Raw genomic sequence first — 144179 nt, 5'->3', positions numbered from 1 at the left:
CTTCTGTCTAGTTTTTATGTGAAGATATTTCCTTTTCCAGCATAGGCCTCAAAACGCTCCAAATATCCTCTTGCAGATTCTACAAAAAGAGTGTTTCAAAACTGTTCTATCAAAAGGAAGGTTCAACTCTGTGAGTTGAATGAATGCATCGTGAAGAACTTTCTGAGAATGCTTCTCTGTAGTTTTTAGGTGAAGATATTCCAAAACCCAGCACAGGCCTCGAAGTGCTCCAAATAACCACTTGCAGATTTTACCAAGAGTGTTTCAAAACTGCTCTTTCTATAGGTAAGTTCAAGTCTGTGAGTTGAATGCACTCAACACAAAGAAGTTTCTGAGAATGCTTCTGTTCAGTTTTTATGTGAAGATATTTCCTTTTCCAGCATAGGCCTCAAACGGCTCCAAATATCCACTTGCAGATTCTACAAAAAGAGTGTTTCCAAACTTCTCTATCAATTGGTAGGTTCAACTCTGTGAGTTGAATGAACTCATCACAAAGAAGTTTCTGAGAATCCTTCTCTCTAGCTTTTATGTGAAGATATTTCCTTTTCCAACATAGGCCTCAAGGTGCTCCGAATAAACACTTGCAGATTCTACAAACTTAATGTTTCAAAACTGTTCTATCAAAAGGAACGTTGAAGTCTGTGAGTTGAATGCACTCATCACAAAGAAGTTTCTCAGAATGCTTCCGTCTAGTTTTTAGGTGAAGAGATTTCATTTCCCAGCATAGGCCTCAAAGCGCTCCAAATATCCACTTGCAGATTCTATAAGAAGAGTGTTTCCAAACTGCTCTTTCAAAAGGAAGCTTCAAGTCTGTGAGTTGAATGCACTCATCACAAAGAAGTTTCTGAGAATGCTTCCGTCTAGTTTCTATATGAAGATATTTCCTTTTCCAACATAGGCCCCAAAGTGCTCCAAATAAACCCTTGCAGATTCTACAAAAGGAGTGTTTCAAAACTGCTCTTTCTATAGGTAAGTTCAAGTCTGTGAGTTGAATGCACTCAACACAAAGAAGTTTCTGAGAATGCTTCTGTTCAGTTTTTATGTGAAGATATTTCCTTTTCCAGCATAGGCCTCAAACGGCTCCAAATATCCTCTTGCAGATTCTACAAAAAGACTGTTTCCAAACTTCTCTATCAATTGGTAGGTTCAACTCTGTGAGTTGAATGAACTCATCCCAAAGAAGTTTCTGAGAATCCTTCTCTCTAATTTTTATGTGAAGATATTTCCTTTTCCAGCATAGGCCTCAAAGCGCTCCAAATAAACACATGCAGATTCTACAAAAGGAGTGTTTCAAAACTGTTCTATCACAGGGAACGTTCAAGTGTGTGAGTTGAATGTACTCATCACACAGATGTTTCTCAGAATGCTTCTGTCTAGTTTTTAGCTGAAGAGATTTCATTTCCCAGCATAGGCCTCAAAACGCTCCAAATATCCACTTGCAGAATCTACGAAAAGAGTGTTTCAAAGCTGCTCTTTCAAAAGCAAGGTTCAAGTCTGTGTGTTGAATGCACTCATCTGAAAGAAGTTTCTGAGAATGCTTCTGTCTAGTTCTTACGTGAAGGTATTTCCTTTTCCAGCTTAGGCCTCAAAGCGCTCCAAATAAACACTTGCAAATTCTACAAAAGGAGTGTTTCAAAAGAGTTCTATCAAAAGGAACGTTCAAGTCTGTGAGTTGAATGCACTTATCATACCGAAGTTTCCTGGAATGCTTCTGTCTAGTTTTTATGTGAAGACATTTCCTTTTCCAGCATTGGCCTCAAAGCACTCCAAATATCCACTTGCAGATTCTACAAAAACAGTGTTTCAAAACTGCTCTATCAAAAGCAAGCTTCAACACTGTGAGTAGAATGCACTCATCACAAAGAAGTTTCTGAGAATGCTTCTGTCTAGTTTTTATGTGAAGATATTTCCTTTTGCAACATAGGCCTCAAAGCGCTCCAAATAAACACTTGCAGATTCTACAAAAGGAGTGTTTCGAAACTGCTCTTTCAAGAGGAACGTTCAAGTCTGTGAGTTGAATGCCCTCATAACACAGAAGTTTCTGAGAATGCTTCTGTCTAGTTTTTATGTGAAGATATTTCCTTTTCCAGCATAGGCCTCAAAACGCTCCAAATATCCTCTTGCAGATTCTACAAAAAGAGTGTTTCAAAACTGTTCTATCAAAAGGAAGGTTCAACTCTGTGAGTTGAATGAATGCATCGTGAAGAACTTTCTGAGAATGCTTCTCTGTAGTTTTTAGGTGAAGATATTCCAAAACCCAGCACAGGCCTCGAAGTGCTCCAAATAACCACTTGCAGATTTTACCAAAAGAGTGTTTCAAAACCGCTCTTTCTATAGGTAAGTTCAAGTCTGTGAGTTGAATGCACTCAACACAAAGAAGTTTCTGAGAATGCTTCTGTTCAGTTTTTGTGTGAAGATATTTCCTTTTCCAGCATAGGCCTCAAGCGGCTCCAAATATCCACTTGCAGATTCTACAAAAACAGTGTTTCAAAACTGCTCTATCAAAAGCAAGCTTCAACACTGTGAGTAGAATGCACTCATCACAAAGAAGTTTCTGAGAATGCTTCTGTCTAGTTTTTATGTGAAGAGATTTCCTTTTCCAACTTAGGCCTCAAAGCGCTCCAAATAAACACTTGCAGATTCTACAAAAGGAGTGTTTCGAAACTGCTCTTTCAAGAGGAATGTTCAAGTCTGTGAGTTGAATGCCCTCATAACACAGAAGTTTCTGAGAATGCTTCTGTCTAGTTTTTATGTGAAGATATTTCCTTTTCCAGCATAGGCCTCAAAACGCTCCAAATATCCTCTTGCAGATAATACAAAAAGAGTGTTTCAAAACTGTTCTATCAAAAGGAAGGTTCAACTCTGTGAGTTGAATGAATGCATCGTGAAGAACTTTCTGAGAATGCTTCTCTGTAGTATTTAGGTGAAGATATTCCAAAACCCAGCACAGGCCTCGAAGGGCTCCAAATAACCACTTGCAGATTTTACCAAAAGAGTGTTTCAAAACTGCTCTTTCTATAGGTAAGTTCAAGTCTGTGAGTTGAATGCACTCAACACAAAGAAGTTTCTGAGAATGCTTCTGTTCAGTTTTTATGTGAAGATATTTCCTTTTCCAGCATAGGCCTCAAACGGCTCCAAATATCCACTTGCAGATTCTACAAAAAGAGTGTTTCCAAACTTCTCTATCAATTGGTAGGTTCAACTCTGTGAGTTGAATGAACTCATCACAAAGAAGTTTCTGAGAATCCTTCTCTCTAGCTTTTATGTGAAGATATTTCCTTTTCCAACATAGGCCTCAAGGTGCTCCGAATAAACACTTGCAGATTCTACAAACTTAATGTTTCAAAACTGTTCTATCAAAAGGAACGTTGAAGTCTGTGAGTTGAATGCACTCATCACAAAGAAGTTTCTCAGAATGCTTCCGTCTAGTTTTTAGGTGAAGAGATTTCATTTCCCAGCATAGGCCTCAAAGCGCTCCAAATATCCACTTGCAGATTCTATAAGAAGAGTGTTCCCAAACTGCTCTTTCAAAAGGAAGCTTCAAGTCTGTGATTTGAATGCACTCATCACAAAGAAGTTTCTGAGAATGCTTCCGTCTAGTTTCTATATGAAGATATTTCCTTTTCCAACATAGGCCCCAAAGTGCTCCAAATAAACCCTTGCAGATTCTACAAAAGGAGTGTTTCAAAACTGCTCTTTCTATAGGTAAGTTCAAGTCTGTGAGTTGAATGCACTCAACACAAAGAAGTTTCTGAGAATGCTTCTGTTCAGTTTTTATGTGAAGATATTTCCTTTTCCAGCATAGGCCTCAAACGGCTCCAAATATCCACTTGCAGATTCTACAAAAAGAGTGTTTCCAAACTTCTCTATCAATTGGTAGGTTCAACTCTGTGAGTTGAATGAACTCATCCCAAAGAAGTTTCTGAGAATCCTTCTCTCTAGTTTTTATGTGAAGATATTTCCTTTTCCAACATAGGCCTCAAAGCGCTCCAAATAAACACATGCAGATTCTACAAAAGGAGTGTTTCAAAACTGTTCTATCAAAGGGAACGTTCAAGTCTATGAGTTGAATGTACTCATCACACAGATGATTCTCAGAATGCTTCTGTCTAGTTTTTAGGTGAAGAGATTTCATTTCCCAGCATAGGCCTCAAAACGCTCCAAATATCCTCTTGCAGATTCTACAAAAAGAGTGTTTCAAAACTGTTCTATCAAAAGGAAGGTTCAACTCTGTGAGTTGAATGAATGCATCGTGAAGAACTTTCTGAGAATGCTTCTCTGTAGTTTTTAGGTGAAGATATTCCAAAACCCAGCACAGGCCTCGAAGTGCTCCAAATAACCACTTGCAGATTTTACCAAAAGAGTGTTTCAAAACTGCTCTTTCTATAGGTAAGTTCAAGTCTGTGAGTTGAATGCACTCAACACAAAGAAGTTTCTGAGAATGCTTCTGTTCAGTTTTTATGTGAAGATATTTCCTTTTCCAGCATAGGCCTCAAACGGCTCCAAATATCCACTTGCAGATTCTACAAAAAGAGTGTTTCCAAACTTCTCTATCAATTGGTAGGTTCAACTCTGTGAGTTGAATGAACTCATCACAAAGAAGTTTCTGAGAATCCTTCTCTCTAGCTTTTATGTGAAGATATTTCCTTTTCCAACATAGGCCTCAAGGTGCTCCGAATAAACACTTGCAGATTCTACAAACTTAATGTTTCAAAACTGTTCTATCAAAAGGAACGTTGAAGTCTGTGAGTTGAATGCACTCATCACAAAGAAGTTTCTCAGAATGCTTCCGTCTAGTTTTTAGGTGAAGAGATTTCATTTCCCAGCATAGGCCTCAAAGCGCTCCAAATATCCACTTGCAGATTCTATAAGAAGAGTGTTTCCAAACTGCTCTTTCAAAAGGAAGCTTCAAGTCTGTGAGTTGAATGCACTCATCACAAAGAAGTTTCTGAGAATGCTTCCGTCTAGTTTCTATATGAAGATATTTCCTTTTCCAACATAGGCCCCAAAGTGCTCCAAATAAACCCTTGCAGATTCTACAAAAGGAGTGTTTCAAAACTGCTCTTTCTATAGGTAAGTTCAAGTCTGTGAGTTGAATGCACTCAACACAAAGAAGTTTCTGAGAATGCTTCTGTTCAGTTTTTATGTGAAGATATCTCCTTTTCCAGCATAGGCCTTAAACGGCTCCAAATATCCACTTGCAGATTCTACAAAAAGAGTGTTTCCAAACTTCTCTATCAATTGGTAGGTTCAACTCTGTGAGTTGAATGAACTCATCCCAAAGAAGTTTCTGAGAATCCTTCTCTCTAGTTTTTATGTGAAGATATTTCCTTTTCCAGCATAGGCCTCAAAGCGCTCCAAATAAACACATGCAGATTCTACAAAAGGAGTGTTTCAAAACTGTTCTATCAAAGGGAACGTTCAAGTCTGTGAGTTGAATGTACTCATCACACAGATGTTTCTCAGAATGCTTCTTTCTAGTTTTTAGGTGAAGAGATTTCATTCCCAGCATAGGCCTCAAAGCGCTCCAAATATCCACTTGCAGAATCTACGAAAAGAGTGTTTCAAAGCTGCTCTTTCAAAAGCAAGGTTCAAGTCTGTGTGTTGAATGCACTCATCCGAAAGAAGTTTCTGAGAATGCTTCTGTCTAGTTCTTACGTGAAGATATTTCCTTTTCCAGCTTAGGCCTCAAAGCGCTCCAAATAAACACTTGCAAATTCTACAAAAGGAGTGTTTCAAAAGAGTTCTATCAAAAGGAAAGTTCAAGTCTGTGAGTTGAATGCACTTATCATACCGAAGTTTCCTGGAATGCTTCTGTCTAGTTTTTATGTGAAGACATTTCCTTTTCCAGCATAGGCCTCAAAGCACTCCAAATATCCACTTGCAGATTCTACAAAAACAGTGTTTCAAAACTGCTCTATCAAAAGCAAGCTTCAACACTGTGAGTAGAATGCACTCATCACAAAGAAGTTTCTGAGAATGCTTCTGTCTAGTTTTTATGTGAAGAGATTTCCTTTTCCAACATAGGCCTCAAAGCGCTCCAAATAAACACTTGCAGATTCTACAAAAGGAGTGTTTCGAAACTGCTCTTTCAAGAGGAACGTTCAAGTCTGTGAGTTGAATGCCCTCATAACACAGAAGTTTCTGAGAATGCTTCTGTCTAGTTTTTATGTGAAGATATTTCCTTTTCCAGCATAGGCCTCAAAACGCTCCAAATATCCTCTTGCAGATAATACAAAAAGAGTGTTTCAAAACTGTTCTATCAAAAGGAAGGTTCAACTCTGTGAGTTGAATGAATGCATCGTGAAGAACTTTCTGAGAATGCTTCTCTGTAGTATTTAGGTGAAGATATTCCAAAACCCAGCACAGGCCTCAAAGGGCTCCAAATAACCACTTGCAGATTTTACCAAAAGAGTGTTTCAAAACTGCTCTTTCTATAGGTAAGTTCAAGTCTGTGAGTTGAATGCACTCAACACAAAGAAGTTTCTGAGAATGCTTCTGTTCAGTTTTTATGTGAAGATATTTACTTTTCCAGCATAGGCCTCAAACGGCTCCAAATATCCACTTGCAGATTCTACAAAAAGAGTGTTTCCAAACTTCTCTATCAATTGGTAGGTTCAACTCTGTGAGTTGAATGAACTCATCACAAAGAAGTTTCTGAGAATCCTTCTCTCTAGCTTTTATGTGAAGATATTTCCTTTTCCAACATAGGCCTCAAGGTGCTCCGAATAAACACTTGCAGATTCTACAAACTTAATGTTTCAAAACTGTTCTATCAAAAGGAACGTTGAAGTCTGTGAGTTGAATGCACTCATCACAAAGAAGTTTCTCAGAATGCTTCCGTCTAGTTTTTAGGTGAAGAGATTTCATTTCCCAGCATAGGCCTCAAAGCGCTCCAAATATCCACTTGCAGATTCTGTAAGAAGAGTGTTTCCAAACTGCTCTTTCAAAAGGAAGCTTCAAGTCTGTGAGTTGAATGCACTCATCACAAAGAAGTTTCTGAGAATGCTTCCGTCTAGTTTCTATATGAAGATATTTCCTTTTCCAACATAGGCCCCAAAGTGCTCCAAATAAACCCTTGCATATTCTACAAAAGGAGTGTTTCAAAACTGCTCTTTCTATAGGTAAGTTCAAGTCTGTGAGTTGAATGCACTCAACACAAAGAAGTTTCTGAGAATGCTTCTGTTCAGTTTTTATGTGAAGATATTTCCTTTTCCAGCATAGGCCTCAAACGGCTCCAAATATCCACTTGCAGATTCTACAAAAAGAGTGTTTCCAAACTTCTCTATCAATTGGTAGGTTCAACTCTGTGAGTTGAATGAACTCATCACAAAGAAGTTTCTGAGAATCCTTCTCTCTAGCTTTTATGTGAAGATATTTCCTTTTCCAACATAGGCCTCAAGGTGCTCCGAATAAACACTTGCAGATTCTACAAACTTAATGTTTCAAAACTGTTCTATCAAAAGGAACGTTGAAGTCTGTGAGTTGAATGCACTCATCACAAAGAAGTTTCTCAGAATTCTTCCGTCTAGTTTTTAGGTGAAGAGATTTCATTTCCCAGCATAGGCCTCAAAGCGCTCCAAATATCCACTTGCAGATTCTATAAGAAGAGTGTTTCCAAACTGCTCTTTCAAAAGGAAGCTTCAAGTCTGTGAGTTGAATGCACTCATCACAAAGAAGTTTCTGAGAATGCTTCCGTCTAGTTTCTATATGAAGATATTTCCTTTTCCAACATAGGCCCCAAAGTGCTCCAAATAAACCCTTGCAGATTCTACAAAAGGAGTGTTTCAAAACTGCTCTTTCTATAGGTAAGTTCAAGTCTGTGAGTTGAATGCACTCAACACAAAGAAGTTTCTGAGAATGCTTCTGTTCAGTTTTTATGTGAAGATATCTCCTTTTCCAGCATAGGCCTCAAACGGCTCCAAATATCCACTTGCAGATTCTACAAAAACAGTGTTTCCAAACTTCCCTATCAATTGGTAGGTTCAACTCTGTGAGTTGAATGAACTCATCACAAAGAAGTTTCTGAGAATCCTTCTCTCTAGTTTTTATGTGAAGATATTTCCTTTTCCAACATAGGCCTCAAAGCGCTCCAAATAAACACATGCAGATTCTACAAACGGAGTGTTTCAAAACTGTTCTATCAAAGGGAACGTTCAAGTGTGTGAGTTGAATGTACTCATCACACAGATGTTTCTCAGAATGCTTCTGTCTAGTTTTTAGGTGAAGAGATTTCATTCCCAGCATAGGCCTCAAAGCGCTCCAAATATCCACTTCCAGAATCTACGAAAAGAGTGTTTCAAAGCTGCTCTTTCAAAAGCAAGGTTCAAGTCTGTGTGTTGAATGCACTCATCCGAAAGAAGTTTCTGAGAATGCTTCTGTCTAGTTCTTACGTGAAGATATTTCCTTTTCCAGCTTAGGCCTCAAAGCGCTCCAAATAAACACTTGCAAATTCTACAAAAGGAGTGTTTCAAAAGAGTTCTATCAAAAGGAAAGTTGAAGTCTGTGAGTTGAATGCACTTATCATACCGAAGTTTCCTGGAATGCTTCTGTCTAGTTTTTATGTGAAGACATTTCCTTTTCCAGCATAGGCCTCAAAGCACTCCAAATATCCACTTGCAGATTCTACAAAAACAGTGTTTCAAAACTGCTCTATCAAAAGCAAGCTTCAACACTGTGAGTAGAATGCACTCATCACAAAGAAGTTTCTGAGAATGCTTCTGTCTAGTTTTTATGTGAAGAGATTTCCTTTTCCAACATAGGCCTCAAAGCGCTCCAAATAAACACTTGCAGATTCTACAAAAGGAGTGTTTCGAAACTGCTCTTTCAAGAGGAACGTTCAAGTCTGTGAGTTGAATGCCCTCATAACACAGAAGTTTCTGAGAATGCTTCTGTCTAGTTTTTAGGTGAAGATATTTCCTTTTCCAGCATAGGCCTCAAAACGCTCCAAATATCCTCTTGCAGATTCTACAAAAAGAGTGTTTCAAAACTGTTCTATCAAAAGGAAGGTTCAACTCTGTGAGTTGAATGAATGCATCGTGAAGAACTTTCTGAGAATGCTTCTCTGTAGTATTTAGGTGAAGATATTCCAAAACCCAGCACAGGCCTCGAAGTGCTCCAAATAACCACTTGCAGATTTTACCAAAAGAGTGTTTCAAAACTGCTCTTTCTATAGGTAAGTTCAAGACTGTGAGTTGAATGCACTCAACACAAAGAAGTTTCTGAGAATGCTTCTGTTCAGTTTTTATGTGAAGATATTTCCTTTTCCAGCATAGGCCTCAAACGGCTCCAAATATCCACTTGCAGATTCTACAAAAAGAGTGTTTCCAAACTTCTCTATCAATTGGTAGGTTCAACTCTGTGAGTTGAATGAACTCATCACAAAGAAGTTTCTGAGAATCCTTCTCTCTAGCTTTTATGTGAAGATATTTCCTTTTCCAACATAGGCCTCAAGGTGCTCCGAATAAACACTTGCAGATTCTACAAACTTAATGTTTCAAAACTGTTCTATCAAAAGGAACGTTGAAGTCTGTGAGTTGAATGCACTCATCACAAAGAAGTTTCTCAGAATGCTTCCGTCTAGTTTTTAGGTGAAGAGATTTCATTTGCCAGCATAGGCCTCAAAGCGCTCCAAATATCCACTTGCAGATTCTATAAGAAGAGTGTTCCCAAACTGCTCTTTCAAAAGGAAGCTTCAAGTCTGTGAGTTGAATGCACTCATCACAAAGAAGTTTCTGAGAATGCTTCCGTCTAGTTTCTATATGAAGATATTTCCTTTTCCAACATAGGCCCCAAAGTGCTCCAAATAAACCCTTGCAGATTCTACAAAAGGAGTGTTTCAAAACTGCTCTTTCTATAGGTAAGTTCAAGTCTGTGAGTTGAATGCACTCAACACAAAGAAGTTTCTGAGAATGCTTCTGTTCAGTTTTTATGTGAAGATATCTCCTTTTCCAGCATAGGCCTCAAACGGCTCCAAATATCCACTTGCAGATTCTACAAAAACAGTGTTTCCAAACTTCTCTATCAATTGGTAGGTTCAACTCTGTGAGTTGAATGAACTCATCACAAAGAAGTTTCTGAGAATCCTTCTCTCTAGTTTTTATGTGAAGATATTTCCTTTTCCAACATAGGCCTCAAAGCGCTCCAAATAAACACATGCAGATTCTACAAACGGAGTGTTTCAAAACTGTTCTATCAAAGGGAACGTTCAAGTGTGTGAGTTGAATGTACTCATCACACAGATGTTTCTCAGAATGCTTCTGTCTAGTTTTTAGGTGAAGAGATTTCATTCCCAGCATAGGCCTCAAAGCGCTCCAAATATCCACTTGCAGAATCTACGAAAAGAGTGTTTCAAAGCTGCTCTTTCAAAAGCAAGGTTCAAGTCTGTGTGTTGAATGCACTCATCTGAAAGAAGTTTCTGAGAATGCTTCTGTCTAGTTCTTACGTGAAGATATTTCCTTTTCCAGCTTAGGCCTCAAAGCGCTCCAAATAAACACTTGCAAATTCTACAAAAGGAGTGTTTCAAAAGAGTTCTATCAAAAGGAAAGTTCAAGTCTGTGAGTTGAATGCACTTATCATACCGAAGTTTCCTGGAATGCTTCTGTCTAGTTTTTATGTGAAGACATTTCCTTTTCCAGCATAGGCCTCAAAGCACTCCAAATATCCACTTGCAGATTCTACAAAAACAGTGTTTCAAAACTGCTCTATCAAAAGCAAGCTTCAACACTGTGAGTAGAATGCACTCATCACAAAGAAGTTTCTGAGAATGCTTCTGTCTAGTTTTTATGTGAAGAGATTTCCTTTTCCAACATAGGCCTCAAAGCGCTCCAAATAAACACTTGCAGATTCTACAAAAGGAGTGTTTCGAAACTGCTCTTTCAAGAGGAACGTTCAAGTCTGTGAGTTGAATGCCCTCATAACACAGAAGTTTCTGAGAATGCTTCTGTCTAGTTTTTAGGTGAAGATATTTCCTTTTCCAGCATAGGCCTCAAAACGCTCCAAATATCCTCTTGCAGATTCTACAAAAAGAGTGTTTCAAAACTGTTCTACAAAAGGAAGGTTCAACTCTGTGAGTTGAATGAATGCATCGTGAAGAACTTTCTGAGAATGCTTCTCTGTAGTATTTAGGTGAAGATATTCCAAAACCCAGCACAGGCCTCGAAGTGCTCCAAATAACCACTTGCAGATTTTACCAAAAGAGTGTTTCAAAACTGCTCTTTCTATAGGTAAGTTCAAGTCTCTGAGTTGAATGCACTCAACACAAAGAAGTTTCTGAGAATGCTTCTGTTCAGTTTTTATGTGAAGATATTTCCTTTTCCAGCATAGGCCTCAAACGGCTCCAAATATCCACTTGCAGATTCTACAAAAAGAGTGTTTCCAAACTTCTCTATCAATTGGTAGGTTCAACTCTGTGAGTTGAATGAACTCATCACAAAGAAGTTTCTGAGAATCCTTCTCTCTAGCTTTTATGTGAAGATATTTCCTTTTCCAACATAGGCCTCAAGGTGCTCCGAATAAACACTTGCAGATTCTACAAACTTAATGTTTCAAAACTGTTCTATCAAAAGGAACGTTGAAGTCTGTGAGTTGAATGCACTCATCACCAAGAAGTTTCTCAGAATGCTTCCGTCTAGTTTTTAGGTGAAGAGATTTCATTTCCCAGCATAGGCCTCAAAGCGCTCCAAATATCCACTTGCAGATTCTATAAGAAGAGTGTTCCCAAACTGCTCTTTCAGAAGGAAGCTTCAAGTCTGTGAGTTGAATGCACTCATCACAAAGAAGTTTCTGAGAATGCTTCCGTCTAGTTTCTATATGAAGATATTTCCTTTTCCAACATAGGCCCCAAAGTGCTCCAAATAAACCCTTGCAGATTCTACAAAAGGAGTGTTTCAAAACTGCTCTTTCTATAGGTAAGTTCAAGTCTGTGAGTTGAATGCACTCAACACAAAGAAGTTTCTGAGAATGCTTCTGTTCAGTTTTTATGTGAAGATATCTCCTTTTCCAGCATAGGCCTCAAACGGCTCCAAATATCCACTTGCAGATTCTACAAAAACAGTGTTTCCAAACTTCTCTATCAATTGGTAGGTTCAACTCTGTGAGTTGAATGAACTCATCACAAAGAAGTTTCTGAGAATCCTTCTCTCTAGTTTTTATGTGAAGATATTTCCTTTTCCAACATAGGCCTCAAAGCGCTCCAAATAAACACATGCAGATTCTACAAACGGAGTGTTTCAAAACTGTTCTATCAAAGGGAACGTTCAAGTGTGTGAGTTGAATGTACTCATCACACAGATGTTTCTCAGAATGCTTCTGTCTAGTTTTTAGGTGAAGAGATTTCATTCCCAGCATAGGCCTCAAAGCGCTCCAAATATCCACTTGCAGAATCTACGAAAAGAGTGTTTCAAAGCTGCTCTTTCAAAAGCAAGGTTCAAGTCTGTGTGTTGAATGCACTCATCCGAAAGAAGTTTCTGAGAATGCTTCTGTCTAGTTCTTACGTGAAGATATTTCCTTTTCCAGCTTAGGCCTCAAAGCGCTCCAAATAAACACTTGCAAATTCTACAAAAGGAGTGTTTCAAAAGAGTTCTATCAAAAGGAAAGTTGAAGTCTGTGAGTTGAATGCACTTATCATACCGAAGTTTCCTGGAATGCTTCTGTCTAGTTTTTATGTGAAGACATTTCCTTTTCCAGCATAGGCCTCAAAGCACTCCAAATATCCACTTGCAGATTCTACAAAAACAGTGTTTCAAAACTGCTCTATCAAAAGCAAGCTTCAACACTGTGAGTAGAATGCACTCATCACAAAGAAGTTTCTGAGAATGCTTCTGTCTAGTTTTTATGTGAAGAGATTTCCTTTTCCAACATAGGCCTCAAAGCGCTCCAAATAAACACTTGCAGATTCTACAAAAGGAGTGTTTCGAAACTGCTCTTTCAAGAGGAACGTTCAAGTCTGTGAGTTGAATGCCCTCATAACACAGAAGTTTCTGAGAATGCTTCTGTCTAGTTTTTAGGTGAAGATATTTCCTTTTCCAGCATAGGCCTCAAAACGCTCCAAATATCCTCTTGCAGATTCTACAAAAAGAGTGTTTCAAAACTGTTCTACAAAAGGAAGGTTCAACTCTGTGAGTTGAATGAATGCATCGTGAAGAACTTTCTGAGAATGCTTCTCTGTAGTATTTAGGTGAAGATATTCCAAAACCCAGCACAGGCCTCGAAGTGCTCCAAATAACCACTTGCAGATTTTACCAAAAGAGTGTTTCAAAACTGCTCTTTCTATAGGTAAGTTCAAGTCTGTGAGTTGAATGCACTCAACACAAAGAAGTTTCTGAGAATGCTTCTGTTCAGTTTTTATGTGAAGATATTTCCTTTTCCAGCATAGGCCTCAAACGGCTCCAAATATCCACTTGCAGATTCTACAAAAAGAGTGTTTCCAAACTTCTCTATCAATTGGTAGGTTCAACTCTGTGAGTTGAATGAACTCATCACAAAGAAGTTTCTGAGAATCCTTCTCTCTAGCTTTTATGTGAAGATATTTCCTTTTCCAACATAGGCCTCAAGGTGCTCCGAATAAACACTTGCAGATTCTACAAACTTAATGTTTCAAAACTGTTCTATCAAAAGGAACGTTGAAGTCTGTGAGTTGAATGCACTCATCACAAAGAAGTTTCTCAGAATGCTTCCGTCTAGTTTTTAGGTGAAGAGATTTCATTTCCCAGCATAGGCCTCAAAGCGCTCCAAATATCCACTTGCAGATTCTATAAGAAGAGTGTTCCCAAACTGCTCTTTCAAAAGGAAGCTTCAAGTCTGTGAGTTGAATGCACTCATCACAAAGAAGTTTCTGAGAATGCTTCCGTCTAGTTTCTATATGAAGATATTTCCTTTTCCAACATAGGCCCCAAAGTGCTCCAAATAAACCCTTGCAGATTCTACAAAAGGAGTGTTTCAAAACTGCTCTTTCTATAGGTAAGTTCAAGTCTGTGAGTTGAATGCACTCAACACAAAGAAGTTTCTGAGAATGCTTCTGTTCAGTTTTTATGTGAAGATATCTCCTTTTCCAGCATAGGCCTCAAACGGCTCCAAATATCCACTTGCAGATTCTACAAAAACAGTGTTTCCAAACTTCTCTATCAATTGGTAGGTTCAACTCTGTGAGTTGAATGAACTCATCACAAAGAAGTTTCTGAGAATCCTTCTCTCTAGTTTTTATGTGAAGATATTTCCTTTTCCAACATAGGCCTCAAAGCGCTCCAAATAAACACATGCAGATTCTACAAAAGGAGTGTTTCAAAACTGTTCTATCAAAGGGAACGTTCAAGTCTGTGAGTTGAATGTACTCATCACACAGATGATTCTCAGAATGCTTCTGTCTAGTTTTTAGGTGAAGAGATTTCATTTCCCAGCATAGGCCTCAAAACGCTCCAAATATCCTCTTGCAGATTCTACAAAAAGAGTGTTTCAAAACTGTTCTATCAAAAGGAAGGTTCAACTCTGTGAGTTGAATGAATGCATCGTGAAGAACTTTCTGAGAATGCTTCTCTGTAGTTTTTAGGTGAAGATATTCCAAAACCCAGCACAGGCCTCGAAGTGCTCCAAATAACCACTTGCAGATTTTACCAAAAGAGTGTTTCAAAACTGCTCTTTCTATAGGTAAGTTCAAGTCTGTGAGTTGAATGCACTCAACACAAAGAAGTTTCTGAGAATGCTTCTGTTCAGTTTTTATGTGAAGATATTTCCTTTTCCAGCATAGGCCTCAAACGGCTCCAAATATCCACTTGCAGATTCTACAAAAAGAGTGTTTCCAAACTTCTCTATCAATTGGTAGGTTCAACTCTGTGAGTTGAATGAACTCATCACAAAGAAGTTTCTGAGAATCCTTCTCTCTAGCTTTTATGTGAAGATATTTCCTTTTCCAACATAGGCCTCAAGGTGCTCCGAATAAACACTTGCAGATTCTACAAACTTAATGTTTCAAAACTGTTCTATCAAAAGGAACGTTGAAGTCTGTGAGTTGAATGCACTCATCACAAAGAAGTTTCTCAGAATGCTTCCGTCTAGTTTTTAGGTGAAGAGATTTCTTTTCCCAGCATAGGCCTCAAAGCGCTCCAAATATCCACTTGCAGATTCTATAAGAAGAGTGTTTCCAAACTGCTCTTTCAAAAGGAAGCTTCAAGTCTGTGAGTTGAATGCACTCATCACAAAGAAGTTTCTGAGAATGCTTCCGTCTAGTTTCTATATGAAGATATTTCCTTTTCCAACATAGGCCCCAAAGTGCTCCAAATAAACCCTTGCAGATTCTACAAAAGGAGTGTTTCAAAACTGCTCTTTCTATAGGTAAGTTCAAGTCTGTGAGTTGAATGCACTCAACACAAAGAAGTTTCTGAGAATGCTTCTGTTCAGTTTTTATGTGAAGATATCTCCTTTTCCAGCATAGGCCTCAAACGGCTCCAAATATCCACTTGCAGATTCTACAAAAAGAGTGTTTCCAAACTTCTCTATCAATTGGTAGGTTCAACTCTGTGAGTTGAATGAACTCATCACAAAGAAGTTTCTGAGAATCCTTCTCTCTAGTTTTTATGTGAAGATATTTCCTTTTCCAACATAGGCCTCAAAGCGCTCCAAATAAACACATGCAGATTCTACAAACGGAGTGTTTCAAAACTGTTCTATCAAAGGGAACGTTCAAGTCTGTGAGTTGAATGTACTCATCACACAGATGTTTCTCAGAATGCTTCTGTCTAGTTTTTAGGTGAAGAGATTTCATTCCCAGCATAGGCCTCAAAGCGCTATAAATATCCACTTGCAGAATCTACGAAAAGAGTGTTTCAAAGCTGCTCTTTCAAAAGCAAGGTTCAAGTCTGTGTGTTGAATGCACTCATCTGAAAGAAGTTTCTGAGAATGCTTCTGTCTAGTTCTTACGTGAAGATATTTCCTTTTCCAGCTTAGGCCTCAAAGCGCTCCAAATAAACACTTGCAAATTCTACAAAAGGAGTGTTTCAAAAGAGTTCTATCAAAAGGAACGTTCAAGTCTGTGAGTTGAATGTACTCATCACACAGATGTTTCTCAGAATGCCTCTGTTTGGTTTTTAGGTGAAGAGATTTCATTTCCCAGCATAGGCCTCAAAGCACTCCAAATATCCACTTGCAGATTCTACAAAAAGAGTGTTTCAAAACTGCTCTATCAAAAGCAAGCTTCAACACTGTGAGTAGAATGCACTCATCACAAAGAAGTTTCTGAGAATGCTTCTGTCTAGTTTTTATGTGAAGAGATTTCCTTTTCCAACATAGGCCTCAAAGCGCTCCAAATAAACACTTGCAGATTCTACAAAAGGAGTGTTTCGAAACTGCTCTTTCAAGACAAACGTTCAAGTCTGTGAGTTGAATGCACTCATCACACAGAAGTTTCTGAGAATGCTTCTGTCTAGTTTTTAGGTGAAGATATTTCCTTTTCCAGCATAGGCCTCAAAACGCTCCAAATATCCTCTTGCAGATTCTACAAAAAGAGTGTTTCAAAACTGTTCTATCAAAAGGAAGGTTCAACTCTGTGAGTTGAATGAGTGCATCGTGAAGAACTTTCTGAGAATGCTTCTCTGTAGTTTTTAGGTGAAGATATTCCAAAACCCAGCACAGGCCTCGAAGTGCTCCAAATAACCACTTGCAGATTTTACCAAAAGAGTGTTTCAAAACTGCTCTTTCTATAGGTAAGTTCAAGTCTGTGAGTTGAATGCACTCAACACAAAGAAGTTTCTGAGAATGCTTCTGTTCAGTTTTTATGTGAAGATATTTCCTTTTCCAGCATAGGCCTCAAACGGCTCCAAATATCCACTTGCAGATTCTACAAAAAGAGTGTTTCCAAACTTCTCTATCAATTGGTAGGTTCAACTCTGTGAGTTGAATGAACTCATCACAAAGAAGTTTCTGAGAATCCTTCTCTCTAGTTTTTATGTGAAGATATTTCCTTTTCCAGCATAGGCCTCAAGGTGCTCCGAATAAACACTTGCAGATTCTACAAACTTAATGTTTCAAAACTGTTCTATCAAAAGGAACGTTGAAGTCTGTGAGTTGAATGCACTCATCACAAAGAAGTTTCTCAGAATGCTTCCGTCTAGTTTTTAGGTGAAGAGATTTCATTTCCCAGCATAGGCCTCAAAGCGCTCCAAATATCCACTTGCAGATTCTATAAGAAGAGTGTTTCCAAACTGCTCTTTCAAAAGGAAGCTTCAAGTCTGTGAGTTGAATGCACTCATCACAAAGAAGTTTCTGAGAATGCTTCCGTCTAGTTTCTATATGAAGATATTTCCTTTTCCAACATAGGCCCCAAAGTGCTCCAAATAAACCCTTGCAGATTCTACAAAGGGAGTGTTTCAAAACTGCTCTTTCTATAGGTAAGTTCAAGTCTGTGAGTTGAATGCACTCAACACAAAGAAGTTTCTGAGAATGCTTCTGTTCAGCTTTTATGTGAAGATATTTCCTTTTCCAGCATAGGCCTCAAAGCGCTCCAAATATACACATGCAGATTCTACAAACGGAGTGTTTCAAAACTGTTCTATCAAAGGGAACGTTCAAGTCTGTGAGTTGAATGTACTCATCACACAGATGTTTCTCAGAATGCTTCTGTCTAGTTTTTAGGTGAAGAGATTTCATTTCCCAGCATAGGCCTCAAAGCGCTCCAAATATCCACTTGCAGAATCTACGAAAAGAGTGTTTCAAAGCTGCTCTTTCAAAAGCAAGGTTCAAGTCTGTTTGTTGAATGCACTCATCCGAAAGAAGTTTCTGAGAATGCTTCTGTCTAGTTCTTACGTGAAGATATTTCCTTTTCCAGCTTAGGCCTCAAAGCGCTCCAAATAAACACTTGCAAATTCTACAAAAGGAGTGTTTCAAAAGAGTTCTATCAAAAGGAACGTTCAAGTCTGTGAGTTGAATGCACTTATCATACCGAAGTTTCCTGGAATGCTTCTGTCTACTTTTTATGTGAAGACATTTCCTTTTCGAGCATAGGCCTCAAAGCACTCCAAATATCCACTTGCAGATTCTACAAAAACAGTGTTTCAAAACTGCTCTATCAAAAGCAAGCTTCAACACTGTGAGTAGAATGCACTCATCACAAAGAAGTTTCTGAGAATGCTTCTGTCTAGTTTTTATGTGAAGAGATTTCCTTTTCCAACATAGGCCTCAAAGCGCTCCAAATAAACACTTGCAGATTCTACAAAAGGAGTGTTTCGAAACTGCTCTTTCAAGAGGAACGTTCAAGTCTGTGAGTTGAATGCACTCATCACACAGAAGTTTCTGAGAATGCTTCTGTCTAGTTTTTATGTGAAGATATTTCCTTTTCCAGCATAGGCCTCAAAACGCTCCAAATATCCTCTTGCAGATTCTACAAAAAGAGTGTTTCAAAACTGTTCTATCAAAAGGAAGGTTCAACTCTGTGAGTTGAATGAATGCATCGTGAAGAACTTTCTGAGAATGCTTCTCTGTAGTTTTTAGGTGAAGATATTCCAAAACCCAGCACAGGCCTCGAAGTGCTCCAAATAACCACTTGCAGATTTTACCAAAAGAGTGTTTCAAAACTGCTCTTTCTATAGGTAAGTTCAAGTCTGTGAGTTGAATGCACTCAACACAAAGAAGTTTCTGAGAATGCTTCTGTTCAGTTTTTATGTGAAGATATTTCCTTTTCCAGCATAGGCCTCAAACGGCTCCAAATATCCACTTGCAGATTCTACAAAAAGAGTGTTTCCAAACTTCTCTATCAATTGGTAGGTTCAACTCTGTGAGTTGAATGAACTCATCACAAAGAAGTTTCTGAGAATCCTTCTCTCTAGCTTTTATGTGAAGATATTTCCTTTTCCAACATAGGCCTCAAGGTGCTCCGAATAAACACTTGCAGATTCTACAAACTTAATGTTTCAAAACTGTTCTATCAAAAGGAACGTTGAAGTCTGTGAGTTGAATGCACTCATCACCAAGAAGTTTCTCAGAATGCTTCCGTCTAGTTTTTAGGTGAAGAGATTTCATTTCCCAGCATAGGCCTCAAAGCGCTCCAAATATCCACTTGCAGATTCTATAAGAAGAGTGTTCCCAAACTGCTCTTTCAAAAGGAAGCTTCAAGTCTGTGAGTTGAATGCACTCATCACAAAGAAGTTTCTGAGAATGCTTCCGTCTAGTTTCTATATGAAGATATTTCCTTTTCCAACATAGGCCCCAAAGTGCTCCAAATAAACCCTTGCAGATTCTACAAAAGGAGTGTTTCAAAACTGCTCTTTCTATAGGTAAGTTCAAGTCTGTGAGTTGAATGCACTCAACACAAAGAAGTTTCTGAGAATGCTTCTGTTCAGTTTTTATGTGAAGATATCTCCTTTTCCAGCATAGGCCTCAAACGGCTCCAAATATCCACTTGCAGATTCTACAAAAACAGTGTTTCCAAACTTCTCTATCAATTGGTAGGTTCAACTCTGTGAGTTGAATGAACTCATCACAAAGAAGTTTCTGAGAATCCTTCTCTCTAGTTTTTATGTGAAGATATTTCCTTTTCCAACATAGGCCTCAAAGCGCTCCAAATAAACACATGCAGATTCTACAAACGGAGTGTTTCAAAACTGTTCTATCAAAGGGAACGTTCAAGTGTGTGAGTTGAATGTACTCATCACACAGATGTTTCTCAGAATGCTTCTGTCTAGTTTTTAGGTGAAGAGATTTCATTCCCAGCATAGGCCTCAAAGCGCTCCAAATATCCACTTGCAGAATCTACGAAAAGAGTGTTTCAAAGCTGCTCTTTCAAAAGCAAGGTTGAAGTCTGTGTGTTGAATGCACTCATCCGAAAGAAGTTTCTGAGAATGCTTCTGTCTAGTTCTTACGTGAAGATATTTCCTTTTCCAGCTTAGGCCTCAAAGCGCTCCAAATAAACACTTGCAAATTCTACAAAAGGAGTGTTTCAAAAGAGTTCTATCAAAAGGAAAGTTGAAGTCTGTGAGTTGAATGCACTTATCATACCGAAGTTTCCTGGAATGCTTCTGTCTAGTTTTTATGTGAAGACATTTCCTTTTCCAGCATAGGCCTCAAAGCACTCCAAATATCCACTTGCAGATTCTACAAAAACAGTGTTTCAAAACTGCTCTATCAAAAGCAAGCTTCAACACTGTGAGTAGAATGCACTCATCACAAAGAAGTTTCTGAGAATGCTTCTGTCTAGTTTTTATGTGAAGAGATTTCCTTTTCCAACATAGGCCTCAAAGTGCTCCAAATAAACACTTGCAGATTCTACAAAAGGAGTGTTTCGAAACTGCTCTTTCAAGAGGAACGTTCAAGTCTGTGAGTTGAATGCCCTCATAACACAGAAGTTTCTGAGAATGCTTCTGTCTAGTTTTTAGGTGAAGATATTTCCTTTTCCAGCATAGGCCTCAAAACGCTCCAAATATCCTCTTGCAGATTCTACAAAAAGAGTGTTTCAAAACTGTTCTATCAAAAGGAAGGTTCAACTCTGTGAGTTGAATGAATGCATCGTGAAGAACTTTTTGAGAATGCTTCTCTGTAGTATTTAGGTGAAGATATTCCAAAACCCAGCACAGGCCTCGAAGTGCTCCAAATAACCACTTGCAGATTTTACCAAAAGAGTGTTTCAAAACTGCTCTTTCTATAGGTAAGTTCAAGACTGTGAGTTGAATGCACTCAACACAAAGAAGTTTCTGAGAATGCTTCTGTTCAGTTTTTATGTGAAGATATTTCCTTTTCCAGCATAGGCCTCAAACGGCTCCAAATATCCACTTGCAGATTCTACAAAAAGAGTGTTTCCAAACTTCTCTATCAATTGGTAGGTTCAACTCTGTGAGTTGAATGAACTCATCACAAAGAAGTTTCTGAGAATCCTTCTCTCTAGCTTTTATGTGAAGATATTTCCTTTTCCAACATAGGCCTCAAGGTGCTCCGAATAAACACTTGCAGATTCTACAAACTTAATGTTTCAAAACTGTTCTATCAAAAGGAACGTTGAAGTCTGTGAGTTGAATGCACTCATCACAAAGAAGTTTCTCAGAATGCTTCCGTCTAGTTTTTAGGTGAAGAGATTTCATTTGCCAGCATAGGCCTCAAAGCGCTCCAAATATCCACTTGCAGATTCTATAAGAAGAGTGTTCCCAAACTGCTCTTTCAAAAGGAAGCTTCAAGTCTGTGAGTTGAATGCACTCATCACAAAGAAGTTTCTGAGAATGCTTCCGTCTAGTTTCTATATGAAGATATTTCCTTTTCCAACATAGGCCCCAAAGTGCTCCAAATAAACCCTTGCAGATTCTACAAAAGGAGTGTTTCAAAACTGCTCTTTCTATAGGTAAGTTCAAGTCTGTGAGTTGAATGCACTCAACACAAAGAAGTTTCTGAGAATGCTTCTGTTCAGTTTTTATGTGAAGATATCTCCTTTTCCAGCATAGGCCTCAAACGGCTCCAAATATCCACTTGCAGATTCTACAAAAACAGTGTTTCCAAACTTCTCTATCAATTGGTAGGTTCAACTCTGTGAGTTGAATGAACTCATCACAAAGAAGTTTCTGAGAATCCTTCTCTCTAGTTTTTATGTGAAGATATTTCCTTTTCCAACATAGGCCTCAAAGCGCTCCAAATAAACACATGCAGATTCTACAAACGGAGTGTTTCAAAACTGTTCTATCAAAGGGAACGTTCAAGTGTGTGAGTTGAATGTACTCATCACACAGATGTTTCTCAGAATGCTTCTGTCTAGTTTTTAGGTGAAGAGATTTCATTCCCAGCATAGGCCTCAAAGCGCTCCAAATATCCACTTGCAGAATCTATGAAAAGAGTGTTTCAAAGCTGCTCTTTCAAAAGCAAGGTTCAAGTCTGTGTGTTGAATGCACTCATCTGAAAGAAGTTTCTGAGAATGCTTCTGTCTAGTTCTTACGTGAAGATATTTCCTTTTCCAGCTTAGGCCTCAAAGCGCTCCAAATAAACACTTGCAAATTCTACAAAAGGAGTGTTTCAAAAGAGTTCTATCAAAAGGAAAGTTCAAGTCTGTGAGTTGAATGCACTTATCATACCGAAGTTTCCTGGAATGCTTCTGTCTAGTTTTTATGTGAAGACATTTCCTTTTCCAGCATAGGCCTCAAAGCACTCCAAATATCCACTTGCAGATTCTACAAAAACAGTGTTTCAAAACTGCTCTATCAAAAGCAAGCTTCAACACTGTGAGTAGAATGCACTCATCACAAAGAAGTTTCTGAGAATGCTTCTGTCTAGTTTTTATGTGAAGAGATTTCCTTTTCCAACATAGGCCTCAAAGCGCTCCAAATAAACACTTGCAGATTCTACAAAAGGAGTGTTTCGAAACTGCTCTTTCAAGAGGAACGTTCAAGTCTGTGAGTTGAATGCCCTCATAACACAGAAGTTTCTGAGAATGCTTCTGTCTAGTTTTTAGGTGAAGATATTTCCTTTTCCAGCATAGGCCTCAAAACGCTCCAAATATCCTCTTGCAGATTCTACAAAAAGAGTGTTTCAAAACTGTTCTACAAAAGGAAGGTTCAACTCTGTGAGTTGAATGAATGCATCGTGAAGAACTTTCTGAGAATGCTTCTCTGTAGTATTTAGGTGAAGATATTCCAAAACCCAGCACAGGCCTCGAAGTGCTCCAAATAACCACTTGCAGATTTTACCAAAAGAGTGTTTCAAAACTGCTCTTTCTATAGGTAAGTTCAAGTCTGTGAGTTGAATGCACTCAACACAAAGAAGTTTCTGAGAATGCTTCTGTTCAGTTTTTATGTGAAGATATTTCCTTTTCCAGCATAGGCCTCAAACGGCTCCAAATATCCACTTGCAGATTCTACAAAAAGAGTGTTTCCAAACTTCTCTATCAATTGGTAGGTTCAACTCTGTGAGTTGAATGAACTCATCACAAAGAAGTTTCTGAGAATCCTTCTCTCTAGCTTTTATGTGAAGATATTTCCTTTTCCAACATAGGCCTCAAGGTGCTCCGAATAAACACTTGCAGATTCTACAAACTTAATGTTTCAAAACTGTTCTATCAAAAGGAACGTTGAAGTCTGTGAGTTGAATGCACTCATCACCAAGAAGTTTCTCAGAATGCTTCCGTCTAGTTTTTAGGTGAAGAGATTTCATTTCCCAGCATAGGCCTCAAAGCGCTCCAAATATCCACTTGCAGATTCTATAAGAAGAGTGTTCCCAAACTGCTCTTTCAAAAGGAAGCTTCAAGTCTGTGAGTTGAATGCACTCATCACAAAGAAGTTTCTGAGAATGCTTCCGTCTAGTTTCTATATGAAGATATTTCCTTTTCCAACATAGGCCCCAAAGTGCTCCAAATAAACCCTTGCAGATTCTACAAAAGGAGTGTTTCAAAACTGCTCTTTCTATAGGTAAGTTCAAGTCTGTGAGTTGAATGCACTCAACACAAAGAAGTTTCTGAGAATGCTTCTGTTCAGTTTTTATGTGAAGATATCTCCTTTTCCAGCATAGGCCTCAAACGGCTCCAAATATCCACTTGCAGATTCTACAAAAAGAGTGTTTCCAAACTTCTCTATCAATTGGTAGGTTCAACTCTGTGAGTTGAATGAACTCATCACAAAGAAGTTTCTGAGAATCCTTCTCTCTAGTTTTTATGTGAAGATATTTCCTTTTCCAACATAGGCCTCAAAGCGCTCCAAATAAACACATGCAGATTCTACAAAAGGAGTGTTTCAAAACTGTTCTATCAAAGGGAAAGTTCAAGTCTGTGAGTTGAATGTACTCATCACACAGATGATTCTCAGAATGCTTCTGTCTAGTTTTTAGGTGAAGAGATTTCATTTCCCAGCATAGGCCTCAAAACGCTCCAAATATCCTCTTGCAGATTCTACAAAAAGAGTGTTTCAAAACTGTTCTATCAAAAGGAAGGTTCAACTCTGTGAGTTGAATGAATGCATCGTGAAGAACTTTCTGAGAATGCTTCTCTGTAGTTTTTAGGTGAAGATATTCCAAAACCCAGCACAGGCCTCGAAGTGCTCCAAATAACCACTTGCAGATTTTACCAAAAGAGTGTTTCAAAACTGCTCTTTCTATAGGTAAGTTCAAGTCTGTGAGTTGAATGCACTCAACACAAAGAAGTTTCTGAGAATGCTTCTGTTCAGTTTTTATGTGAAGATATTTCCTTTTCCAGCATAGGCCTCAAACGGCTCCAAATATCCACTTGCAGATTCTACAAAAAGAGTGTTTCCAAACTTCTCTATCAATTGGTAGGTTCAACTCTGTGAGTTGAATGAACTCATCACAAAGAAGTTTCTGAGAATCCTTCTCTCTAGCTTTTATGTGAAGATATTTCCTTTTCCAACATAGGCCTCAAGGTGCTCCGAATAAACACTTGCAGATTCTACAAACTTAATGTTTCAAAACTGTTCTATCAAAAGAAACGTTGAAGTCTGTGAGTTGAATGCACTCATCACAAAGAAGTTTCTCAGAATGCTTCCGTCTAGTTTTTAGGTGAAGAGATTTCATTTCCCAGCATAGGCCTCAAAGCGCTCCAAATATCCACTTGCAGATTCTATAAGAAGAGTGTTTCCAAACTGCTCTTTCAAAAGGAAGCTTCAAGTCTGTGAGTTGAATGCACTCATCACAAAGAAGTTTCTGAGAATGCTTCCGTCTAGTTTCTATATGAAGATATTTCCTTTTCCAACATAGGCCCCAAAGTGCTCCAAATAAACCCTTGCAGATTCTACAAAAGGAGTGTTTCAAAACTGCTCTTTCTATAGGTAAGTTCAAGTCTGTGAGTTGAATGCACTCAACACAAAGAAGTTTCTGAGAATGCTTCTGTTCAGTTTTTATGTGAAGATATCTCCTTTTCCAGCATAGGCCTCAAACGGCTCCAAATATCCACTTGCAGATTCTACAAAAAGAGTGTTTCCAAACTTCTCTATCAATTGGTAGGTTCAACTCTGTGAGTTGAATGAACTCATCACAAAGAAGTTTCTGAGAATCCTTCTCTCTAGTTTTTATGTGAAGATATTTCCTTTTCCAACATAGGCCTCAAAGCGCTCCAAATAAACACATGCAGATTCTACAAACGGAGTGTTTCAAAACTGTTCTATCAAAGGGAACGTTCAAGTCGGTGAGTTGAATGTACTCATCACACAGATGTTTCTCAGAATGCTTCTGTCTAGTTTTTAGGTGAAGAGATTTCATTCCCAGCATAGGCCTCAAAGCGCTATAAATATCCACTTGCAGAATCTACGAAAAGAGTGTTTCAAAGCTGCTCTTTCAAAAGCAAGGTTCAAGTCTGTGTGTTGAATGCACTCATCTGAAAGAAGTTTCTGAGAATGCTTCTGTCTAGTTCTTACGTGAAGATATTTCCTTTTCCAGCTTAGGCCTCAAAGCGCTCCAAATAAACACTTGCAAATTCTACAAAAGGAGTGTTTCAAAAGAGTTCTATCAAAAGGAACGTTCAAGTCTGTGAGTTGAATGTACTCATCACACAGATGTTTCTCAGAATGCCTCTGTTTGGTTTTTAGGTGAAGAGATTTCATTTCCCAGCATAGGCCTCAAAGCACTCCAAATATCCACTTGCAGATTCTACAAAAAGAGTGTTTCAAAACTGCTCTATCAAAAGCAAGCTTCAACACTGTGAGTAGAATGCACTCATCACAAAGAAGTTTCTGAGAATGCTTCTGTCTAGTTTTTATGTGAAGAGATTTCCTTTTCCAACATAGGCCTCAAAGCGCTCCAAATAAACACTTGCAGATTCTACAAAAGGAGTGTTTCGAAACTGCTCTTTCAAGACAAACGTTCAAGTCTGTGAGTTGAATGCACTCATCACACAGAAGTTTCTGAGAATGCTTCTGTCTAGTTTTTAGGTGAAGATATTTCCTTTTCCAGCATAGGCCTCAAAACGCTCCAAATATCCTCTTGCAGATTCTACAAAAAGAGTGTTTCAAAACTGTTCTATCAAAAGGAAGGTTCAACTCTGTGAGTTGAATGAGTGCATCGTGAAGAACTTTCTGAGAATGCTTCTCTGTAGTTTTTAGGTGAAGATATTCCAAAACCCAGCACAGGCCTCGAAGTGCTCCAAATAACCACTTGCAGATTTTACCAAAAGAGTGTTTCAAAACTGCTCTTTCTATAGGTAAGTTCAAGTCTCTGAGTTGAATGCACTCAACACAAAGAAGTTTCTGAGAATGCTTCTGTTCAGTTTTTATGTGAAGATATTTCCTTTTCCAGCATAGGCCTCAAACGGCTCCAAATATCCACTTGCAGATTCTACAAAAAGAGTGTTTCCAAACTTCTCTATCAATTGGTAGGTTCAACTCTGTGAGTTGAATGAACTCATCACAAAGAAGTTTCTGAGAATCCTTCTCTCTAGTTTTTATGTGAAGATATTTCCTTTTCCAGCATAGGCCTCAAGGTGCTCCGAATAAACACTTGCAGATTCTACAAACTTAATGTTTCAAAACTGTTCTATCAAAAGGAACGTTGAAGTCTGTGAGTTGAATGCACTCATCACAAAGAAGTTTCTCAGAATGCTTCCGTCTAGTTTTTAGGTGAAGAGATTTCATTTCCCAGCATAGGCCTCAAAGCGCTCCAAATATCCACTTGCAGATTCTATAAGAAGAGTGTTTCCAAACTGCTCTTTCAAAAGGAAGCTTCAAGTCTGTGAGTTGAATGCACTCATCACAAAGAAGTTTCTGAGAATGCTTCCGTCTAGTTACTATATGAAGATATTTCCTTTTCCAACATAGGCCCCAAAGTGCTCCAAATAAACCCTTGCAGATTCTACAAAGGGAGTGTTTCAAAACTGCTCTTTCTATAGGTAAGTTCAAGTCTGTGAGTTGAATGCACTCAACACAAAGAAGTTTCTGAGAATGCTTCTGTTCAGCTTTTATGTGAAGATATTTCCTTTTCCAGCATAGGCCTCAAAGCGCTCCAAATATACACATGCAGATTCTACAAACGGAGTGTTTCAAAACTGTTCTATCAAAGGGAACGTTCAAGTCTGTGAGTTGAATGTACTCATCACACAGATGTTTCTCAGAATGCTTCTGTCTAGTTTTTAGGTGAAGAGATTTCATTTCCCAGCATAGGCCTCAAAGCGCTCCAAATATCCACTTGCAGAATCTACGAAAAGAGTGTTTCAAAGCTGCTCTTTCAAAAGCAAGGTTCAAGTCTGTTTGTTGAATGCACTCATCCGAAAGAAGTTTCTGAGAATGCTTCTGTCTAGTTCTTACGTGAAGATATTTCCTTTTCCAGCTTAGGCCTCAAAGCGCTCCAAATAAACACTTGCAAATTCTACAAAAGGAGTGTTTCAAAAGAGTTCTATCAAAAGGAACGTTCAAGTCTGTGAGTTGAATGCACTTATCATACCGAAGTTTCCTGGAATGCTTCTGTCTAGTTTTTATGTGAAGACATTTCCTTTTCCAGCATAGGCCTCAAAGCACTCCAAATATCCACTTGCAGATTCTACAAAAAGAGTGTTTCAAAACTGCTCTATCAAAAGCAAGCTTCAACACTGTGAGTAGAATGCACTCATCATGAAGAAGTTTCTGAGAATGCTTCTGTCTAGTTTTTATGTGAAGAGATTTCCTTTTCCAACATAGGCCTCAAAGCGCTCCAAATAAACACTTGCAGATTCTACAAAAGGAGTGTTTCGAAACTGCTCTTTCAAGAGGAACGTTCAAGTGTGTGAGTTGAATGCACTCATCACACAGAAGTTTCTGAGAATGCTTCTGTCTAGTTTTTATGTGAAGATATTTCCTTTTCCAGCATAGGCCTCAAAACGCTCCAAATATCCTCTTGCAGATTCTACAAAAAGAGTGTTTCAAAACTGTTCTATCAAAAGGAAGGTTCAACTCTGTGAGTTGAATGAATGCATCGTGAAGAACTTTCTGAGAATGCTTCTCTGTAGTTTTTAGGTGAAGATATTCCAAAACCCAGCACAGGCCTCGAAGTGCTCCAAATAACCACTTGCAGATTTTACCAAAAGAGTGTTTCAAAACTGCTCTTTCTATAGGTAAGTTCAAGTCTGTGAGTTGAATGCACTCAACACAAAGAAGTTTCTGAGAATGCTTCTGTTCAGTTTTTATGTGAAGATATTTCCTTTTCCAGCATAGGCCTCAAACGGCTCCAAATATCCACTTCCAGATTCTACAAAAAGAGTGTTTCCAAACTTCTCTATCAATTGGTAGGTTCAACTCTGTGAGTTGAATGAACTCATCACAAAGAAGTTTCTGAGAATCCTTCTCTCTAGTTTCTATGAGAAGATATTTCCTTTTCCAGCATAGGCCTCAAGGTGCTCCGAATAAACACTTGCAGATTCTACAAACTTAATGTTTCAAAACTGTTCTATCAAAAGGAACGTTGAAGTCTGTGAGTTGAATGCACTCATCACAAAGAAGTTTCTCAGAATGCTTCCGTCTAGTTTTTAGGTGAAGAGATTTCATTTCCCAGCATAGGCCTCAAAGCGCTCCAAATATCCACTTGCAGATTCTATAAGAAGAGTGTTTCCAAACTGCTCTTTCAAAAGGAAGCTTCAAGTCTGTGAGTTGAATGCACTCATCACAAAGAAGTTTCTGAGAATGCTTCCGTCTAGTTTCTATATGAAGATATTTCCTTTTCCAACATAGGCCCCAAAGTGCTCCAAATAAACCCTTGCAGATTCTACAAAAGGAGTGTTTCAAAACTGCTCTTTCTATAGGTAAGTTCAAGTCTGTGAGTTGAATGCACTCAACACAAAGAAGTTTCTGAGAATGCTTCTGTTCAGTTTTTATGTGAAGATATTTCCTTTTCCAGCATAGGCCACAAACGGCTCCAAATATCCACTTGCAGATTCTACAAAAACAGTGTTTCCAAACTTCTCTATCAATTGGTAGGTTCAACTCTGTGAGTTGAATGAACTCATCACAAAGAAGTTTCTGAGAATCCTTCTCTCTAGTTTTTATGTGAAGATATTTCCTTTTCCAACATAGGCCTCAAAGCGCTCCAAATAAACACATGCAGATTCTACAAACGGAGTGTTTCAAAACTGTTCTATCAAAGGGAACGTTCAAGTCTGTGAGTTGAATGTACTCATCACACAGATGTTTCTCAGAATGCTTCTGTCTAGTTTTTAGGTGAAGAGATTTCATTCCCAGCATAGGCCTCAAAGCGCTCCAAATATCCACTTGCAGAATCTACGAAAAGAGTGTTTCAAAGCTGCTCTTTCAAAAGCAAGGTTCAAGTCTGTGTGTTGAATGCACTCATCTGAAAGAAGTTTCTGAGAATGCTTCTGTCTAGTTCTTACGTGAAGATATTTCCTTTTCCAGCTTAGGCCTCAAAGCGCTCCAAATAAACACTTGCAAATTCTACAAAAGGAGTGTTTCAAAAGAGTTCTATCAAAAGGAACGTTCAAGTCTGTGAGTTGAATGCACTTATCATACCGAAGTTTCCTGGAATGCTTCTGTCTACTTTTTATGTGAAGACATTTCCTTTTCGAGCATAGGCCTCAAAGCACTCCAAATATCCACTTGCAGATTCTACAAAAAGAGTGTTTCAAAACTGCTCTATCAAAAGCAAGCTTCAACACTGTGAGTAGAATGCACTCATCACAAAGAAGTTTCTGAGAATGCTTCTGTCTAGTTTTTATGTGAAGAGATTTCCTTTTCCAACATAGGCCTCAAAGCGCTCCAAATAAACACTTGCAGATTCTACAAAAGGAGTGTTTCGAAACTGCTCTTTCAAGAGGAACGTTCAAGTCTGTGAGTTGAATGCACTCATCACACAGAAGTTTCTGAGAATGCTTCTGTCTAGTTTTTATGTGAAGATATTTCCTTTTCCAGCATAGGCCTCAAAACGCTCCAAATATCCTCTTGCAGATTCTACAAAAAGAGTGTTTCAAAACTGTTCTATCAAAAGGAAGGTTCAACTCTGTGAGTTGAATGAATGCATCGTGAAGAACTTTCTGAGAATGCTTCTCTGTAGTTTTTAGGTGAAGATATTCCAAAACCCAGCACAGGCCTCGAAGTGCTCCAAATAACCACTTGCAGATTTTACCAAAAGAGTGTTTCAAAACTGCTCTTTCTATAGGTAAGTTCAAGTCTGTGAGTTGAATGCACTCAACACAAAGAAGTTTCTGAGAATGCTTCTGTTCAGTTTTTATGTGAAGATATTTCCTTTTCCAGCATAGGCCTCAAACGGCTCCAAATATCCACTTGCAGATTCTACAAAAAGAGTGTTTCCAAACTTCTCTATCAATTGGTAGGTTCAACTCTGTGAGTTGAATGAACTCATCACAAAGAAGTTTCTGAGAATCCTTCTCTCTAGCTTTTATGTGAAGATATTTCCTTTTCCAACATAGGCCTCAAGGTGCTCCGAATAAACACTTGCAGATTCTACAAACTTAATGTTTCAAAACTGTTCTATCAAAAGGAACGTTGAAGTCTGTGAGTTGAATGCACTCATCACAAAGAAGTTTCTCAGAATGCTTCCGTCTAGTTTTTAGGTGAAGAGATTTCATTTCCCAGCATAGGCCTCAAAGCGCTCCAAATATCCACTTGCAGATTCTATAAGAAGAGTGTTTCCAAACTGCTCTTTCAAAAGGAAGCTTCAAGTCTGTGAGTTGAATGCACTCATCACAAAGAAGTTTCTGAGAATGCTTCCGTCTAGTTTCTATATGAAGATATTTCCTTTTCCAACATAGGCCCCAAAGTGCTCCAAATAAACCCTTGCAGATTCTACAAAAGGAGTGTTTCAAAACTGCTCTTTCTATAGGTAAGTTCAAGTCTGTGAGTTGAATGCACTCAACACAAAGAAGTTTCTGAGAATGCTTCTGTTCAGTTTTTATGTGAAGATATTTCCTTTTCCAGCATAGGCCTCAAACGGCTCCAAATATCCACTTGCAGATTCTACAAAAACAGTGTTTCCAAACTTCTCTATCAATTGGTAGGTTCAACTCTGTGAGTTGAATGAACTCATCACAAAGAAGTTTCTGAGAATCCTTCTCTCTAGCTTTAATGTGAAGATATTTCCTTTTCCAACATAGGCCTCAAGGTGCTCCGAATAAACACTTGCAGATTCTACAAACTTAATGTTTCAAAACTGTTCTATCAAAAGGAACGTTGAAGTCTGTGAGTTGAATGCACTCATCACAAAGAAGTTTCTCAGAATGCTTCCGTCTAGTTTTTAGGTGAAGAGATTTCATTTCCCAGCATAGGCCTCAAAGCGCTCCAAATATCCACTTGCAGATTCTATAAGAAGAGTGTTTCCAAACTGCTCTTTCAAAAGGAAGCTTCAAGTCTGTGAGTTGAATGCACTCATCACAAAGAAGTTTCTGAGAATGCTTCCGTCTAGTTTCTATATGAAGATATTTCCTTTTCCAACATAGGCCCCAAAGTGCTCCAAATAAACCCTTGCAGATTCTACAAAAGGAGTGTTTCAAAACTGCTCTTTCTATAGGTAAGTTCAAGTCTGTGAGTTGAATGCACTCAACACAAAGAAGTTTCTGAGAATGCTTCTGTTCAGTTTTTATGTGAAGATATTTCCTTTTCCAGCATAGGCCTCAAACGGCTCCAAATATCCACTTGCAGATTCTACAAAAAGAGTGTTTCCAAACTTCTCTATCAATTGGTAGGTTCAACTCTGTGAGTTGAATGAACTCATCACAAAGAAGTTTCTGAGAATCCTTCTCTCTAGTTTTTATGTGAAGATATTTCCTTTTCCAACATAGGCCTCAAAGCGCTCCAAATAAACACATGCAGATTCTACAAACGGAGTGTTTCAAAACTGTTCTATCAAAGGGAACGTTCAAGTCTGTGAGTTGAATGTACTCATCACACAGATGTTTCTCAGAATGCTTCTGTCTAGTTTTTAGGTGAAGAGATTTCATTCCCAGCATAGGCCTCAAAGCGCTATAAATATCCACTTGCAGAATCTACGAAAAGAGTGTTTCAAAGCTGCTCTTTCAAAAGCAAGGTTCAAGTCTGTGTGTTGAATGCACTCATCTGAAAGAAGTTTCTGAGAATGCTTCTGTCTAGTTCTTACGTGAAGATATTTCCTTTTCCAGCTTAGGCCTCAAAGCGCTCCAAATAAACACTTGCAAATTCTACAAAAGGAGTGTTTCAAAAGAGTTCTATCAAAAGGAACGTTCAAGTCTGTGAGTTGAATGTACTCATCACACAGATGTTTCTCAGAATGCCTCTGTTTGGTTTTTAGGTGAAGAGATTTCATTTCCCAGCATAGGCCTCAAAGCACTCCAAATATCCACTTGCAGATTCTACAAAAAGAGTGTTTCAAAACTGCTCTATCAAAAGCAAGCTTCAACACTGTGAGTAGAATGCACTCATCACAAAGAAGTTTCTGAGAATGCTTCTGTCTAGTTTTTATGTGAAGAGATTTCCTTTTCCAACATAGGCCTCAAAGCGCTCCAAATAAACACTTGCAGATTCTACAAAAGGAGTGTTTCGAAACTGCTCTATCAAGACAAACGTTCAAGTCTGTGAGTTGAATGCACTCATCACACAGAAGTTTCTGAGAATGCTTCTGTCTAGTTTTTAGGTGAAGATATTTCCTTTTCCAGCATAGGCCTCAAAACGCTCCAAATATCCTCTTGCAGATTCTACAAAAAGAGTGTTTCAAAACTGTTCTATCAAAAGGAAGGTTCAACTCTGTGAGTTGAATGAGTGCATCGTGAAGAACTTTCTGAGAATGCTTCTCTGTAGTTTTTAGGTGAAGATATTCCAAAACCCAGCACAGGCCTCGAAGTGCTCCAAATAACCACTTGCAGATTTTACCAAAAGAGTGTTTCAAAACTGCTCTTTCTATAGGTAAGTTCAAGTCTGTGAGTTGAATGCACTCAACACAAAGAAGTTTCTGAGAATGCTTCTGTTCAGTTTTTATGTGAAGATATTTCCTTTTCCAGCATAGGCCTCAAACGGCTCCAAATATCCACTTGCAGATTCTACAAAAAGAGTGTTTCCAAACTTCTCTATCAATTGGTAGGTTCAACTCTGTGAGTTGAATGAACTCATCACAAAGAAGTTTCTGAGAATCCTTCTCTCTAGTTTTTATGTGAAGATATTTCCTTTTCCAGCATAGGCCTCAAGGTGCTCCGAATAAACACTTGCAGATTCTACAAACTTAATGTTTCAAAACTGTTCTATCAAAAGGAACGTTGAAGTCTGTGAGTTGAATGCACTCATCACAAAGAAGTTTCTCAGAATGCTTCCGTCTAGTTTTTAGGTGAAGAGATTTCATTTCCCAGCATAGGCCTCAAAGCGCTCCAAATATCCACTTGCAGATTCTATAAGAAGAGTGTTTCCAAACTGCTCTTTCAAAAGGAAGCTTCAAGTCTGTGAGTTGAATGCACTCATCACAAAGAAGTTTCTGAGAATGCTTCCGTCTAGTTACTATATGAAGATATTTCCTTTTCCAACATAGGCCCCAAAGTGCTCCAAATAAACCCTTGCAGATTCTACAAAGGGAGTGTTTCAAAACTGCTCTTTCTATAGGTAAGTTCAAGTCTGTGAGTTGAATGCACTCAACACAAAGAAGTTTCTGAGAATGCTTCTGTTCAGCTTTTATGTGAAGATATTTCCTTTTCCAGCATAGGCCTCAAAGCGCTCCAAATATACACATGCAGATTCTACAAACGGAGTGTTTCAAAACTGTTCTATCAAAGGGAACGTTCAAGTCTGTGAGTTGAATGTACTCATCACACAGATGTTTCTCAGAATGCTTCTGTCTAGTTTTTAGGTGAAGAGATTTCATTTCCCAGCATAGGCCTCAAAGCGCTCCAAATATCCACTTGCAGAATCTACGAAAAGAGTGTTTCAAAGCTGCTCTTTCAAAAGCAAGGTTCAAGTCTGTTTGTTGAATGCACTCATCCGAAAGAAGTTTCTGAGAATGCTTCTGTCTAGTTCTTACGTGAAGATATTTCCTTTTCCAGCTTAGGCCTCAAAGCGCTCCAAATAAACACTTGCAAATTCTACAAAAGGAGTGTTTCAAAAGAGTTCTATCAAAAGGAACGTTCAAGTCTGTGAGTTGAATGCACTTATCATACCGAAGTTTCCTGGAATGCTTCTGTCTAGTTTTTATGTGAAGACATTTCCTTTTCCAGCATAGGCCTCAAAGCACTCCAAATATCCACTTGCAGATTCTACAAAAAGAGTGTTTCAAAACTGCTCTATCAAAAGCAAGCTTCAACACTGTGAGTAGAATGCACTCATCATGAAGAAGTTTCTGAGAATGCTTCTGTCTAGTTTTTATGTGAAGAGATTTCCTTTTCCAACATAGGCCTCAAAGCGCTCCAAATAAACACTTGCAGATTCTACAAAAGGAGTGTTTCGAAACTGCTCTTTCAAGAGGAACGTTCAAGTGTGTGAGTTGAATGCACTCATCACACAGAAGTTTCTGAGAATGCTTCTGTCTAGTTTTTATGTGAAGATATTTCCTTTTCCAGCATAGGCCTCAAAACGCTCCAAATATCCTCTTGCAGATTCTACAAAAAGAGTGTTTCAAAACTGTTCTATCAAAAGGAAGGTTCAACTCTGTGAGTTGAATGAATGCATCGTGAAGAACTTTCTGAGAATGCTTCTCTGTAGTTTTTAGGTGAAGATATTCCAAAACCCAGCACAGGCCTCGAAGTGCTCCAAATAACCACTTGCAGATTTTACCAAAAGAGTGTTTCAAAACTGCTCTTTCTATAGGTAAGTTCAAGTCTGTGAGTTGAATGCACTCAACACAAAGAAGTTTCTGAGAATGCTTCTGTTCAGTTTTTATGTGAAGATATTTCCTTTTCCAGCATAGGCCTCAAACGGCTCCAAATATCCACTTCCAGATTCTACAAAAAGAGTGTTTCCAAACTTCTCTATCAATTGGTAGGTTCAACTCTGTGAGTTGAATGAACTCATCACAAAGAAGTTTCTGAGAATCCTTCTCTCTAGTTTCTATGAGAAGATATTTCCTTTTCCAGCATAGGCCTCAAGGTGCTCCGAATAAACACTTGCAGATTCTACAAACTTAATGTTTCAAAACTGTTCTATCAAAAGGAACGTTGAAGTCTGTGAGTTGAATGCACTCATCACAAAGAAGTTTCTCAGAATGCTTCCGTCTAGTTTTTAGGTGAAGAGATTTCATTTCCCAGCATAGGCCTCAAAGCGCTCCAAATATCCACTTGCAGATTCTATAAGAAGAGTGTTTCCAAACTGCTCTTTCAAAAGGAAGCTTCAAGTCTGTGAGTTGAATGCACTCATCACAAAGAAGTTTCTGAGAATGCTTCCGTCTAGTTTCTATATGAAGATATTTCCTTTTCCAACATAGGCCCCAAAGTGCTCCAAATAAACCCTTGCAGATTCTACAAAAGGAGTGTTTCAAAACTGCTCTTTCTATAGGTAAGTTCAAGTCTGTGAGTTGAATGCACTCAACACAAAGAAGTTTCTGAGAATGCTTCTGTTCAGTTTTTATGTGAAGATATTTCCTTTTCCAGCATAGGCCCCAAACGGCTCCAAATATCCACTTGCAGATTCTACAAAAACAGTGTTTCCAAACTTCTCTATCAATTGGTAGGTTCAACTCTGTGAGTTGAATGAACTCATCACAAAGAAGTTTCTGAGAATCCTTCTCTCTAGTTTTTATGTGAAGATATTTCCTTTTCCAACATAGGCCTCAAAGCGCTCCAAATAAACACATGCAGATTCTACAAACGGAGTGTTTCAAAACTGTTCTATCAAAGGGAACGTTCAAGTCTGTGAGTTGAATGTACTCATCACACAGATGTTTCTCAGAATGCTTCTGTCTAGTTTTTAGGTGAAGAGATTTCATTCCCAGCATAGGCCTCAAAGCGCTCCAAATATCCACTTGCAGAATCTACGAAAAGAGTGTTTCAAAGCTGCTCTTTCAAAAGCAAGGTTCAAGTCTGTGTGTTGAATGCACTCATCTGAAAGAAGTTTCTGAGAATGCTTCTGTCTAGTTCTTACGTGAAGATATTTCCTTTTCCAGCTTAGGCCTCAAAGCGCTCCAAATAAACACTTGCAAATTCTACAAAAGGAGTGTTTAAAAAGAGTTCTATCAAAAGGAACGTTCAAGTCTGTGAGTTGAATGCACTTATCATACCGAAGTTTCCTGGAATGCTTCTGTCTACTTTTTATGTGAAGACATTTCCTTTTCGAGCATAGGCCTCAAAGCACTCCAAATATCCACTTGCAGATTCTACAAAAAGAGTGTTTCAAAACTGCTCTATCAAAAGCAAGCTTCAACACTGTGAGTAGAATGCACTCATCACAAAGAAGTTTCTGAGAATGCTTCTGTCTAGTTTTTATGTGAAGAGATTTCCTTTTCCAACATAGGCCTCAAAGCGCTCCAAATAAACACTTGCAGATTCTACAAAAGGAGTGTTTCGAAACTGCTCTTTCAAGAGGAACGTTCAAGTCTGTGAGTTGAATGCACTCATCACACAGAAGTTTCTGAGAATGCTTCTGTCTAGTTTTTATGTGAAGATATTTCCTTTTCCAGCATAGGCCTCAAAACGCTCCAAATATCCTCTTGCAGATTCTACAAAAAGAGTGTTTCAAAACTGTTCTATCAAAAGGAAGGTTCAACTCTGTGAGTTGAATGAATGCATCGTGAAGAACTTTCTGAGAATGCTTCTCTGTAGTTTTTAGGTGAAGATATTCCAAAACCCAGCACAGGCCTCGAAGTGCTCCAAATAACCACTTGCAGATTTTACCAAAAGAGTGTTTCAAAACTGCTCTTTCTATAGGTAAGTTCAAGTCTGTGAGTTGAATGCACTCAACACAAAGAAGTTTCTGAGAATGCTTCTGTTCAGTTTTTATGTGAAGATATTTCCTTTTCCAGCATAGGCCTCAAACGGCTCCAAATATTCACTTGCAGATTCTACAAAAAGAGTGTTTCCAAACTTCTCTATCAATTGGTAGGTTCAACTCTGTGAGTTGAATGAACTCATCACAAAGAAGTTTCTGAGAATCCTTCTCTCTAGCTTTTATGTGAAGATATTTCCTTTTCCAACATAGGCCTCAAGGTGCTCCGAATAAACACTTGCAGATTCTACAAACTTAATGTTTCAAAACTGTTCGATCAAAAGGAACGTTGAAGTCTGTGAGTTGAATGCACTCATCACAAAGAAGTTTCTCAGAATGCTTCCGTCTAGTTTTTAGGTGAAGAGATTTCATTTCCCAGCATAGGCCTCAAAGCGCTCCAAATATCCACTTGCAGATTCTATAAGAAGAGTGTTTCCAAACTGCTCTTTCAAAAGGAAGCTTCAAGTCTGTGAGTTGAATGCACTCATCACAAAGAAGTTTCTGAGAATGCTTCCGTCTAGTTTCTATATGAAGATATTTCCTTTTCCAACATAGGCCCCAAAGTGCTCCAAATAAACCCTTGCAGATTCTACAAAAGGAGTGTTTCAAAACTGCTCTTTCTATAGGTAAGTTCAAGTCTGTGAGTTGAATGCACTCAACACAAAGAAGTTTCTGAGAATGCTTCTGTTCAGTTTTTATGTGAAGATATTTCCTTTTCCAGCATAGGCCTCAAACGGCTCCAAATATCCACTTGCAGATTCTACAAAAAGAGTGTTTCCAAACTTCTCTATCAATTGGTAGGTTCAACTCTGTGAGTTGAATGAACTCATCACAAAGAAGTTTCTGAGAATCCTTCTCTCTAGTTTTTATGTGAAGATATTTCCTTTTCCAACATAGGCCTCAAAGCGCTCCAAATAAACACATGCAGATTCTACAAACGGAGTGTTTCAAAACTGTTCTATCAAAGGGAACGTTCAAGTCTGTGAGTTGAATGTACTCATCACACAGATGTTTCTCAGAATGCTTCTGTCTAGTTTTTAGGTGAAGAGATTTCATTCCCAGCATAGGCCTCAAAGCGCTCCAAATATCCACTTGCAGAATCTACGAAAAGAGTGTTTCAAAGCTGCTCTTTCAAAAGCAAGGTTCAAGTCTGTGTGTTGAATGCACTCATCTGAAAGAAGTTTCTGAGAATGCTTCTGTCTAGTTCTTACGTGAAGATATTTCCTTTTCCAGCTTAGGCCTCAAAGCACTCCAAATAAACACTTGCAAATTCTATAAAAGGAGTGTTTCAAAAGAGTTCTATCAAAAGGAACGTTCAAGTCTGTGAGTTGAATGTACTCATCACACAGATGTTTCTCAGAATGCCTCTGTTTGGTTTTTAGGTGATGAGATTTCATTTCCCAGCATAGGCCTCAAAGCACTCCAAATATCCACTTGCAGATTCTACAAAAAGAGTGTTTCAAAACTGCTCTATCAAAAGCAAGCTTCAACACTGTGAGTAGAATGCACTCATCACAAAGAAGTTTCTGAGAATGCTTCTGTCTAGTTTTTATGTGAAGAGATTTCCTTTTCCAACATAGGCCTCAAAGTGCTCCAAATAAACACTTGCAGATTCTACAAAAGCAGTGTTTCGAAACTGCTCTTTCAAGACAAACGTTCAAGTCTGTGAGTTGAATGCACTCATCACACCGAAGTTTCTGAGAATGCTTCTGTCTAGTTTTTATGTGAAGATATTTCCTTTTCCAGCATAGGCCTCAAAACGCTCCAAATATCCTCTTGCAGATTCTACAAAAAGAGTGTTTCAAAACTGTTCTATCAAAAGGAAGGTTCAACTCTGTGAGTTGAATGAGTGCATCGTGAAGAACTTTCTGAGAATGCTTCTCTGTAGTTTTTAGGTGAAGATATTCCAAAACCCAGCACAGGCCTCGAAGTGCTCCAAATAACCACTTGCAGATTTTACCAAAAGAGTGTTTCAAAACTGCTCTTTCTATAGGTAAGTTCAAGTCTGTGAGTTGAATGCACTCAACACAAAGAAGTTTCTGAGAATGCTTCTGTTCAGTTTTTATGTGAAGATATTTCCTTTTCCAGCATAGGCCTCAAACGGCTCCAAATATCCACTTGCAGATTCTACAAAAAGAGTGTTTCCAAACTTCTCTATCAATTGGTAGGTTCAACTCTGTGAGTTGAATGAACTCATCACAAAGAAGTTTCTGAGAATCCTTCTCTCTAGTTTTTATGAGAAGATATTTCCTTTTCCAGGATAGGCCTCAAGGTGCTCCGAATAAACACTTGCAGATTCTACAAACTTAATGTTTCAAAACTGTTCTATCAAAAGGAACGTTGAAGTCTGTGAGTTGAATGCACTCATCACAAAGAAGTTTCTCAGAATGCTTCCGTCTAGTTTTTAGGTGAAGAGATTTCATTTCCCAGCATAGGCCTCAAAGCGCTCCAAATATCCACTTGCAGATTCTATAAGAAGAGTGTTTCCAAACTGCTCTTTCAAAAGGAAGCTTCAAGTCTGTGAGTTGAATGCACTCATCACAAAGAAGTTTCTGAGAATGCTTCCGTCTAGTTTCTATATGAAGATATTTCCTTTTCCAACATAGGCCCCAAAGTGCTCCAAATAAACCCTTGCAGATTCTACAAAAGGAGTGTTTCAAAACTGCTCTTTCTATAGGTAAGTTCAAGTCTGTGAGTTGAATGCACTCAACACAAAGAAGTTTCTGAGAATGCTTCTGTTCAGTTTTTATGTGAAGATATTTCCTTTTCCAGCATAGGCCTCAAACGGCTCCAAATATCCACTTGCAGATTCTACAAAAAGAGTGTTTCCAAACTTCTCTATCAATTGGTAGGTTCAACTCTGTGAGTTGAATGAACTCATCACAAAGAAGTTTCTGAGAATCCTTCTCTCTAGCTTTTATGTGAAGATATTTCCTTTTCCAACATAGGCCTCATGGTGCTCCGAATAAACACTTGCAGATTCTACAAACTTAATGTTTCAAAACTGTTCTATCAAAAGGAACGTTGAAGTCTGTGAGTTGAATGCACTCATCACAAAGAAGTTTCTCAGAATGCTTCCGTCTAGTTTTTAGGTGAAGAGATTTCATTTCCCAGCATAGGCCTCAAAGCGCTCCAAATATCCACTTGCAGATTCTATAAGAAGAGTGTTTCCAAACTGCTCTTTCAAAAGGAAGCTTCAAGTCTGTGAGTTGAATGCACTCATCACAAAGAAGTTTCTGAGAATGCTTCCGTCTAGTTTCTATATGAAGATATTTCCTTTTCCAACATAGGCCCCAAAGTGCTCCAAATAAACCCTTGCAGATTCTACAAAAGGAGTGTTTCAAAACTGCTCTTTCTATAGGTAAGTTCAAGTCTGTGAGTTGAATGCACTCAACACAAAGAAGTTTCTGAGAATGCTTCTGTTCAGTTTTTATGTGAAGATATTTCCTTTTCCAGCATAGGCCTCAAACGGCTCCAAATATCCACTTGCAGATTCTACAAAAACAGTGTTTCCAAACTTCTCTATCAATTGGTAGGTTCAACTCTGTGAGTTGAATGAACTCATCACAAAGAAGTTTCTGAGAATCCTTCTCTCTAGTTTTTATGTGAAGATATTTCCTTTTCCAACATAGGCCTCAAAGCGCTCCAAATAAACACATGCAGATTCTACAAACGGAGTGTTTCAAAACTGTTCTATCAAAGAGAACGTTCAAGTCTGTGAGTTGAATGTACTCATCACACAGATGTTTCTCAGAATGCTTCTGTCTAGTTTTTAGGTGAAGAGATTTCATTCCCAGCATAGGCCTCAAAGCGCTCCAAATATCCACTTGCAGAATCTACGAAAAGAGTGTTTCAAAGCTGCTCTTTCAAAAGCAAGGTTCAAGTCTGTGTGTTGAATGCACTCATCTGAAAGAAGTTTCTGAGAATGCTTCTGTCTAGTTTTTACGTGAAGATATTTCCTTTTCCAGCTTAGGCCTCAAAGCGCTCGAAATAAACACTTGCAAATTCTACAAAAGGAGTGTTTCAAAAGAGTTCTATCAAAAGGAAAGTTCAAGTCTGTGAGTTGAATGCACTTATCATACCGAAGTTTCCTGGAATGCTTCTGTCTAGTTTTTATGTGAAGACATTTCCTTTTCCAGCATAGGCCTCAAAGCACTCCAAATATCCACTTGCAGATTCTACAAAAAGAGTGTTTCAAAACTGCTCTATCAAAAGCAAGCTTCAACACTGTGAGTAGAATGCACTCATCACAAAGAAGTTTCTGAGAATGCTTCTGTCTAGTTTTTATGTGAAGAGATTTCCTTTTCCAACATAGGCCTCAAAGCGCTCCAAATAAACACTTGCAGATTCTACAAAAGGAGTGTTTCGAAACTGCTCTTTCAAGACAAACGTTCAAGTCTGTGAGTTGAATGCACTCATCACACAGAAGTTTCTGAGAATGCTTCTGTCTAGTTTTTAGGTGAAGATATTTCCTTTTCCAGCATAGGCCTCAAAACGCTCCAAATATCCTCTTGCAGATTCTACAAAAAGAGTGTTTCAAAACTGTTCTATCAAAAGGAAGGTTCAACTCTGTGAGTTGAATGAGTGCATCGTGAAGAACTTTCTGAGAATGCTTCTCTGTAGTTTTTAGGTGAAGATATTCCAAAACCCAGCACAGGCCTCGAAGTGCTCCAAATAACCACTTGCAGATTTTACCAAAAGAGTGTTTCAAAACTGCTCTTTCTATAGGTAAGTTCAAGTCTGTGAGTTGAATGCACTCAACACAAAGAAGTTTCTGAGAATGCTTCTGTTCAGTTTTTATGTGAAGATATTTCCTTTTCCAGCATAGGCCTCAAACGGCTCCAAATATCCACTTGCAGATTCTACAAAAAGAGTGTTTCCAAACTTCTCTATCAATTGGTAGGTTCAACTCTGTGAGTTGAATGAACTCATCACAAAGAAGTTTCTGAGAATCCTTCTCTCTAGTTTTTATGTGAAGATATTTCCTTTTCCAGCATAGGCCTCAAGGTGCTCCGAATAAACACTTGCAGATTCTACAAACTTAATGTTTCAAAACTGTTCTATCAAAAGGAACGTTGAAGTCTGTGAGTTGAATGCACTCATCACAAAGAAGTTTCTCAGAATGCTTCCGTCTAGTTTTTAGGTGAAGAGATTTCATTTCCCAGCATAGGCCTCAAAGCGCTCCAAATATCCACTTGCAGATTCTATAAGAAGAGTGTTTCCAAACTGCTCTTTCAAAAGGAAGCTTCAAGTCTGTGAGTTGAATGCACTCATCACAAAGAAGTTTCTGAGAATGCTTCCGTCTAGTTACTATATGAAGATATTTCCTTTTCCAACATAGGCCCCAAAGTGCTCCAAATAAACCCTTGCAGATTCTACAAAGGGAGTGTTTCAAAACTGCTCTTTCTATAGGTAAGTTCAAGTCTGTGAGTTGAATGCACTCAACACAAAGAAGTTTCTGAGAATGCTTCTGTTCAGCTTTTATGTGAAGATATTTCCTTTTCCAGCATAGGCCTCAAAGCGCTCCAAATATACACATGCAGATTCTACAAACGGAGTGTTTCAAAACTGTTCTATCAAAGGGAACGTTCAAGTCTGTGAGTTGAATGTACTCATCACACAGATGTTTCTCAGAATGCTTCTGTCTAGTTTTTAGGTGAAGAGATTTCATTTCCCAGCATAGGCCTCAAAGCGCTCCAAATATCCACTTGCAGAATCTACGAAAAGAGTGTTTCAAAGCTGCTCTTTCAAAAGCAAGGTTCAAGTCTGTGTGTTGAATGCACTCATCTGAAAGAAGTTTCTGAGAATGCTTCTGTCTAGTTCTTACGTGAAGATATTTCCTTTTCCAGCTTAGGCCTCAAAGCACTCCAAATAAACACTTGCAAATTCTATAAAAGGAGTGTTTCAAAAGAGTTCTATCAAAAGGAACGTTCAAGTCTGTGAGTTGAATGTACTCATCACACAGATGTTTCTCAGAATGCCTCTGTTTGGTTTTTAGGTGATGAGATTTCATTTCCCAGCATAGGCCTCAAAGCACTCCAAATATCCACTTGCAGATTCTACAAAAAGAGTGTTTCAAAACTGCTCTATCAAAAGCAAGCTTCAACACTGTGAGTAGAATGCACTCATCACAAAGAAGTTTCTGAGAATGCTTCTGTCTAGTTTTTATGTGAAGAGATTTCCTTTTCCAACATAGGCCTCAAAGTGCTCCAAATAAACACTTGCAGATTCTACAAAAGCAGTGTTTCGAAACTGCTCTTTCAAGACAAACGTTCAAGTCTGTGAGTTGAATGCACTCATCACACCGAAGTTTCTGAGAATGCTTCTGTCTAGTTTTTATGTGAAGATATTTCCTTTTCCAGCATAGGCCTCAAAACGCTCCAAATATCCTCTTGCAGATTCTACAAAAAGAGTGTTTCAAAACTGTTCTATCAAAAGGAAGGTTCAACTCTGTGAGTTGAATGAGTGCATCGTGAAGAACTTTCTGAGAATGCTTCTCTGTAGTTTTTAGGTGAAGATATTCCAAAACCCAGCACAGGCCTCGAAGTGCTCCAAATAACCACTTGCAGATTTTACCAAAAGAGTGTTTCAAAACTGCTCTTTCTATAGGTAAGTTCAAGTCTGTGAGTTGAATGCACTCAACACAAAGAAGTTTCTGAGAATGCTTCTGTTCAGTTTTTATGTGAAGATATTTCCTTTTCCAGCATAGGCCTCAAACGGCTCCAAATATCCACTTGCAGATTCTACAAAAAGAGTGTTTCCAAACTTCTCTATCAATTGGTAGGTTCAACTCTGTGAGTTGAATGAACTCATCACAAAGAAGTTTCTGAGAATCCTTCTCTCTAGTTTTTATGAGAAGATATTTCCTTTTCCAGGATAGGCCTCAAGGTGCTCCGAATAAACACTTGCAGATTCTACAAACTTAATGTTTCAAAACTGTTCTATCAAAAGGAACGTTGAAGTCTGTGAGTTGAATGCACTCATCACAAAGAAGTTTCTCAGAATGCTTCCGTCTAGTTTTTAGGTGAAGAGATTTCATTTCCCAGCATAGGCCTCAAAGCGCTCCAAATATCCACTTGCAGATTCTATAAGAAGAGTGTTTCCAAACTGCTCTTTCAAAAGGAAGCTTCAAGTCTGTGAGTTGAATGCACTCATCACAAAGAAGTTTCTGAGAATGCTTCCGTCTAGTTTCTATATGAAGATATTTCCTTTTCCAACATAGGCCCCAAAGTGCTCCAAATAAACCCTTGCAGATTCTACAAAAGGAGTGTTTCAAAACTGCTCTTTCTATAGGTAAGTTCAAGTCTGTGAGTTGAATGCACTCAACACAAAGAAGTTTCTGAGAATGCTTCTGTTCAGTTTTTATGTGAAGATATTTCCTTTTCCAGCATAGGCCTCAAACGGCTCCAAATATCCACTTGCAGATTCTACAAAAAGAGTGTTTCCAAACTTCTCTATCAATTGGTAGGTTCAACTCTGTGAGTTGAATGAACTCATCACAAAGAAGTTTCTGAGAATCCTTCTCTCTAGCTTTTATGTGAAGATATTTCCTTTTCCAACATAGGCCTCATGGTGCTCCGAATAAACACTTGCAGATTCTACAAACTTAATGTTTCAAAACTGTTCTATCAAAAGGAACGTTGAAGTCTGTGAGTTGAATGCACTCATCACAAAGAAGTTTCTCAGAATGCTTCCGTCTAGTTTTTAGGTGAAGAGATTTCATTTCCCAGCATAGGCCTCAAAGCGCTCCAAATATCCACTTGCAGATTCTATAAGAAGAGTGTTTCCAAACTGCTCTTTCAAAAGGAAGCTTCAAGTCTGTGAGTTGAATGCACTCATCACAAAGAAGTTTCTGAGAATGCTTCCGTCTAGTTTCTATATGAAGATATTTCCTTTTCCAACATAGGCCCCAAAGTGCTCCAAATAAACCCTTGCAGATTCTACAAAAGGAGTGTTTCAAAACTGCTCTTTCTATAGGTAAGTTCAAGTCTGTGAGTTGAATGCACTCAACACAAAGAAGTTTCTGAGAATGCTTCTGTTCAGTTTTTATGTGAAGATATTTCCTTTTCCAGCATAGGCCTCAAACGGCTCCAAATATCCACTTGCAGATTCTACAAAAACAGTGTTTCCAAACTTCTCTATCAATTGGTAGGTTCAACTCTGTGAGTTGAATGAACTCATCACAAAGAAGTTTCTGAGAATCCTTCTCTCTAGTTTTTATGTGAAGATATTTCCTTTTCCAACATAGGCCTCAAAGCGCTCCAAATAAACACATGCAGATTCTACAAACGGAGTGTTTCAAAACTGTTCTATCAAAGAGAACGTTCAAGTCTGTGAGTTGAATGTACTCATCACACAGATGTTTCTCAGAATGCTTCTGTCTAGTTTTTAGGTGAAGAGATTTCATTCCCAGCATAGGCCTCAAAGCGCTCCAAATATCCACTTGCAGAATCTACGAAAAGAGTGTTTCAAAGCTGCTCTTTCAAAAGCAAGGTTCAAGTCTGTGTGTTGAATGCACTCATCTGAAAGAAGTTTCTGAGAATGCTTCTGTCTAGTTTTTACGTGAAGATATTTCCTTTTCCAGCTTAGGCCTCAAAGCGCTCGAAATAAACACTTGCAAATTCTACAAAAGGAGTGTTTCAAAAGAGTTCTATCAAAAGGAAAGTTCAAGTCTGTGAGTTGAATGCACTTATCATACCGAAGTTTCCTGGAATGCTTCTGTCTAGTTTTTATGTGAAGACATTTCCTTTTCCAGCATAGGCCTCAAAGCACTCCAAATATCCACTTGCAGATTCTACAAAAAGAGTGTTTCAAAACTGCTCTATCAAAAGCAAGCTTCAACACTGTGAGTAGAATGCACTCATCACAAAGAAGTTTCTGAGAATGCTTCTGTCTAGTTTTTATGTGAAGAGATTTCCTTTTCCAACATAGGCCTCAAAGCGCTCCAAATAAACACTTGCAGATTCTACAAAAGGAGTGTTTCGAAACTGCTCTTTCAAGACAAACGTTCAAGTCTGTGAGTTGAATGCACTCATCACACAGAAGTTTCTGAGAATGCTTCTGTCTAGTTTTTAGGTGAAGATATTTCCTTTTCCAGCATAGGCCTCAAAACGCTCCAAATATCCTCTTGCAGATTCTACAAAAAGAGTGTTTCAAAACTGTTCTATCAAAAGGAAGGTTCAACTCTGTGAGTTGAATGAGTGCATCGTGAAGAACTTTCTGAGAATGCTTCTCTGTAGTTTTTAGGTGAAGATATTCCAAAACCCAGCACAGGCCTCGAAGTGCTCCAAATAACCACTTGCAGATTTTACCAAAAGAGTGTTTCAAAACTGCTCTTTCTATAGGTAAGTTCAAGTCTGTGAGTTGAATGCACTCAACACAAAGAAGTTTCTGAGAATGCTTCTGTTCAGTTTTTATGTGAAGATATTTCCTTTTCCAGCATAGGCCTCAAACGGCTCCAAATATCCACTTGCAGATTCTACAAAAAGAGTGTTTCCAAACTTCTCTATCAATTGGTAGGTTCAACTCTGTGAGTTGAATGAACTCATCACAAAGAAGTTTCTGAGAATCCTTCTCTCTAGTTTTTATGTGAAGATATTTCCTTTTCCAGCATAGGCCTCAAGGTGCTCCGAATAAACACTTGCAGATTCTACAAACTTAATGTTTCAAAACTGTTCTATCAAAAGGAACGTTGAAGTCTGTGAGTTGAATGCACTCATCACAAAGAAGTTTCTCAGAATGCTTCCGTCTAGTTTTTAGGTGAAGAGATTTCATTTCCCAGCATAGGCCTCAAAGCGCTCCAAATATCCACTTGCAGATTCTATAAGAAGAGTGTTTCCAAACTGCTCTTTCAAAAGGAAGCTTCAAGTCTGTGAGTTGAATGCACTCATCACAAAGAAGTTTCTGAGAATGCTTCCGTCTAGTTACTATATGAAGATATTTCCTTTTCCAACATAGGCCCCAAAGTGCTCCAAATAAACCCTTGCAGATTCTACAAAGGGAGTGTTTCAAAACTGCTCTTTCTATAGGTAAGTTCAAGTCTGTGAGTTGAATGCACTCAACACAAAGAAGTTTCTGAGAATGCTTCTGTTCAGCTTTTATGTGAAGATATTTCCTTTTCCAGCATAGGCCTCAAAGCGCTCCAAATAAACACATGCAGATTCTACAAACGGAGTGTTTCAAAACTGTTCTATCAAAGGGAACGTTCAAGTCTGTGAGTTGAATGTACTCATCACACAGATGTTTCTCAGAATGCTTCTGTCTAGTTTTTAGGTGAAGAGATTTCATTTCCCAGCATAGGCCTCAAAGCGCTCCAAATATCCACTTGCAGAATCTACGAAAAGAGTGTTTCAAAGCTGCTCTTTCAAAAGCAAGGTTCAAGTCTGTTTGTTGAATGCACTCATCCGAAAGAAGTTTCTGAGAATGCTTCTGTCTAGTTCTTACGTGAAGATATTTCCTTTTCCAGCTTAGGCCTCAAAGCGCTCCAAATAAACACTTGCAAATTCTACAAAAGGAGTGTTTCAAAAGAGTTCTATCAAAAGGAACGTTCAAGTCTGTGAGTTGAATGCACTTATCATACCGAAGTTTCCTGGAATGCTTCTGTCTAGTTTTTATGTGAAGACATTTCCTTTTCCAGCATAGGCCTCAAAGCACTCCAAATATCCACTTGCAGATTCTACAAAAAGAGTGTTTCAAAACTGCTCTATCAAAAGCAAGCTTCAACACTGTGAGTAGAATGCACTCATCATGAAGAAGTTTCTGAGAATGCTTCTGTCTAGTTTTTATGTGAAGAGATTTCCTTTTCCAACATAGGCCTCAAAGCGCTCCAAATAAACACTTGCAGATTCTACAAAAGGAGTGTTTCGAAACTGCTCTTTCAAGAGGAACGTTCAAGTGTGTGAGTTGAATGCACTCATCACACAGAAGTTTCTGAGAATGCTTCTGTCTAGTTTTTATGTGAAGATATTTCCTTTTCCAGCATAGGCCTCAAAACGCTCCAAATATCCTCTTGCAGATTCTACAAAAAGAGTGTTTCAAAACTGTTCTATCAAAAGGAAGGTTCAACTCTGTGAGTTGAATGAATGCATCGTGAAGAACTTTCTGAGAATGCTTCTCTGTAGTTTTTAGGTGAAGATATTCCAAAACCCAGCACAGGCCTCGAAGTGCTCCAAATAACCACTTGCAGATTTTACCAAAAGAGTGTTTCAAAACTGCTCTTTCTATAGGTAAGTTCAAGTCTGTGAGTTGAATGCACTCAACACAAAGAAGTTTCTGAGAATGCTTCTGTTCAGTTTTTATGTGAAGATATTTCCTTTTCCAGCATAGGCCTCAAACGGCTCCAAATATCCACTTCCAGATTCTACAAAAAGAGTGTTTCCAAACTTCTCTATCAATTGGTAGGTTCAACTCTGTGAGTTGAATGAACTCATCACAAAGAAGTTTCTGAGAATCCTTCTCTCTAGTTTCTATGAGAAGATATTTCCTTTTCCAGCATAGGCCTCAAGGTGCTCCGAATAAACACTTGCAGATTCTACAAACTTAATGTTTCAAAACTGTTCTATCAAAAGGAACGTTGAAGTCTGTGAGTTGAATGCACTCATCACAAAGAAGTTTCTCAGAATGCTTCCGTCTAGTTTTTAGGTGAAGAGATTTCATTTCCCAGCATAGGCCTCAAAGCGCTCCAAATATCCACTTGCAGATTCTATAAGAAGAGTGTTTCCAAACTGCTCTTTCAAAAGGAAGCTTCAAGTCTGTGAGTTGAATGCACTCATCACAAAGAAGTTTCTGAGAATGCTTCCGTCTAGTTTCTATATGAAGATATTTCCTTTTCCAACATAGGCCCCAAAGTGCTCCAAATAAACCCTTGCAGATTCTACAAAAGGAGTGTTTCAAAACTGCTCTTTCTATAGGTAAGTTCAAGTCTGTGAGTTGAATGCACTCAACACAAAGAAGTTTCTGAGAATGCTTCTGTTCAGTTTTTATGTGAAGATATTTCCTTTTCCAGCATAGGCCTCAAACGGCTCCAAATATCCACTTGCAGATTCTACAAAAACAGTGTTTCCAAACTTCTCTATCAATTGGTAGGTTCAACTCTGTGAGTTGAATGAACTCATCACAAAGAAGTTTCTGAGAATCCTTCTCTCTAGTTTTTATGTGAAGATATTTCCTTTTCCAACATAGGCCTCAAAGCGCTCCAAATAAACACATGCAGATTCTACAAACGGAGTGTTTCAAAACTGTTCTATCAAAGGGAACGTTCAAGTCTGTGAGTTGAATGTACTCATCACACAGATGTTTCTCAGAATGCTTCTGTCTAGTTTTTAGGTGAAGAGATTTCATTCCCAGCATAGGCCTCAAAGCGCTCCAAATATCCACTTGCAGAATCTACGAAAAGAGTGTTTCAAAGCTGCTCTTTCAAAAGCAAGGTTCAAGTCTGTGTGTTGAATGCACTCATCTGAAAGAAGTTTCTGAGAATGCTTCTGTCTAGTTCTTACGTGAAGATATTTCCTTTTCCAGCTTAGGCCTCAAAGCGCTCCAAATAAACACTTGCAAATTCTACAAAAGGAGTGTTTAAAAAGAGTTCTATCAAAAGGAACGTTCAAGTCTGTGAGTTGAATGCACTTATCATACCGAAGTTTCCTGGAATGCTTCTGTCTACTTTTTATGTGAAGACATTTCCTTTTCGAGCATAGGCCTCAAAGCACTCCAAATATCCACTTGCAGATTCTACAAAAAGAGTGTTTCAAAACTGCTCTATCAAAAGCAAGCTTCAACACTGTGAGTAGAATGCACTCATCACAAAGAAGTTTCTGAGAATGCTTCTGTCTAGTTTTTATGTGAAGAGATTTCCTTTTCCAACATAGGCCTCAAAGCGCTCCAAATAAACACTTGCAGATTCTACAAAAGGAGTGTTTCGAAACTGCTCTTTCAAGAGGAACGTTCAAGTCTGTGAGTTGAATGCACTCATCACACAGAAGTTTCTGAGAATGCTTCTGTCTAGTTTTTATGTGAAGATATTTCCTTTTCCAGCATAGGCCTCAAAACGCTCCAAATATCCTCTTGCAGATTCTACAAAAAGAGTGTTTCAAAACTGTTCTATCAAAAGGAAGGTTCAACTCTGTGAGTTGAATGAATGCATCGTGAAGAACTTTCTGAGAATGCTTCTCTGTAGTTTTTAGGTGAAGATATTCCAAAACCCAGCACAGGCCTCGAAGTGCTCCAAATAACCACTTGCAGATTTTACCAAAAGAGTGTTTCAAAACTGCTCTTTCTATAGGTAAGTTCAAGTCTGTGAGTTGAATGCACTCAACACAAAGAAGTTTCTGAGAATGCTTCTGTTCAGTTTTTATGTGAAGATATTTCCTTTTCCAGCATAGGCCTCAAACGGCTCCAAATATTCACTTGCAGATTCTACAAAAAGAGTGTTTCCAAACTTCTCTATCAATTGGTAGGTTCAACTCTGTGAGTTGAATGAACTCATCACAAAGAAGTTTCTGAGAATCCTTCTCTCTAGCTTTTATGTGAAGATATTTCCTTTTCCAACATAGGCCTCAAGGTGCTCCGAATAAACACTTGCAGATTCTACAAACTTAATGTTTCAAAACTGTTCGATCAAAAGGAACGTTGAAGTCTGTGAGTTGAATGCACTCATCACAAAGAAGTTTCTCAGAATGCTTCCGTCTAGTTTTTAGGTGAAGAGATTTCATTTCCCAGCATAGGCCTCAAAGCGCTCCAAATATCCACTTGCAGATTCTATAAGAAGAGTGTTTCCAAACTGCTCTTTCAAAAGGAAGCTTCAAGTCTGTGAGTTGAATGCACTCATCACAAAGAAGTTTCTGAGAATGCTTCCGTCTAGTTTCTATATGAAGATATTTCCTTTTCCAACATAGGCCCCAAAGTGCTCCAAATAAACCCTTGCAGATTCTACAAAAGGAGTGTTTCAAAACTGCTCTTTCTATAGGTAAGTTCAAGTCTGTGAGTTGAATGCACTCAACACAAAGAAGTTTCTGAGAATGCTTCTGTTCAGTTTTTATGTGAAGATATTTCCTTTTCCAGCATAGGCCTCAAACGGCTCCAAATATCCACTTGCAGATTCTACAAAAAGAGTGTTTCCAAACTTCTCTATCAATTGGTAGGTTCAACTCTGTGAGTTGAATGAACTCATCACAAAGAAGTTTCTGAGAATCCTTCTCTCTAGTTTTTATGTGAAGATATTTCCTTTTCCAACATAGGCCTCAAAGCGCTCCAAATAAACACATGCAGATTCTACAAACGGAGTGTTTCAAAACTGTTCTATCAAAGGGAACGTTCAAGTCTGTGAGTTGAATGTACTCATCACACAGATGTTTCTCAGAATGCTTCTGTCTAGTTTTTAGGTGAAGAGATTTCATTCCCAGCATAGGCCTCAAAGCGCTCCAAATATCCACTTGCAGAATCTACGAAAAGAGTGTTTCAAAGCTGCTCTTTCAAAAGCAAGGTTCAAGTCTGTGTGTTGAATGCACTCATCTGAAAGAAGTTTCTGAGAATGCTTCTGTCTAGTTCTTACGTAAAGATATTTCCTTTTCCAGCTTAGGCCTCAAAGCGCTCCAAATAAACACTTGCAAATTCTATAAAAGGAGTGTTTCAAAAGAGTTCTATCAAAAGGAACGTTCAAGTCTGTGAGTTGAATGTACTCATCACACAGATGTTTCTCAGAATGCCTCTGTTTGGTTTTTAGGTGATGAGATTTCATTTCCCAGCATAGGCCTCAAAGCACTCCAAATATCCACTTGCAGATTCTACAAAAAGAGTGTTTCAAAACTGCTCTATCAAAAGCAAGCTTCAACACTGTGAGTAGAATGCACTCATCACAAAGAAGTTTCTGAGAATGCTTCTGTCTAGTTTTTATGTGAAGAGATTTCCTTTTCCAACATAGGCCTCAAAGTGCTCCAAATAAACACTTGCAGATTCTACAAAAGCAGTGTTTCGAAACTGCTCTTTCAAGACAAACGTTCAAGTCTGTGAGTTGAATGCACTCATCACACCGAAGTTTCTGAGAATGCTTCTGTCTAGTTTTTATGTGAAGATATTTCCTTTTCCAGCATAGGCCTCAAAACGCTCCAAATATCCTCTTGCAGATTCTACAAAAAGAGTGTTTCAAAACTGTTCTATCAAAAGGAAGGTTCAACTCTGTGAGTTGAATGAGTGCATCGTGAAGAACTTTCTGAGAATGCTTCTCTGTAGTTTTTAGGTGAAGATATTCCAAAACCCAGCACAGGCCTCGAAGTGCTCCAAATAACCACTTGCAGATTTTACCAAAAGAGTGTTTCAAAACTGCTCTTTCTATAGGTAAGTTCAAGTCTGTGAGTTGAATGCACTCAACACAAAGAAGTTTCTGAGAATGCTTCTGTTCAGTTTTTATGTGAAGATATTTCCTTTTCCAGCATAGGCCTCAAACGGCTCCAAATATCCACTTGCAGATTCTACAAAAAGAGTGTTTCCAAACTTCTCTATCAATTGGTAGGTTCAACTCTGTGAGTTGAATGAACTCATCACAAAGAAGTTTCTGAGAATCCTTCTCTCTAGTTTTTATGAGAAGATATTTCCTTTTCCAGGATAGGCCTCAAGGTGCTCCGAATAAACACTTGCAGATTCTACAAACTTAATGTTTCAAAACTGTTCTATCAAAAGGAACGTTGAAGTCTGTGAGTTGAATGCACTCATCACAAAGAAGTTTCTCAGAATGCTTCCGTCTAGTTTTTAGGTGAAGAGATTTCATTTCCCAGCATAGGCCTCAAAGCGCTCCAAATATCCACTTGCAGATTCTATAAGAAGAGTGTTTCCAAACTGCTCTTTCAAAAGGAAGCTTCAAGTCTGTGAGTTGAATGCACTCATCACAAAGAAGTTTCTGAGAATGCTTCCGTCTAGTTTCTATATGAAGATATTTCCTTTTCCAACATAGGCCCCAAAGTGCTCCAAATAAACCCTTGCAGATTCTACAAAAGGAGTGTTTCAAAACTGCTCTTTCTATAGGTAAGTTCAAGTCTGTGAGTTGAATGCACTCAACACAAAGAAGTTTCTGAGAATGCTTCTGTTCAGTTTTTATGTGAAGATATTTCCTTTTCCAGCATAGGCCTCAAACGGCTCCAAATATCCACTTGCAGATTCTACAAAAAGAGTGTTTCCAAACTTCTCTATCAATTGGTAGGTTCAACTCTGTGAGTTGAATGAACTCATCACAAAGAAGTTTCTGAGAATCCTTCTCTCTAGCTTTTATGTGAAGATATTTCCTTTTCCAACATAGGCCTCAAGGTGCTCCGAATAAACACTTGCAGATTCTACAAACTTAATGTTTCAAAACTGTTCTATCAAAAGGAACGTTGAAGTCTGTGAGTTGAATGCACTCATCACAAAGAAGTTTCTCAGAATGCTTCCGTCTAGTTTTTAGGTGAAGAGATTTCATTTCCCAGCATAGGCCTCAAAGCGCTCCAAATATCCACTTGCAGATTCTATAAGAAGAGTGTTTCCAAACTGCTCTTTCAAAAGGAAGCTTCAAGTCTGTGAGTTGAATGCACTCATCACAAAGAAGTTTCTGAGAATGCTTCCGTCTAGTTTCTATATGAAGATATTTCCTTTTCCAACATAGGCCCCAAAGTGCTCCAAATAAACCCTTGCAGATTCTACAAAAGGAGTGTTTCAAAACTGCTCTTTCTATAGGTAAGTTCAAGTCTGTGAGTTGAATGCACTCAACACAAAGAAGTTTCTGAGAATGCTTCTGTTCAGTTTTTATGTGAAGATATTTCCTTTTCCAGCATAGGCCTCAAACGGCTCCAAATATCCACTTGCAGATTCTACAAAAACAGTGTTTCCAAACTTCTCTATCAATTGGTAGGTTCAACTCTGTGAGTTGAATGAACTCATCACAAAGAAGTTTCTGAGAATCCTTCTCTCTAGTTTTTATGTGAAGATATTTCCTTTTCCAACATAGGCCTCAAAGCGCTCCAAATAAACACATGCAGATTCTACAAACGGAGTGTTTCAAAACTGTTCTATCAAAGAGAACGTTCAAGTCTGTGAGTTGAATGTACTCATCACACAGATGTTTCTCAGAATGCTTCTGTCTAGTTTTTAGGTGAAGAGATTTCATTCCCAGCATAGGCCTCAAAGCGCTCCAAATATCCACTTGCAGAATCTACGAAAAGAGTGTTTCAAAGCTGCTCTTTCAAAAGCAAGGTTCAAGTCTGTGTGTTGAATGCACTCATCTGAAAGAAGTTTCTGAGAATGCTTCTGTCTAGTTTTTACGTGAAGATATTTCCTTTTCCAGCTTAGGCCTCAAAGCGCTCGAAATAAACACTTGCAAATTCTACAAAAGGAGTGTTTCAAAAGAGTTCTATCAAAAGGAAAGTTCAAGTCTGTGAGTTGAATGCACTTATCATACCGAAGTTTCCTGGAATGCTTCTGTCTAGTTTTTATGTGAAGACATTTCCTTTTCCAGCATAGGCCTCAAAGCACTCCAAATATCCACTTGCAGATTCTACAAAAAGAGTGTTTCAAAACTGCTCTATCAAAAGCAAGCTTCAACACTGTGAGTAGAATGCACTCATCACAAAGAAGTTTCTGAGAATGCTTCTGTCTAGTTTTTATGTGAAGAGATTTCCTTTTCCAACATAGGCCTCAAAGCGCTCCAAATAAACACTTGCAGATTCTACAAAAGGAGTGTTTCGAAACTGCTCTTTCAAGACAAACGTTCAAGTCTGTGAGTTGAATGCACTCATCACACAGAAGTTTCTGAGAATGCTTCTGTCTAGTTTTTAGGTGAAGATATTTCCTTTTCCAGCATAGGCCTCAAAACGCTCCAAATATCCTCTTGCAGATTCTACAAAAAGAGTGTTTCAAAACTGTTCTATCAAAAGGAAGGTTCAACTCTGTGAGTTGAATGAGTGCATCGTGAAGAACTTTCTGAGAATGCTTCTCTGTAGTTTTTAGGTGAAGATATTCCAAAACCCAGCACAGGCCTCGAAGTGCTCCAAATAACCACTTGCAGATTTTACCAAAAGAGTGTTTCAAAACTGCTCTTTCTATAGGTAAGTTCAAGTCTGTGAGTTGAATGCACTCAACACAAAGAAGTTTCTGAGAATGCTTCTGTTCAGTTTTTATGTGAAGATATTTCCTTTTCCAGCATAGGCCTCAAACGGCTCCAAATATCCACTTGCAGATTCTACAAAAAGAGTGTTTCCAAACTTCTCTATCAATTGGTAGGTTCAACTCTGTGAGTTGAATGAACTCATCACAAAGAAGTTTCTGAGAATCCTTCTCTCTAGTTTTTATGTGAAGATATTTCCTTTTCCAGCATAGGCCTCAAGGTGCTCCGAATAAACACTTGCAGATTCTACAAACTTAATGTTTCAAAACTGTTCTATCAAAAGGAACGTTGAAGTCTGTGAGTTGAATGCACTCATCACAAAGAAGTTTCTCAGAATGCTTCCGTCTAGTTTTTAGGTGAAGAGATTTCATTTCCCAGCATAGGCCTCAAAGCGCTCCAAATATCCACTTGCAGATTCTATAAGAAGAGTGTTTCCAAACTGCTCTTTCAAAAGGAAGCTTCAAGTCTGTGAGTTGAATGCACTCATCACAAAGAAGTTTCTGAGAATGCTTCCGTCTAGTTACTATATGAAGATATTTCCTTTTCCAACATAGGCCCCAAAGTGCTCCAAATAAACCCTTGCAGATTCTACAAAGGGAGTGTTTCAAAACTGCTCTTTCTATAGGTAAGTTCAAGTCTGTGAGTTGAATGCACTCAACACAAAGAAGTTTCTGAGAATGCTTCTGTTCAGCTTTTATGTGAAGATATTTCCTTTTCCAGCATAGGCCTCAAAGCGCTCCAAATAAACACATGCAGATTCTACAAACGGAGTGTTTCAAAACTGTTCTATCAAAGGGAACGTTCAAGTCTGTGAGTTGAATGTACTCATCACACAGATGTTTCTCAGAATGCTTCTGTCTAGTTTTTAGGTGAAGAGATTTCATTTCCCAGCATAGGCCTCAAAGCGCTCCAAATATCCACTTGCAGAATCTACGAAAAGAGTGTTTCAAAGCTGCTCTTTCAAAAGCAAGGTTCAAGTCTGTTTGTTGAATGCACTCATCCGAAAGAAGTTTCTGAGAATGCTTCTGTCTAGTTCTTACGTGAAGATATTTCCTTTTCCAGCTTAGGCCTCAAAGCGCTCCAAATAAACACTTGCAAATTCTACAAAAGGAGTGTTTCAAAAGAGTTCTATCAAAAGGAACGTTCAAGTCTGTGAGTTGAATGCACTTATCATACCGAAGTTTCCTGGAATGCTTCTGTCTAGTTTTTATGTGAAGACATTTCCTTTTCCAGCATAGGCCTCAAAGCACTCCAAATATCCACTTGCAGATTCTACAAAAAGAGTGTTTCAAAACTGCTCTATCAAAAGCAAGCTTCAACACTGTGAGTAGAATGCACTCATCATGAAGAAGTTTCTGAGAATGCTTCTGTCTAGTTTTTATGTGAAGAGATTTCCTTTTCCAACATAGGCCTCAAAGCGCTCCAAATAAACACTTGCAGATTCTACAAAAGGAGTGTTTCGAAACTGCTCTTTCAAGAGGAACGTTCAAGTGTGTGAGTTGAATGCACTCATCACACAGAAGTTTCTGAGAATGCTTCTGTCTAGTTTTTATGTGAAGATATTTCCTTTTCCAGCATAGGCCTCAAAACGCTCCAAATATCCTCTTGCAGATTCTACAAAAAGAGTGTTTCAAAACTGTTCTATCAAAAGGAAGGTTCAACTCTGTGAGTTGAATGAATGCATCGTGAAGAACTTTCTGAGAATGCTTCTCTGTAGTTTTTAGGTGAAGATATTCCAAAACCCAGCACAGGCCTCGAAGTGCTCCAAATAACCACTTGCAGATTTTACCAAAAGAGTGTTTCAAAACTGCTCTTTCTATAGGTAAGTTCAAGTCTGTGAGTTGAATGCACTCAACACAAAGAAGTTTCTGAGAATGCTTCTGTTCAGTTTTTATGTGAAGATATTTCCTTTTCCAGCATAGGCCTCAAACGGCTCCAAATATCCACTTGCAGATTCTACAAAAAGAGTGTTTCCAAACTTCTCTATCAATTGGTAGGTTCAACTCTGTGAGTTGAATGAACTCATCACAAAGAAGTTTCTGAGAATCCTTCTCTCTAGTTTCTATGAGAAGATATTTCCTTTTCCAGCATAGGCCTCAAGGTGCTCCGAATAAACACTTGCAGATTCTACAAACTTAATGTTTCAAAACTGTTCTATCAAAAGGAACGTTGAAGTCTGTGAGTTGAATGCACTCATCACAAAGAAGTTTCTCAGAATGCTTCCGTCTAGTTTTTAGGTGAAGAGATTTCATTTCCCAGCATAGGCCTCAAAGCGCTCCAAATATCCACTTGCAGATTCTATAAGAAGAGTGTTTCCAAACTGCTCTTTCAAAAGGAAGCTTCAAGTCTGTGAGTTGAATGCACTCATCACAAAGAAGTTTCTGAGAATGCTTCCGTCTAGTTTCTATATGAAGATATTTCCTTTTCCAACATAGGCCCCAAAGTGCTCCAAATAAACCCTTGCAGATTCTACAAAAGGAGTGTTTCAAAACTGCTCTTTCTATAGGTAAGTTCAAGTCTGTGAGTTGAATGCACTCAACACAAAGAAGTTTCTGAGAATGCTTCTGTTCAGTTTTTATGTGAAGATATTTCCTTTTCCAGCATAGGCCTCAAACGGCTCCAAATATCCACTTGCAGATTCTACAAAAACAGTGTTTCCAAACTTCTCTATCAATTGGTAGGTTCAACTCTGTGAGTTGAATGAACTCATCACAAAGAAGTTTCTGAGAATCCTTCTCTCTAGTTTTTATGTGAAGATATTTCCTTTTCCAACATAGGCCTCAAAGCGCTCCAAATAAACACATGCAGATTCTACAAACGGAGTGTTTCAAAACTGTTCTATCAAAGGGAACGTTCAAGTCTGTGAGTTGAATGTACTCATCACACAGATGTTTCTCAGAATGCTTCTGTCTAGTTTTTAGGTGAAGAGATTTCATTCCCAGCATAGGCCTCAAAGCGCTCCAAATATCCACTTGCAGAATCTACGAAAAGAGTGTTTCAAAGCTGCTCTTTCAAAAGCAAGGTTCAAGTCTGTGTGTTGAATGCACTCATCTGAAAGAAGTTTCTGAGAATGCTTCTGTCTAGTTCTTACGTGAAGATATTTCCTTTTCCAGCTTAGGCCTCAAAGCGCTCCAAATAAACACTTGCAAATTCTACAAAAGGAGTGTTTCAAAAGAGTTCTATCAAAAGGAACGTTCAAGTCTGTGAGTTGAATGCACTTATCATACCGAAGTTTCCTGGAATGCTTCTGTCTACTTTTTATGTGAAGACATTTCCTTTTCGAGCATAGGCCTCAAAGCACTCCAAATATCCACTTGCAGATTCTACAAAAAGAGTGTTTCAAAACTGCTCTATCAAAAGCAAGCTTCAACACTGTGAGTAGAATGCACTCATCACAAAGAAGTTTCTGAGAATGCTTCTGTCTAGTTTTTATGTGAAGAGATTTCCTTTTCCAACATAGGCCTCAAAGCGCTCCAAATAAACACTTGCAGATTCTACAAAAGGAGTGTTTCGAAACTGCTCTTTCAAGAGGAACGTTCAAGTCTGTGAGTTGAATGCACTCATCACACAGAAGTTTCTGAGAATGCTTCTGTCTAGTTTTTATGTGAAGATATTTCCTTTTCCAGCATAGGCCTCAAAACGCTCCAAATATCCTCTTGCAGATTCTACAAAAAGAGTGTTTCAAAACTGTTCTATCAAAAGGAAGGTTCAACTCTGTGAGTTGAATGAATGCATCGTGAAGAACTTTCTGAGAATGCTTCTCTGTAGTTTTTAGGTGAAGATATTCCAAAACCCAGCACAGGCCTCGAAGTGCTCCAAATAACCACTTGCAGATTTTACCAAAAGAGTGTTTCAAAACTGCTCTTTCTATAGGTAAGTTCAAGTCTGTGAGTTGAATGCACTCAACACAAAGAAGTTTCTGAGAATGCTTCTGTTCAGTTTTTATGTGAAGATATTTCCTTTTCCAGCATAGGCCTCAAACGGCTCCAAATATCCACTTGCAGATTCTACAAAAAGAGTGTTTCCAAACTTCTCTATCAATTGGTAGGTTCAACTCTGTGAGTTGAATGAACTCATCACAAAGAAGTTTCTGAGAATCCTTCTCTCTAGCTTTTATGTGAAGATATTTCCTTTTCCAACATAGGCCTCAAGGTGCTCCGAATAAACACTTGCAGATTCTACAAACTTAATGTTTCAAAACTGTTCTATCAAAAGGAACGTTGAAGTCTGTGAGTTGAATGCACTCATCACAAAGAAGTTTCTCAGAATGCTTCCGTCTAGTTTTTAGGTGAAGAGATTTCATTTCCCAGCATAGGCCTCAAAGCGCTCCAAATATCCACTTGCAGATTCTATAAGAAGAGTGTTTCCAAACTGCTCTTTCAAAAGGAAGCTTCAAGTCTGTGAGTTGAATGCACTCATCACAAAGAAGTTTCTGAGAATGCTTCCGTCTAGTTTCTATATGAAGATATTTCCTTTTCCAACATAGGCCCCAAAGTGCTCCAAATAAACCCTTGCAGATTCTACAAAAGGAGTGTTTCAAAACTGCTCTTTCTATAGGTAAGTTCAAGTCTGTGAGTTGAATGCACTCAACACAAAGAAGTTTCTGAGAATGCTTCTGTTCAGTTTTTATGTGAAGATATTTCCTTTTCCAGCATAGGCCTCAAACGGCTCCAAATATCCACTTGCAGATTCTACAAAAACAGTGTTTCCAAACTTCTCTATCAATTGGTAGGTTCAACTCTGTGAGTTGAATGAACTCATCACAAAGAAGTTTCTGAGAATCCTTCTCTCTAGCTTTAATGTGAAGATATTTCCTTTTCCAACATAGGCCTCAAGGTGCTCCGAATAAACACTTGCAGATTCTACAAACTTAATGTTTCAAAACTGTTCTATCAAAAGGAACGTTGAAGTCTGTGAGTTGAATGCACTCATCACAAAGAAGTTTCTCAGAATGCTTCCGTCTAGTTTTTAGGTGAAGAGATTTCATTTCCCAGCATAGGCCTCAAAGCGCTCCAAATATCCACTTGCAGATTCTATAAGAAGAGTGTTTCCAAACTGCTCTTTCAAAAGGAAGCTTCAAGTCTGTGAGTTGAATGCACTCATCACAAAGAAGTTTCTGAGAATGCTTCCGTCTAGTTTCTATATGAAGATATTTCCTTTTCCAACATAGGCCCCAAAGTGCTCCAAATAAACCCTTGCAGATTCTACAAAAGGAGTGTTTCAAAACTGCTCTTTCTATAGGTAAGTTCAAGTCTGTGAGTTGAATGCACTCAACACAAAGAAGTTTCTGAGAATGCTTCTGTTCAGTTTTTATGTGAAGATATTTCCTTTTCCAGCATAGGCCTCAAACGGCTCCAAATATCCACTTGCAGATTCTACAAAAAGAGTGTTTCCAAACTTCTCTATCAATTGGTAGGTTCAACTCTGTGAGTTGAATGAACTCATCACAAAGAAGTTTCTGAGAATCCTTCTCTCTAGTTTTTATGTGAAGATATTTCCTTTTCCAACATAGGCATCAAAGCGCTCCAAATAAACACATGCAGATTCTACAAAAGGAGTGTTTCAAAACTGTTCTATCAAAGGGAACGTTCAAGTCTGTGAGTTGAATGTACTCATCACACAGATGTTTCTCAGAATGCTTCTGTCTAGTTTTTAGGTGAAGAGAATTCATTCCCAGCATAGGCCTCAAAGCGCTCCAAATATCCACTTGCAGAATCTACGAAAAGAGTGTTTCAAAGCTGCTCTTTCAAAAGCAAGGTTCAAGTCTGTGTGTTGAATGCACTCATCTGAAAGAAGTTACTGAGAATGCTTCTGTCTAGTTTTTACGTGAAGATATTTCCTTTTCCAGCTTAGGCCTCAAAGCGCTCCAAATAAACACTTGCAAATTCTACAAAAGGAGTGTTTCAAAAGAGTTCTATCAAAAGGAACGTTCAAGTCTGTGAGTTGAATGCACTTATCATACCGAAGTTTCCTGGAATGCTTCTGTCTAGTTTTTATGTGAAGACATTTCCTTTTCCAGCATAGGCCTCAAAGCACTCCAAATATCCACTTGCAGATTCTACAAAAAGAGTGTTTCAAAACTGCTCTATCAAAAGCAAGCTTCAACACTGTGAGTAGAATGCACTCATCACAAAGAAGTTTCTGAGAATGCTTCTGTCTAGTTTTTATGTGAAGATATTTCCTTTTCCAACATAGGCCTCAAAGCGCTCCAAATAAACACTTGCAGATTCTACAAAAGGAGTGTTTCGAAACTGCTCTTTCAAGAGGAACGTTCAAGTCTGTGAGTTGAATGCACTCATCACATAGAAGTTTCTGAGAATGCTTCTGTCTAGTTTTTATGTGAAGATATTTCCTTTTCCAGCATAGGCCTCAAAACGCTCCAAATATCCTCTTGCAGATTCTACAAAAAGAGTGTTTCAAAACTGTTCTATCAAAAGGAAGGTTCAACTCTGTGAGTTGAATGAATGCATCGTGAAGAACTTTCTGAGAATGCTTCTCTGTAGTTTTTAGGTGAAGATATTCCAAAACCCAGCACAGGCCTCGAAGTGCTCCAAATAACCACTTGCAGATTTTACCAAAAGAGTGTTTCAAAACTGCTCTTTCTATAGGTAAGTTCAAGTCTGTGAGTTGAATGCACTCAACACAAAGAAGTTTCTGAGAATGCTTCTGTTCAGTTTTTATGTGAAGATATTTCCTTTTCCAGCATAGGCCTCAAACGGCTCCAAATATCCACTTGCAGATTCTACAAAAAGAGTGTTTCCAAACTTCTCTATCAATTGGTAGGTTCAACTCTGTGAGTTGAATGAACTCATCACAAAGAAGTTTCTGAGAATCCTTCTCTCTAGCTTTTATGTGAAGATATTTCCTTTTCCAACATAGGCCTCAAGGTGCTCCGAATAAACACTTGCAGATTCTACAAACTTAATGTTTCAAAACTGTTCGATCAAAAGGAACGTTGAAGTCTGTGAGTTGAATGCACTCATCACAAAGAAGTTTCTCAGAATGCTTCCGTCTAGTTTTTAGGTGAAGAGATTTCATTTCCCAGCATAGGCCTCAAAGCGCTCCAAATATCCACTTGCAGATTCTATAAGAAGAGTGTTTCCAAACTGCTCTTTCAAAAGGAAGCTTCAAGTCTGTGAGTTGAATGCACTCATCACAAAGAAGTTTCTGAGAATGCTTCCGTCTAGTTTCTATATGAAGATATTTCCTTTTCCAACATAGGCCCCAAAGTGCTCCAAATAAACCCTTGCAGATTCTACAAAAGGAGTGTTTCAAAACTGCTCTTTCTATAGGTAAGTTCAAGTCTGTGAGTTGAATGCACTCAACACAAAGAAGTTTCTGAGAATGCTTCTGTTCAGTTTTTATGTGAAGATATTTCCTTTTCCAGCATAGGCCTCAAACGGCTCCAAATATCCACTTGCAGATTCTACAAAAAGAGTGTTTCCAAACTTCTCTATCAATTGGTAGGTTCAACTCTGTGAGTTGAATGAACTCATCACAAAGAAGTTTCTGAGAATCCTTCTCTCTAGTTTTTATGTGAAGATATTTCCTTTTCCAACATAGGCCTCAAAGCGCTCCAAATAAACACATGCAGATTCTACAAACGGAGTGTTTCAAAACTGTTCTATCAAAGGGAACGTTCAAGTCTGTGAGTTGAATGTACTCATCACACAGATGTTTCTCAGAATGCTTCTGTCTAGTTTTTAGGTGAAGAGATTTCATTCCCAGCATAGGCCCCAAAGCGCTCCAAATATCCACTTGCAGAATCTACGAAAAGAGTGTTTCAAAGCTGCTCTTTCAAAAGCAAGGTTCAAGTCTGTGTGTTGAATGCACTCATCTGAAAGAAGTTTCTGAGAATGCTTCTGTCTAGTTCTTACGTGAAGATATTTCCTTTTCCAGCTTAGGCCTCAAAGCGCTCCAAATAAACACTTGCAAATTCTATAAAAGGAGTGTTTCAAAAGAGTTCTATCAAAAGGAACGTTCAAGTCTGTGAGTTGAATGTACTCATCACACAGATGTTTCTCAGAATGCCTCTGTTTGGTTTTTAGGTGATGAGATTTCATTTCCCAGCATAGGCCTCAAAGCACTCCAAATATCCACTTGCAGATTCTACAAAAAGAGTGTTTCAAAACTGCTCTATCAAAAGCAAGCTTCAACACTGTGAGTAGAATGCACTCATCACAAAGAAGTTTCTGAGAATGCTTCTGTCTAGTTTTTATGTGAAGAGATTTCCTTTTCCAACATAGGCCTCAAAGCGCTCCAAATAAACACTTGCAGATTCTACAAAAGGAGTGTTTCGAAACTGCTCTTTCAAGACAAACGTTCAAGTCTGTGAGTTGAATGCACTCATCACACCGAAGTTTCTGAGAATGCTTCTGTCTAGTTTTTATGTGAAGATATTTCCTTTTCCAGCATAGGCCTCAAAACGCTCCAAATATCCTCTTGCAGATTCTACAAAAAGAGTGTTTCAAAACTGTTCTATCAAAAGGAAGGTTCAACTCTGTGAGTTGAATGAGTGCATCGTGAAGAACTTTCTGAGAATGCTTCTCTGTAGTTTTTAGGTGAAGATATTCCAAAACCCAGCACAGGCCTCGAAGTGCTCCAAATAACCACTTGCAGATTTTACCAAAAGAGTGTTTCAAAACTGCTCTTTCTATAGGTAAGTTCAAGTCTGTGAGTTGAATGCACTCAACACAAAGAAGTTTCTGAGAATGCTTCTGTTCAGTTTTTATGTGAAGATATTTCCTTTTCCAGCATAGGCCTCAAACGGCTCCAAATATCCACTTGCAGATTCTACAAAAAGAGTGTTTCCAAACTTCTCTATCAATTGGTAGGTTCAACTCTGTGAGTTGAATGAACTCATCACAAAGAAGTTTCTGAGAATCCTTCTCTCTAGTTTTTATGAGAAGATATTTCCTTTTCCAGGATAGGCCTCAAGGTGCTCCGAATAAACACTTGCAGATTCTACAAACTTAATGTTTCAAAACTGTTCTATCAAAAGGAACGTTGAAGTCTGTGAGTTGAATGCACTCATCACAAAGAAGTTTCTCAGAATGCTTCCGTCTAGTTTTTAGGTGAAGAGATTTCATTTCCCAGCATAGGCCTCAAAGCGCTCCAAATATCCACTTGCAGATTCTATAAGAAGAGTGTTTCCAAACTGCTCTTTCAAAAGGAAGCTTCAAGTCTGTGAGTTGAATGCACTCATCACAAAGAAGTTTCTGAGAATGCTTCCGTCTAGTTTCTATATGAAGATATTTCCTTTTCCAACATAGGCCCCAAAGTGCTCCAAATAAACCCTTGCAGATTCTACAAAAGGAGTGTTTCAAAACTGCTCTTTCTATAGGTAAGTTCAAGTCTGTGAGTTGAATGCACTCAACACAAAGAAGTTTCTGAGAATGCTTCTGTTCAGTTTTTATGTGAAGATATTTCCTTTTCCAGCATAGGCCTCAAACGGCTCCAAATATCCACTTGCAGATTCTACAAAAAGAGTGTTTCCAAACTTCTCTATCAATTGGTAGGTTCAACTCTGTGAGTTGAATGAACTCATCACAAAGAAGTTTCTGAGAATCCTTCTCTCTAGTTTTTATGTGAAGATATTTCCTTTTCCAACATAGGCCTCAAAGCGCTCCAAATAAACACATGCAGATTCTACAAACGGAGTGTTTCAAAACTGTTCTATCAAAGGGAACGTTCAAGTCTGTGAGTTGAATGTACTCATCACACAGATGTTTCTCAGAATGCTTCTGTCTAGTTTTTAGGTGAAGAGATTTCATTCCCAGCATAGGCCTCAAAGCGCTCCAAATATCCACTTGCAGAATCTACGAAAAGAGTGTTTCAAAGCTGCTCTTTCAAAAGCAAGGTTCAAGTCTGTGTGTTGAATGCACTCATCTGAAAGAAGTTTCTGAGAATGCTTCTGTCTAGTTCTTACGTGAAGATATTTCCTTTTCCAGCTTAGGCCTCAAAGCGCTCCAAATAAACACTTGCAAATTCTATAAAAGGAGTGTTTCAAAAGAGTTCTATCAAAAGGAACGTTCAAGTCTGTGAGTTGAAAGTACTCATCACACAGATGTTTCTCAGAATGCCTCTGTTTGGTTTTTAGGTGATGAGATTTCATTTCCCAGCATAGGCCTCAAAGCACTCCAAATATCCACTTGCAGATTCTACAAAAAGAGTGTTTCAAAACTGCTCTATCAAAAGCAAGCTTCAACACTGTGAGTAGAATGCACTCATCACAAAGAAGTTTCTGAGAATGCTTCTGTCTAGTTTTTATGTGAAGAGATTTCCTTTTCCAACATAGGCCTCAAAGCGCTCCAAATAAACACTTGCAGATTCTACAAAAGGAGTGTTTCGAAACTGCTCTTTCAAGACAAACGTTCAAGTCTGTGAGTTGAATGCACTCATCACACCGAAGTTTCTGAGAATGCTTCTGTCTAGTTTTTATGTGAAGATATTTCCTTTTCCAGCATAGGCCTCAAAACGCTCCAAATATCCTCTTGCAGATTCTACAAAAAGAGTGTTTCAAAACTGTTCTATCAAAAGGAAGGTTCAACTCTGTGAGTTGAATGAGTGCATCGTGAAGAACTTTCTGAGAATGCTTCTCTGTAGTTTTTAGGTGAAGATATTCCAAAACCCAGCACAGGCCTCGAAGTGCTCCAAATAACCACTTGCAGATTTTACCAAAAGAGTGTTTCAAAACTGCTCTTTCTATAGGTAAGTTCAAGTCTGTGAGTTGAATGCACTCAACACAAAGAAGTTTCTGAGAATGCTTCTGTTCAGTTTTTATGTGAAGATATTTCCTTTTCCAGCATAGGCCTCAAACGGCTCCAAATATCCACTTGCAGATTCTACAAAAAGAGTGTTTCCAAACTTCTCTATCAATTGGTAGGTTCAACTCTGTGAGTTGAATGAACTCATCACAAAGAAGTTTCTGAGAATCCTTCTCTCTAGTTTTTATGAGAAGATATTTCCTTTTCCAGGATAGGCCTCAAGGTGCTCCGAATAAACACTTGCAGATTCTACAAACTTAATGTTTCAAAACTGTTCTATCAAAAGGAACGTTGAAGTCTGTGAGTTGAATGCACTCATCACAAAGAAGTTTCTCAGAATGCTTCCGTCTAGTTTTTAGGTGAAGAGATTTCATTTCCCAGCATAGGCCTCAAAGCGCTCCAAATATCCACTTGCAGATTCTATAAGAAGAGTGTTTCCAAACTGCTCTTTCAAAAGGAAGCTTCAAGTCTGTGAGTTGAATGCACTCATCACAAAGAAGTTTCTGAGAATGCTTCCGTCTAGTTTCTATATGAAGATATTTCCTTTTCCAACATAGGCCCCAAAGTGCTCCAAATAAACCCTTGCAGATTCTACAAAAGGAGTGTTTCAAAACTGCTCTTTCTATAGGTAAGTTCAAGTCTGTGAGTTGAATGCACTCAACACAAAGAAGTTTCTGAGAATGCTTCTGTTCAGTTTTTATGTGAAGATATTTCCTTTTCCAGCATAGGCCTCAAACGGCTCCAAATATCCACTTGCAGATTCTACAAAAAGAGTGTTTCCAAACTTCTCTATCAATTGGTAGGTTCAACTCTGTGAGTTGAATGAACTCATCACAAAGAAGTTTCTGAGAATCCTTCTCTCTAGCTTTTATGTGAAGATATTTCCTTTTCCAACATAGGCCTCAAGGTGCTCCGAATAAACACTTGCAGATTATACAAACTTAATGTTTCAAAACTGTTCTATCAAAAGGAACGTTGAAGTCTGTGAGTTGCATGCACTCATCACAAAGAAGTTTCTCAGAATGCTTCCGTCTAGTTTTTAGGTGAAGAGATTTCATTTCCCAGCATAGGCCTCAAAGCGCTCCAAATATCCACTTGCAGATTCTATAAGAAGAGTGTTTCCAAACTGCTCTTTCAAAAGGAAGCTTCAAGTCTGTGAGTTGAATGCACTCATCACAAAGAAGTTTCTGAGAATGCTTCCGTCTAGTTTCTATATGAAGATATTTCCTTTTCCAACATAGGCCCCAAAGTGCTCCAAATAAACCCTTGCAGATTCTACAAAAGGAGTGTTTCAAAACTGCTCTTTCTATAGGTAAGTTCAAGTCTGTGAGTTGAATGCACTCAACACAAAGAAGTTTCTGAGAATGCTTCTGTTCAGTTTTTATGTGAAGATATTTCCTTTTCCAGCATAGGCCTCAAACGGCTCCAAATATCCACTTGCAGATTCTACAAAAAGAGTGTTTCCAAACTTCTCTATCAATTGGTAGGTTCAACTCTGTGAGTTGAATGAACTCATCACAAAGAAGTTTCTGAGAATCCTTCTCTCTAGCTTTTATGTGAAGATATTTCCTTTTCCAACATAGGCCTCAAGGTGCTCCGAATAAACACTTGCAGATTCTACAAACTTAATGTTTCAAAACTGTTTTATCAAAAGGAACGTTGAAGTCTGTGAGTTGAATGCACACATCACAAAGAAGTTTCTCAGAATGCTTCCGTCTAGTTTTTAGGTGAAGAGATTTCATTTCCCAGCATAGGCCTCAAAGCGCTCCAAATATCCACTTGCAGATTCTATAAGAAGAGTGTTCCCAAACTGCTCTTTCAAAAGGAAGCTTCAAGTCTGTGAGTTGAATGCACTCATCACAAAGAAGTTTCTGAGAATGCTTCCGTCTAGTTTCTATATGAAGATATTTCCTTTTCCAACATAGGCCCCAAAGTGCTCCAAATAAACCCTTGCAGATTCTACAAAAGGAGTGTTTCAAAACTGCTCTTTCTATAGGTAAGTTCAAGTCTGTGAGTTGAATGCACTCAACACAAAGAAGTTTCTGAGAATGCTTCTGTTCAGTTTTTATGTGAAGATATTTCCTTTTCCAGCATAGGCCTCAAACGGCTCCAAATATCCACTTGCAGATTCTACAAAAAGAGTGTTTCCAAACTTCTCTATCAATTGGTAGGTTCAACTCTGTGAGTTGAATGAACTCATCACAAAGAAGTTTCTGAGAATCCTTCTCTCTAGTTTTTATGTGAAGATATTTCCTTTTCCAGCATAGGCCTCAAAGCGCTCCAAATAAACACATGCAGATTCTACAAAAGGTGTGTTTCAAAACTGTTCTATCAAAGGGAACGTTCAAGTCTGTGAGTTGAATGTACTCATCACACAGATGTTTCTCAGAATGCTTCTGTCTAGTTTTTAGGTGAAGAGATTTCATTTCCCAGCATAGGCCTCAAAACGCTCCAAATATCCACTTGCAGAATCTACGAAAAGAGTGTTTCAAAGCTGCTCTTTCAAAAGCAAGGTTCAAGTCTGTGTGTTGAATGCACTCATCTGAAAGAAGTTTCTGAGAATGCTTCTGTCTAGTTCTTACGTGAAGATATTTCCTTTTCCAGCTTAGGCCTCAAAGCGCTCGAAATAAACACTTGCAAATTCTACAAAAGGAGTGTTTCAAAAGAGTTCTATCAAAAGGAAAGTTCAAGTCTGTGAGTTGAATGCACTTATCATACCGAAGTTTCCTGGAATGCTTCTGTCTAGTTTTTATGTGAAGACATTTCCTTTTCCAGCATAGGCCTCAAAGCACTCCAAATATCCACTTGCAGATTCTACAAAAAGAGTGTTTCAAAACTGCTCTATCAAAAGCAAGCTTCAACACTGTGAGTAGAATGCACTCATCACAAAGAAGTTTCTGAGAATGCTTCTGTCTAGTTTTTATGTGAAGAGATTTCCTTTTCCAACATAGGCCTCAAAGCGCTCCAAATAAACACTTGCAGATTCTACAAAAGGAGTGTTTCGAAACTGCTCTTTCAAGACAAACGTTCAAGTCTGTGAGTTGAATGCACTCATCACACAGAAGTTTCTGAGAATGCTTCTGTCTAGTTTTTAGGTGAAGATATTTCCTTTTCCAGCATAGGCCTCAAAACGCTCCAAATATCCTCTTGCAGATTCTACAAAAAGAGTGTTTCAAAACTGTTCTATCAAAAGGAAGGTTCAACTCTGTGAGTTGAATGAGTGCATCGTGAAGAACTTTCTGAGAATGCTTCTCTGTAGTTTTTAGGTGAAGATATTCCAAAACCCAGCACAGGCCTCGAAGTGCTCCAAATAACCACTTGCAGATTTTACCAAAAGAGTGTTTCAAAACTGCTCTTTCTATAGGTAAGTTCAAGTCTGTGAGTTGAATGCACTCAACACAAAGAAGTTTCTGAGAATGCTTCTGTTCAGTTTTTATGTGAAGATATTTCCTTTTCCAGCATAGGCCTCAAACGGCTCCAAATATCCACTTGCAGATTCTACAAAAAGAGTGTTTCCAAACTTCTCTATCAATTGGTAGGTTCAACTCTGTGAGTTGAATGAACTCATCACAAAGAAGTTTCTGAGAATCCTTCTCTCTAGTTTTTATGTGAAGATATTTCCTTTTCCAGCATAGGCCTCAAGGTGTTCCGAATAAACACTTGCAGATTCTACAAACTTAATGTTTCAAAACTGTTCTATCAAAAGGAACGTTGAAGTCTGTGAGTTGAATGCACTCATCACAAAGAAGTTTCTCAGAATGCTTCCGTCTAGTTTTTAGGTGAAGAGATTTCATTTCCCAGCATAGGCCTCAAAGCGCTCCAAATATCCACTTGCAGATTCTATAAGAAGAGTGTTTCCAAACTGCTCTTTCAAAAGGAAGCTTCAAGTCTGTGAGTTGAATGCACTCATCACAAAGAAGTTTCTGAGAATGCTTCCGTCTAGTTACTATATGAAGATATTTCCTTTTCCAACATAGGCCCCAAAGTGCTCCAAATAAACCCTTGCAGATTCTACAAAGGGAGTGTTTCAAAACTGCTCTTTCTATAGGTAAGTTCAAGTCTGTGAGTTGAATGCACTCAACACAAAGAAGTTTCTGAGAATGCTTCTGTTCAGCTTTTATGTGAAGATATTTCCTTTTCCAGCATAGGCCTCAAAGCGCTCCAAATAAACACATGCAGATTCTACAAACGGAGTGTTTCAAAACTGTTCTATCAAAGGGAACGTTCAAGTCTGTGAGTTGAATGTACTCATCACACAGATGTTTCTCAGAATGCTTCTGTCTAGTTTTTAGGTGAAGAGATTTCATTTCCCAGCATAGGCCTCAAAGCGCTCCAAATATCCACTTGCAGAATCTACGAAAAGAGTGTTTCAAAGCTGCTCTTTCAAAAGCAAGGTTCAAGTCTGTTTGTTGAATGCACTCATCCGAAAGAAGTTTCTGAGAATGCTTCTGTCTAGTTCTTACGTGAAGATATTTCCTTTTCCAGCTTAGGCCTCAAAGCGCTCCAAATAAACACTTGCAAATTCTACAAAAGGAGTGTTTCAAAAGAGTTCTATCAAAAGGAACGTTCAAGTCTGTGAGTTGAATGCACTTATCATACCGAAGTTTCCTGGAATGCTTCTGTCTAGTTTTTATGTGAAGACATTTCCTTTTCCAGCATAGGCCTCAAAGCACTCCAAATATCCACTTGCAGATTCTACAAAAAGAGTGTTTCAAAACTGCTCTATCAAAAGCAAGCTTCAACACTGTGAGTAGAATGCACTCATCACAAAGAAGTTTCTGAGAATGCTTCTGTCTAGTTTTTATGTGAAGAGATTTCCTTTTCCAACATAGGCCTCAAAGCGCTCCAAATAAACACTTGCAGATTCTACAAAAGGAGTGTTTCGAAACTGCTCTTTCAAGACAAACGTTCAAGTCTGTGAGTTGAATGCACTCATCACACAGAAGTTTCTGAGAATGCTTCTGTCTAGTTTTTAGGTGAAGATATTTCCTTTTCCAGCATAGGCCTCAAAACGCTCCAAATATCCTCTTGCAGATTCTACAAAAAGAGTGTTTCAAAACTGTTCTATCAAAAGGAAGGTTCAACTCTGTGAGTTGAATGAGTGCATCGTGAAGAACTTTCTGAGAATGCTTCTCTGTAGTTTTTAGGTGAAGATATTCCAAAACCCAGCACAGGCCTCGAAGTGCTCCAAATAACCACTTGCAGATTTTACCAAAAGAGTGTTTCAAAACTGCTCTTTCTATAGGTAAGTTCAAGTCTGTGAGTTGAATGCACTCAACACAAAGAAGTTTCTGAGAATGCTTCTGTTCAGTTTTTATGTGAAGATATTTCCTTTTCCAGCATAGGCCTCAAACGGCTCCAAATATCCACTTGCAGATTCTACAAAAAGAGTGTTTCCAAACTTCTCTATCAATTGGTAGGTTCAACTCTGTGAGTTGAATGAACTCATCACAAAGAAGTTTCTGAGAATCCTTCTCTCTAGTTTTTATGTGAAGATATTTCCTTTTCCAGCATAGGCCTCAAGGTGTTCCGAATAAACACTTGCAGATTCTACAAACTTAATGTTTCAAAACTGTTCTATCAAAAGGAACGTTGAAGTCTGTGAGTTGAATGCACTCATCACAAAGAAGTTTCTCAGAATGCTTCCGTCTAGTTTTTAGGTGAAGAGATTTCATTTCCCAGCATAGGCCTCAAAGCGCTCCAAATATCCACTTGCAGATTCTATAAGAAGAGTGTTTCCAAACTGCTCTTTCAAAAGGAAGCTTCAAGTCTGTGAGTTGAATGCACTCATCACAAAGAAGTTTCTGAGAATGCTTCCGTCTAGTTACTATATGAAGATATTTCCTTTTCCAACATAGGCCCCAAAGTGCTCCAAATAAACCCTTGCAGATTCTACAAAGGGAGTGTTTCAAAACTGCTCTTTCTATAGGTAAGTTCAAGTCTGTGAGTTGAATGCACTCAACACAAAGAAGTTTCTGAGAATGCTTCTGTTCAGCTTTTATGTGAAGATATTTCCTTTTCCAGCATAGGCCTCAAAGCGCTCCAAATAAACACATGCAGATTCTACAAACGGAGTGTTTCAAAACTGTTCTATCAAAGGGAACGTTCAAGTCTGTGAGTTGAATGTACTCATCACACAGATGTTTCTCAGAATGCTTCTGTCTAGTTTTTAGGTGAAGAGATTTCATTTCCCAGCATAGGCCTCAAAGCGCTCCAAATATCCACTTGCAGAATCTACGAAAAGAGTGTTTCAAAGCTGCTCTTTCAAAAGCAAGGTTCAAGTCTGTTTGTTGAATGCACTCATCCGAAAGAAGTTTCTGAGAATGCTTCTGTCTAGTTCTTACGTGAAGATATTTCCTTTTCCAGCTTAGGCCTCAAAGCGCTCCAAATAAACACTTGCAAATTCTACAAAAGGAGTGTTTCAAAAGAGTTCTATCAAAAGGAACGTTCAAGTCTGTGAGTTGAATGCACTTATCATACCGAAGTTTCCTGGAATGCTTCTGTCTAGTTTTTATGTGAAGACATTTCCTTTTCCAGCATAGGCCTCAAAGCACTCCAAATATCCACTTGCAGATTCTACAAAAAGAGTGTTTCAAAACTGCTCTATCAAAAGCAAGCTTCAACACTGTGAGTAGAATGCACTCATCATGAAGAAGTTTCTGAGAATGCTTCTGTCTAGTTTTTATGTGAAGAGATTTCCTTTTCCAACATAGGCCTCAAAGCGCTCCAAATAAACACTTGCAGATTCTACAAAAGGAGTGTTTCGAAACTGCTCTTTCAAGAGGAACGTTCAAGTGTGTGAGTTGAATGCACTCATCACACAGAAGTTTCTGAGAATGCTTCTGTCTAGTTTTTATGTGAAGATATTTCCTTTTCCAGCATAGGCCTCAAAACGCTCCAAATATCCTCTTGCAGATTCTACAAAAAGAGTGTTTCAAAACTGTTCTATCAAAAGGAAGGTTCAACTCTGTGAGTTGAATGAATGCATCGTGAAGAACTTTCTGAGAATGCTTCTCTGTAGTTTTTAGGTGAAGATATTCCAAAACCCAGCACAGGCCTCGAAGTGCTCCAAATAACCACTTGCAGATTTTACCAAAAGAGTGTTTCAAAACTGCTCTTTCTATAGGTAAGTTCAAGTCTGTGAGTTGAATGCACTCAACACAAAGAAGTTTCTGAGAATGCTTCTGTTCAGTTTTTATGTGAAGATATTTCCTTTTCCAGCATAGGCCTCAAACGGCTCCAAATATCCACTTCCAGATTCTACAAAAAGAGTGTTTCCAAACTTCTCTATCAATTGGTAGGTTCAACTCTGTGAGTTGAATGAACTCATCACAAAGAAGTTTCTGAGAATCCTTCTCTCTAGTTTCTATGAGAAGATATTTCCTTTTCCAGCATAGGCCTCAAGGTGCTCCGAATAAACACTTGCAGATTCTACAAACTTAATGTTTCAAAACTGTTCTATCAAAAGGAACGTTGAAGTCTGTGAGTTGAATGCACTCATCACAAAGAAGTTTCTCAGAATGCTTCCGTCTAGTTTTTAGGTGAAGAGATTTCATTTCCCAGCATAGGCCTCAAAGCGCTCCAAATATCCACTTGCAGATTCTATAAGAAGAGTGTTTCCAAACTGCTCTTTCAAAAGGAAGCTTCAAGTCTGTGAGTTGAATGCACTCATCACAAAGAAGTTTCTGAGAATGCTTCCGTCTAGTTTCTATATGAAGATATTTCCTTTTCCAACATAGGCCCCAAAGTGCTCCAAATAAACCCTTGCAGATTCTACAAAAGGAGTGTTTCAAAACTGCTCTTTCTATAGGTAAGTTCAAGTCTGTGAGTTGAATGCACTCAACACAAAGAAGTTTCTGAGAATGCTTCTGTTCAGTTTTTATGTGAAGATATTTCCTTTTCCAGCATAGGCCTCAAACGGCTCCAAATATCCACTTGCAGATTCTACAAAAACAGTGTTTCCAAACTTCTCTATCAATTGGTAGGTTCAACTCTGTGAGTTGAATGAACTCATCACAAAGAAGTTTCTGAGAATCCTTCTCTCTAGTTTTTATGTGAAGATATTTCCTTTTCCAACATAGGCCTCAAAGCGCTCCAAATAAACACATGCAGATTCTACAAACGGAGTGTTTCAAAACTGTTCTATCAAAGGGAACGTTCAAGTCTGTGAGTTGAATGTACTCATCACACAGATGTTTCTCAGAATGCTTCTGTCTAGTTTTTAGGTGAAGAGATTTCATTCCCAGCATAGGCCTCAAAGCGCTCCAAATATCCACTTGCAGAATCTACGAAAAGAGTGTTTCAAAGCTGCTCTTTCAAAAGCAAGGTTCAAGTCTGTGTGTTGAATGCACTCATCTGAAAGAAGTTTCTGAGAATGCTTCTGTCTAGTTCTTACGTGAAGATATTTCCTTTTCCAGCTTAGGCCTCAAAGCGCTCCAAATAAACACTTGCAAATTCTACAAAAGGAGTGTTTAAAAAGAGTTCTATCAAAAGGAACGTTCAAGTCTGTGAGTTGAATGCACTTATCATACCGAAGTTTCCTGGAATGCTTCTGTCTACTTTTTATGTGAAGACATTTCCTTTTCGAGCATAGGCCTCAAAGCACTCCAAATATCCACTTGCAGATTCTACAAAAAGAGTGTTTCAAAACTGCTCTATCAAAAGCAAGCTTCAACACTGTGAGTAGAATGCACTCATCACAAAGAAGTTTCTGAGAATGCTTCTGTCTAGTTTTTATGTGAAGAGATTTCCTTTTCCAACATAGGCCTCAAAGCGCTCCAAATAAACACTTGCAGATTCTACAAAAGGAGTGTTTCGAAACTGCTCTTTCAAGAGGAACGTTCAAGTCTGTGAGTTGAATGCACTCATCACACAGAAGTTTCTGAGAATGCTTCTGTCTAGTTTTTATGTGAAGATATTTCCTTTTCCAGCATAGGCCTCAAAACGCTCCAAATATCCTCTTGCAGATTCTACAAAAAGAGTGTTTCAAAACTGTTCTATCAAAAGGAAGGTTCAACTCTGTGAGTTGAATGAATGCATCGTGAAGAACTTTCTGAGAATGCTTCTCTGTAGTTTTTAGGTGAAGATATTCCAAAACCCAGCACAGGCCTCGAAGTGCTCCAAATAACCACTTGCAGATTTTACCAAAAGAGTGTTTCAAAACTGCTCTTTCTATAGGTAAGTTCAAGTCTGTGAGTTGAATGCACTCAACACAAAGAAGTTTCTGAGAATGCTTCTGTTCAGTTTTTATGTGAAGATATTTCCTTTTCCAGCATAGGCCTCAAACGGCTCCAAATATTCACTTGCAGATTCTACAAAAAGAGTGTTTCCAAACTTCTCTATCAATTGGTAGGTTCAACTCTGTGAGTTGAATGAACTCATCACAAAGAAGTTTCTGAGAATCCTTCTCTCTAGCTTTTATGTGAAGATATTTCCTTTTCCAACATAGGCCTCAAGGTGCTCCGAATAAACACTTGCAGATTCTACAAACTTAATGTTTCAAAACTGTTCGATCAAAAGGAACGTTGAAGTCTGTGAGTTGAATGCACTCATCACAAAGAAGTTTCTCAGAATGCTTCCGTCTAGTTTTTAGGTGAAGAGATTTCATTTCCCAGCATAGGCCTCAAAGCGCTCCAAATATCCACTTGCAGATTCTATAAGAAGAGTGTTTCCAAACTGCTCTTTCAAAAGGAAGCTTCAAGTCTGTGAGTTGAATGCACTCATCACAAAGAAGTTTCTGAGAATGCTTCCGTCTAGTTTCTATATGAAGATATTTCCTTTTCCAACATAGGCCCCAAAGTGCTCCAAATAAACCCTTGCAGATTCTACAAAAGGAGTGTTTCAAAACTGCTCTTTCTATAGGTAAGTTCAAGTCTGTGAGTTGAATGCACTCAACACAAAGAAGTTTCTGAGAATGCTTCTGTTCAGTTTTTATGTGAAGATATTTCCTTTTCCAGCATAGGCCTCAAACGGCTCCAAATATCCACTTGCAGATTCTACAAAAAGAGTGTTTCCAAACTTCTCTATCAATTGGTAGGTTCAACTCTGTGAGTTGAATGAACTCATCACAAAGAAGTTTCTGAGAATCCTTCTCTCTAGTTTTTATGTGAAGATATTTCCTTTTCCAACATAGGCCTCAAAGCGCTCCAAATAAACACATGCAGATTCTACAAACGGAGTGTTTCAAAACTGTTCTATCAAAGGGAACGTTCAAGTCTGTGAGTTGAATGTACTCATCACACAGATGTTTCTCAGAATGCTTCTGTCTAGTTTTTAGGTGAAGAGATTTCATTCCCAGCATAGGCCTCAAAGCGCTCCAAATATCCACTTGCAGAATCTACGAAAAGAGTGTTTCAAAGCTGCTCTTTCAAAAGCAAGGTTCAAGTCTGTGTGTTGAATGCACTCATCTGAAAGAAGTTTCTGAGAATGCTTCTGTCTAGTTCTTACGTGAAGATATTTCCTTTTCCAGCTTAGGCCTCAAAGCGCTCCAAATAAACACTTGCAAATTCTATAAAAGGAGTGTTTCAAAAGAGTTCTATCAAAAGGAACGTTCAAGTCTGTGAGTTGAATGTACTCATCACACAGATGTTTCTCAGAATGCCTCTGTTTGGTTTTTAGGTGATGAGATTTCATTTCCCAGCATAGGCCTCAAAGCACTCCAAATATCCACTTGCAGATTCTACAAAAAGAGTGTTTCAAAACTGCTCTATCAAAAGCAAGCTTCAACACTGTGAGTAGAATGCACTCATCACAAAGAAGTTTCTGAGAATGCTTCTGTCTAGTTTTTATGTGAAGAGATTTCCTTTTCCAACATAGGCCTCAAAGTGCTCCAAATAAACACTTGCAGATTCTACAAAAGCAGTGTTTCGAAACTGCTCTTTCAAGACAAACGTTCAAGTCTGTGAGTTGAATGCACTCATCACACCGAAGTTTCTGAGAATGCTTCTGTCTAGTTTTTATGTGAAGATATTTCCTTTTCCAGCATAGGCCTCAAAACGCTCCAAATATCCTCTTGCAGATTCTACAAAAAGAGTGTTTCAAAACTGTTCTATCAAAAGGAAGGTTCAACTCTGTGAGTTGAATGAGTGCATCGTGAAGAACTTTCTGAGAATGCTTCTCTGTAGTTTTTAGGTGAAGATATTCCAAAACCCAGCACAGGCCTCGAAGTGCTCCAAATAACCACTTGCAGATTTTACCAAAAGAGTGTTTCAAAACTGCTCTTTCTATAGGTAAGTTCAAGTCTGTGAGTTGAATGCACTCAACACAAAGAAGTTTCTGAGAATGCTTCTGTTCAGTTTTTATGTGAAGATATTTCCTTTTCCAGCATAGGCCTCAAACGGCTCCAAATATCCACTTGCAGATTCTACAAAAAGAGTGTTTCCAAACTTCTCTATCAATTGGTAGGTTCAACTCTGTGAGTTGAATGAACTCATCACAAAGAAGTTTCTGAGAATCCTTCTCTCTAGTTTTTATGAGAAGATATTTCCTTTTCCAGGATAGGCCTCAAGGTGCTCCGAATAAACACTTGCAGATTCTACAAACTTAATGTTTCAAAACTGTTCTATCAAAAGGAACGTTGAAGTCTGTGAGTTGAATGCACTCATCACAAAGAAGTTTCTCAGAATGCTTCCGTCTAGTTTTTAGGTGAAGAGATTTCATTTCCCAGCATAGGCCTCAAAGCGCTCCAAATATCCACTTGCAGATTCTATAAGAAGAGTGTTTCCAAACTGCTCTTTCAAAAGGAAGCTTCAAGTCTGTGAGTTGAATGCACTCATCACAAAGAAGTTTCTGAGAATGCTTCCGTCTAGTTTCTATATGAAGATATTTCCTTTTCCAACATAGGCCCCAAAGTGCTCCAAATAAACCCTTGCAGATTCTACAAAAGGAGTGTTTCAAAACTGCTCTTTCTATAGGTAAGTTCAAGTCTGTGAGTTGAATGCACTCAACACAAAGAAGTTTCTGAGAATGCTTCTGTTCAGTTTTTATGTGAAGATATTTCCTTTTCCAGCATAGGCCTCAAACGGCTCCAAATATCCACTTGCAGATTCTACAAAAAGAGTGTTTCCAAACTTCTCTATCAATTGGTAGGTTCAACTCTGTGAGTTGAATGAACTCATCACAAAGAAGTTTCTGAGAATCCTTCTCTCTAGCTTTTATGTGAAGATATTTCCTTTTCCAACATAGGCCTCAAGGTGCTCCGAATAAACACTTGCAGATTCTACAAACTTAATGTTTCAAAACTGTTCTATCAAAAGGAACGTTGAAGTCTGTGAGTTGAATGCACTCATCACAAAGAAGTTTCTCAGAATGCTTCCGTCTAGTTTTTAGGTGAAGAGATTTCATTTCCCAGCATAGGCCTCAAAGCGCTCCAAATATCCACTTGCAGATTCTATAAGAAGAGTGTTTCCAAACTGCTCTTTCAAAAGGAAGCTTCAAGTCTGTGAGTTGAATGCACTCATCACAAAGAAGTTTCTGAGAATGCTTCCGTCTAGTTTCTATATGAAGATATTTCCTTTTCCAACATAGGCCCCAAAGTGCTCCAAATAAACCCTTGCAGATTCTACAAAAGGAGTGTTTCAAAACTGCTCTTTCTATAGGTAAGTTCAAGTCTGTGAGTTGAATGCACTCAACACAAAGAAGTTTCTGAGAATGCTTCTGTTCAGTTTTTATGTGAAGATATTTCCTTTTCCAGCATAGGCCTCAAACGGCTCCAAATATCCACTTGCAGATTCTACAAAAACAGTGTTTCCAAACTTCTCTATCAATTGGTAGGTTCAACTCTGTGAGTTGAATGAACTCATCACAAAGAAGTTTCTGAGAATCCTTCTCTCTAGTTTTTATGTGAAGATATTTCCTTTTCCAACATAGGCCTCAAAGCGCTCCAAATAAACACATGCAGATTCTACAAACGGAGTGTTTCAAAACTGTTCTATCAAAGAGAACGTTCAAGTCTGTGAGTTGAATGTACTCATCACACAGATGTTTCTCAGAATGCTTCTGTCTAGTTTTTAGGTGAAGAGATTTCATTCCCAGCATAGGCCTCAAAGCGCTCCAAATATCCACTTGCAGAATCTACGAAAAGAGTGTTTCAAAGCTGCTCTTTCAAAAGCAAGGTTCAAGTCTGTGTGTTGAATGCACTCATCTGAAAGAAGTTTCTGAGAATGCTTCTGTCTAGTTTTTACGTGAAGATATTTCCTTTTCCAGCTTAGGCCTCAAAGCGCTCGAAATAAACACTTGCAAATTCTACAAAAGGAGTGTTTCAAAAGAGTTCTATCAAAAGGAAAGTTCAAGTCTGTGAGTTGAATGCACTTATCATACCGAAGTTTCCTGGAATGCTTCTGTCTAGTTTTTATGTGAAGACATTTCCTTTTCCAGCATAGGCCTCAAAGCACTCCAAATATCCACTTGCAGATTCTACAAAAAGAGTGTTTCAAAACTGCTCTATCAAAAGCAAGCTTCAACACTGTGAGTAGAATGCACTCATCACAAAGAAGTTTCTGAGAATGCTTCTGTCTAGTTTTTATGTGAAGAGATTTCCTTTTCCAACATAGGCCTCAAAGCGCTCCAAATAAACACTTGCAGATTCTACAAAAGGAGTGTTTCGAAACTGCTCTTTCAAGACAAACGTTCAAGTCTGTGAGTTGAATGCACTCATCACACAGAAGTTTCTGAGAATGCTTCTGTCTAGTTTTTAGGTGAAGATATTTCCTTTTCCAGCATAGGCCTCAAAACGCTCCAAATATCCTCTTGCAGATTCTACAAAAAGAGTGTTTCAAAACTGTTCTATCAAAAGGAAGGTTCAACTCTGTGAGTTGAATGAGTGCATCGTGAAGAACTTTCTGAGAATGCTTCTCTGTAGTTTTTAGGTGAAGATATTCCAAAACCCAGCACAGGCCTCGAAGTGCTCCAAATAACCACTTGCAGATTTTACCAAAAGAGTGTTTCAAAACTGCTCTTTCTATAGGTAAGTTCAAGTCTGTGAGTTGAATGCACTCAACACAAAGAAGTTTCTGAGAATGCTTCTGTTCAGTTTTTATGTGAAGATATTTCCTTTTCCAGCATAGGCCTCAAACGGCTCCAAATATCCACTTGCAGATTCTACAAAAAGAGTGTTTCCAAACTTCTCTATCAATTGGTAGGTTCAACTCTGTGAGTTGAATGAACTCATCACAAAGAAGTTTCTGAGAATCCTTCTCTCTAGTTTTTATGTGAAGATATTTCCTTTTCCAGCATAGGCCTCAAGGTGCTCCGAATAAACACTTGCAGATTCTACAAACTTAATGTTTCAAAACTGTTCTATCAAAAGGAACGTTGAAGTCTGTGAGTTGAATGCACTCATCACAAAGAAGTTTCTCAGAATGCTTCCGTCTAGTTTTTAGGTGAAGAGATTTCATTTCCCAGCATAGGCCTCAAAGCGCTCCAAATATCCACTTGCAGATTCTATAAGAAGAGTGTTTCCAAACTGCTCTTTCAAAAGGAAGCTTCAAGTCTGTGAGTTGAATGCACTCATCACAAAGAAGTTTCTGAGAATGCTTCCGTCTAGTTACTATATGAAGATATTTCCTTTTCCAACATAGGCCCCAAAGTGCTCCAAATAAACCCTTGCAGATTCTACAAAGGGAGTGTTTCAAAACTGCTCTTTCTATAGGTAAGTTCAAGTCTGTGAGTTGAATGCACTCAACACAAAGAAGTTTCTGAGAATGCTTCTGTTCAGCTTTTATGTGAAGATATTTCCTTTTCCAGCATAGGCCTCAAAGCGCTCCAAATAAACACATGCAGATTCTACAAACGGAGTGTTTCAAAACTGTTCTATCAAAGGGAACGTTCAAGTCTGTGAGTTGAATGTACTCATCACACAGATGTTTCTCAGAATGCTTCTGTCTAGTTTTTAGGTGAAGAGATTTCATTTCCCAGCATAGGCCTCAAAGCGCTCCAAATATCCACTTGCAGAATCTACGAAAAGAGTGTTTCAAAGCTGCTCTTTCAAAAGCAAGGTTCAAGTCTGTTTGTTGAATGCACTCATCCGAAAGAAGTTTCTGAGAATGCTTCTGTCTAGTTCTTACGTGAAGATATTTCCTTTTCCAGCTTAGGCCTCAAAGCGCTCCAAATAAACACTTGCAAATTCTACAAAAGGAGTGTTTCAAAAGAGTTCTATCAAAAGGAACGTTCAAGTCTGTGAGTTGAATGCACTTATCATACCGAAGTTTCCTGGAATGCTTCTGTCTAGTTTTTATGTGAAGACATTTCCTTTTCCAGCATAGGCCTCAAAGCACTCCAAATATCCACTTGCAGATTCTACAAAAAGAGTGTTTCAAAACTGCTCTATCAAAAGCAAGCTTCAACACTGTGAGTAGAATGCACTCATCATGAAGAAGTTTCTGAGAATGCTTCTGTCTAGTTTTTATGTGAAGAGATTTCCTTTTCCAACATAGGCCTCAAAGCGCTCCAAATAAACACTTGCAGATTCTACAAAAGGAGTGTTTCGAAACTGCTCTTTCAAGAGGAACGTTCAAGTGTGTGAGTTGAATGCACTCATCACACAGAAGTTTCTGAGAATGCTTCTGTCTAGTTTTTATGTGAAGATATTTCCTTTTCCAGCATAGGCCTCAAAACGCTCCAAATATCCTCTTGCAGATTCTACAAAAAGAGTGTTTCAAAACTGTTCTATCAAAAGGAAGGTTCAACTCTGTGAGTTGAATGAATGCATCGTGAAGAACTTTCTGAGAATGCTTCTCTGTAGTTTTTAGGTGAAGATATTCCAAAACCCAGCACAGGCCTCGAAGTGCTCCAAATAACCACTTGCAGATTTTACCAAAAGAGTGTTTCAAAACTGCTCTTTCTATAGGTAAGTTCAAGTCTGTGAGTTGAATGCACTCAACACAAAGAAGTTTCTGAGAATGCTTCTGTTCAGTTTTTATGTGAAGATATTTCCTTTTCCAGCATAGGCCTCAAACGGCTCCAAATATCCACTTGCAGATTCTACAAAAAGAGTGTTTCCAAACTTCTCTATCAATTGGTAGGTTCAACTCTGTGAGTTGAATGAACTCATCACAAAGAAGTTTCTGAGAATCCTTCTCTCTAGTTTCTATGAGAAGATATTTCCTTTTCCAGCATAGGCCTCAAGGTGCTCCGAATAAACACTTGCAGATTCTACAAACTTAATGTTTCAAAACTGTTCTATCAAAAGGAACGTTGAAGTCTGTGAGTTGAATGCACTCATCACAAAGAAGTTTCTCAGAATGCTTCCGTCTAGTTTTTAGGTGAAGAGATTTCATTTCCCAGCATAGGCCTCAAAGCGCTCCAAATATCCACTTGCAGATTCTATAAGAAGAGTGTTTCCAAACTGCTCTTTCAAAAGGAAGCTTCAAGTCTGTGAGTTGAATGCACTCATCACAAAGAAGTTTCTGAGAATGCTTCCGTCTAGTTTCTATATGAAGATATTTCCTTTTCCAACATAGGCCCCAAAGTGCTCCAAATAAACCCTTGCAGATTCTACAAAAGGAGTGTTTCAAAACTGCTCTTTCTATAGGTAAGTTCAAGTCTGTGAGTTGAATGCACTCAACACAAAGAAGTTTCTGAGAATGCTTCTGTTCAGTTTTTATGTGAAGATATTTCCTTTTCCAGCATAGGCCTCAAACGGCTCCAAATATCCACTTGCAGATTCTACAAAAACAGTGTTTCCAAACTTCTCTATCAATTGGTAGGTTCAACTCTGTGAGTTGAATGAACTCATCACAAAGAAGTTTCTGAGAATCCTTCTCTCTAGTTTTTATGTGAAGATATTTCCTTTTCCAACATAGGCCTCAAAGCGCTCCAAATAAACACATGCAGATTCTACAAACGGAGTGTTTCAAAACTGTTCTATCAAAGGGAACGTTCAAGTCTGTGAGTTGAATGTACTCATCACACAGATGTTTCTCAGAATGCTTCTGTCTAGTTTTTAGGTGAAGAGATTTCATTCCCAGCATAGGCCTCAAAGCGCTCCAAATATCCACTTGCAGAATCTACGAAAAGAGTGTTTCAAAGCTGCTCTTTCAAAAGCAAGGTTCAAGTCTGTGTGTTGAATGCACTCATCTGAAAGAAGTTTCTGAGAATGCTTCTGTCTAGTTCTTACGTGAAGATATTTCCTTTTCCAGCTTAGGCCTCAAAGCGCTCCAAATAAACACTTGCAAATTCTACAAAAGGAGTGTTTCAAAAGAGTTCTATCAAAAGGAACGTTCAAGTCTGTGAGTTGAATGCACTTATCATACCGAAGTTTCCTGGAATGCTTCTGTCTACTTTTTATGTGAAGACATTTCCTTTTCGAGCATAGGCCTCAAAGCACTCCAAATATCCACTTGCAGATTCTACAAAAAGAGTGTTTCAAAACTGCTCTATCAAAAGCAAGCTTCAACACTGTGAGTAGAATGCACTCATCACAAAGAAGTTTCTGAGAATGCTTCTGTCTAGTTTTTATGTGAAGAGATTTCCTTTTCCAACATAGGCCTCAAAGCGCTCCAAATAAACACTTGCAGATTCTACAAAAGGAGTGTTTCGAAACTGCTCTTTCAAGAGGAACGTTCAAGTCTGTGAGTTGAATGCACTCATCACACAGAAGTTTCTGAGAATGCTTCTGTCTAGTTTTTATGTGAAGATATTTCCTTTTCCAGCATAGGCCTCAAAACGCTCCAAATATCCTCTTGCAGATTCTACAAAAAGAGTGTTTCAAAACTGTTCTATCAAAAGGAAGGTTCAACTCTGTGAGTTGAATGAATGCATCGTGAAGAACTTTCTGAGAATGCTTCTCTGTAGTTTTTAGGTGAAGATATTCCAAAACCCAGCACAGGCCTCGAAGTGCTCCAAATAACCACTTGCAGATTTTACCAAAAGAGTGTTTCAAAACTGCTCTTTCTATAGGTAAGTTCAAGTCTGTGAGTTGAATGCACTCAACACAAAGAAGTTTCTGAGAATGCTTCTGTTCAGTTTTTATGTGAAGATATTTCCTTTTCCAGCATAGGCCTCAAACGGCTCCAAATATCCACTTGCAGATTCTACAAAAAGAGTGTTTCCAAACTTCTCTATCAATTGGTAGGTTCAACTCTGTGAGTTGAATGAACTCATCACAAAGAAGTTTCTGAGAATCCTTCTCTCTAGCTTTTATGTGAAGATATTTCCTTTTCCAACATAGGCCTCAAGGTGCTCCGAATAAACACTTGCAGATTCTACAAACTTAATGTTTCAAAACTGTTCTATCAAAAGGAACGTTGAAGTCTGTGAGTTGAATGCACTCATCACAAAGAAGTTTCTCAGAATGCTTCCGTCTAGTTTTTAGGTGAAGAGATTTCATTTCCCAGCATAGGCCTCAAAGCGCTCCAAATATCCACTTGCAGATTCTATAAGAAGAGTGTTTCCAAACTGCTCTTTCAAAAGGAAGCTTCAAGTCTGTGAGTTGAATGCACTCATCACAAAGAAGTTTCTGAGAATGCTTCCGTCTAGTTTCTATATGAAGATATTTCCTTTTCCAACATAGGCCCCAAAGTGCTCCAAATAAACCCTTGCAGATTCTACAAAAGGAGTGTTTCAAAACTGCTCTTTCTATAGGTAAGTTCAAGTCTGTGAGTTGAATGCACTCAACACAAAGAAGTTTCTGAGAATGCTTCTGTTCAGTTTTTATGTGAAGATATTTCCTTTTCCAGCATAGGCCTCAAACGGCTCCAAATATCCACTTGCAGATTCTACAAAAACAGTGTTTCCAAACTTCTCTATCAATTGGTAGGTTCAACTCTGTGAGTTGAATGAACTCATCACAAAGAAGTTTCTGAGAATCCTTCTCTCTAGCTTTAATGTGAAGATATTTCCTTTTCCAACATAGGCCTCAAGGTGCTCCGAATAAACACTTGCAGATTCTACAAACTTAATGTTTCAAAACTGTTCTATCAAAAGGAACGTTGAAGTCTGTGAGTTGAATGCACTCATCACAAAGAAGTTTCTCAGAATGCTTCCGTCTAGTTTTTAGGTGAAGAGATTTCATTTCCCAGCATAGGCCTCAAAGCGCTCCAAATATCCACTTGCAGATTCTATAAGAAGAGTGTTTCCAAACTGCTCTTTCAAAAGGAAGCTTCAAGTCTGTGAGTTGAATGCACTCATCACAAAGAAGTTTCTGAGAATGCTTCCGTCTAGTTTCTATATGAAGATATTTCCTTTTCCAACATAGGCCCCAAAGTGCTCCAAATAAACCCTTGCAGATTCTACAAAAGGAGTGTTTCAAAACTGCTCTTTCTATAGGTAAGTTCAAGTCTGTGAGTTGAATGCACTCAACACAAAGAAGTTTCTGAGAATGCTTCTGTTCAGTTTTTATGTGAAGATATTTCCTTTTCCAGCATAGGCCTCAAACGGCTCCAAATATCCACTTGCAGATTCTACAAAAACAGTGTTTCCAAACTTCTCTATCAATTGGTAGGTTCAACTCTGTGAGTTGAATGAACTCATCACAAAGAAGTTTCTGAGAATCCTTCTCTCTAGTTTTTATGTGAAGATATTTCCTTTTCCAACATAGGCATCAAAGCGCTCCAAATAAACACATGCAGATTCTACAAAAGGAGTGTTTCAAAACTGTTCTATCAAAGGGAACGTTCAAGTCTGTGAGTTGAATGTACTCATCACACAGATGTTTCTCAGAATGCTTCTGTCTAGTTTTTAGGTGAAGAGAATTCATTCCCAGCATAGGCCTCAAAGCGCTCCAAATATCCACTTGCAGAATCTACGAAAAGAGTGTTTCAAAGCTGCTCTTTCAAAAGCAAGGTTCAAGTCTGTGTGTTGAATGCACTCATCTGAAAGAAGTTACTGAGAATGCTTCTGTCTAGTTTTTACGTGAAGATATTTCCTTTTCCAGCTTAGGCCTCAAAGCGCTCCAAATAAACACTTGCAAATTCTACAAAAGGAGTGTTTCAAAAGAGTTCTATCAAAAGGAACGTTCAAGTCTGTGAGTTGAATGCACTTATCATACCGAAGTTTCCTGGAATGCTTCTGTCTAGTTTTTATGTGAAGACATTTCCTTTTCCAGCATAGGCCTCAAAGCACTCCAAATATCCACTTGCAGATTCTACAAAAAGAGTGTTTCAAAACTGCTCTATCAAAAGCAAGCTTCAACACTGTGAGTAGAATGCACTCATCACAAAGAAGTTTCTGAGAATGCTTCTGTCTAGTTTTTATGTGAAGATATTTCCTTTTCCAACATAGGCCTCAAAGCGCTCCAAATAAACACTTGCAGATTCTACAAAAGGAGTGTTTCGAAACTGCTCTTTCAAGAGGAACGTTCAAGTCTGTGAGTTGAATGCACTCATCACACAGAAGTTTCTGAGAATGCTTCTGTCTAGTTTTTATGTGAAGATATTTCCTTTTCCAGCATAGGCCTCAAAACGCTCCAAATATCCTCTTGCAGATTCTATAAAAAGAGTGTTTCAAAACTGTTCTATCAAAAGGAAGGTTCAACTCTGTGAGTTGAATGAATGCATCGTGAAGAACTTTCTGAGAATGCTTCTCTGTAGTTTTTAGGTGAAGATATTCCAAAACCCAGCACAGGCCTCGAAGTGCTCCAAATAACCACTTGCAGATTTTACCAAAAGAGTGTTTCAAAACTGCTCTTTCTATAGGTAAGTTCAAGTCTGTGAGTTGAATGCACTCAACACAAAGAAGTTTCTGAGAATGCTTCTGTTCAGTTTTTATGTGAAGATATTTCCTTTTCCAGCATAGGCCTCAAACGGCTCCAAATATCCACTTGCAGATTCTACAAAAAGAGTGTTTCCAAACTTCTCTATCAATTGGTAGGTTCAACTCTGTGAGTTGAATGAACTCATCACAAAGAAGTTTCTGAGAATCCTTCTCTCTAGCTTTTATGTGAAGATATTTCCTTTTCCAACATAGGCCTCAAGGTGCTCCGAATAAACACTTGCAGATTCTACAAACTTAATGTTTCAAAACTGTTCGATCAAAAGGAACGTTGAAGTCTGTGAGTTGAATGCACTCATCACAAAGAAGTTTCTCAGAATGCTTCCGTCTAGTTTTTAGGTGAAGAGATTTCATTTCCCAGCATAGGCCTCAAAGCGCTCCAAATATCCACTTGCAGATTCTATAAGAAGAGTGTTTCCAAACTGCTCTTTCAAAAGGAAGCTTCAAGTCTGTGAGTTGAATGCACTCATCACAAAGAAGTTTCTGAGAATGCTTCCGTCTAGTTTCTATATGAAGATATTTCCTTTTCCAACATAGGCCCCAAAGTGCTCCAAATAAACCCTTGCAGATTCTACAAAAGGAGTGTTTCAAAACTGCTCTTTCTATAGGTAAGTTCAAGTCTGTGAGTTGAATGCACTCAACACAAAGAAGTTTCTGAGAATGCTTCTGTTCAGTTTTTATGTGAAGATATTTCCTTTTCCAGCATAGGCCTCAAACGGCTCCAAATATCCACTTGCAGATTCTACAAAAAGAGTGTTTCCAAACTTCTCTATCAATTGGTAGGTTCAACTCTGTGAGTTGAATGAACTCATCACAAAGAAGTTTCTGAGAATCCTTCTCTCTAGTTTTTATGTGAAGATATTTCCTTTTCCAACATAGGCCTCAAAGCGCTCCAAATAAACACATGCAGATTCTACAAACGGAGTGTTTCAAAACTGTTCTATCAAAGGGAACGTTCACGTCTGTGAGTTGAATGTACTCATCACACAGATGTTTCTCAGAATGCTTCTGTCTAGTTTTTAGGTGAAGAGATTTCATTCCCAGCATAGGCCTCAAAGCGCTCCAAATATCCACTTGCAGAATCTACGAAAAGAGTGTTTCAAAGCTGCTCTTTCAAAAGCAAGGTTCAAGTCTGTGTGTTGAATGCACTCATCTGAAAGAAGTTTCTGAGAATGCTTCTGTCTAGTTCTTACGTGAAGATATTTCCTTTTCCAGCTTAGGCCTCAAAGCGCTCCAAATAAACACTTGCAAATTCTATAAAAGGAGTGTTTCAAAAGAGTTCTATCAAAAGGAACGTTCAAGTCTGTGAGTTGAATGTACTCATCACACAGATGTTTCTCAGAATGCCTCTGTTTGGTTTTTAGGTGATGAGATTTCATTTCCCAGCATAGGCCTCAAAGCACTCCAAATATCCACTTGCAGATTCTACAAAAAGAGTGTTTCAAAACTGCTCTATCAAAAGCAAGCTTCAACACTGTGAGTAGAATGCACTCATCACAAAGAAGTTTCTGAGAATGCTTCTGTCTAGTTTTTATGTGAAGAGATTTCCTTTTCCAACATAGGCCTCAAAGCGCTCCAAATAAACACTTGCAGATTCTACAAAAGGAGTGTTTCGAAACTGCTCTTTCAAGACAAACGTTCAAGTCTGTGAGTTGAATGCACTCATCACACCGAAGTTTCTGAGAATGCTTCTGTCTAGTTTTTATGTGAAGATATTTCCTTTTCCAGCATAGGCCTCAAAACGCTCCAAATATCCTCTTGCAGATTCTACAAAAAGAGTGTTTCAAAACTGTTCTATCAAAAGGAAGGTTCAACTCTGTGAGTTGAATGAGTGCATCGTGAAGAACTTTCTGAGAATGCTTCTCTGTAGTTTTTAGGTGAAGATATTCCAAAACCCAGCACAGGCCTCGAAGTGCTCCAAATAACCACTTGCAGATTTTACCAAAAGAGTGTTTCAAAACTGCTCTTTCTATAGGTAAGTTCAAGTCTGTGAGTTGAATGCACTCAACACAAAGAAGTTTCTGAGAATGCTTCTGTTCAGTTTTTATGTGAAGATATTTCCTTTTCCAGCATAGGCCTCAAACGGCTCCAAATATCCACTTGCAGATTCTACAAAAAGAGTGCTTCCAAACTTCTCTATCAATTGGTAGGTTCAACTCTGTGAGTTGAATGAACTCATCACAAAGAAGTTTCTGAGAATCCTTCTCTCTAGTTTTTATGAGAAGATATTTCCTTTTCCAGGATAGGCCTCAAGGTGCTCCGAATAAACACTTGCAGATTCTACAAACTTAATGTTTCAAAACTGTTCTATCAAAAGGAACGTTGAAGTCTGTGAGTTGAATGCACTCATCACAAAGAAGTTTCTCAGAATGCTTCCGTCTAGTTTTTAGGTGAAGAGATTTCATTTCCCAGCATAGGCCTCAAAGCGCTCCAAATATCCACTTGCAGATTCTATAAGAAGAGTGTTTCCAAACTGCTCTTTCAAAAGGAAGCTTCAAGTCTGTGAGTTGAATGCACTCATCACAAAGAAGTTTCTGAGAATGCTTCCGTCTAGTTTCTATATGAAGATATTTCCTTTTCCAACATAGGCCCCAAAGTGCTCCAAATAAACCCTTGCAGATTCTACAAAAGGAGTGTTTCAAAACTGCTCTTTCTATAGGTAAGTTCAAGTCTGTGAGTTGAATGCACTCAACACAAAGAAGTTTCTGAGAATGCTTCTGTTCAGTTTTTATGTGAAGATATTTCCTTTTCCAGCATAGGCCTCAAACGGCTCCAAATATCCACTTGCAGATTCTACAAAAAGAGTGTTTCCAAACTTCTCTATCAATTGGTAGGTTCAACTCTGTGAGTTGAATGAACTCATCACAAAGAAGTTTCTGAGAATCCTTCTCTCTAGCTTTTATGTGAAGATATTTCCTTTTCCAACATAGGCCTCAAGGTGCTCCGAATAAACACTTGCAGATTATACAAACTTAATGTTTCAAAACTGTTCTATCAAAAGGAACGTTGAAGTCTGTGAGTTGCATGCACTCATCACAAAGAAGTTTCTCAGAATGCTTCCGTCTAGTTTTTAGGTGAAGAGATTTCATTTCCCAGCATAGGCCTCAAAGCGCTCCAAATATCCACTTGCAGATTCTATAAGAAGAGTGTTTCCAAACTGCTCTTTCAAAAGGAAGCTTCAAGTCTGTGAGTTGAATGCACTCATCACAAAGAAGTTTCTGAGAATGCTTCCGTCTAGTTTCTATATGAAGATATTTCCTTTTCCAACATAGGCCCCAAAGTGCTCCAAATAAACCCTTGCAGATTCTACAAAAGGAGTGTTTCAAAACTGCTCTTTCTATAGGTAAGTTCAAGTCTGTGAGTTGAATGCACTCAACACAAAGAAGTTTCTGAGAATGCTTCTGTTCAGTTTTTATGTGAAGATATTTCCTTTTCCAGCATAGGCCTCAAACGGCTCCAAATATCCACTTGCAGATTCTACAAAAAGAGTGTTTCCAAACTTCTCTATCAATTGGTAGGTTCAACTCTGTGAGTTGAATGAACTCATCACAAAGAAGTTTCTGAGAATCCTTCTCTCTAGCTTTTATGTGAAGATATTTCCTTTTCCAACATAGGCCTCAAGGTGCTCCGAATAAACACTTGCAGATTCTACAAACTTAATGTTTCAAAACTGTTTTATCAAAAGGAACGTTGAAGTCTGTGAGTTGAATGCACACATCACAAAGAAGTTTCTCAGAATGCTTCCGTCTAGTTTTTAGGTGAAGAGATTTCATTTCCCAGCATAGGCCTCAAAGCGCTCCAAATATCCACTTGCAGATTCTATAAGAAGAGTGTTCCCAAACTGCTCTTTCAAAAGGAAGCTTCAAGTCTGTGAGTTGAATGCACTCATCACAAAGAAGTTTCTGAGAATGCTTCCGTCTAGTTTCTATATGAAGATATTTCCTTTTCCAACATAGGCCCCAAAGTGCTCCAAATAAACCCTTGCAGATTCTACAAAAGGAGTGTTTCAAAACTGCTCTTTCTATAGGTAAGTTCAAGTCTGTGAGTTGAATGCACTCAACACAAAGAAGTTTCTGAGAATGCTTCTGTTCAGTTTTTATGTGAAGATATTTCCTTTTCCAGCATAGGCCTCAAACGGCTCCAAATATCCACTTGCAGATTCTACAAAAAGAGTGTTTCCAAACTTCTCTATCAATTGGTAGGTTCAACTCTGTGAGTTGAATGAACTCATCACAAAGAAGTTTCTGAGAATCCTTCTCTCTAGTTTTTATGTGAAGATATTTCCTTTTCCAGCATAGGCCTCAAAGCGCTCCAAATAAACACATGCAGATTCTACAAAAGGTGTGTTTCAAAACTGTTCTATCAAAGGGAACGTTCAAGTCTGTGAGTTGAATGTACTCATCACACAGATGTTTCTCAGAATGCTTCTGTCTAGTTTTTAGGTGAAGAGATTTCATTTCCCAGCATAGGCCTCAAAACGCTCCAAATATCCACTTGCAGAATCTACGAAAAGAGTGTTTCAAAGCTGCTCTTTCAAAAGCAAGGTTCAAGTCTGTGTGTTGAATGCACTCATCCGAAAGAAGTTTCTGAGAATGCTTCTGTCTAGTTCTTACGTGAAGATATTTCCTTTTCCAGCTTAGGCCTCAAAGCGCTCCAAATAAACACTTGCAAATTCTACAAAAGGAGTGTTTCAAAAGAGTTCTATCAAAAGGAAAGTTCAAGTCTGTGAGTTGAATGCACTTATCATACCGAAGTTTCCTGGAATGCTTCTGTCTAGTTTTTATGTGAAGACATTTCCTTTTCCAGCATAGGCCTCAAAGCACTCCAAATATCCACTTGCAGATTCTACAAAAACAGTGTTTCAAAACTGCTCTATCAAAAGCAAGCTTCAACACTGTGAGTAGAATGCACTCATCACAAAGAAGTTTCTGAGAATGCTTCTGTCTAGTTTTTATGTGAAGATATTTCCTTTTCCAACATAGGCCTCAAAGCGCTCCAAATAAACACTTGCAGATTCTACAAAAGGAGTGTTTCGAAACTGCTCTTTCAAGAAGAACGTTCAAGTCTGTGAGTTGAATGCCCTCATCACACAGAAGTTTCTGAGAATGCTTCTGTCTAGTTTTTATGTGAGGATATTTCCTTTTCCAGCATAGGCCTCAAAGCGCTACAAATAAACACATGCAGATTCTACAAAAGGAGTGTTTCAAAACTGTTCTATCAAAGGGAACGTTCAAGTGTGTGAGTTGAATGTACTCATCACACAGATGTTTCTCAGAATGCTTCTGCCTAGTTTTTAGGTGAAGAGATTTCATTTCCCAGCATAGGCCTCAAAGCGCTCCAAATATCCACTTGCAGAATCTACGAAAAGAGTGTTTCAAAGCTGCTCTTTCAAAAGCAAGGTTCAAGTCTGTGTGTTGAATGCACTCATCCGAAAGAAGTTTCTGAGAATGCTTCTGTCTAGTTCTTACGTGAAGATATTTCCTTTTCCAGCTTAGGCCTCAAAGCGCTCCAAATAAACACTTGCAAATTCTACAAAAGGAGTGTTTTTGAAACTTCTTTTGAAAAAAGAGTTCTATCAAAAGGAAAGTTCAAGTCTGTGAGTTGAATGCACTTATCATACCGAAGTTTCCTGGAATGCTTCTGTCTAGTTTTTATGTGAAGGCATTTCCTTTTCCAGCATAGACCTCAAAGCACTCCAAATATCCACTTGCAGATTCTACAAAAAGAGTGTTTCAAAACTGCTCTATCAAAAGCAAGCTTCAACACTGTGAGTAGAATGCACTCATCACAAAGAAGTTTCTGAGAATGCTTCTGTCTAGTTTTTATGTGAAGATATTTCCTTTTCCAACTTAGGCCTCAAAGCGCTCCAAATAAACACTTGCAGATTCTACAAAAGGAGTGTTTCGAAACTGCTCTTTCAAGACGAACGTTCAAGTCTGTGAGTTGAATGCACTCATCACACAGAAGTTTCTGAGAATGCTTCTGTCTAGTTTTTATGTGAAGATATTTCCTTTTCCAGCATAGGCCTCAAAACGCTCCAAATATCCTCTTGCAGATTCTACAAAAAGAGTGTTTCAAAACTGTTCTATCAAAAGGAAGGTTCAACTCTGTGAGTTGAATGAGTGCATCATGAAGAACTTTCTGAGAATGCTTCTCTGTAGTTTTTAGGTGAAGATATTCCAAAACCCAGCACAGGCCTCGAAGTGCTCCAAATATCCACTTGCAGATTTTACCAAAAGAGTGTTTCAAAACTGCTCTTTCTATAGGTAAGTTCAAGTCTGTGAGTTGAATGCACTCAACACAAAGAAGTTTCTGAGAATGCTTCTGTTCAGTTTTTATGTGAAGATATTTCCTTTTCCAGCATAGGCCTCAAACGGCTCCAAATATCCACTTGCAGATTCTACAAAAAGAGTGTTTCCAAACTTCTCTATCAATTGGTAGGTTCAACTCTGTGAGTTGAATGAACTCATCACAAAGAAGTTTCTGAGAATCCTTCTCTCTAGTTTTTATGAGAAGATATTTCCTTTTCCGGCATAGGCCTCAAGGTGCTCCGAATAAACACTTGCAGATTCTACAAACTTAATGTTTCAAAACTGTTCTATCAAAAGGAACGTTGAAGTCTGTGAGTTGAATGCACTCATCACAAAGAAGTTTCTCAGAATGCTTCCGTCTAGTTTTTAGGTGAAGAGATTTCATTTCCCAGCATAGGCCTCAAAGCGCTCCAAATATCCACTTGCAGATTCTATAAGAAGAGTGTTTCCAAACTGCTCTTTCAAAAGGAAGCTTCAAGTCTGTGAGTTGAATGCACTCATCACAAAGAAGTTTCTGAGAATGCTTCCGTCTAGTTTCTATATGAAGATATTTCCTTTTCCAACATAGGCCCCAAAGTGCTCCAAATAAACCCTTGCAGATTCTACAAAAGGAATGTTTCAAAACTGCTCTTTCTATAGGTAAGTTCAAGTCTGTGAGTTGAATGCACTCAACACAAAGAAGTTTCTGAGAATGCTTCTGTTCAGTTTTTATGTGAAGATATTTCCTTTTCCAGCATAGGCCTCAAACGGCTCGAAATATCCACTTGCAGATTCTACAAAAACAGTGTTTCCAAACTTCTCTATCAATTGGTAGGTTCAACTCTGTGAGTTGAATGAACTCATCACAAAGAAGTTTCTGAGAATCCTTCTCTCTAGCTTTTATGTGAAGATATTTCCTTTTCCAACATAGGCCTCAAGGTGCTCCGAATAAACACTTGCAGATTCTACAAACTTAATGTTTCAAAACTGTTCTATCAAAAGGAACGTTGAAGTCTGTGAGTTGAATGCACTCATCACAAAGAAGTTTCTCAGAATGCTTCCGTCTAGTTTTTAGGTGAAGTGATTTCATTTCCCAGCATAGGCCTCAAAGCGCTCCAAATATCCACTTGCAGATTCTATAAGAAGAGTGTTTCCAAACTGCTCTTTCAAAAGGAAGCTTCAAGTCTGTGAGTTGAATGCACTCATCACAAAGAAGTTTCTGAGAATGCTTCCGTCTAGTTTCTATATGAAGATATTTCCTTTTCCAACATAGGCCCCAAAGTGCTCCAAATAAACCCTTGCAGATTCTACAAAAGGAGTGTTTCAAAACTGCTCTTTCTATAGGTAAGTTCAAGTCTGTGAGTTGAATGCACTCAACACAAAGAAGTTTCTGAGAATGCTTCTGTTCAGTTTTTATGTGAAGATATTTCCTTTTCCAGCATAGGCCTCAAACGGCTCCAAATATCCACTTGCAGATTCTACAAAAAGAGTGTTTCCAAACTTCTCTATCAATTGGCAGGTTCAACTCTGTGAGTTGAATGAACTCATCACAAAGAAGTTTCTGAGAATCCTTCTCTCTAGTTTTTATGTGAAGATATTTCCTTTTCCAACATAGGCCTCAAAGCGCTCCAAATAAACACATGCAGATTCTACAAACGGAGTGTTTCAAAACTGTTCTATCAAAGGGAACGTTCAAGTCTGTGAGTTGAATGTACTCATCACACAGATGTTTCTCAGAATGCTTCTGTCTAGTTTTTAGGTGAAGAGATTTCATTCCCAGCATAGGCCTCAAAGCGTTCCAAATATCCACTTGCAGAATCTACGAAAAGAGTGTTTCAAAGCTGCTCTTTCAAAAGCAAAGTTCAAGTCTGTGTGTTGAATTCACTCATCTGAAAGAAGTTTCTGAGAATGCTTCTGTCTAGTTCTTACGTGAAGATATTTCCTTTTCCAGCTTAGGCCTCAAAGCGCTCCAAATAAACACTTGCAAATTCTACAAAAGGAGTGTTTCAAAAGAGTTCTATCAAAAGGAACGTTCAAGTCTGTGAGTTGAATGAACTTATCATACCGAAGTTTCCTGGAATGCTTCTGTCTAGTTTTTATGTGAAGACATTTCCTTTTCCAGCATAGGCCTCAAAGCACTCCAAATATCCACTTGCAGATTCTACAAAAACAGTGTTTCAAAACTGCTCTATCAAAAGCAAGCTTCAACACAGTGAGTAGAATGCACTCATCACAAAGAAGTTTCTGAGAATGCTTCTGTCTAGTTTTTATGTGAAGATATTTCCTTTTCCAACATAGGCCTCAAAGCGCTCCAAATAAACACTTGCAGATTCTACAAAAGGAGTGTTTCGAAACTGCTCTTTCAAGAGGGACGTTCAAGTCTGTGAGTTGAATGCCCTCATCACACAGAAGTTTCTGAGAATGCTTCTGTCTAGTTTTTATGTGAAGATATTTCCTTTTCCAGCATAGGCCTCAAAACGCTCCAAATATCCTCTTGCAGATTCTACAAAAAGAGTGTTTCAAAACTGTTCTATCAAAAGGAAGGTTCAACTCTGTGAGTTGAATGAATGCATCATGAAGAACTTTCTGAGAATGCTTCTCTGTAGTTTTTAGGTGAAGATATTCCAAAACCCAGCACAGGCCTCGAAGTGCTCTAAATAACCACTTGCAGATTTTACCAAAAGAGTGTTTCAAAACTGCTCTTTCTATAGGTAAGTTCAAGTCTGTGAGTTGAATGCACTCAACACAAAGAAGTTTCTGAGAATGCTTCTGTTCAGTTTTTATGTGAAGATATTTCCTTTTCCAGCATAGGCCTCAAACGGCTCCAAATATCCACTTGCAGATTCTACAAAAAGAGTGTTTCCAAACTTCTCTATCAATTGGTAGGTTCAACTCTGTGAGTTGAATGAACTCATCACAAAGAAGTTTCTGAGAATCCTTCTCTCTAGCTTTTATGTGAAGATATTTCCTTTTCCAACATAGGCCTCAAGGTGCTCCGAATAAACACTTGCAGATTCTACAAACTTAATGTTTCAAAACTGTTCTATCAAAAGGAACGTTGAAGTCTGTGAGTTGAATGCACTCATCACAAAGAAGTTTCTCAGAATGCTTCCGTCTAGTTTTTAGGTGAAGAGATTTCATTTCCCAGCATAGGCCTCAAAGCGCTCCAAATATCCACTTGCAGATTCTATAAGAAGAGTGTTTCCAAACTGCTCTTTCAAAAGGAAGCTTCAAGTCTGTGAGTTGAATGCACTCATCACAAAGAAGTTTCTGAGAATGCTTCCGTCTAGTTTCTATATGAAGATATTTCCTTTTCCAACATAGGCCCCAAAGTGCTCCAAATAAACCCTTGCAGATTCTACAAAAGGAGTGTTTCAAAACTGCTCTTTCTATAGGTAAGTTCAAGTCTGTGAGTTGAATGCACTCAACACAAAGAAGTTTCTGAGAATGCTTCTGTTCAGTTTTTATGTGAAGATATTTCCTTTTCCAGCATAGGCCACAAACGGCTCCAAATATCCACTTGCAGATTCTACAAAAAGAGTGTTTCCAAACTTCTCTATCAATTGGTAGGTTCAACTCTGTGAGTTGAATGAACTCATCACAAAGAAGTTTCTGAGAATCCTTCTCTCTAGTTTTTATGTGAAGATATTTCCTTTTCCAACATAGGCCTCAAAGCGCTCCAAATAAACACATGCAGATTCTACAAACGGAGTGTTTCAAAACTGTTCTATCAAAGGGAACGTTCAAGTCTGTGAGTTGAATGTACTCATCACACAGATGTTTCTCAGAATGCTTCTGTCTAGTTTTTAGGTGAAGAGATTTTATTCCCACCATAGGCCTCAAAGCGCTCCAAATATCCACTTGCAGAATCTACGAAAAGAGTGTTTCAAAGCTGCTCTTTCAAAAGCAAGGTTCAAGTCTGTGTGTTGAATGCACTCATCCGAAAGAAGTTTCTGAGAATGCTTCTGTCTAGTTCTTACGTGAAGATATTTCCTTTTCCAGCTTAGGCCTCAAAGCGCTCCAAATAAACACTTGCAAATTCTACAAAAGGAGTGTTGCAAAAGAGTTCTATCAAAAGGAACGTTCAAGTCTTTGAGTTGAATGAACTTATCATACCGAAGTTTCCTGGAATGCTTCTGTCTAGTTTTTATGTGAAGACATTTCCTTTTCCAGCATAGGCCTCAAAGCACTCCAAATATCCACTTGCAGATTCTACAAAAACAGTGTTTCAAAACTGCTCTATCAAAAGCAAGCTTCAACACTGTGAGTAGAATGCACTCATCACAAAGAAGTTTCTGAGAATGCTTCTGTCTAGTTTTTATGTGAAGATATTTCCTTTTCCAACATAGGCCTCAAAGCGCTCCAAATAAACACTTGCAGATTCTACAAAAGGAGTGTTTCGAAACTGCTCTTTCAAGAGGAACGTTCAAGTCTGTGAGTTGAATGCACTCATCACACAGAAGTTTCTGAGAATGCTTCTGTCTAGTTTTTATGTGAAGATATTTCCTTTTTCAGCATAGGCCTCAAAATGCTCCAAATATCCTCTTGCAGATTCTACAAAAAGAGTGTTTCAAAACTGTTCTATCAAAAGGAAGGTTCAACTCTGTGAGTTGAATGAATGCATCGTGAAGAACTTTCTGAGAATGCTTCTCTGTAGTTTTTAGGTGAAGATATTCCAAAACCCAGCACAGGCCTCGAAGTGCTCCAAATAACCACTTGCAGATTTTACCAAAAGAGTGTTTCAAAACTGCTCTTTCTATAGGTAAGTTCAAGTCTGTGAGTTGAATGCACTCAACACAAAGAAGTTTCTGAGAATGCTTCTGTTCAGTTTTTATGTGAAGATATTTCCTTTTCCAGCATAGGCCTCAAACGGCTCCAAATATCCACTTGCAGATTCTACAAAAAGAGTGTTTCCAAACTTCTCTATCAATTGGTAGGTTCAACTCTGTGAGTTGAATGAACTCATCACAAAGAAGTTTCTGAGAATCCTTCTCTCTAGCTTTTATGTGAAGATATTTCCTTTTCCAACATAGGCCTCAAGGTGCTCCGAATAAACACTTGCAGATTCTACAAACTTAATGTTTCAAAACTGTTCTATCAAAAGGAACGTTGAAGTCTGTGAGTTGAATCCACTCATCACAAAGAAGTTTCTCAGAATGCTTCCGTCTAGTTTTTAGGTGAAGAGATTTCATTTCCCAGCATAGGCCTCAAAGCGCTCCAAATATCCACTTGCAGATTCTATAAGAAGAGTGTTTCCAAACTACTCTTTCAAAAGGAATCTTCAAGTCTGTGAGTTGAATGCACTCATCACAAAGAAGTTTCTGAGAATGCTTCCGTCTAGTTTCTATATGAAGATATTTCCTTTTCCAACATAGGCCCCAAAGTGCTAAAAATAAACCCTTGCAGATTCTACAAAAGGAGTGTTTCAAAACTGCTCTTTCTATAGGTAAGTTCAAGTCTGTGAGTTGAATGCACTCAACACAAAGAAGTTTCAGAGAATGCTTCTGTTCAGTTTTTATGTGAAGATATTTCCTTTTCCAGCATAGGCCTCAAACGGCTCCAAATATCCACTTGCAGATTCTACAAAAACAGTGTTTCCAAACTTCTCTATCAATTGGTAGGTTCAACTCTGTGAGTTGAATGAACTCATCACAAAGAAGTTTCTGAGAATCCTTCTCTCTAGTTTTTATGTGAAGATATTTCCTTTTCCAACATAGGCCTCAAAGCGCTCCAAATAAACACATGCAGATTCTACAAATGGAGTGTTTCAAAACTGTTCTATCAAAAGGAACGTTGAAGTCTGTGAGTTGAATGCACTCATCACAAAGAAGTTTCTCAGAATGCTTCCGTCTAGTTTTTAGGTGAAGAGATTTCATTTCCCAGCATAGGCCTCAAAGCGCTCCAAATATCCACTTGCAGAATCTACGAAAAGAGTGTTTCAAAGCTGCTCTTTCAAAAGCAAGGTTCAAGTCTGTGTGTTGAATGCACTCATCCAAAAGAAGTTTCTGAGAATGCTTCTGTCTAGTTCTTACGTGAAGATATTTCCTTTTCCAGCTTAGGCCTCAAAGCGCTCCAAATAAACACTTGCAAATTCTACAGAAGGAGTGTTTCAAAAGAGTACTATCAAAAGGAACGTTCAAGTCTGTGAGTTGAATGCACTTATCATACCGAAGTTTCCTGGAATGCTTCTGTCTAGTTTTTATGTGAAGACATTTCCTTTTCCAGCATAGGCCTCAAAGCACTCCAAATATCCACTTGCAGATTCTACAAAAACAGTGTTTCAAAACTGCTCTATCAAAAGCAAGCTTCAACACTGTGAGTAGAATGCACTCATCACAAAGAAGTTTCTGAGAATGTTTCTGTCTAGTTTTTATGTGAAGAGATTTCCTTTTCCAACATAGGCCTCAAAGCGCTCCAAATAAACACTTGCAGATTCTACAAAAGGAGTGTTTCGAAACTGCTCTTTCAGGAGGAACGTTCAAGTCTGTGAGTTGAATGCACTCATCACACAGAAGTTTCTGAGAATGCTTCTGTCTAGTTTTTATGTGAAGATATTTCCTTTTCCAGCATAGGCCTCAAAACGCTCCAAATATCCTCTTGCAGATTCTACAAAAAGAGTGTTTCAAAACTGTTCTATCAAAAGGAAGGTTCAACTCTGTGAGTTGAATGAATGCATCGTGAAGAACTTTCTGAGAATGCTTCTCTGTAGTTTTTAAGTGAAGATATTCCAAAACCCAGCACAGGCCTCGAAGTGCTCCAAATAACCACTTGCAGATATTACCAAAAGAGTGTTTCAAAACTGCTCTTTCTATAGGTAAGTTCAAGTCTGTGAGTTGAATGCACTCAACACAAAGAAGTTTCTGAGAATGCTTCTGTTCAGTTTTTATGTGAAGATATTTCCTTTTCCAGCATAGGCCTCAAACGGCTCCAAATATCCACTTGCAGATTCTACAAAAAGAGTGTTTCCAAACTTCTCTATCAATTGGTAGGTTCAACTCTGTGAGTTGAATGAACTCATCACAAAGAAGTTTCTGAGAATCCTTCTCTCTAGTTTTTATGTGAAGATATTTCCTTTTCCAACATAGGCCTCAAAGCGCTCCAAATAAACACATGCAGATTCTACAAACGGAGTGTTTCAAAACTGTTCTATCAAAGGGAACGTTCAAGTCTGTGAGTTGAATGTACTCATCACACAGATGTTTCTCAGAATGCTTCTGTCTAGTTTTTAGGTGAAGATATTTCATTTCCCAGCATAGGCCTCAAAGCGCTCCAAATATCCACTTGCAGAATCTACGAAAAGAGTGTTTCAAAGCTGCTCTTTCAAAAGCAAGGTTCAAGTCTGTGTGTTGAATGCACTCATCCAAAAGAAGTTTCTGAGAATGCTTCTGTCTAGTTCTTACGTGAAGATATTTCCTTTTCCAGCTTAGGCCTCAAAGCGCTCCAAATAAACACTTGCAAATTCTACAGAAGGAGTGTTTCAAAAGAGTACTATCAAAAGGAACGTTCAAGTCTGTGAGTTGAATGCACTTATCATACCGAAGTTTCCTGGAATGCTTCTGTCTAGTTTTTATGTGAAGACATTTCCTTTTCCAGCATAGGCCTCAAAGCACTCCAAATATCCACTTGCAGATTCTACAAAAACAGTGTTTCAAAACTGCTCTATCAAAAGCAAGCTTCAACACTGTGAGTAGAATGCACTCATCACAAAGAAGTTTCTGAGAATGTTTCTGTCTAGTTTTTATGTGAAGAGATTTCCTTTTCCAACATAGGCCTCAAAGCGCTCCAAATAAACACTTGCAGATTCTACAAAAGGAGTGTTTCGAAACTGCTCTTTCAAGAGGAACGTTCAAGTCTGTGAGTTGAATGCACTCATCACACAGAAGTTTCTGAGAATGCTTCTGTCTAGTTTTTATGTGAAGATATTTCCTTTTCCAGCATAGGCCTCAAAACGCTCCAAATATCCTCTTGCAGATTCTACAAAAAGAGTGTTTCAAAACTGTTCTATCAAAAGGAAGGTTCAACTCTGTGAGTTGAATGAATGCATCGTGAAGAACTTTCTGAGAATGCTTCTCTGTAGTTTTTAAGTGAAGATATTCCAAAACCCAGCACAGGCCTCGAAGTGCTCCAAATAACCACTTGCAGATTTTACCAAAAGAGTGTTTCAAAACTGCTCTTTCTATAGGTAAGTTCAAGTCTGTGAGTTGAATGCACTCAACACAAAGAAGTTTCTGAGAATGCTTCTGTTCAGTTTTTATGTGAAGATATTTCCTTTTCCAGCATAGGCCTCAAACGGCTCCAAATATCCACTTGCAGATTCTACAAAAAGAGTGTTTCCAAATTTCTCTATCAATTGGTAGGTTCAACTCTGTGAGTTGAATGAACTCATCACAAAGAAGTTTCTGAGAATCCTTCTCTCTAGCTTTTATGTGAAGATATTTCCTTTTCCAACATAGGCCTCAAGGTGCTCCGAATAAACACTTGCAGATTCTACAAACTTAATGTTTCAAAACTGTTCTATCAAAAGGAACGTTGAAGTCTGTGAGTTGAATGCACTCATCACAAAGAAGTTTCTCAGAATGCTTCCGTCTAGTTTTTAGGTGAAGAGATTTCATTTCCCAGCATAGGCCTCAAAGCGCTCCAAATATCCACTTGCAGATTCTATAAGAAGAGTGTTTCCAAACTGCTCTTTCAAAAGGAAGCTTCAAGTCTGTGAGTTGAATGCACTCATCACAAAGAAGTTTCTGAGAATGCTTCCGTCTAGTTTCTATATGAAGATATTTCCTTTTCCAACATAGGCCTCAAAGTGCTCCAAATAAACCCTTGCAGATTCTACAAAAGGAGTGTTTCAAAACTGCTCTTTCTATAGGTAAGTTCAAGTCTGTGAGTTGAATGCACTCAACACAAAGAAGTTTCTGAGAATGCTTCTGTTCAGTTTTTATGTGAAGATATTTCCTTTTCCAGCATAGGCCTCAAACGGCTCCAAATATCCACTTGCAGATTCTACAAAAAGAGTGTTTCCAAACTTCTCTATCAATTGGTAGGTTCAACTCTGTGAGTTGAATGAACTCATCACAAAGAAGTTTCTGAGAATCCTTCTCTCTAGTTTTTATGTGAAGATATTTCCTTTTCCAACATAGGCCTCAAAGCGCTCCAAATAAACACATGCAGATTCTACAAACGGAGTGTTTCAAAACTGTTCTATCAAAGGGAACGTTCAAGTCTGTGAGTTGAATGTACTCATCACACAGATGTTTCTCAGAATGCTTCTGTCTAGTTTTTAGGTGAAGAGATTTCATTCCCAGCATAGGCCTCAAAGCGCTCCAAATATCCACTTGCAGAATCTACGAAAAGAGTGTTTCAAAGCTGCTCTTTCAAAAGCAAGGTTCAAGTCTGTGTGTTGAATGCACTCATCTGAAAGAAGTTTCTGAGAATGCTTCTGTCTAGTTCTTACGTGAAGATATTTCCTTTTCCAGCTTAGGCCTCAAAGCGCTCCAAATAAACACTTGCAAATTCTACAAAAGGAGTGTTTCAAAAGAGTTCTATCAAAAGGAACGTTCAAGTCTGTGAGTTGAATGAACTTATCATACCGAAGTTTCCTGGAATGCTTCTGTCTAGTTTTTATGTGAAGACATTTCCTTTTCCAGCATAGGCCTCAAAGCACTCCAAATATCCACTTGCAGATTCTACAAAAACAGTGTTTCAAAACTGCTCTATCAAAAGCAAGCTTCAACACTGTGAGTAGAATGCACTCATCACAAAGAAGTTTCTGAGAATGCTTCTGTCTAGTTTTTATGTGAAGATATTTCCTTTTCCAACATAGGCCTCAAAGCGCTCCAAATAAACACTTGCAGATTCTACAAAAGGAGTGTTTCGAAACTGCTCTTTCAAGAGGGACGTTCAAGTCTGTGAGTTGAATGCCCTCATCACACAGAAGTTTCTGAGAATGCTTCTGTCTAGTTTTTATGTGAAGATATTTCCTTTTCCAGCATAGGCCTCAAAACGCTCCAAATATCCTCTTGCAGATTCTACAAAAAGAGTGTTTCAAAACTGTTCTATCAAAAGGAAGGTTCAACTCTGTGAGTTGAATGAATGCATCGTGAAGAACTTTCTGAGAATGCTTCTCTGTAGTTTTTAGGTGAAGATATTCCAAAACCCAGCACAGGCCTCGAAGTGCTCCAAATAACCACTTGCAGATTTTACCAAAAGAGTGTTTCAAAACTGCTCTTTCTATAGGTAAGTTCAAGTCTGTGAGTTGAATGCACTCAACACAAAGAAGTTTCTGAGAATGCTTCTGTTCAGTTTTTATGTGAAGATATTTCCTTTTCCAGCATAGGCCTCAAACGGCTCCAAATATCCACTTGCAGATTCTACAAAAAGAGTGTTTCCAAACTTCTCTATCAATTGGTAGGTTCAACTCTGTGAGTTGAATGAACTCATCACAAAGAAGTTTCTGAGAATCCTTCTCTCTAGCTTTTATGTGAAGATATTTCCTTTTCCAACATAGGCCTCAAGGTGCTCCGAATAAACACTTGCAGATTCTACAAACTTAATGTTTCAAAACTGTTCTATCAAAAGGAACGTTGAAGTCTGTGAGTTGAATGCACTCATCACAAAGAAGTTTCTCAGAATGCTTCCGTCTAGTTTTTAGGTGAAGAGATTTCATTTCCCAGCATAGGCCTCAAAGCGCTCCAAATATCCACTTGCAGATTCTATAAGAAGAGTGTTTCCAAACTGCTCTTTCAAAAGGAAGCTTCAAGTCTGTGAGTTGAATGCACTCATCACAAAGAAGTTTCTGAGAATGCTTCCGTCTAGTTTCTATATGAAGATATTTCCTTTTCCAACATAGGCCCCAAAGTGCTCCAAATAAACCCTTGCAGATTCTACAAAAGGAGTGTTTCAAAACTGCTCTTTCTATAGGTAAGTTCAAGTCTGTGAGTTGAATGCACTCAACACAAAGAAGTTTCTGAGAATGCTTCTGTTCAGTTTTTATGTGAAGATATTTCCTTTTCCAGCATAGGCCTCAAACGGCTCCAAATATCCACTTGCAGATTCTACAAAAAGAGTGTTTCCAAACTTCTCTATCAATTGGTAGGTTCAACTCTGTGAGTTGAATGAACTCATCCCAAAGAAGTTTCTGAGAATCCTTCTCTCTAGTTTTTATGTGAAGATATTTCCTTTTCCAACATAGGCCTCAAAGCGCTCCAAATAAACACATGCAGATTCTACAAACGGAGTGTTTCAAAACTGTTCTATCAAAGGGAACGTTCAAGTCTGTGAGTTGAATGTACTCATCACACAGATGTTTCTCAGAATCCTTCTGTCTAGTTTTTAGGTGAAGAGATTTCATTCCCACCATAGGCCTCAAAGCGCTCCAAATATCCACTTGCAGAATCTACGAAAAGAGTGTTTCAAAGCTGCTCTTTCAAAAGCAAGGTTCAAGTCTGTGTGTTGAATGCACTCATCCGAAAGAAGTTTCTGAGAATGCTTCTGTCTAGTTCTTACGTGAAGATATTTCCTTTTCCAGCTTAGGCCTCAAAGCGCTCCAAATAAACACTTGCAAATTCTACAAAAGGAGTGTTTCAAAAGAGTTCTATCAAAAGGAACGTTCAAGTCTGTGAGTTGAATGAACTTATCATACCGAAGTTTCCTGGAATGCTTCTGTCTAGTTTTTATGTGAAGACATTTCCTTTTCCAGCATAGGCCTCAAAGCACTCCAAATATCCACTTGCAGATTCTACAAAAACAGTGTTTCAAAACTGCTCTATCAAAAGCAAGCTTCAACACTGTGAGTAGAATGCACTCATCACAAAGAAGTTTCTGAGAATGCTTCTGTCTAGTTTTTATGTGAAGAGATTTCCTTTTCCAACATAGGCCTCAAAGCGCTCCAAATAAACACTTGCAGATTCTACAAAAGGAGTGTTTGGAAACTGCTCTTTCAAGAGGAACGTTCAAGTCTGTGAGTTGAATGCACTCATCACACAGAAGTTTCTGTGAATGCTTCTGTCTAGTTTTTATGTGAAGATATTTCCTTTTCCAGCATAGGCCTCAAAACGCTCCAAATATCCTCTTGCAGATTCTACAAAAAGAGTGTTTCAAAACTGTTCTATCAAAAGGAAGGTTCAACTCTGTGAGTTGAATGAATGCATCGTGAAGAACTTTCTGAGAATGCTTCTCTGTAGTTCTTAGGTGAAGATATTCCAAAACCCAGCACAGGCCTCGAAGTGCTCCAAATAACCACTTGCAGATTTTACCAAAAGAGTGTTTCAAAACTGCTCTTTCTATAGGTAAGTTCAAGTCTGTGAGTTGAATGCACTCAACACAAAGAAGTTTCTGAGAATGCTTCTGTTCAGTTTTTATGTGAAGATATTTCCTTTTCCAGCATAGGCCTCAAACGGCTCCAAATATCCACTTGCAGATTCTACAAAAAGAGTGTTTCCAAACTTCTCTATCAATTGGTAGGTTCAACTCTGTGAGTTGAATGAACTCATCACAAAGAAGTTTCTGAGAATCCTTCTCTCTAGCTTTTACGTGAAGATATTTCCTTTTCCAACATAGGCCTCAAGGTGCTCCGAATAAACACTTGCAGATTCTACAAACTTAATGTTTCAAAACTGTTCTATCAAAAGGAACGTTGAAGTCTGTGAGTTGAATGCACTCATCACAAAGAAGTTTCTCAGAATGCTTCCGTCTAGTTTTTAGGTGAAGAGATTTCATTTCCCAGCATAGGCCTCAAAGCGCTCCAAATATCCACTTGCAGATTCTATAAGAAGAGTGTTTCCAAACTGCTCTTTCAAAAGGAAGCTTCAAGTCTGTGAGTTGAATGCACTCATCACAAAGAAGTTTCTGAGAATGCTTCCGTCTAGTTTCTATATGAAGATATTTCCTTTTCCAACATAGGCCCCAAAGTGCTCCAAATAAACCCTTGCAGATTCTACAAAAGGAGTGTTTCAAAACTGCTCTTTCTATAGGTAAGTTCAAGTCTGTGAGTTGAATGCACTCAACACAAAGAAGTTTCTGAGAATGCTTCTGTTCAGTTTTTATGTGAAGATATTTCCTTTTCCAGCATAGGCCTCAAACGGCTCTAAATATCCACTTGCAGATTCTACAAAAAGAGTGTTTCCAAACTTCTCTATCAATTGGTAGGTTCAACTCTGTGAGTTGAATGAACTCATCACAAAGAAGTTTCTGAGAATCCTTCTCTCTAGTTTTTATGTGAAGATATTTCCTTTTCCAACATAGGCCTCAAAGCGCTCCAAATAAACACATGCAGATTCTACAAACGGAGTGTTTCAAAACTGTTCTATCAAAGGGAACGTTCAAGTCTGTGAGTTGAATGTACTCATCACACAGATGTTTCTCAGAATGCTTCTGTCTAGTTTTTAGGTGAAGAGATTTCATTCCCAGCATAGGCCTCAAAGCGCTCCAAATATCCACTTGCAGAATCTACGAAAAGAGTGTTTCAAAGCTGCTCTTTCAAAAGCAAGGTTCAAGTCTGTGTGTTGAATGCACTCATCTGAAAGAAGTTTCTGAGAATGCTTCTGTCTAGTTCTTACGTGAAGATATTTCCTTTTCCAGCTTAGGCCTCAAAGCGCTCCAAATAAACACTTGCAAATTCTACAAAAGGAGTGTTTCAAAAGAGTTCTATCAAAAGGAACGTTGAAGTCTGTGAGTTGAATGAACTTATCATACCGAAGTTTCCTGGAATGCTTCTGTCTAGTTTTCATGTGAAGACATTTCCTTTTCCAGCATAGGCCTCAAAGCACTCCAAATATCCACTTGCAGATTCTACAAAAACAGTGTTTCAAAACTGCTCTATCAAAAGCAAGCTTCAACACTGTGAGTAGAATGCACTCATCACAAAGAAGTTTCTGAGAATGCTTCTGTCTAGTTTTTATGTGAAGATATTTCCTTTTCCAACATAGGCCTCAAAGCGCTCCAAATAAACACTTGCAGATTCTACAAAAGGAGTGTTTCGAAACTGCTCTTTCAAGAGGGACGTTCAAGTCTGTGAGTTGAATGCCCTCATCACACAGAAGTTTCTGAGAATGCTTCTGTCTAGTTTTTATGTGAAGATATTTCCTTTTCCAGCATAGGCCTCAAAACGCTCCAAATATCCTCTTGCAGATTCTACAAAAAGAGTGTTTCAAAACTGTTCTATCAAAAGGAAGGTTCAACTCTGTGAGTTGAATGAATGCATCGTGAAGAACTTTCTGAGAATGCTTCTCTGTAGTTCTTAGGTGAAGATATTCCAAAACCCAGCACAGGCCTCGAAGTGCTCCAAATAACCACTTGCAGATTTTACCAAAAGAGTGTTTCAAAACTGCTCTTTCTATAGGTAAGTTCAAGTCTGTGAGTTGAATGCACTCAACACAAAGAAGTTTCTGAGAATGCTTCTGTTCAGTTTTTATGTGAAGATATTTCCTTTTCCAGCATAGGCCTCAAACGGCTCCAAATATCCACTTGCAGATTCTACAAAAAGAGTGTTTCCAAACTTCTCTATCAATTGGTAGGTTCAAATCTGTGAGTTGAATGAACTCATCACAAAGAAGTTTCTGAGAATCCTTCTCTCTAGCTTTTATGTGAAGATATTTCCTTTTCCAACATAGGCCTCAAGGTGCTCCGAATAAACACTTGCAGATTCTACAAACTTAATGTTTCAAAACTGTTCTATCAAAAGGAACGTTGAAGTCTGTGAGTTGAATGCACTCATCACAAAGAAGTTTCTCAGAATGCTTCCGTCTAGTTTTTAGGTGAAGAGATTTCATTTCCCAGCATAGGCCTCAAAGCGCTCCAAATATCCACTTGCAGATTCTATAAGAAGAGTGTTTCCAAACTGCTCTTTCAAAAGGAAGCTTCAAGACTGTGAGTTGAATGCACTCATCACAAAGAAGTTTCTGAGAATGCTTCCGTCTAGTTTCTATATGAAGATATTTCCTTTTCCAACATAGGCCCCAAAGTGCTCCAAATAAACCCTTGCAGATTCTACAAAAGGAGTGTTTCAAAACTGCTCTTTCTATAGGTAAGTTCAAGTCTGTGAGTTGAATGCACTCAACACAAAGAAGTTTCTGAGAATGCTTCTGTTCAGTTTTTATGTGAAGATATTTCCTTTTCCAGCATAGGCCTCAAACGGCTCTAAATATCCACTTGCAGATTCTACAAAAAGAGTGTTTCCAAACTTCTCTATCAATTGGTAGGTTCAACTCTGTGAGTTGAATGAACTCATCACAAAGAAGTTTCTGAGAATCCTTCTCTCTAGTTTTTATGTGAAGATATTTCCTTTTCCAACATAGGCCTCAAAGCGCTCCAAATAAACACATGCAGATTCTACAAACGGAGTGTTTCAAAACTGTTCTATCAAAGGGAACGTTCAAGTCTGTGAGTTGAATGTACTCATCACACAGATGTTTCTCAGAATGCTTCTGTCTAGTTTTTAGGTGAAGAGATTTCATTCCCAGCGTAGGCCTCAAAGCGCTCCAAATATCCACTTGCAGAATCTACGAAAAGAGTGTTTCAAAGCTGCTCTTTCAAAAGCAAGGTTCAAGTCTGTGTGTTGAATGCACTCATCTGAAAGAAGTTTCTGAGAATGCTTCTGTCTAGTTCTTACGTGAAGATATTTCCTTTTCCAGCTTAGGCCTCAAAGCGCTCCAAATAAACACTTGCAAATTCTACAAAAGGAGTGTTTCAAAAGAGTTCTATCAAAAGGAACGTTGAAGTCTGTGAGTTGAATGAACTTATCATACCGAAGTTTCCTGGAATGCTTCTGTCTAGTTTTCATGTGAAGACATTTCCTTTTCCAGCATAGGCCTCAAAGCACTCCAAATATCCACTTGCAGATTCTACAAAAACAGTGTTTCAAAACTGCTCTATCAAAAGCAAGCTTCAACACTGTGAGTAGAATGCACTCATCACAAAGAAGTTTCTGAGAATGCTTCTGTCTAGTTTTTATGTGAAGATATTTCCTTTTCCAACATAGGCCTCAAAGCGCTCCAAATAAACACTTGCAGATTCTACAAAAGGAGTGTTTCGAAACTGCTCTTTCAAGAGGGACGTTCAAGTCTGTGAGTTGAATGCCCTCATCACACAGAAGTTTCTGAGAATGCTTCTGTCTAGTTTTTATGTGAAGATATTTCCTTTTCCAGCATAGGCCTCAAAACGCTCCAAATATCCTCTTGCAGATTCTACAAAAAGAGTGTTTCAAAACTGTTCTATCAAAAGGAAGGTTCAACTCTGTGAGTTGAATGAATGCATCGTGAAGAACTTTCTGAGAATGCTTCTCTGTAGTTTTTAGGTGAAGATATTCCAAAACCCAGCACAGGCCTCGAAGTGCTCCAAATAACCACTTGCAGATTTTACCAAAAGAGTGTTTCAAAACTGCTCTTTCTATAGGTAAGTTCAAGTCTGTGAGTTGAATGCACTCAACACAAAGAAGTTTCTGAGAATGCTTCTGTTCAGTTTTTATGTGAAGATATTTCCTTTTCCAGCATAGGCCTCAAACGGCTCCAAATATCCACTTGCAGATTCTACAAAAAGAGTGTTTCCAAACTTCTCTATCAATTGGTAGGTTCAACTCCGTGAGTTGAATGAACTCATCACAAAGAAGTTTCTGAGAATCCTTCTCTCTAGCTTTTATGTGAAGATATTTCCTTTTCCAACATAGGCCTCAAGGTGCTCCGAATAAACACTTGCAGATTCTACAAACTTAATGTTTCAAAACTGTTCTATCAAAAGGAACGTTGAAGTCTGTGAGTTGAATGCACTCATCACAAAGAAGTTTCTCAGAATGCTTCCGTCTAGTTTTTAGGTGAAGAGATTTCATTTCCCAGCATAGGCCTCAAAGCGCTCCAAATATCCACTTGCAGATTCTATAAGAAGAGTGTTTCCAAACTGCTCTTTCAAAAGGAAGCTTCAAGTCTATGAGTTGAATGCACTCATCCCAAAGAAGTTTCTGAGAATGCTTCCGTCTAGTTTCTATATGAAGATATTTCCTTTTCCAACATATGCCCCAAAGTGCTCCAAATAAACCCTTGCAGATTCTACAAAAGGAGTGTTTCAAAACTGCTCTTTCTATAGGTAAGTTCAAGTCTGTGAGTTGAATGCACTCAACACAAAGAAGTTTCTGAGAATGCTTCTGTTCAGTTTTTATGTGAAGATATTTCCTTTTCCAGCATAGGCCTCAAACGGCTCCAAATATCCACTTGCAGATTCTACAAAAAGAGTGTTTCCAAACTTCTCTATCAATTGGTAGGTTCAACTCTGTGAGTTGAATGAACTCATCACAAAGAAGTTTCTGAGAATCCTTCTCTCTAGTTTTTATGTGAAGATATTTCCTTTTCCAACATAGGCCTCAAAGCGCTCCAAATAAACACATGCAGATTCTACAAACGGAGTGTTTCAAAACTGTTCTATCAAAGGGAACGTTCAAGTCTGTGAGTTGAATGTACTCATCACACAGATGTTTCTCAGAATGCTTCTGTCTAGTTTTTAGGTGAAGAGATTTCATTCCCACCATAGGCCTCAAAGCGCTCCAAATATCCACTTGCAGAATCTACGAAAAGAGTGTTTCAAAGCTGCTCTTTCAAAAGCAAGGTTCAAGTCTGTGTGTTGAATGCACTCATCCGAAAGAAGTTTCTGAGAATGCTTCTGTCTAGTTCTTACGTGAAGATATTTCCTTTTCCAGCTTAGGCCTCAAAGCGCTCCAAATAAACACTTGCAAATTCTACAAAAGGAGTGTTTCAAAAGAGTTCTATCAAAAGGAACGTTCAAGTCTGTGAGTTGAATGAACTTATCATACCGAAGTTTCCTGGAATGCTTCTGTCTAGTTTTTATGTGAAGACATTTCCTTTTCCAGCATAGGCCTCAAAGCACTCCAAATATCCACTTGCAGATTCTACAAAAACAGTGTTTCAAAACTGCTCTATCAAAAGCAAGCTTCAACACTGTGAGTAGAATGCACTCATCACAAAGAAGTTTCTGAGAATGCTTCTGTCTAGTTTTTATGTGAAGATATTTCCTTTTCCAACATAGGCCTCAAAGCGCTCCAAATAAACACTTGCAGATTCTACAAAAGGAGTGTTTCGAAACTGCTCTTTCAAGAGGGACATTCAAGTCTGTGAGTTGAATGCCCTCATCACACAGAAGTTTCTGAGAATGCTTCTGTCTAGTTTTTATGTGAAGATATTTCCTTTTCCAGCATAGGCCTCAAAACGCTCCAAATATCCTCTTGCAGATCCTACAAAAAGAGTGTTTCAAAACTGTTCTATCAAAAGGAAGGTTCAACTCTGTGAGTTGAATGAATGCATCGTGAAGAACTTTCTGAGAATGCTTCTCTGTAGTTTTTAGGTGAAGATATTCCAAAACCCAGCACAGGCCTCGAAGGACTCCAAATAACCACTTGCAGATTTTACCAAAAGAGTGTTTCAAAACTGCTCTTTCTATAGGTAAGTTCAAGTCTGTGAGTTGAATGCACTCAACACAAAGAAGTTTCTGAGAATGCTTCTGTTCAGTTTTTATGTGAAGATATTTCCTTTTCCAGCATAGGCCTCAAACGGCTCCAAATATCCACTTGCAGATTCTACAAAAAGAGTGTTTCCAAACATCTCTATCAATTGGTAGGTTCAACTCTGTGAGTTGAATGAACTCATCACAAAGAAGTTTCTGAGAATCCTTCTCTCTAGCTTTTATGTGAAGATATTTCCTTTTCCAACATAGGCCTCAAGGTGCTCCGAATAAACACTTGCAGATTCTACAAACTTAATGTTTCAAAACTGTTCTATCAAAAGGAACTTTGAAGTCTGTGAGTTGAATGCACTCATCACAAAGAAGTTTCTCAGAATGCTTCCGTCTAGTTTATAGGTGAAGAGATTTCATTTCCCAGCATAGGCCTCAAAGCGCTCCAAATATCCACTTGCAGATTCTATAAGAAGAGTGTTTCCAAACTGCTCTTTCAAAAGGAAGCTTCAAGTCTGTGAGTTGAATGCACTCATCCCAAAGAAGTTTCTGAGAATGCTTCCGTCTAGTTTCTATATGAAGATATTTCCTTTTCCAACATAGGCCCCAAAGTGCTCCAAATAAACCCTTGCAGATTCTACAAAAGGAGTGTTTCAAAACTGCTCTTTCTATAGGTAAGTTCAAGTCTGTGAGTTGAATGCACTCAACACAAAGAAGTTTCTGAGAATGCTTCTGTTCAGTTTTTATGTGAAGATATTTCCTTTTCCAGCATAGGCCTCAAACGGCTCCAAATATCCACTTGCAGATTCTACAAAAAGAGTGTTTCCAAACTTCTCTATCAATTGGTAGGTTCGACTCTGTGAGTTGAATGAACTCATCACAAAGAAGTTTCTGAGAATCCTTCTCTCTAGTTTTTATGTGAAGATATTTCCTTTTCCAACATAGGCCTCAAAGCGCTCCAAATAAACACATGCCGATTCTACAAACGGAGTGTTTCAAAACTGTTCTATCAAAGGGAACGTTCAAGTCTGTGAGTTGAATGTACTCATCACACAGATGTTTCTCAGAAAGCTTCTGTCTAGTTTTTAGGTGAAGAGATTTCATTCCCAGCATAGGCCTCAAAGCGCTCCAAATATCCACTTGCAGAATCTACGAAAAGAGTATTTCAAAGCTGCTCTTTCAAAAGCAAGGTTCAAGTCTGTGTGTTGAATGCACTCATCCGAAAGAAGTTTCTGAGAATGCTTCTGTCTAGTTCTTACGTGAAGATATTTCCTTTTCCAGCTTAGGCCTCAAAGCGCTCCAAATAAACACTTGCAAATTCTACAAAAGGAGTGTTTCAAAAGAGTTCTATCAAAAGGAACGGTCAAGTCTGTGAGTTGAATGAACTTATCATACCGAAGTTTCCTGGAATGCTTCTGTCTAGTTTTTATGTGAAGACATTTCCTTTTCCAGCATAGGCCTCAAAGCACTCCAAATATCCACTTGCAGATTCTACAAAAACAGTGTTTCAAAACTGCTCTATCAAAAGCAAGCTTCAACACTGTGAGTAGAATGCACTCATCACAAAGAAGTTTCTGAGAATCCTTCTGTCTAGTTTTTATGTGAAGATATTTCCTTTTCCAACATAGGCCTCAAAGCGCTCCAAATAAACACTTGCAGATTCTACAAAAGGAGTGTTTCGAAACTGCTCTTTCAAGAGGGACGTTCAAGTCTGTGAGTTGAATGCCCTCATCACACAGAAGTTTCTGAGAATGCTTCTGTCTAGTTTTTATGTGAAGATATTTCCTTTTCCAGCATAGGCCTCAAAACGCTCCAAATATCCTCTTGCAGATTCTACAAAAAGAGTGTTTCAAAACTGTTCTATCAAAAGGAAGGTTCAACTCTGTGAGTTGAATGAATGCATCGTGAAGAACTTTCTGAGAATGCTTCTCTGTAGTTTTTAGGTGAAGATATTCCAAAACCCAGCACAGGCCTCGAAGGGCTCCAAATAACCACTTGCAGATTTTACCAAAAGAGTGTTTCAAAACTGCTCTTTCTATAGGTAAGTTCAAGTCTGTGAGTTGAATGCACTCAACACAAAGAAGTTTCTGAGAATGCTTCTGTTCAGTTTTTATGTGAAGATATTTCCTTTTCCAGCATAGGCCTCAAACGGCTCCAAATATCCACTTGCAGATTCTACAAAAAGAGTGTTTCCAAACTTCTCTATCAATTGGTAGGTTCAACTCCGTGAGTTGAATGAACTCATCACAAAGAAGTTTCTGAGAATCCTTCTCTCTAGCTTTTATGTGAAGATATTTCCTTTTCCAACATAGGCCTCAAGGTGCTCCGAATAAACACTTGCAGATTCTACAAACTTAATGTTTCAAAACTGTTCTATCAAAAGGAACGTTGAAGTCTGTGAGTTGAATGAACTCATCACAAAGAAGTTTCTCAGAATGCTTCCGTCTAGTTTTTAGGTGAAGAGATTTCGTTTCCCAGCATAGGCCTCAAAGCGCTCCAAATATCCACTTGCAGATTCTATAAGAAGAGTGTTTCCAAACTGCTCTTTCAAAAGGAAGCTTCAAGTCTGTGAGTTGAATGCACTCATCACAAAGAAGTTTCTGAGAATGCTTCCGTCTAGTTTCTATATGAAGATATTTCCTTTTCCAACATAGGCCCCAAAGTGCTCCAAATAAACCCTTGCAGATTCTACAAAAGGAGTGTTTCAAAACTGCTCTTTCTATAGGTAAGTTCAAGTCTGTGAGTTGAATGCACTCAACACAAAGAAGTTTCTGAGAATGCTTCTGTTCAGTTTTTATGTGAAGATATTTCCTTTTCCAGCATAGGCCTCAAACGGCTCCAAATATCCACTTGCAGATTCTACAAAAATAGTGTTTCCAAACTTCTCTATCAATTGGTAGGTTCAACTCTGTGAGTTGAATGAACTCATCACAAAGAAGTTTCTGAGAATCCTTCTCTCTAGTTTTTATGTGAAGATATTTCCTTTTCCAACATAGGCCTCAAAGCGCTCCAAATAAACACATGCAGATTCTACAAACGGAGTGTTTCAAAACTGTTCTATCAAAGGGAACGTTCAAGTCTGTGAGTTGAATGTACTCATCACACAGATGTTTCTCAGAATGCTTCGGTCTAGTTTTTAGGTGAAGAGATTTCATTCCCAGCATAGGCCTCAAAGCGCTCCAAATATCCACTTGCAGAATCTACGAAAAGAGTGTTTCAAAGCTGCTCTTTCAAAAGCAAGGTTCAAGTCTGTGTGTTGAATGCACTCATCCGAAAGAAGTTTCTGAGAATGCTTCTGTCTAGTTCTTACGTGAAGATATTTCCTTTTCCAGCTTAGGCCTCAAAGCGCTCCAAATAAACACATGCAAATTCTACAAAAGGAGTGTTTCAAAAGAGTTCTATCAAAAGGAACGTTCAAGTCTGTGAGTTGAATGAACTTATCATACAGAAGTTTCCTGGAATGCTTCTGTCTAGTTTTTATGTGAAGACATTTCCTTTTCCAGCATAGGCCTCAAAGCACTCCAAATATCCACTTGCAGATTCTACAAAAACAGTGTTTCAAAACTGCTCTATCAAAAGCAAGCTTCAACACTGTGAGTAGAATGCACTCATCACAAAGAAGTTTCTGAGAATGCTTCTGTCTAGTTTTTATGTGAAGATATTTCCTTTTCCAACATAGGCCTCAAAGCGCTCCAAATAAACACTTGCAGATTCTACAAAAGGAGTGTTTCGAAACTGCTCTTTCAAGAGGAGCGTTCAAGTCTGTGAGTTGAATGCACCCATCACACAGAAGTTTCTGAGAATGCTTCTGTCTAGTTTTTATGTGAAGATATTTCCTTTTCCAGCATAGGCCTCAAAACGCTCCAAATATCCTCTTGCAGATTCTACAAAAAGAGTGTTTCAAAACTGTTCTATCAAAAGGAAGGTTCAACTCTGTGAGTTGAATGAATGCATCATGAAGAACTTTCTGAGAATGCTTCTCTGTAGTTTTTAGGTGAAGATATTCTAAAACCCAGCACATGCCTCGAAGTGCTCCAAATAACCACTTGCAGATTTTACCAAAAGAGTGTTTCAAAACTGCTCTTTCTATAGGTAAGTTCAAGTCTGTGAGTTGAATGCACTCAACACAAAGAAGTTTCTGAGAATGCTTCTGTTCAGTTTTTATGTGAAGATATTTCCTTTTCCAGCATAGGCCTCAAACGGCTCCAAATATCCACTTGCAGATTCTACAAAAAGAGTGTTTCCAAACTTCTCTATCAATTGGTAGGTTCAACTGTGTGAGTTGAATGAACTCATCACAAAGAAGTTTCTGAGAATCCTTCTCTCTAGCTTTTATGTGAAGATATTTCCTTTTCCAACATAGGCCTCAAGGTGATCCGAATAAACACTTGCAGATTCTACAAACTTAATGTTTCAAAACTGTTCTATCAAAAGGAACGTTGAAGTCTGTGAGTTGAATGCACTCATCACAAAGAAGTTTCTCAGAATGCTTCCGTCTAGTTTTTAGGTGAAGAGATTTCATTTCCCAGCATAGGCCTCAAAGCGCTCCAAATATCCACTTGCAGATTCTATAAGAAGAGTGTTTCCAAACTGCTCTTTCAAAAGGAAGCTTCAAGTCCGTGAGTTGAATGCACTCATCACAAAGAAGTTTCTGAGAATGCTTCCGTCTAGTTTCTATATGAAGATATTTCCTTTTCCAACATAGGCCCCAAAGTGCTCCAAATAAACCCTTGCAGATTCTACAAAAGGAGTGTTTCAAAACTGCTCTTTCTATAGGTAAGTTCAAGTCTGTGAGTTGAATGCACTCAACACAAAGAAGTTTCTGAGAATGCTTCTGTTCAGTTTTTATGTGAAGATATTTCCTTTTCCAGCATAGGCCTCAAACGGCTCCAAATATCCACGTGCAGATTCTACAAAAAGAGTGTTTCCAAACTTCTCTATCAATTGGTAGGTTCAACTCTGTGAGTTGAATGAACTCATCACAAAGAAGTTTCTGAGAATCCTTCTCTCTAGCTTTTATGTGAAGATATTTCCTTTTCCAACATAGGCCTCAAGGTGCTCCGAATAAACACTTGCAGATTCTACAAACTTAATGTTTCAAAACTGTTCTATCAAAAGGAACGTTGAAGTCTGTGAGTTGAATGCACTCATCACAAAGAAGTTTCTCAGAATGTTTCCGTCTAGTTTTTAGGTGAAGAGATTTCATTTCCCAGCATAGGCCTCAAAGCGCTCCAAATATCCACTTGCAGATTCTATAAGAAGAGTGTTTCCAAACTGCTCTTTCAAAAGGAAGCTTCACGTCTGTGAGTTGAATGTACTCATCACACAGATGTTTCTCAGAATGCTTCTGTCTAGTTTTTAGGTGAAGAGATTTCATTCCCAGCATAGGCCTCAAAGCGCTCCAAATATCCACTTGCAGAATCTACGAAAAGAGTATTTCAAAGCTGCTCTTTCAAAAGCAAGGTTCAAGTCTGTGGGTTGAATGCACTCATCCGAAAGAAGTTTCTGAGAATGCTTCTGTCTAGTTCTTACGTGAAGATATTTCCTTTTCCAGCTTAGGCCTCAAAGCGCTCCAAATAAACACTTGCAAATTCTACAAAAGGAGTGTTTCAAAAGAGTTCTATCAAAAGGAACGTTCAAGTCTGTGAGTTGAATGAACTTATCATACCGAAGTTTCCTGGAATGCTTCTGTCTAGTTTTTATGTGAAGACATTTCCTTTTCCAGCATAGGCCTCAAAGCACTCCAAATATCCACTTGCAGATTCTACAAAAAGAGTGTTTCAAAACTGCTCTATCAAAAGCAAGCTTCAACACTGTGAGTAGAATGCACTCATCACAAAGAAGTTTCTGAGAATGCTTCTGTCTAGTTTTTATGTGAAGATATTTCCTTTTCCAACATAGGCCTCAAAGCGCTCCAAATAAACACTTGCAGATTCTACAAAAGGAGTGTTTCGAAACTGCTCTTTCAAGAGGGACGTTCAAGTCTGTGAGTTGAATGCCCTCATCACACAGAAGTTTCTGAGAATGCTTCTGTCTAGTTTTTATGTGAAGATATTTCCTTTTCCAGCATAGGCCTCAAAACGCTCCAAATATCCTCTTGCAGATTCTACAAAAAGAGTGTTTCAAAACTGTTCTATCAAAAGGAAGGTACAACTCTGTGAGTTGAATGAATGCATCGTGAAGACCTTTCTGAGAATGCTTCTCTGTAGTTTTTAGGTGAAGATATTCCAAAACCCAGCACAGGCCTCGAAGGGCTCCAAATAACCACTTGCAGATTTTACCAAAAGAGTGTTTCAAAACTGCTCTTTCTATAGGTAAGTTCAAGTCTGTGAGTTGAATGCACTCAACACAAAGAAGTTTCTGAGAATGCTTCTGTTCAGTTTTTATGTGAAGATATTTCCTTTTCCAGCATAGGCCTCAAACGGCTCCAAATATCCACTTGCAGATTCTACAAAGGAGTGTTTCCAAACTTCTCTATCAATTGGTAGGTTCAACTCTGTGAGTTGAATGAACTCATCACAAAGAAGTTTCTGAGAATCCTTCTCTCTAGTTTTTATGTGAAGATATTTCCTTTTCCAACATAGGCCTCAAAGCGCTCCAAATAAACACATGCAGATTCTACAAACGGAGTGTTTCAAAACTGTTCTATCAAAGGGAACGTTCAAGTCTGTGAGTTGAATGTACTCATCACACAGATGTTTCTCAGAATGCTTCTGTCTAGTTTTTAGGTGAAGAGATTTCATTCCCAGCATAGGCCTGAAAGCGCTCCAAATATCCACTTGCAGAATCTACGAAAAGAGTGTTTCAAAGCTGCTCTTTCAAAAGCAAGGTTCATGTCTGTGTGTTGAATGCACTCATCTGAAAGAAGTTTCTGAGAATGCTTCTGTCTAGTTCTTACGTGAAGATATTTCCTTTTCCAGCTTAGGCCTCAAAGCGCTCCAAATAAACACTTGCAAATTCTACAAAAGGAGTGTTTCAAAAGAGTTCTATCAAAAGGAACGTTCAAGTCTGTGAGTTGAATGAACTTATCATACCGAAGTTTCCTGGAATGCTTCTGTCTAGTTTTTATGTGAAGACATTTCCTTTTCCAGCATAGGCCTCAAAGCACTCCAAATATCCACTTGCAGATTCTACAAAAACAGTGTTTCAAAACTGCTCTATCAAAAGCAAGCTTCAACACTGTGAGTAGAATGCACTCATCACAAAGAAGTTTCTGAGAATGCTTCTGTCTAGTTTTTATGTGAAGATATTTCCTTTTCCAACATAGGCCTCAAAGCGCTCCAAATAAACACTTGCAGATTCTACAAAAGGAGTGTTTCGAAACTGCTCTTTCAAGAGGGACGTTCAAGTCTGTGAGTTGAATGCCCTCATCACACAGAAGTTTCTGAGAATGCTTCTGTCTAGTTTTTATGTGAAGATATTTCCTTTTCCAGCATAGGCCTCAAAACGCTCCAAATATCCTCTTGCAGATTCTACAAAAAGAGTGTTTCAAAACTGTTCTATCAAAAGGAAGGTTCAACTCTGTGAGTTGAATGAATGCATCGTGAAGAACTTTCTGAGAATGCTTCTCTGTAGTTTTTAGGTGAAGATATTCCAAAACCCAGCACAGGCCTCGAAGTGCTCCAAATAACCACTTGCAGATTTTACCAAAAGAGTGTTTCAAAACTGCTCTTTCTATAGGTAAGTTCAAGTCTGTGAGTTGAATGCACTCAACACAAAGAAGTTTCTGAGAATGCTTCTGTTCAGTTTTTATGTGAAGATATTTCCTTTTCCAGCATAGGCCTCAAACGGCTCCAAATATCCACTTGCAGATTCTACAAAAAGAGTATTTCCAAACTTCTCTATCAATTGGTAGGTTCAACTCTGTGAGTTGAATGAACTCATCACAAAGAAGTTTCTGAGAATCCTTCTCTCTAGCTTTTATGTGAAGATATTTCCTTTTCCAACATAGGCCTCAAGGTGCTCCGAATAAACACTTGCAGATTCTACAAACTTAATGTTTCAAAACTGTTCTATCAAAAGGAACGTTGAAGTCTGTGAGTTGAATGCACTCATCACAAAGAAGTTTCTCAGAATGCTTCCGTCTAGTTTTTAGGTGAAGAGATTTCATTTCCCAGCATAGGCCTCAAAGCGCTCCAAATATCCACTTGCAGATTCTATAAGAAGAGTGTTTCCAAACTGCTCTTTCAAAAGGAAGCTTCAAGTCTGTGAGTTGAATGCACTCATCACAAAGAAGTTTCTGAGAATGCTTCCGTCTAGTTTCTATATGAAGATATTTCCTTTTCCAACATAGGCCTCAAAGTGCTCCAAATAAACCCTTGCAGATTCTACAAAAGGAGTGTTTCAAAACTGCTCTTTCTATAGGTAAGTTCAAGTCTGTGAGTTGAATGCACTCAACACAAAGAAGTTTCTGAGAATGCTTCTGTTCAGTTTTTATGTGAAGATATTTCCTTTTCCAGCATAGGCCTCAAACGGCTCCAAATATCCACTTGCAGATTCTACAAAAAGAGTGTTTCCAAACTTCTCTATCAATTGGTAGGTTCAACTCTGTGAGTTGAATGAACTCATCACAAAGAAGTTTCTGAGAATCCTTCTCTCTAGTTTTTATGTGAAGATATTTCCTTTTCCAACATAGGCCTCAAAGCGCTCCAAATAAACACATGCAGATTCTACAAACGGAGTGTTTCAAAACTGTTCTATCAAAGGGAACGTTCAAGTCTGTGAGTTGAATGTACTCATCACACAGATGTTTCTCAGAATGCTTCTGTCTAGTTTTTAGGTGAAGAGATTTCATTCCCACCATAGGCCTCAAAGCGCTCCAAATATCCACTTGCAGAATCTACGAAAAGAGTGTTTCAAAGCTGCTCTTTCAAAAGCAAGGTTCAAGTCTGTGTGTTGAATGCACTCATCCGAAAGAAGTTTCTGAGAATGCTTCTGTCTAGTTCTTACGTGAAGATATTTCCTTTTCCAGCTTAGGCCTCAAAGCGCTCCAAATAAACACTTGCAAATTCTACAAAAGGAGTGTTTCAAAAGAGTTCTATCAAAAGGAACGTTCAAGTCTGTGAGTTGAATGAACTTATCATACCGAAGTTTCCTGGAATGCTTCTGTCTAGTTTTTATGTGAAGACCTTTCCTTTTCCAGCATAGGCCTCAAAGCACTCCAAATATCCACTTGCAGATTCTACAAAAACAGTGTTTCAAAACTGCTCTATCAAAAGCAAGCTTCAACACTGTGAGTAGAATGCACTCATCACAAAGAAGTTTCTGAGAATGCTTCTGTCTAGTTTTTATGTGAAGATATTTCCTTTTCCAACATAGGCCTCAAAGCGCTACAAATAAACACTTGCAGATTCTACAAAAGGAGTGTTTCGAAACTGCTCTTTCAAGAGGGACGTTCAAGTCTGTGAGTTGAATGCCCTCATCACACAGAAGTTTCTGAGAATGCTTCTGTCTAGTTTTTATTTGAAGATATTTCCTTTTCCAGCATAGGCCTCAAAACGCTCCAAATATCCTCTTGCAGATCCTACAAAAAGAGTGTTTCAAAACTGTTCTATCAAAAGGAAGGTTCAACTCTGTGAGTTGAATGAATGCATCGTGAAGAACTTTCTGAGAATGCTTCTCTGTAGTTTTTAGGTGAAGATATTCCAAAACCCAGCACAGGCCTCGAAGGACTCCAAATAACCACTTGCAGATTTTACCAAAAGAGTGTTTCAAAACTGCTCTTTCTATAGGTAAGTTCAAGTCTGTGAGTTGAATGCACTCAACACAAAGAAGTTTCTGAGAATGTTTCTGTTCAGTTTTTATGTGAAGATATTTCCTTTTCCAGCATAGGCCTCAAACGGCTCCAAATATCCACTTGCAGATTCTACAAAAAGAGTGTTTCCAAACATCTCTATCAATTGGTAGGTTCAACTCTGTGAGTTGAATGAACTCATCACAAAGAAGTTTCTGAGAATCCTTCTCTCTAGCTTTTATGTGAAGATATTTCCTTTTCCAACATAGGCCTCAAGGTGCTCCGAATAAACACTTGCAGATTCTACAAACTTAATGTTTCAAAACTGTTCTATCAAAAGGAACTTTGAAGTCTGTGAGTTGAATGCACTCATCACAAAGAAGTTTCTCAGAATGCTTCCGTCTAGTTTATAGGTGAAGAGATTTCATTTCCCAGCATAGGCCTCAAAGCGCTCCAAATATCCACTTGCAGATTCTATAAGAAGAGTGTTTCCAAACTGCTCTTTCAAAAGGAAGCTTCAAGTCTGTGAGTTGAATGCACTCATCCCAAAGAAGTTTCTGAGAATGCTTCCGTCTAGTTTCTATATGAAGATATTTCCTTTTCCAACATAGGCCCCAAAGTGCTCCAAATAAACCCTTGCAGATTCTACAAAAGGAGTGTTTCAAAACTGCTCTTTCTATAGGTAAGTTCAAGTCTGTGAGTTGAATGCACTCAACACAAAGAAGTTTCTGAGAATGCTTCTGTTCAGTTTTTATGTGAAGATATTTCCTTTTCCAGCATAGGCCTCAAACGGCTCCAAATATCCACTTGCAGATTCTACAAAAAGAGTGTTTCCAAACTTCTCTATCAATTGGTAGGTTCGACTCTGTGAGTTGAATGAACTCATCACAAAGAAGTTTCTGAGAATCCTTCTCTCTAGTTTTTATGTGAAGATATTTCCTTTTCCAACATAGGCCTCAAAGCGCTCCAAATAAACACATGCAGATTCTACAAACGGAGTGTTTCAAAACTGTTCTATCAAAGGGAACGTTCAAGTCTGTGAGTTGAATGTACTCATCACACAGATGTTTCTCAGAAAGCTTCTGTCTAGTTTTTAGGTGAAGAGATTTCATTCCCAGCATAGGCCTCAAAGCGCTCCAAATATCCACTTGCAGAATCTACGAAAAGAGTATTTCAAAGCTGCTCTTTCAAAAGCAAGGTTCAAGTCTGTGTGTTGAATGCACTCATCCGAAAGAAGTTTCTGAGAATGCTTCTGTCTAGTTCTTACGTGAAGATATTTCCTTTTCCAGATTAGGCCTCAAAGCGCTCCAAATAAACACTTGCAAATTCTACAAAAGGAGTGTTTCAAAAGAGTTCTATCAAAAGGAACGGTCAAGTCTGTGAGTTGAATGCACTTATCATACCGAAGTTTCCTGGAATGCTTCTGTCTAGTTTTTATGTGAAGACATTTCCTTTTCCAGCATAGGCCTCAAAGCACTCCAAATATCCACTTGCAGATTCTACAAAAACAGTGTTTCAAAACTGCTCTATCAAAAGCAAGCTTCAACACTGTGAGTAGAATGCACTCATCACAAAGAAGTTTCTGAGAATGCTTCTGTCTAGTTTTTATGTGAAGATATTTCCTTTTCCAACATAGGCCTCAAAGCGCTCCAAATAAACACTTGCAGATTCTACAAAAGGAGTGTTTCGAAACTGCTCTTTCAAGAGGGACGTTCAAGTCTGTGAGTTGAATGCCCTCATCACACAGAAGTTTCTGAGAATGCTTCTGTCTAGTTTTTATGTGAAGATATTTCCTTTTCCAGCATAGGCCTCAAAACGCTCCAAATATCCTCTTGCAGATTCTACAAAAAGAGTGTTTCAAAACTGTTCTATCAAAAGGAAGGTTCAACTCTGTGAGTTGAATGAATGCATCGTGAAGAACTTTCTGAGAATGCTTCTCTGTAGTTTTTAGGTGAAGATATTCCAAAACCCAGCACAGGCCTCGAAGGGCTCCAAATAACCACTTGCAGATTTTACCAAAAGAGTGTTTCAAAACTGCTCTTTCTATAGGTAAGTTCAAGTCTGTGAGTTGAATGCACTCAACACAAAGAAGTTTCTGAGAATGCTTCTGTTCAGTTTTTATGTGAAGATATTTCCTTTTCCAGCATAGGCCTCAAACGGCTCCAAATATCCACTTGCAGATTCTACAAAAAGAGTGTTTCCAAACTTCTCTATCAATTGGTAGGTTCAACTCTGTGAGTTGAATGAACTCATCACAAAGAAGTTTCTGAGAATCCTTCTCTCTAGCTTTTATGTGAAGATATTTCCTTTTCCAACATAGGCCTCAAGGTGCTCCGAATAAACACTTGCAGATTCTACAAACTTAATGTTTCAAAACTGTTCTATCAAAAGGAACGTTGAAGTCTGTGAGTTGAATGAACTCATCACAAAGAAGTTTCTCAGAATGCTTCCGTCTAGTTTTTAGGTGAAGAGATTTCATTTCCCAGCATAGGCCTCAAAGCGCTCCAAATATCCACTTGCAGATTCTATAAGAAGAGTGTTTCCAAACTGCTCTTTCAAAAGGAAGCTTCAAGTCTGTGAGTTGAATGCACTCATCACAAAGAAGTTTCTGAGAATGCTTCCGTCTAGTTTCTATATGAAGATATTTCCTTTTCCAACATAGGCCCCAAAGTGCTCCAAATAAACCCTTGCAGATTCTACAAAAGGAGTGTTTCAAAACTGCTCTTTCTATAGGTAAGTTCAAGTCTGTGAGTTGAATGCACTCAACACAAAGAAGTTTCTGAGAATGCTTCTGTTCAGTTTTTATGTGAAGATATTTCCTTTTCCAGCATAGGCCTCAAACGGCTCCAAATATCCACTTGCAGATTCTACAAAAAGAGTGTTTCCAAACTTCTCTATCAATTGGTAGGTTCGACTCTGTGAGTTGAATGAACTCATCACAAAGAAGTTTCTGAGAATCCTTCTCTCTAGTTTTTATGTGAAGATATTTCCTTTTCCAACATAGGCCTCAAAGCGCTCCAAATAAACACATGCAGATTCTACAAACGGAGTGTTTCAAAACTGTTCTATCAAAGGGAACGTTCAAGTCTGTGAGTTGAATGTACTCATCACACAGATGTTTCTCAGAATGCTTCCGTCTAGTTTTTAGGTGAAGAGATTTCATTCCCATCATAGGCCTCAAAGCGCTCCAAATATCCACTTGCAGAATCTACGAAAAGAGTGTTTCAAAGCTGCTCTTTCAAAAGCAAGGTTCAAGTCTGTGTGTTGAATGCACTCATCTGAAAGAAGTTTCTGAGAATGCTTCTGTCTAGTTCTTACGTGAAGATATTTCCTTTTCCAGCTTAGGCCTCAAAGCGCTCCAAATAAACACATGCAAATTCTACAAAAGGAGTGTTTCAAAAGAGTTCTATCAAAAGGAACGTTCCAGTCTGTGAGTTGAATGAACTTATCATACAGAAGTTTCCTGGAATGCTTCTGTCTAGTTTTTATGTGAAGACATTTCCTTTTCCAGCATAGGCCTCAAAGCACTCCAAATATCCACTTGCAGATTCTACAAAAACAGTGTTTCAAAACTGCTCTATCAAAAGCAAGCTTCAACACTGTGAGTAGAATGCACTCATCACAAAGAAGTTTCTGAGAATGCTTCTGTCTAGTTTTTATGTGAAGATATTTCCTTTTCCAACATAGGCCTCAAAGCGCTCCAAATAAACACTTGCAGATTCTACAAAAGGAGTGTTTCGAAACTGCTCTTTCAAGAGGAGCGTTCAAGTCTGTGAGTTGAATGCACTCATCACACAGAAGTTTCTGAGAATGCTTCTGTCTAGTTTTTATGTGAAGATATTTCCTTTTCCAGCATAGGCCTCAAAACGCTCCAAATATCCTCTTGCAGATTCTACAAAAAGAGTGTTTCAAAACTGTTCTATCAAAAGGAAGGTTCAACTCTGTGAGTTGAATGAATGCATCGTGAAGAACTTTCTGATAATGCTTCTCTGTAGTTTTTAGGTGAAGATATTCCAAAACCCAGCACAGGCCTCGAAGTGCTCCAAATAACCACTTGCAGATTTTACCAAAAGAGTGTTTCAAAACTGCTCTTTCTATAGGTAAGTTCAAGTCTGTGAGTTGAATGCACTCAACACAAAGAAGTTTCTGAGAATGCTTCTGTTCAGTTTTTATGTGAAGATATTTCCTTTTCCAGCATAGGCCTCAAACGGCTCCAAATATCCACTTGCAGATTCTACAAAAAGAGTGTTTCCAAACTTCTCTATCAATTGGTAGGTTCAACTCTGTGAGTTGAATGAACTCATCCCAAAGAAGTTTCTGAGAATCCTTCTCTCTAGTTTTTATGTGAAGATATTTCCTTTTCCAACATAGGCCTCAAAGCGCTCCAAATAAACACATGCAGATTCTACAAACGGAGTGTTTCAAAACTGTTCTATCAAAGGGAACGTTCAAGTCTGTGAGTTGAATGTACTCATCACACAGATGTTTCTCAGAATGCTTCTGTCTAGTTTTTAGGTGAAGAGATTTCATTCCCACCATAGGCCTCAAAGCGCTCCAAATATCCACTTGCAGAATCTACGAAAAGAGTGTTTCAAAGCTGCTCTTTCAAAAGCAAGGTTCAAGTCTGTGTGTTGAATGCACTCATCCGAAAGAAGTTTCTGAGAATGCTTCTGTCTAGTTCTTACGTGAAGATATTTCCTTTTCCAGCTTAGGCCTCAAAGCGCTCCAAATAAACACTTGCAAATTCTACAAAAGGAGTGTTTCAAAAGAGTTCTATCAAAAGGAACGTTCAAGTCTGTGAGTTGAATGAACTTATCATACCGAAGTTTCCTGGAATGCTTCTGTCTAGTTTTTATGTGAAGACATTTCCTTTTCCAGCATAGGCCTCAAAGCACTCCAAATATCCACTTGCAGATTCTACAAAAACAGTGTTTCAAAACTGCTCTATCAAAAGCAAGCTTCAACACTGTGAGTAGAATGCACTCATCACAAAGAAGTTTCTGAGAATGCTTCTGTCTAGTTTTTATGTGAAGAGATTTCCTTTTCCAACATAGGCCTCAAAGCGCTCCAAATAAACACTTGCAGATTCTACAAAAGGAGTGTTTGGAAACTGCTCTTTCAAGAGGAACGTTCAAGTCTGTGAGTTGAATGCACTCATCACACAGAAGTTTCTGTGAATGCTTCTGTCTAGTTTTTATGTGAAGATATTTCCTTTTCCAGCATAGGCCTCAAAACGCTCCAAATATCCTCTTGCAGATTCTACAAAAAGAGTGTTTCAAAACTGTTCTATCAAAAGGAAGGTTCAACTCTGTGAGTTGAATGAATGCATCGTGAAGAACTTTCTGAGAATGCTTCTCTGTAGTTCTTAGGTGAAGATATTCCAAAACCCAGCACAGGCCTCGAAGTGCTCCAAATAACCACTTGCAGATTTTACCAAAAGAGTGTTTCAAAACTGCTCTTTCTATAGGTAAGTTCAAGTCTGTGAGTTGAATGCACTCAACACAAAGAAGTTTCTGAGAATGCTTCTGTTCAGTTTTTATGTGAAGATATTTCCTTTTCCAGCATAGGCCTCAAACGGCTCCAAATATCCACTTGCAGATTCTACAAAAAGAGTGTTTCCAAACTTCTCTATCAATTGGTAGGTTCAACTCCGTGAGTTGAATGAACTCATCACAAAGAAGTTTCTGAGAATCCTTCTCTCTAGCTTTTATGTGAAGATATTTCCTTTTCCAACATAGGCCTCAAGGTGCTCCGAATAAACACTTGCAGATTCTACAAACTTAATGTTTCAAAACTGTTCTATCAAAAGGAACGTTGAAGTCTGTGAGTTGAATGCACTCATCACAAAGAAGTTTCTCAGAATGCTTCCGTCTAGTTTTTAGGTGAAGAGATTTCATTTCCCAGCATAGGCCTCAAAGCGCTCCAAATATCCACTTGCAGATTCTATAAGAAGAGTGTTTCCAAACTGCTCTTTCAAAAGGAAGCTTCAAGTCTGTGAGTTGAATGCACTCATCACAAAGAAGTTTCTGAGAATGCTTCCGTCTAGTTTCTATATGAAGATATTTCCTTTTCCAACATAGGCCCCAAAGGGCTCCAAATAAACCCTTGCAGATTCTACAAAAGGAGTGTTTCAAAACTGCTCTTTCTATAGGTAAGTTCAAGTCTGTGAGTTGAATGCACTCAACACAAAGAAGTTTCTGAGAATGCTTCTGTTCAGTTTTTATGTGAAGATATTTCCTTTTCCAGCATAGGCCTCAAACGGCTCTAAATATCCACTTGCAGATTCTACAAAAAGAGTGTTTCCAAACTTCTCTATCAATTGGTAGGTTCAACTCTGTGAGTTGAATGAACTCATCACAAAGAAGTTTCTGAGAATCCTTCTCTCTAGTTTTTATGTGAAGATATTTCCTTTTCCAACATAGGCCTCAAAGCGCTCCAAATAAACACATGCAGATTCTACAAACGGAGTGTTTCAAAACTGTTCTATCAAAGGGAACGTTCAAGTCTGTGAGTTGAATGTACTCATCACACAGATGTTTCTCAGAATGCTTCTGTCTAGTTTTTAGGTGAAGAGATTTCATTCCCAGCATAGGCCTCAAAGCGCTCCAAATATCCACTTGCAGAATCTACGAAAAGAGTGTTTCAAAGCTGCTCTTTCAAAAGCAAGGTTCAAGTCTGTGTGTTGAATGCACTCATCTGAAAGAAGTTTCTGAGAATGCTTCTGTCTAGTTCTTACGTGAAGATATTTCCTTTTCCAGCTTAGGCCTCAAAGCGCTCCAAATAAACACTTGCAAATTCTACAAAAGGAGTGTTTCAAAAGAGTTCTATCAAAAGGAACGTTGAAGTCTGTGAGTTGAATGAACTTATCATACCGAAGTTTCCTGGAATGCTTCTGTCTAGTTTTCATGTGAAGACATTTCCTTTTCCAGCATAGGCCTCAAAGCACTCCAAATATCCACTTGCAGATTCTACAAAAACAGTGTTTCAAAACTGCTCTATCAAAAGCAAGCTTCAACACTGTGAGTAGAATGCACTCATCACAAAGAAGTTTCTGAGAATGCTTCTGTCTAGTTTTTATGTGAAGATATTTCCTTTTCCAACATAGGCCTCAAAGCGCTCCAAATAAACACTTGCAGATTCTACAAAAGGAGTGTTTCGAAACTGCTCTTTCAAGAGGGACGTTCAAGTCTGTGAGTTGAATGCCCTCATCACACAGAAGTTTCTGAGAATGCTTCTGTCTAGTTTTTATGTGAAGATATTTCCTTTTCCAGCATAGGCCTCAAAACGCTCCAAATATCCTCTTGCAGATTCTACAAAAAGAGTGTTTCAAAACTGTTCTATCAAAAGGAAGGTTCAACTCTGTGAGTTGAATGAATGCATCGTGAAGAACTTTCTGAGAATGCTTCTCTGTAGTTCTTAGGTGAAGATATTCCAAAACCCAGCACAGGCCTCGAAGTGCTCCAAATAACCACTTGCAGATTTTACCAAAAGAGTGTTTCAAAACTGCTCTTTCTATAGGTAAGTTCAAGTCTGTGAGTTGAATGCACTCAACACAAAGAAGTTTCTGAGAATGCTTCTGTTCAGTTTTTATGTGAAGATATTTCCTTTTCCAGCATAGGCCTCAAACGGCTCCAAATATCCACTTGCAGATTCTACAAAAAGAGTGTTTCCAAACTTCTCTATCAATTGGTAGGTTCAACTCTGTGAGTTGAATGAACTCATCACAAAGAAGTTTCTGAGAATCCTTCTCTCTAGCTTTTATGTGAAGATATTTCCTTTTCCAACATAGGCCTCAAGGTGCTCCGAATAAACACTTGCAGATTCTACAAACTTAATGTTTCAAAACTGTTCTATCAAAAGGAACGTTGAAGTCTGTGAGTTGAATGCACTCATCACAAAGAAGTTTCTCAGAATGCTTCCGTCTAGTTTTTAGGTGAAGAGATTTCATTTCCCAGCATAGGCCTCAAAGCGCTCCAAATATCCACTTGCAGATTCTATAAGAAGAGTGTTTCCAAACTGCTCTTTCAAAAGGAAGCTTCAAGTCTGTGAGTTGAATGCACTCATCACAAAGAAGTTTCTGAGAATGCTTCCGTCTAGTTTCTATATGAAGATATTTCCTTTTCCAACATAGGCCCCAAAGTGCTCCAAATAAACCCTTGCAGATTCTACAAAAGGAGTGTTTCAAAACTGCTCTTTCTATAGGTAAGTTCAAGTCTGTGAGTTGAATGCACTCAACACAAAGAAGTTTCTGAGAATGCTTCTGTTCAGTTTTTATGTGAAGATATTTCCTTTTCCAGCATAGGCCTCAAACGGCTCCAAATATCCACTTGCAGATTCTACAAAAAGAGTGTTTCCAAACTTCTCTATCAATTGGTAGGTTCAACTCTGTGAGTTGAATGAACTCATCACAAAGAAGTTTCTGAGAATCCTTCTCTCTAGTTTTTATGTGAAGATATTTCCTTTTCCAACATAGGCCTCAAAGCGCTCCAAATAAACACATGCAGATTCTACAAACGGAGTGTTTCAAAACTGTTCTATCAAAGGGAACGTTCAAGTCTGTGAGTTGAATGTACTCATCACACAGATGTTTCTCAGAATGCTTCTGTCTAGTTTTTAGGTGAAGAGATTTCATTCCCAGCATAGGCCTCAAAGCGCTCCAAATATCCACTTGCAGAATCTACGAAAAGAGTGTTTCAAAGCTGCTCTTTCAAAAGCAAGGTTCAAGTCTGTGTGTTGAATGCACTCATCTGAAAGAAGTTTCTGAGAATGCTTCTGTCTAGTTCTTACGTGAAGATATTTCCTTTTCCAGCTTAGGCCTCAAAGCGCTCCAAATAAACACTTGCAAATTCTACAAAAGGAGTGTTTCAAAAGAGTTCTATCAAAAGGAACGTTGAAGTCTGTGAGTTGAATGAACTTATCATACCGAAGTTTCCTGGAATGCTTCTGTCTAGTTTTCATGTGAAGACATTTCCTTTTCCAGCATAGGCCTCAAAGCACTCCAAATATCCACTTGCAGATTCTACAAAAACAGTGTTTCAAAACTGCTCTATCAAAAGCAAGCTTCAACACTGTGAGTAGAATGCACTCATCACAAAGAAGTTTCTGAGAATGCTTCTGTCTAGTTTTTATGTGAAGATATTTCCTTTTCCAACATAGGCCTCAAAGCGCTCCAAATAAACACTTGCAGATTCTACAAAAGGAGTGTTTCGAAACTGCTCTTTCAAGAGGGACGTTCAAGTCTGTGAGTTGAATGCACTCATCACACAGAAGTTTCTGAGAATGCTTCTGTCTAGTTTTTATGTGAAGATATTTCCTTTTCCAGCATAGGCCTCAAAACGCTCCAAATATCCTCTTGCAGATTCTACAAAAAGAGTGTTTCAAAACTGTTCTATCAAAAGGAAGGTTCAACTCTGTGAGTTGAATGAATGCATCGTGAAGAACTTTCTGAGAATGCTTCTCTGTAGTTTTTAGGTGAAGATATTCCAAAACCCAGCACAGGCCTCGAAGTGCTCCAAATAACCACTTGCAGATTTTACCAAAAGAGTGTTTCAAAACTGCTCTTTCTATAGGTAAGTTCAAGTCTGTGAGTTGAATGCACTCAACACAAAGAAGTTTCTGAGAATGCTTCTGTTCAGTTTTTATGTGAAGATATTTCCTTTTCCAGCATAGGCCTCAAACGGCTCCAAATATCCACTTGCAGATTCTACAAAAAGAGTGTTTCCAAACTTCTCTATCAATTGGTAGGTTCAACTCTGTGAGTTGAATGAACTCATCACAAAGAAGTTTCTGAGAATCCTTCTCTCTAGCTTTTATGTGAAGATATTTCCTTTTCCAACATAGGCCTCAAGGTGCTCCGAATAAACACTTGCAGATTCTACAAACTTAATGTTTCAAAACTGTTCCATCAAAAGGAACATTGAAGTCTGTGAGTTGAATGCACTCTTCACAAAGAAGTTTCTCAGAATGCTTCCGTCTAGTTTTTAGGTGAAGAGATTTCATTTCCCAGCATAGGCCTCAAAGCGCTCCAAATATCCACTTGCAGATTCTATAAGAAGAGTGTTTCCAAACTGCTCTTTCAAAAGGAAGCTTCAAGTCTATGAGTTGAATGCACTCATCCCAAAGAAGTTTCTGAGAATGCTTCCGTCTAGTTTCTATATGAAGATATTTCCTTTTCCAACATAGGCCCCAAAGTGCTCCAAATAAACCCTTGCAGATTCTACAAAAGGAGTGTTTCAAAACTGCTCTTTCTATAGGTAAGTTCAAGTCTGTGAGTTGAATGCACTCAACACAAAGAAGTTTCTGAGAATGCTTCTGTTCAGTTTTTATGTGAAGATATTTCCTTTTCCAGCATAGGCCTCAAACGGCTCCAAATATCCACTTGCAGATTCTACAAAAAGAGTGTTTCCAAACTTCTCTATCAATTGGTAGGTTCAACTCTGTGAGTTGAATGAACTCATCACAAAGAAGTTTCTGAGAATCCTTCTCTCTAGTTTTTATGTGAAGATATTTCCTTTTCCAACATAGGCCTCAAAGCGCTCCAAATAAACACATGCAGATTCTACAAACGGAGTGTTTCAAAACTGTTCTATCAAAGGGAACGTTCAAGTCTGTGAGTTGAATGTACTCATCACACAGATGTTTCTCAGAATGCTTCTGTCTAGTTTTTAGGTGAAGAGATTTCATTCCCACCATAGGCCTCAAAGCGCTCCAAATATCCACTTGCAGAATCTACGAAAAGAGTGTTTCAAAGCTGCTCTTTCAAAAGCAAGGTTCAAGTCTGTGTGTTGAATGCACTCATCCGAAAGAAGTTTCTGAGAATGCTTCTGTCTAGTTCTTACGTGAAGATATTTCCTTTTCCAGCTTAGGCCTCAAAGCGCTCCAAATAAACACTTGCAAATTCTACAAAAGGAGTGTTTCAAAAGAGTTCTATCAAAAGGAACGTTCAAGTCTGTGAGTTGAATGAACTTATCATACCGAAGTTTCCTGGAATGCTTCCGTCTAGTTTTTATGTGAAGACATTTCCTTTTCCAGCATAGGCCTCAAAGCACTCCAAATATCCACTTGCAGATTCTACAAAAACAGTGTTTCAAAACTGCTCTATCAAAAGCAAGCTTCAACACTGTGAGTAGAATGCACTCATCACAAAGAAGTTTCTGAGAATGCTTCTGTCTAGTTTTTATGTGAAGATATTTCCTTTTCCAACATAGGCCTCAAAGCGCTCCAAATAAACACTTGCAGATTCTACAAAAGGAGTGTTTCGAAACTGCTCTTTCAAGAGGGACGTTCAAGTCTGTGAGTTGAATGCCCTCATCACACAGAAGTTTCTGAGAATGCTTCTGTCTAGTTTTTATGTGAAGATATTTCCTTTTCCAGCATAGGCCTCAAAACGCTCCAAATATCCTCTTGCAGATTCTACAAAAAGAGTGTTTCAAAACTGTTCTATCAAAAGGAAGGTTCAACTCTGTGAGTTGAATGAATGCATCGTGAAGAACTTTCTGAGAATGCTTCTCTGTAGTTTTTAGGTGAAGATATTCCAAAACCCAGCACAGGCCTCGAAGGGCTCCAAATAACCACTTGCAGATTTTACCAAAAGAGTGTTTCAAAACTGCTCTTTCTATAGGTAAGTTCAAGTCTGTGAGTTGAATGCACTCAACACAAAGAAGTTTCTGAGAATGCTTCTGTTCAGTTTTTATGTGAAGATATTTCCTTTTCCAGCATAGGCCTCAAACGGCTCCAAATATCCACTTGCAGATTCTACAAAAAGAGTGTTTCCAAACTTCTCTATCAATTGGTAGGTTCAACTCCGTGAGTTGAATGAACTCATCACAAAGAAGTTTCTGAGAATCCTTCTCTCTAGCTTTTATGTGAAGATATTTCCTTTTCCAACATAGGCCTCAAGGTGCTCCGAATAAACACTTGCAGATTCTACAAACTTAATGTTTCAAAACTGTTCTATCAAAAGGAACGTTGAAGTCTGTGAGTTGAATGAACTCATCACAAAGAAGTTTCTCAGAATGCTTCCGTCTAGTTTTTAGGTGAAGAGATTTCGTTTCCCAGCATAGGCCTCAAAGCGCTCCAAATATCCACTTGCAGATTCTATAAGAAGAGTTTTTCCAAACTGCTCTTTCAAAAGGAAGCTTCAAGTCTGTGAGTTGAATGCACTCATCACAAAGAAGTTTCTGAGAATGCTTCCGTCTAGTTTCTATATGAAGATATTTCCTTTTCCAACATAGGCCCCAAAGTGCTCCAAATAAACCCTTGCAGATTCTACAAAAGGAGTGTTTCAAAACTGCTCTTTCTATAGGTAAGTTCAAGTCTGTGAGTTGAATGCACTCAACACAAAGAAGTTTCTGAGAATGCTTCTGTTCAGTTTTTATGTGAAGATATTTCCTTTTCCAGCATAGGCCTCAAACGGCTCCAAATATCCACTTGCAGATTCTACAAAAATAGTGTTTCCAAACTTCTCTATCAATTGGTAGGTTCAACTCTGTGAGTTGAATGAACTCATCACAAAGAAGTTTCTGAGAATCCTTCTCTCTAGTTTTTATGTGAAGATATTTCCTTTTCCAACATAGGCCTCAAAGCGCTCCAAATAAACACATGCAGATTCTACAAACGGAGTGTTTCAAAACTGTTCTATCAAAGGGAACGTTCAAGTCTGTGAGTTGAATGTACTCATCACACAGATGTTTCTCAGAATGCTTCGGTCTAGTTTTTAGGTGAAGAGATTTCATTCCCAGCATAGGCCTCAAAGCGCTCCAAATATCCACTTGCAGAATCTACGAAAAGAGTGTTTCAAAGCTGCTCTTTCAAAAGCAAGGTTCAAGTCTGTGTGTTGAATGCACTCATCCGAAAGAAGTTTCTGAGAATGCTTCTGTCTAGTTCTTACGTGAAGATATTTCCTTTTCCAGCTTAGGCCTCAAAGCGCTCCAAATAAACACATGCAAATTCTACAAAAGGAGTGTTTCAAAAGAGTTCTATCAAAAGGAACGTTCAAGTCTGTGAGTTGAATGAACTTATCATACAGAAGTTTCCTGGAATGCTTCTGTCTAGTTTTTATGTGAAGACATTTCCTTTTCCAGCATAGGCCTCAAAGCACTCCAAATATCCACTTGCAGATTCTACAAAAACAGTGTTTCAAAACTGCTCTATCAAAAGCAAGCTTCAACACTGTGAGTAGAATGCACTCATCACAAAGAAGTTTCTGAGAATGCTTCTGTCTAGTTTTTATGTGAAGATATTTCCTTTTCCAACATAGGCCTCAAAGCGCTCCAAATAAACACTTGCAGATTCTACAAAAGGAGTGTTTCGAAACTGCTCTTTCAAGAGGAGCGTTCAAGTCTGTGAGTTGAATGCACCCATCACACAGAAGTTTCTGAGAATGCTTCTGTCTAGTTTTTATGTGAAGATATTTCCTTTTCCAGCATAGGCCTCAAAACGCTCCAAATATCCTCTTGCAGATTCTACAAAAAGAGTGTTTCAAAACTGTTCTATCAAAAGGAAGGTTCAACTCTGTGAGTTGAATGAATGCATCGTGAAGAACTTTCTGAGAATGCTTCTCTGTAGTTTTTAGGTGAAGATATTCCAAAACCCAGCACAGGCCTCGAAGTGCTCCAAATAACCACTTGCAGATTTTACCAAAAGAGTGTTTCAAAACTGCTCTTTCTATAGGTAAGTTCAAGTCTGTGAGTTGAATGCACTCAACACAAAGAAGTTTCTGAGAATGCTTCTGTTCAGTTTTTATGTGAAGATATTTCCTTTTCCAGCATAGGCCTCAAACGGCTCCAAATATCCACTTGCAGATTCTACAAAAAGAGTGTTTCCAAACTTCTCTATCAATTGGTAGGTTCAACTCTGTGAGTTGAATGAACTCATCACAAAGAAGTTTCTGAGAATCCTTCTCTCTAGCTTTTATGTGAAGATATTTCCTTTTCCAACATAGGCCTCAAGGTGATCCGAATAAACACTTGCAGATTCTACAAACTTAATGTTTCAAAACTGTTCTATCAAAAGGAACGTTGAAGTCTGTGAGTTGAATGCACTCATCACAAAGAAGTTTCTCAGAATGCTTCCGTCTAGTTTTTAGGTGAAGAGATTTCATTTCCCAGCATAGGCCTCAAAGCGCTCCAAATATCCACTTGCAGATTCTATAAGAAGAGTGTTTCCAAACTGCTCTTTCAAAAGGAAGCTTCAAGTCCGTGAGTTGAATGCACTCATCACAAAGAAGTTTCTGAGAATGCTTCCGTCTAGTTTCTATATGAAGATATTTCCTTTTCCAACATAGGCCCCAAAGTGCTCCAAATAAACCCTTGCAGATTCTACAAAAGGAGTGTTTCAAAACTGCTCTTTCTATAGGTAAGTTCAAGTCTGTGAGTTGAATGCACTCAACACAAAGAAGTTTCTGAGAATGCTTCTGTTCAGTTTTTATGTGAAGATATTTCCTTTTCCAGCATAGGCCTCAAACGGCTCCAAATATCCACGTGCAGATTCTACAAAAAGAGTGTTTCCAAACTTCTCTATCAATTGGTAGGTTCAACTCTGTGAGTTGAATGAACTCATCACAAAGAAGTTTCTGAGAATCCTTCTCTCTAGCTTTTATGTGAAGATATTTCCTTTTCCAACATAGGCCTCAAGGTGCTCCGAATAAACACTTGCAGATTCTACAAACTTAATGTTTCAAAACTGTTCTATCAAAAGGAACGTTGAAGTCTGTGAGTTGAATGCACTCATCACAAAGAAGTTTCTCAGAATGTTTCCGTCTAGTTTTTAGGTGAAGAGATTTCATTTCCCAGCATAGGCCTCAAAGCGCTCCAAATATCCACTTGCAGATTCTATAAGAAGAGTGTTTCCAAACTGCTCTTTCAAAAGGAAGCTTCACGTCTGTGAGTTGAATGTACTCATCACACAGATGTTTCTCAGAATGCTTCTGTCTAGTTTTTAGGTGAAGAGATTTCATTCCCAGCATAGGCCTCAAAGCGCTCCAAATATCCACTTGCAGAATCTACGAAAAGAGTATTTCAAAGCTGCTCTTTCAAAAGCAAGGTTCAAGTCTGTGTGTTGAATGCACTCATCCGAAAGAAGTTTCTGAGAATGCTTCTGTCTAGTTCTTACGTGAAGATATTTCCTTTTCCAGCTTAGGCCTCAAAGCGCTCCAAATAAACACTTGCAAATTCTACAAAAGGAGTGTTTCAAAAGAGTTCTATCAAAAGGAACGTTCAAGTCTGTGAGTTGAATGAACTTATCATACCGAAGTTTCCTGGAATGCTTCTGTCTAGTTTTTATGTGAAGACATTTCCTTTTCCAGCATAGGCCTCAAAGCACTCCAAATATCCACTTGCAGATTCTACAAAAACAGTGTTTCAAAACTGCTCTATCAAAAGCAAGCTTCAACACTGTGAGTAGAATGCACTCATCACAAAGAAGTTTCTGAGAATGCTTCTGTCTAGTTTTTATGTGAAGATATTTCCTTTTCCAACATAGGCCTCAAAGCGCTCCAAATAAACACTTGCAGATTCTACAAAAGGAGTGTTTCGAAACTGCTCTTTCAAGAGGGACGTTCAAGTCTGTGAGTTGAATGCCCTCATCACACAGAAGTTTCTGAGAATGCTTCTGTCTAGTTTTTATGTGAAGATATTTCCTTTTCCAGCATAGGCCTCAAAACGCTCCAAATATCCTCTTGCAGATTCTACAAAAAGAGTGTTTCAAAACTGTTCTATCAAAAGGAAGGTACAACTCTGTGAGTTGAATGAATGCATCGTGAAGACCTTTCTGAGAATGCTTCTCTGTAGTTTTTAGGTGAAGATATTCCAAAACCCAGCACAGGCCTCGAAGGGCTCCAAATAACCACTTGCAGATTTTACCAAAAGAGTGTTTCAAAACTGCTCTTTCTATAGGTAAGTTCAAGTCTGTGAGTTGAATGCACTCAACACAAAGAAGTTTCTGAGAATGCTTCTGTTCAGTTTTTATGTGAAGATATTTCCTTTTCCAGCATAGGCCTCAAACGGCTCCAAATATCCACTTGCAGATTCTACAAAGGAGTGTTTCCAAACTTCTCTATCAATTGGTAGGTTCAACTCTGTGAGTTGAATGAACTCATCACAAAGAAGTTTCTGAGAATCCTTCTCTCTAGTTTTTATGTGAAGATATTTCCTTTTCCAACATAGGCCTCAAAGCGCTCCAAATAAACACATGCAGATTCTACAAACGGAGTGTTTCAAAACTGTTCTATCAAAGGGAACGTTCAAGTCTGTGAGTTGAATGTACTCATCACACAGATGTTTCTCAGAATGCTTCTGTCTAGTTTTTAGGTGAAGAGATTTCATTCCCAGCATAGGCCTGAAAGCGCTCCAAATATCCACTTGCAGAATCTACGAAAAGAGTGTTTCAAAGCTGCTCTTTCAAAAGCAAGGTTCATGTCTGTGTGTTGAATGCACTCATCTGAAAGAAGTTTCTGAGAATGCTTCTGTCTAGTTCTTACGTGAAGATATTTCCTTTTCCAGCTTAGGCCTCAAAGCGCTCCAAATAAACACTTGCAAATTCTACAAAAGGAGTGTTTCAAAAGAGTTCTATCAAAAGGAACGTTCAAGTCTGTGAGTTGAATGAACTTATCATACCGAAGTTTCCTGGAATGCTTCTGTCTAGTTTTTATGTGAAGACATTTCCTTTTCCAGCATAGGCCTCAAAGCACTCCAAATATCCACTTGCAGATTCTACAAAAACAGTGTTTCAAAACTGCTCTATCAAAAGCAAGCTTCAACACTGTGAGTAGAATGCACTCATCACAAAGAAGTTTCTGAGAATGCTTCTGTCTAGTTTTTATGTGAAGATATTTCCTTTTCCAACATAGGCCTCAAAGCGCTCCAAATAAACACTTGCAGATTCTACAAAAGGAGTGTTTCGAAACTGCTCTTTCAAGAGGGACGTTCAAGTCTGTGAGTTGAATGCCCTCATCACACAGAAGTTTCTGAGAATGCTTCTGTCTAGTTTTTATGTGAAGATATTTCCTTTTCCAGCATAGGCCTCAAAACGCTCCAAATATCCTCTTGCAGATTCTACAAAAAGAGTGTTTCAAAACTGTTCTATCAAAAGGAAGGTTCAACTCTGTGAGTTGAATGAATGCATCGTGAAGAACTTTCTGAGAATGCTTCTCTGTAGTTTTTAGGTGAAGATATTCCAAAACCCAGCACAGGCCTCGAAGTGCTCCAAATAACCACTTGCAGATTTTACCAAAAGAGTGTTTCAAAACTGCTCTTTCTATAGGTAAGTTCAAGTCTGTGAGTTGAATGCACTCAACACAAAGAAGTTTCTGAGAATGCTTCTGTTCAGTTTTTATGTGAAGATATTTCCTTTTCCAGCATAGGCCTCAAACGGCTCCAAATATCCACTTGCAGATTCTACAAAAAGAGTGTTTCCAAACTTCTCTATCAATTGGTAGGTTCAACTCTGTGAGTTGAATGAACTCATCACAAAGAAGTTTCTGAGAATCCTTCTCTCTAGCTTTTATGTGAAGATATTTCCTTTTCCAACATAGGCCTCAAGGTGCTCCGAATAAACACTTGCAGATTCTACAAACTTAATGTTTCAAAACTGTTCTATCAAAAGGAACGTTGAAGTCTGTGAGTTGAATGCACTCATCACAAAGAAGTTTCTCAGAATGCTTCCGTCTAGTTTTTAGGTGAAGAGATTTCATTTCCCAGCATAGGCCTCAAAGCGCTCCAAATATCCACTTGCAGATTCTATAAGAAGAGTGTTTCCAAACTGCTCTTTCAAAAGGAAGCTTCAAGTCTGTGAGTTGAATGCACTCATCACAAAGAAGTTTCTGAGAATGCTTCCGTCTAGTTTCTATATGAAGATATTTCCTTTTCCAACATAGGCCCCAAAGTGCTCCAAATAAACCCTTGCAGATTCTACAAAAGGAGTGTTTCAAAACTGCTCTTTCTATAGGTAAGTTCAAGTCTGTGAGTTGAATGCACTCAACACAAAGAAGTTTCTGAGAATGCTTCTGTTCAGTTTTTATGTGAAGATATTTCCTTTTCCAGCATAGGCCTCAAACGGCTCCAAATATCCACTTGCAGATTCTACAAAAAGAGTGTTTCCAAACTTCTCTATCAATTGGTAGGTTCAACTCTGTGAGTTGAATGAACTCATCACAAAGAAGTTTCTGAGAATCCTTCTCTCTAGTTTTTATGTGAAGATATTTCCTTTTCCAACATAGGCCTCAAAGCGCTCCAAATAAACACATGCAGATTCTACAAACGGAGTGTTTCAAAACTGTTCTATCAAAGGGAACGTTCAAGTCTGTGAGTTGAATGTACTGATCACACAGATGTTTCTCAGAATGCTTCTGTCTAGTTTTTAGGTGAAGAGATTTCATTCCCACCATAGGCCTCAAAGCGCTCCAAATATCCACTTGCAGAATCTACGAAAAGAGTGTTTCAAAGCTGCTCTTTCAAAAGCAAGGTTCAAGTCTGTGTGTTGAATGCACTCATCCGAAAGAAGTTTCTGAGAATGCTTCTGTCTAGTTCTTACGTGAAGATATTTCCTTTTCCAGCTTAGGCCTCAAAGCGCTCCAAATAAACACTTGCAAATTCTACAAAAGGAGTGTTTCAAAAGAGTTCTATCAAAAGGAACGTTCAAGTCTGTGAGTTGAATGAACTTATCATACCGAAGTTTCCTGGAATGCTTCTGTCTAGTTTTTATGTGAAGACATTTCCTTTTCCAGCATAGGCCTCAAAGCACTCCAAATATCCACTTGCAGATTCTACAAAAACAGTGTTTCAAAACTGCTCTATCAAAAGCAAGCTTCAACACTGTGAGTAGAATGCACTCATCACAAAGAAGTTTCTGAGAATGCTTCTGTCTAGTTTTTATGTGAAGATATTTCCTTTTCCAACATAGGCCTCAAAGCGCTCCAAATAAACACTTGCAGATTCTACAAAAGGAGTGTTTCGAAACTGCTCTTTCAAGAGGGACGTTCAAGTCTGTGAGTTGAATGCCCTCATCACACAGAAGTTTCTGAGAATGCTTCTGTCTAGTTTTTATTTGAAGATATTTCCTTTTCCAGCATAGGCCTCAAAACGCTCCAAATATCCTCTTGCAGATCCTACAAAAAGAGTGTTTCAAAACTGTTCTATCAAAAGGAAGGTTCAACTCTGTGAGTTGAATGAATGCATCGTGAAGAACTTTCTGAGAATGCTTCTCTGTAGTTTTTAGGTGAAGATATTCCAAAACCCAGCACAGGCCTCGAAGGACTCCAAATAACCACTTGCAGATTTTACCAAAAGAGTGTTTCAAAACTGCTCTTTCTATAGGTAAGTTCAAGTCTGTGAGTTGAATGCACTCAACACAAAGAAGTTTCTGAGAATGTTTCTGTTCAGTTTTTATGTGAAGATATTTCCTTTTCCAGCATAGGCCTCAAACGGCTCCAAATATCCACTTGCAGATTCTACAAAAAGAGTGTTTCCAAACATCTCTATCTATTGGTAGGTTCAACTCTGTGAGTTGAATGAACTCATCACAAAGTAGTTTCTGAGAATCCTTCTCTCTAGCTTTTATGTGAAGATATTTCCTTTTCCAACATAGGCCTCAAGGTGCTCCGAATAAACACTTGCAGATTCTACAAACTTAATGTTTCAAAACTGTTCTATCAAAAGGAACTTTGAAGTCTGTGAGTTGAATGCACTCATCACAAAGAAGTTTCTCAGAATGCTTCCGTCTAGTTTATAGGTGAAGAGATTTCATTTCCCAGCATAGGCCTCAAAGCGCTCCAAATATCCACTTGCAGATTCTATAAGAAGAGTGTTTCCAAACTGCTCTTTCAAAAGGAAGCTTCAAGTCTGTGAGTTGAATGCACTCATCCCAAAGAAGTTTCTGAGAATGCTTCCATCTAGTTTCTATATGAAGATATTTCCTTTTCCAACATAGGCCCCAAAGTGCTCCAAATAAACCCTTGCAGATTCTACAAAAGGAGTGTTTCAAAACTGTTCTTTCTATAGGTAAGTTCAAGTCTGTGAGTTGAATGCACTCAACACAAAGAAGTTTCTGAGAATGCTTCTGTTCAGTTTTTATGTGAAGATATTTCCTTTTCCAGCATAGGCCTCAAACGGCTCCAAATATCCACTTGCAGATTCTACAAAAAGAGTGTTTCCAAACTTCTCTATCAATTGGTAGGTTCGACTCTGTGAGTTGAATGAACTCATCACAAAGAAGTTTCTGAGAATCCTTCTCTCTAGTTTTTATGTGAAGATATTTCCTTTTCCAACATAGGCCTCAAAGCGCTCCAAATAAACACATGCAGATTCTACAAACGGAGGGTTTCAAAACTGTTCTATCAAAGGGAACGTTCAAGTCTGTGAGTTGAATGTACTCATCACACAGATGTTTCTCAGAATGCTTCCGTCTAGTTTTTAGGTGAAGAGATTTCATTCCCAGCATAGGCCTCAAAGCGCTCGAAATATCCACTTGCAGAATCTACGAAAAGAGTGTTTCAAAGCTGCTCTTTCAAAAGCAAGGTTCAAGTCTGTGTGTTGAATGCACTCATCTGAAAGAAGTTTCTGAGAATGCTTCTGTCTAGTTCTTACGTGAAGATATTTCCTTTTCCAGCTTAGGCCTCAAAGCGCTCCAAATAAACACATGCAAATTCTACAAAAGGAGTGTTTCAAAAGAGTTCTATCAAAAGGAACGTTCCAGTCTGTGAGTTGAATGAACTTATCATACAGAAGTTTCCTGGAATGCTTCTGTCTAGTTTTTATGTGAAGACATTTCCTTTTCCAGCATAGGCCTCAAAGCACTCCAAATATCCACTTGCAGATTCTACAAAAACAGTGTTTCAAAACTGCTCTATCAAAAGCAAGCTTCAACACTGTGAGTAGAATGCACTCATCACAAAGAAGTTTCTGAGAATGCTTCTGTCTAGTTTTTATGTGAAGATATTTCCTTTTCCAACATAGGCCTCAAAGCGCTCCAAATAAACACTTGCAGATTCTACAAAAGGAGTGTTTCGAAACTGCTCTTTCAAGAGGGGCGTTCAAGTCTGTGAGTTGAATGCACTCATCACACAGAAGTTTCTGAGAATGCTTCTGTCTAGTTTTTATGTGAAGATATTTCCTTTTCCAGCATAGGCCTCAAAACGCTCCAAATATCCTCTTGCAGATTCTACAAAAAGAGTGTTTCAAAACTGTTCTATCAAAAGGAAGGTTCAACTCTGTGAGTTGAATGAATGCATCGTGAAGAACTTTCTGAGAATGCTTCTCTGTAGTTTTTAGGTGAAGATATTCCAAAACCCAGCACAGGCCTCGAAGTGCTCCAAATAACCACTTGCAGATTTTACCAAAAGAGTGTTTCAAAACTGCTCTTTCTATAGGTAAGTTCAAGTCTGTGAGTTGAATGCACTCAACACAAAGAAGTTTCTGAGAATGCTTCTGTTCAGTTTTTATGTGAAGATATTTCCTTTTCCAGCATAGGCCTCAAACGGCTCCAAATATCCACTTGCAGATTCTACAAAAAGAGTGTTTCCAAACTTCTCTATCAATTGGTAGGTTCAACTCTGTGAGTTGAATGAACTCATCACAAAGAAGTTTCTGAGAATCCTTCTCTCTAGCTTTTATGTGAAGATATTTCCTTTTCCAACATAGGCCTCAAGGTGCTCCGAATAAACACTTGCAGATTCTACAAACTTAATGTTTCAAAACTGTTCTATCAAAAGGAACGTTGAAGTCTGTGAGTTGAATGCACTCATCACAAAGAAGTTTCTCAGAATGTTTCCATCTAGTTTTTAGGTGAAGAGATTTCATTTCCCAGCATAGGCCTCAAAGCGCTCCAAATATCCACTTGCAGAGTCTATAAGAAGAGTGTTTCCAAACTGCTCTTTCAAAAGGAAGCTTCACGTCTGTGAGTTGAATGTACTCATCACACAGATGTTTCTCAGAATGCTTCTGTCTAGTTTTTAGGTGAAGAGATTTCATTCCCAGCATAGGCCTCAAAGCGCTCCAAATATCCACTTGCAGAATCTACGAAAAGAGTATTTCAAAGCTGCTCTTTCAAAAGCAAGGTTCAAGTCTGTGTGTTGAATGCACTCATCCGAAAGAAGTTTCTGAGAATGCTTCTGTCTAGTTTTTATGTGAAGATATTTCCTTTTCCAGCATAGGCCTCAAAACGCTCCAAATATCCTCTTGCAGATTCTACAAAAAGAGTGTTTCAAAACTGTTCTATCAAAAGGAAGGTACAACTCTGTGAGTTGAATGAATGCATCGTGAAGAACTTTCTGAGAATGCTTCTCTGTAGTTTTTAGGTGAAGATATTCCAAAACCCAGCACAGGCCTCGAAGGGCTCCAAATAACCACTTGCAGATTTTACCAAAAGAGTGTTTCAAAACTGCTCTTTCTATAGGTAAGTTCAAGTCTGTGAGTTGAATGCACTCAACACAAAGAAGTTTCTGAGAATGCTTCTGTTCAGTTTTTATGTGAAGATATTTCCTTTTCCAGCATAGGCCTCAAACGGCTCCAAATATCCACTTGCAGATTCTACAAAGGAGTGTTTCCAAACTTCTCTATCAATTGGTAGGTTCAACTCTGTGAGTTGAATGAACTCATCACAAAGAAGTTTCTGAGAATCCTTCTCTCTAGTTTTTATGTGAAGATATTTCCTTTTCCAACATAGGCCTCAAAGCGCTCCAAATAAACACATGCAGATTCTACAAACGGAGTGTTTCAAAACTGTTCTATCAAAGGGAACGTTCAAGTCTGTGAGTTGAATGTACTCATCACACAGATGTTTCTCAGAATGCTTCTGTCTAATTTTTAGATGAAGAGATTTCATTCCCGGCATAGGCCTCAAAGCGCTCCAAATATCCACTTGCAGAATCTACGAAAAGAGTGTTTCAAAGCTGCTCTTTCAAAAGCAAGGTTCATGTCTGTGTGTTGAATGCACTCATCTGAAAGAAGTTTCTGAGAATGCTTCTGTCTAGTTCTTACGTGAAGATATTTCCTTTTCCAGCTTAGGCCTCAAAGCGCTCCAAATAAACACTTGCAAATTCTACAAAAGGAGTGTTTCAAAAGAGTTCTATCAAAAGGAACGTTCAAGTCTGTGAGTTGAATGAACTTATCATACCGAAGTTTCCTGGAATGCTTCTGTCTAGTTTTTATGTGAAGACATTTCCTTTTCCAGCATAGGCCTCAAAGCACTCCAAATATCCACTTGCAGATTCTACAAAAACAGTGTTTCAAAACTGCTCTATCAAAAGCAAGCTTCAACACTGTGAGTAGAATGCACTCATCACAAAGAAGTTTCTGAGAATGCTTCTGTCTAGTTTTTATGTGAAGATATTTCCTTTTCCAACATAGGCCTCAAAGCGCTCCAAATAAACAC

This window comes from Pongo abelii, chromosome 17 (assembly GCF_028885655.2).
Source record: "Pongo abelii isolate AG06213 chromosome 17, NHGRI_mPonAbe1-v2.0_pri, whole genome shotgun sequence".
Lineage (NCBI taxonomy): Eukaryota > Metazoa > Chordata > Mammalia > Primates > Hominidae > Pongo > Pongo abelii.
This window is presented reverse-complemented; position numbering follows the sequence as displayed.